Source organism: Amborella trichopoda, chromosome 13 (genome assembly GCF_054954075.1).
Source record: "Amborella trichopoda isolate Santa Cruz 75 chromosome 13, AtrichopodaSantaCruz75HAP2 v2.0, whole genome shotgun sequence".
Classification (NCBI taxonomy): Eukaryota; Viridiplantae; Streptophyta; class Magnoliopsida; order Amborellales; family Amborellaceae; genus Amborella; species Amborella trichopoda.
This window is the reverse complement of record NC_142348.1, coordinates 28,847,394-28,989,466: the sequence shown is the minus strand read 5'-3', so window position 1 is coordinate 28,989,466 and position 142,073 is coordinate 28,847,394. Positions and strand designations below refer to the sequence as shown.

General features: G+C 40.5%; 1 protein-coding gene across 2 annotated transcripts; it reads left to right on the top strand.

The window, feature by feature from the left end:
- The first annotated feature begins 79,798 nt into the window (after positions 1 to 79,798).
- Positions 79,799 to 128,560, top strand: LOC18444959 (RabGAP/TBC domain-containing protein). 2 transcript variants are annotated; one of them, XM_006855114.4, is made up of 16 exons: positions 79,799 to 79,897; positions 87,064 to 87,240; positions 87,429 to 87,501; positions 87,594 to 87,701; positions 89,741 to 89,825; positions 90,278 to 90,332; positions 94,353 to 94,763; positions 96,258 to 96,338; positions 101,030 to 101,089; positions 103,649 to 103,747; positions 103,840 to 103,950; positions 106,902 to 106,973; positions 107,099 to 107,215; positions 112,361 to 112,510; positions 118,573 to 118,673; positions 127,892 to 128,560. In XM_006855114.4, the coding sequence occupies exons 1-16, from the start codon at positions 79,835 to 79,837 to the stop codon at positions 128,193 to 128,195; spliced, it is 2,067 nt and encodes a 688-aa protein (XP_006855176.1). In that variant the 5' UTR covers positions 79,799 to 79,834; the 3' UTR covers positions 128,196 to 128,560. The 2 variants fall into 2 exon arrangements, with proteins under 2 accessions (XP_006855176.1, XP_011627325.1); XM_011629023.3 differs by lacking the exon at positions 96,258 to 96,338.
- The last annotated feature ends 13,513 nt before the right edge of the window (positions 128,561 to 142,073 follow it).

Genomic DNA, 142,073 nt, shown 5'->3' with positions numbered 1-142,073 from the left:
TTTAAGTAGTATTAAATAAAAATAATAAAAATATTGATCATAATAAATTTAAGGATATTTTAGTCATTTTTATTTAACACATGTTCATTCAATTGTATTTAATTTGTTTATACAAATAAATCTCCGCATTAAAATTATGATAAATATTTTATTTAAATGAAAAACAAAACATGGAATCGATTTGTTATCATTAGATTTGGCTTTGTGAAATCTCAACAATTAGAAGATTGCTTGTTCACCCTTTTCACTTTTCCGCATCATGTGGACGGGATACTTTTCGTTAGTAAAATTAGAAATTAATAAAGGACCTTTTTCAATGTACATAAGCCCATGGGCTTGCCTTGACCCTATTACACAAAATGTTCAAATTTTTTATAAGGCCCGGCCCATTAGGGTGTAGCCTCGGGCGGAATTGGGCTAGGACAATTGCCAACATGTAGGGATGGATTCATTCCTAACCTACTGGACCTAAGACTATTCAGGGTGAGGCTTGGCTAGGCCTAACCAAATATTGTGGTGGGTTTGAACCTAGGCTAGGGCCAAGCTACCCAAGCCAAAACCTACGTTAACAAGCCTAATAGTGCCACGAGAATAAATATGACGTGAATCAAAATCTAAAGGACAAGGTCTTTCGGAGTCCCGGACTTATATGCGAAAATAAGTCTCCTCCCCCTCTTAAAAATTTATTTTCCATATAGATTTTGGACCTAATATTTTAGGAATATATAATCTCCAACATATAAATCACTAACATGTAAAATAAAATAAATGTTTTCAAAATTATTAAAGAAAACCCTAAATCAAGATAAAGAAATAAAGCAAATATAAATATTATTCAAAACTGTATAAACCCTACCCTATAATGATTAAAACAAAAAAAAAGCAAAAAAATTAACTTAATAATTATAAAGAATTTCTAATTTTCTTAAAGTTTTTAGACAAAACCTCATAAAATTCAATAAATACAAAAATTATTTGAAAACTATCTAAAAGGCAATCTAACACAACCTATAGATTTTTTACCGTAGATTTTTAAAATTTAAGATTGATATGAAAAATTCGCAAATCTTTTGAGAAATATAATATTTCAAAAATTCATGTACCCATGATTCCTCCTATCGAACCGTGTGACTCCAAAAATTCCAAAATATTAGTTTTCTCTCTCTTTTGGACACTTTGGCCCGTACCCCCTTCTCCTACTCTCCTTTTTCTCTATAATATCAACAAACATGCCAGAATCTAGTGACTGAACTGGAATCCCCCTTTATCTCTCCTCAAACTCATGCTCTTACACTTCGCTCTCTTATGGCTTGTTTGATAACAGGAAGCTACTTCTTCTGTTTACTAATAGCAAGCGTTGTGTTACTTTTTGGAAGCCACATATTCCACAAATAGCGGACTTAAAATGGGGAAGTTGCAACTTTTATGTTACCATATGGAAGTCATGGCCTCCAAAGTTAGTGGAAGAGGTAGTTTTAGCAACCGCTTAATCCACCAATTAAACGTATGTCCTTAAGGCCACATTTGGTGTCTAGTTGTTATTGGTTCTCTGGAACTTAAAAGTTCTAGCTCCCTGGAAGCTGAAACTATTGATATCAGGAAGTTCTAGAATATCTTTTATTACATTATGGAGTTCTAGAATATAGAGATCACGTACATTGGGTCGTGTCGAGTTGGACCCGACCTAGACCCAGATCGAGTCCAGTTCATTTAGACTTGGAACCAACCCAATGGGTCTAATATATGGGTGCAAGCCTGGATCTGTTTTGGTCAATCTGATGGGTTGGCGGGTCGTACTACCCAATTGCCACCCCTAGACCCAACCAAATCGGCTTTGACACAAGGGCTACTAGGGAATGTTGTCCCACAAATTTTTGAAAATCAACATGAAACACCCCCTTCCCTTTAAGATTTATACGTAAAAACAACTAGGAAATTGTTTTTTGGAATTTTTTAGACCAATAGTTCACCTTAGTATATATATTAACAAACTAACCTCTCCCCCCATCCCAAAAATAAAATAAAATAAAATTAATAAATAAAAAGGAAGAAAAACCCCAAAAGCAAGCCCACCTAAAAAAGAAGGAAAATGACACTCAATCCCTTTGGATCATCCCATGTGCACCCTAAGGTTCGTGAAAAACCCATGAATCTCCCTTAACTTTTAATCACAATAAACTTCCTCCACATTTTCACCGTCTAAATAATTGTTTAACTCTAGTTTCTGTCTATTCCTAGTATTAACCCATGAACCAACGCTATTTTTTTTCTATTCTTAGTATTAACCCATGAACCCCTTCTCTCTATCCATTTTCCCCCTCTCTACCTGCCAATCAAACTCCTCTTCTCATCTCAAACATCCCATGACATCACCCTATCTCTTTCCCATCCTCTACACACACTCTTTTCCCCAATTTTCAAGTATTCTCTCTCCATGATTCAATAAAAAGAGAGAGAGAGAAGGGAGATTGGTTGTGTAGATAGAGATGAAGAGAGGGAAAGGGGTAGAGAGAGAATGGGGGAGACGGGGTTGAGGGTTTAAAGAGTTATATATATATATATGGATTTTGGGATATAGTAAAATAGAATAAAAAATAAATTGAAACAATTATTTGGATAGTCAAAAAATGAAGGACAGGGTAATATATCTTATTATTAAAAGTTCAGGGGGATCCAGAGGTTTTCTCTGGACTTGAGGGCATATGCGGGATGAAATTCTACTAAAGGGGTGAGTATCTTTTTTTTCAAAAAAAAAAAAAAAAAAAGGAACAATACAAAAAATGATCCAAAATTGATAAAAATAAAGTCAAGTACTTGATTTTCCATTTTTTTCACTAAAAATATTGTTTTATGAACCCTAGGAGACCAATCCATCAATTCTCCCTCTAATCTCAATAAAAAAACTCATTTATTTCAAATTGTTGGTGATTGAATTATCAATCAAAGCCCTATTAAAAGTTCTTGGATGAAATCATGAATTTGAATATATAAAGGGTCAAAAGTTTTAAGGTTTTCATCATCCATAAAAGATCTCAAATTTGACACATTCTTGGATTTTTAATCACATTTTCTTTGGATATTTTGATTTTATAAGGGATTAGGATCGATCTAAACCATGTATCAATTTTTTTTTAAGTAACATTGTTTTATTTTAAGAAAATCCTAAACCGAGAAAAATTAAACTCAAACAATGTTTCTTAAAAAAAATTGATACTTGGTTTAGATCGATCCTAATCCCTTCTAAAATCAAAATGTTGATTAAAAATCCAAGAATGTGTTAGATTTGAGTTCTTTTTTATGGATGATGAAAACTTAAAACCTTTTAACCTTGATATCTTCAAATTCATGATTTCATCCAAGAAATTTTAATAGGGCTTTGATAGATAATTCAATCACCAAAATTTTGAAATAATGAGTTTTTTTATTGAGAATAGAGGGAGAATTGATAGATTGGTATCCTAGGGTTCATAAAACAACTTTTTTTGTGAAATAAATGAAAAAAATGGAAAATCAAGAACTTGTGCTTTATTTTTCATATTGATCCTTTTGGTGTTTTGAAAAAACGATGCTTACTCCCCTTTAGTAGAATTTCATCCCGTGTATGCCCTCAAGTCTAGAGAAAGCCGCTGGACCCCCCTGAATTTTTAATAATGAAATATATTTGACCCTCTCATTCATTTTTTTACTATCCAAATAATTGTTTTTAACTTATGTTTTATTCTATTCCTATCTTTAACCTATGTCTCAAAATCCACAAATATATAACTCTTTAAACCCTCAACACCTCCCCCCCCCCCCCCCCCTCTTCTCTCTGTACACCTTCCCCCTCTCTTCATCTCTACCTATACATAACCAGTCACCTCTCTCTCTCTCTCTCTCTCTCTCTCTCTCTCTCTCTCTCTCTCTCTCTCCCTCTCTCTCTTTCTCTCTCTATTGGTTCAAGAAGAGAGAGATTGAAGAATGGGTCAGAGAGAGTGCGTAAAAGATGGGAAAGAGAGAGGGGGTGCCATGGGATGTTTGAGATCAGAGAGAGAGGCGTCTGGTTGGGCAAGTAGAGATAGAGAGGGGAAATTGGTAAAGATAATGGGTTTATGGGTTAATACTGGGAATAGAATAAAAATAAGGTTAACACAATAATTTAGATGGTAAAAATGTGAAGGAAGTTTATTGTAATTAAAATTTTAGGGGGATTTATGGGTTTTTTATGGACCTTAGGGGTGCACATGGGATGAAAGTATGGCAAGAGGGTGAGTGTCCTTTTCCTTCTTTATTTTAGGTAGGTTTGCTTTTGGGTTTTTTTTTTTTTTTGCGTTAGAGGGGAGGGGGGGGGGGGCACACGGATTTTTTATACGTCATTTTTGAGGTACTTATATCTCCAAGGCGAATAAGGAAAGAGCTAGTAGTAACTTGGTCCCGCTAGTCCCAAGCCGTCGCCAGACCACGGGAACACTATTGCAATAAAGCTGAAATTGAAGTTTTCGAATGGCCTCAAATTGCATGAAATGGTAGTTTTGGATATCCTAATGATACCAACAAAGTTTCTTCATGTTTTGACGAGTTTTGAGATGATCATGACGAAACTCAGTTTGCAAATCCAATTTTTATTATGCTGAAAATGGACCTTATAACTATAACCCTATTTTATGTTTCTCAAAACAGTATCAAAGCATTTCCATTAGATCTAGAATGTCGAAAAAACCCAAGGTACCAAATTTCGGCTCAATCAGACCCTCCGAGACCACTCTAGGCATGATAAAATCATGGGTTTTATACTATTACAGTGCAGCCTCGGTGAACCAGTTTCTATAAATGGAAATTGTGTTATCTTATTTCGGGGTGATTTTCAAATTCTTATAACATACTCGTTTTGGGTCCAATTAAGCTCAAATTCAGACACGAAATAGATCTCAATGAACTGCTCGTTTTGACATATGGCACACATCATGGTGGGGCCGGAGACAACGAAATTTTTAGAGAGAAAATGGGCTCGAAATATGAAAATTCAAATTTTAAAAAGATGAAAATCCAACTCTTTTAGAGGCCATAGCCCAAGATCTTGATGTCTGATCGTCGCAAATACAGGTCTGTTGCTACCGTGCTTCGAAGAACTACAATTTGATATACTTTTTATGTATGATCATATGCGGAATGACATTGAATTCTGAGGTTGAAGATGGCATACTTTTTAGGTCACCAGAGTCCCATTTTTCAATGACATCCCAAAATTGGAACGTGCTCAAACAGAGACTAAAATGGACGAAAATTATCACAAAATGATTGTGATAGTATCCTCTTCAATTTGTGATCATAATGAAGGCTTGAAATGTCATAGATTGTGTCAGATTGATAGTCAAAAAATCGCAACTCTATGAAACTTGGCCGGATTTTAGGTTCTTCCTTAAAAATCTATCTCAAGACGATCAAATGGTATCAAAATGTCCGCTATAGTTCAAACATCCATTCTACTATGATTGATCATCTGAATTATCACCGTAAGCATCCGAAAAAGCTACCGAGGCCTAGCAATGACAAAAGGCCTCTCATGGAGGGATGGTTTTGTCATTTATTGAAAAGTGCTTAGGAGTATTTTAGTTATTTGATAAAAAAATGGATTAATATTTCATAAAATGTGTATTTTTTAACAAATTTGGTAGGTTTTGAGCAATCCACCCTTATTTTGTGGTTGCCCTATATAAGGAACTCAAGTCATTTGTAATTAAGACTCTTGATCTCTCTTGAAAGTGTTGGAAATTAATAAGAAAAGCTTGAGAATTCTAAGCCTTAAGCTTGTTCTTTTGTTTAGCTTTCAAGTTCAAGACTCAAGATGGGAGGAGAGAGAAACATTTCTTAGAGAGAAAAAATACCCTTAGGAACCCTACACTCCCTAGAACCCCAAAATTTCAATTTCTTTAGGATTTCCAAACCCCAATTCCATACTCCCTAGAATTCCTAGCTTCCATACACCTTAGAACCCCTAGCTTCCAATTCTACTCCATACACCCTACACTTTACCTTAGCTAACCTACACCCTACCCTACACCATACACCATAGTATCCCATACACGATACCATCCTATATACCTTAGTTATCATATACCTTATCATATCCTATACACCCTAGTTCCTATACACCAAACCTCAACCCAACTCACCTAAGCTATACACCTAGACCTTGACACAAGGCTGAGGCTTTCTCTATCATGTGCATCAACGAAGGTACAACTAGGTTCACGCTCATTCTAGATCCATTCTCTCTCTTCTCTTCTCTTTCTCTCTTTCATCCTTCTCTCCTTCTCTCTTTTATCTCTATTTATTCTCTCTCCTCTCTCTTCTTTCTCTCTCCTCTCTCTTCTTTCTCTCTCCTCTCTCTTCTTTCTCTCTTCCTTTATCTTTTTTCTTTCCTTCTTTATCTTTTTTCTCTCCTTCTCTCTCTCTTTCTCTCTCTCTCTCTCTCTGGGCGAGTTTGAGACCTTACCCTCTCCCTCTCTCTTTTTCTCTTTCTCCCTCTCTCTCTCTCTCTCTCTCTCTCTCTCTCTCTCTCTCTCTCTCTCTTGTCTGGATCCTCACCTAGGGCCGGCCCAACTTCCCTCCTTCTCTCTTCCTCTCGTCTCTGTCTCTACCTCTTTCTGCACCTTCCCCATTCGCCCCTCTTCCTGCATCTTCCCTATCAGCCCCTCTTCCTACACCACCTATCTGCCCCTCTTTCTATACCTTCCCTATCCGCTCCTCTTCCTGCCCCTTCCCTATCCGCCCCTCTTCCTGTACCTCATTGGTTAGATGCCTCGATCTCGCCCTCAGGTCGGGATGACGTGGCGGTGTGACTCTAGGTTTGAGATGGACCCGGGACTTGAGACCGCTCTCGTGAACAGTGTAACGAAGACATGGGCAGAATACCAACTGGTGAGAGATGAATTTAATCATGAGGCAGGACTTATCTCACGTGGGTCCATGACACGCTCAAGCTAACTTGCATGGGTGCCCTCTTAGATCACGTAGAATGCCACGTAAAATGCTCCCCTGGTCTGTGGCCGATTCGGAATCGTCTATCTTGGCTTATTTTTTCTTACTTGCGACCACACACACACATTAGAATACAGACAAGTGGGTCTGAGAACCCCACCTTGTCACAGGGTGAGCGCACACGTACGTGTGTACTCGAAGAAAATTAAAAAATAACATGATGGAGTCCGTGTCAATTCGACAGCCTTACGACATCTCCTTGACGAGGGACTCCTAGTACATATCTTACAGTAAAGAAAAGAAGAAAGAAAGAAAAGAATTTGAAGGCTGGTCTGCTTTTCATCTAGTACTTCATAGAAAAGGAAGAGAAAGAAATTGAAGGCTGGTATGCTTTTCACTCAGTACTCTAAAGAATTAAAGAAAGAAGAAATTGAAGGCGGGTATACTTTTCACCTAGTACTTCAGAGAAATAAAGAAAGAAGAAATTGAAGGCTGGTATGCTTTTCACCCAGTACTCCAAAGGAATAAAGAAGGAAGAAATTGAAGGCTGGTATGCTTGTCACCCGGTACTCCAAAGAAATAAAGGAAGAAAAAAGTGAAGGATGGTCTGCTTTTCACCCAGTACTCCAAAGGTAATGTATATTTTGGAAGAAAAAGGAAGAAAGAGAGTGAAGGCTAATATGTCTTTCAACTAGTCCTTTAAAGAAAATATATATTTTAAAGAGAAAAGAAAGATGAAGGTTGGTTTGACTTTCACCCAACACATCAGAGATAAAACGCATTTTTGGAGAAGAGGGAAAAGAGAAACGAAGGCTCGTGTGTTTTTACCCTGACCCTTCAGAGATGGAGAAAAAGAAGTGTTTGCTTTAAAGAGAGGAAAGAGAAAGGGAATGAGAGAAAGTGAACGAGAAAGAAGAAGTTTGACCGGGCGGCTAGACTGACACAGTGGCAAGACTGGCACGGCAGCTGGTCTGACGTGGCAGGTAGACGGGCACGGTAACTAGATCGACACGGCGGCTAGGCTTCTCGACAACGAGACTAGCACGACGGTTGGTCTGGCGCAATGGCTAGTTTGACACGGCAGTTAGACTGGTAATTAGACCGGTACGACAGCTAGGCTACTCGACGACAAGACTAGCATGGCAACACAAGACTCAGCCTGCCCTCTGGTCAAACAAGCAGTAGAGAGAGAAAAGAGAAATGTGAAAGAGAACGTGCTCGGCAGTATGCACTGCCGTGCAAGGCAAAGAAAGAGAAAGAAAGAAGCGTCCCACTCGGCAATGTGTACTGCTGCGTAGGATAAAAAGGGGAAGAGAAGAAAGGTCACGCTCGATAGTGCTCACTGTCGTGCACAACAAAAAGAAGAGAGGAGAAAGAGAGGGTTGCACTTGGCGGTGCCCACTACCGTGCGAGACAGACATAAGAGAGAAGAGAGAAAAGGTCACGTTCAATAGTGTTCACTGCCGTGCGAGATAGAGAAAAGAAAAGAGAGAGAAGGTTGTGCTCAGCAGTGTTCACTGCCGTGCGAGATAGAGAGAAAAGAGAAGAGGGAGAAGGTCGTGCTTAGCAGTGTTCATTGCCGTGTGAGATAGAGAGAAAAGAGAAGAGAGAGAAGGTCACGCTCGACAGAGAGAAAAGAGAAGAGAGAGACATGAAAGAAGAAGAGAGAGAAAGGAGAGAAGAAGAGGCAGGAAGGAGAGAAGAAGAGAGAGAAAGGAAAGAAGAAGAGAGAAAGGAAAGAAGAGAAGAGAGAAAGGAAAGAAGAAGAGAGAGAAAGGATAAAAGAGAAGGAAAGAAGAAGAGAGAGAAAGGAAAGAAGAGAAAGAAAAAAGGAAAGAAGAAGAAAAAGAAAGGATAGAAGTAAAGAGAGAGAAAGGAAAGAAAAGAGTGAAAGAAGAGAGAGAAAGAAGAGAGAAGAAGAGAGAGAAAGATAAGAAAGAGAAAGAAAGAGGAGAGAGAAAGAAAGATAGAGAGAAGAAAAATGAGAGAAAAATTTATCTAGGTGTACACATCCAAACTTTTTCCTCTCATCTCTCTCTCTCCGAGCCGTGACCCAAAACTCAAGCAAAAAGGGGTTTTTTAATTCATGAAAAGAATGTATTTTACATGTTGAGGGTATGTCCTTATATAGAAGTGGGCCCCAAACATTGGTGGAAGATCAATTTCTAATCTAATTGATGAAAATTAATAATTAAATGATTTAAAGAAAATTAAGAAAATAAGGGCAAAATGACGATTTTGCCCCTGCATCAACAATCTGTGAAATTTTGAATTAGTCCCTGTAATGGCCATGCGATCTTCACGATCTTCCGAGATCTGCTTGGGGTCCTTCTGTTCTTCATCTGGCCAAAAGATTATTTTGGGAAGATGATCATTTTGATACCCTTTTCGAACCATGGATCGGACTCTCGGGCCATGATCAAGACACGACAAAACATTGAAAAACATGCAATCTTATACTTAAGATTCAGCTTGTTTCTCAGTATTTTTCTCTATTTTTTGTTGTAGAGTGTCAAACATGTTGCCATGATCGTTTTGCAAAAAGAACGGCTCGATTTGGTGCCCGGACGGCCGTTTTCCAAATTGGAAACCTTTGGCTGGAGTTTATATTCCGGTGGTTGGAATTGCAGCAACTTCGGACTCATCATGCATCAAATATGAATGTCCATCACGTATGAGGTTCGACTCAGATGAAGCCTCTGACCTTGTGCTCATAATGCATCTGGTTTGAGGTTGATCCTACGCGCGAGCGTCATGATATGGCCATTTTATCAAGGAGACGTGTTGCTGGAAATTTCATGCTATTTTTGGAAGTCTTCCGGTGAACTTCTCTGGGTTCAGGCCATGTGTCATGATCCTGCCCCCTGACCCCCTACTGTACTTGCTGGAGGGCGACAGAGTGCAGGACCGCGACCAGAAGTAGCGAATGCCACTCAAGTGGGAGTGCGCTCAACGCTTTTTAGAAGGCGAAATCAAAGCAAACCATGAAAGAAAACAAAAACCAAACAACAGGTACAAGGAACTGGACAAAATAAAACCAATATACAGATTTCAAATTTTAATTCGTCGCACCACAGGCCCCACAACAAAATACAAGATTTCTCACCAAACAACTATGTGGCCACTGCCACCAGACACCTACTAATAAGGTGAAGCGTTCACTCGTCAAGCCTACAACTTTAGCCGCCAATCGCCAGTGCCCAGCTGCCTGCTCTCAAGGACTATAGGTTATCACTCTATATAGAGAAAATCAAAGGGCTGAGCTATAAAGCCTGATAAGCGGATCAACATCATGTATTCCGACCAATACAGCGATATTCGTAAACATTGTCCAAATTTCATGCAGTTGTCATAACATGGAGTCACTTGTCACAATTCTTTTAGTAATGATGAAAGAAGTGTAAATCAGATGTCAGAGTATCATACATCACATGAGCTAACAGGTACCCCATCATTTTATCAAACTAACAACTCAGAATTTCAAGCGAATTGCATAGTGCATACAAGCAATCCTAGTGTAGCTTACTCCCAAAGTAGAAGTCCCATCGATCAGGCTAAGCTAATCCTATAGCTTGGAACTTCTACGCTCATTCAGGAGGGAAAAAAATAACAAAAGGAGGACACATTTCGTAATGTCTTCACGTACACACACAATCCCCAACGCTCTTTAGGGCTTTTGATAGGTTGTGGCCTTGCAAGACATGACCCTTTCCTCATGCCTTTCAGGCAATAGGGCATTACACTACCAATGGGTGACCCAATGCGTAGTGCCCATATAGATCTGGGGGACGCGACTCTTCCAAATTCTTACATTCACATCTTGACTCCATTCCTATCATTAGAGTCTATGCAAGATCATAACTGTCGTCATCTTATCTCATTAGAATAGATTACACTACCAACGGATGACCCGTTGCGTAGTGCCTTATATTAAAAGTGTCAGAAATCCCATATCTCACTACCAATGAGTGTCCCATTGCGTAGTAATTCATATCATAGGCTTATCACAACAGATTCCCACTACCAATGGATATTCCATTGCATAGTGGTTCATATCACAGTCTTATCACAACATATTTCCACTACCAATGGATGTCCCATTGCGTAGTAGTTCATATCAATATCACAATCATATCATAGTTATATCATATTAGATTCCCACTACCAATGGGTGTTCCATTGCGTAAGGGTTCATATCATTTCAAATCATAACCATGCACATGCATAACTCAAACATTCATTCACTCATGCCCAAGCATGTTGATCACAATTTTTCAAGAGTTCATGAGCATTCACTATATCATAAGCATGCATATTCAATTCTTCATAACAAAATAGAATTTTAATCATGAAAGCCTCTTAAAATTTGGCCTAACTTCCCTTTCATAGGGATTTTAGTCACAGTCCCAAAAGCAACTTGAAAGTAAACTCATCCACCTTTCATTTAGAAGTGAGCCTTAATCAGAGACATATTGGTCAGAGAACAGTCTTTCATAAAATAAGCAATATTTCTGAAATTTTTGCAACTGATAACAGTGATATACCCACACAAACAGAGGCATAACTCTCAATTTACGAAGAATTCAGACATGGTTTGAAAACCAAATTTTAAATAGAAGAACATATAGAGTTCCTGGAATTTCACAACAAAGCTATGGCATACATTATAGAATGATCAAAAACTCCCAAACCAAAATGGGTATTAACTTACGACCTTTTTTCATATTAAATTAGATGCATTTGAGTACTGTTCCACAATTTTTCATAATCAACAAAAGTACTTTCAGTGCTCAACAAATCATTCAAATGAGAGCCTTAATCCTGGAAAAATAGAGCCCAAACAAGTACAAGTTTACTAATATGCAGCCACATCCCCATGCTCGTACTGTGCTTAAATCAAAACTAAGGAGACATGAGTGTAATATCCACTTACTTGTGATTAATGTGTGCCCAAAGTTCCCCACACAGTCAAGTCCTAAGCTTTCCCTCAATGACTTCAAAAGGGGTGAAAACTCTAAGTGTTGAGAGCGAGTTTCCAATTGTGGGAGAGAAAAACAAAGGCTTGGGAGAGGAGAGAAAAGGCTTAAGTAGCTCAAGAGTGGGAGGTGGCAGCTCGAACACTCCCATCGTCATGCAAATGGACAAGTGGCAAGTGTGACAGCATGTGGAGGACAAATGGGTCCTAAGGGCATGCATGGGCTCAACATTACACGCAGGGCGGCTATCTCTCATTCGCGCACGATGGTAACATTACACACACGGCGGCTACCATACACGCACGACAACTATCTCTCCTTCATGCACGGGGACAACGTTACATGTACGATGGCTACATTACACACACGATGACTACATTACACGCACGACGGCTATCTCTCCTTCAGTGACGAAGGTAACATTACACGCATGACGTCTAGCTCTCCTTAACGCATGGTGATAACATTACACGCACAATGACTATCCTGGACGATCTGGGCCCTTACATCATCCGCCCCTTAAAAGAGATTTTGTCCTCAAAATCACATCTCCGTTATTCAAACAAATGGGGGTTCTTATCCTTAATTTCATCTTCCCGCTCCCAGGTTGACTCCTCCCGGGAATGATACTGGCCAACATTCGGACCAGAGGGATCTCCTTGTTACGCAACACCCGTACCCTTCTATCAAGTATCTCAATTAGCAGCTCAATAAAGGTTATGTCTTCTCTGAGCAGAATTGGCTCATAATTCAGAACAAGTGATGGGTCTAGTTGATACTTCCTCAATAGAGATATATGGAAGACATTGTGGACGTTTACCAACTCTAATGGTAGGGCAAGTCGATACGCCATGTTTCCAACTTTTTCCAGGATCTCTAAACGTCCAATATAACGGGGGCTCAACTTTCCTTTCTTTTCAAACCTCATGATGCCCTTAATTGGCGACACATTCAAGAAAACTCGATCACCCACCTCAAATTCAATGTCTTTTTTTTTTTTTATTGGCATAACTCTTTTGCCGACTCTGAGTTGTCTTGAGCCTTTCTCGAATCAAGGCAATCTTTTCTGAGGTTACTTGAATAATTTATGGCCCTAAAAGCCTCCTTTTACCAACCTCATCCCAACAGATGGGTGACCTGCACTTCCTCTCATACTGGGCCTCAAAAGGTGCCATCTGAATACTGGCTTGGAAGTTGTTGTTATAGGCAAATTCTATCTGAGGCAGATGATTATCCCAACTTCCCTTAACGTCAGTAATACAAGCCCTTAGCACATTGTTCAGGTTTGAATGATTCTCTCTTACTGTCCATCGGTATGGGGGTGAAAAGCAGTGCTAAAAGGAAGTCTTGTCCCCAAGGCTGACTGCAGACTGGCCCAAGTGGGCGAACATGCACAGATGTGCACATTCATATGGTAGAGAAGATGATAAGTTGTGGTGATGAAGAAGAGGGTTTGAATAAGGAGGAGAAAAGAAAAGAGTACTTGATAAGGGAATGAGACTAGCATGATAGTTGGACTAGTACAGTGACCGACTCGGAGTGGTTGCAAGACGGGCATGGTAACTCAGATCGGCATGATTATAATACTACTCAAAATCGAGGCCGATATGACCATCCTAATCTGATGTGGCAGCAAGACATGCACGATAATCTAGACGAGCACGAAGGCAATATTGCTCGACAGCCAGATCGCCATGACAGTACTAGACTGAGTCTATCATTTAATCAAGCAAGAATGGAAGAAGAAACGAGAAAAGAAGAGAGTAGAGAGAATACGCGAGACGAAGGAGTAGGAAGGTCCCGACGGCGTTAGCCATCGCTATCCATAGCCGTGGAGTAACAGTGTCGTGGCCTCTGGACGGTGTTGGACACTATTGCTCGTGGCGGAAGGGTGAGCAGAGAACTGCAGACGGCATTGGCACGACCCTTCCCAGGCGACGATAAGTATCGTGCCGTCTATGATGTGGATAGACAACAACAACCTCTCACAAACGGTGATAGGTATTGTCGTCTGCGATACAAGAAGGCAGCAGCGTCCCTTCGTGGCCGGCGATAGGTATCATCGTTTATGATAGGCAAAGAGCGCACAAGAGAGGCCTGAGATGCCGTTACGCATCGCCATCTGTGATAGATGTGAAGAATAGGTATCGTCGTTTGCGACCCATAAGAGGAAAGAGAGATAGCCTACGGTCGGTAATACACATCGCCGAGCATGACGCCAATCCTAGAACCAAAACAAGAGCCCGACCCGCTGCTTGAGTGTGGCCCAGCTCACTGTGTGTTCCTTTAGATGATGTACGCACAACGATGACTAACGTCGTACGTAAACCATATTGAGGAAAACAAACGAACGAAGGGGGAGAGAGAGAAGCTCGCGCATGGCGCTGCCATCGTCATGCATAACCTGTGAAACCATAGGAAGGGGAAGAAAGAAATAGGCATGCATGATATTGCCACTACCGTGCATGGCCTTTAGGAAAGACCAGCAAAGAAGAAGAATACATACGAAGAAGAAGAGAGAAAAGAAGAGAAAATAAAATTGAAGAGAGAGAAGAAGGGGAGAGAGAGAAAATACCTTGAAGATAGGAGGGGCTCTAAATTTTCTCTCTCCTCTCTCTCTCTCTCCAAGATGTGCTCAAGAGAACTCAAGAAGAAAGCTTTGATTTTTATTGATCAAAGGTGGAATGCTTGTACAATGATTTTTTCAGCCTTTAGGTCTCTTCTCCAAAGGTCCCCCTGTCAATGAGAGGTAGCGTCGATTTATAGACTAAGGCTAAAACATGACTGAATCACCCAAAACTAACCCTAATTGAGGTTAATTAAGGTTTATTTGAATAAAAAATAAAAAAATAGGGTGAAAAGTGACAAATTTGCCCATTCTTAACAATTAGGAAAATTCTAAAACAGTCACTGTTGAGAACTAAGGACGTTCTTAATTCTTCTCAGATGATCCATTGACTATCTGGCATCTGAATGAACAAACAATGATTTCCATCGCTTAGGGCTCAATGCTACGATCATTTTGATAATAATTTTAAGCCATAAATCACACTTTAAAGGCATGATCACGTAACTCAAAATTTGAATATATCTTGAAAACTTTTGATTGATAGTGCATCTTTATCTTGATGTTTTTCTTCGATTTCTTCACTGAATTGCTCTGAGCATGTCACCACGATCGCGTTGTAATGAAAGGGACGCGATTTGGTGCCCGAATGAAAATTTGACAATCTTGAACTTTTGGCAAGAATTTAGGATTTCGGCTGCCGAAATCTGCAGTGACTTCAAGTAGATCTTATGTCAAATCCGATCGTTCATCATGCGTGGCGTTCGAACCAGCAATAGCCACGGATCTTACGCACGTGATGCAACTAGTATCGCATTGATCAGGCTTGCAGCCTTTGTGATATGGTTACTTGAGTGAGTGGAGGTCCTGCTGATTTTCTGCAACACGTTTCTTAAAATCGTAAACTTCTCTCTAGCTTTTCTCATTGATTCAACATAGTCACGGGACGTACCACATATCAAAATGCTCGTTTCGACGAGACGAACATGTTCCAATAAGTTTGAGTGCGATCCGATCTTGGACGAGGGAGATATGAAAATTGCAAATTTATTGTTCATGACTGTGCTTTAAGGGAGTTTAGTTGCAGAGTGGCCACACAAGAATAGTGTGCTGCTCCTCCTGTTTTGGTCTTTTACTCATAACTTCTTCCTCGAGTGTTCGTTGAAGCTAAAATTTGACCCCTGGGGGTTGTCAACCATATCGGATCCAATGATGAGCGTCCCATAGCCGTTTAATGCTCTAAGAGTAGGGTTACAGTTATAGGAGTCCGTTTCAGGGTGCTAGAGGCTGATTCTGCCGAAACTATTTCTCAATCTGCATTACCTTAGAAATGTCAAAATGTGACGAAACTTGGCAAGAGGATCTTATGAGTCCTCATGAAGATCTTGACTTGTTCTGGGGCCATTCTGAGGCTGTCAAAATTTCCACTATTTGTCAAGCTTTATTGACCGACTTCTCTTCCGCATCGGGGACCCTTGGTGCTGAAAAATGCCTTCGAACAACATACCCCATCGAATGTTATGCGTCGACAGAAGCGAGAAGGATAACAGTCAAAAAATTTCCTCTGGCTTTATTTCTTTTTTCTTCCTAGCCACAGGACCACGTTAACACCGAGGAGTTTCACTCAATATTGTAATTAGGATGCTCAGACATTTAGATGTAATGTACAAGTCCATCCGTAGAGACTTTAGGAGGAGAAGAGATTTTGAGGGATCTTGTCATGGTCCTCACCCTCACGGGACCGTAGGGGTTAGTTTTTAATGTCTTCACCCTGTCAGACGAGTTTGCGACATGGAGAGATTGGTATTTACAGTCCTCACCCTACCCCAGAGGGTCATTTTGTGTTTTTGAGGGATCTTGTGGTCATCGTCCTCACCCTAGGGACTCTTTTTTATTTATAGGGATCTTTTGCTCATCATCCTCACCCTCAATTACGTTTTTTTATTTTAGAGGGATCTTTCGGTCATCGTCCTCACCCTCAAGGACTCTTTTTGTTTTTTGAGAGATCTTTTGGTCATCGTCCTCACCCTCAAGGTCTCTTCTTGTTTTTGGAGGGATCTTTCAATCATCGACCTTACCCTCAAAGACTCTTCTTATTTTTTGAGGGATCTTTTGGTCATCATCCTCGCCCTCAAGGACTCTTCCTATTTTTGGAGGGATCTTTCAGTCATCATCCTCACCCTCAAGGACTCTTTTTGCCTTTGGAGGGATCTTTCGGTCATTGTCCTCATCCTCAAGGACTCTTCTTGTTTTTGGAGGGATCTTTCGATCATCATCCTCACCCTCAAGGACTCTCTTTGATTTTGGTATTTGGGAGATCTTGTGAGGCTTTCACTCTCGGGTGAGCCATCTTGTGTTTTTTATTGGATCCTGACGGCTGTGGGTTTTGTGTGGACCTCGTTAGCCAGAATTACTCTTGTTTAGCAATTGGGTGCCGGCTGAGGCTGTGATGTTGCATCAACCTGCTTTATCGGTCCAAGCGCCCTTTGTGGGTTTTCACCTGGACTAGGGAAGTGGGGCACTAAAGAAGGTTTTCACCAACCTATTTTATTTTTTGGCACTTTTACCCATGACCTTGTGGCCATGTCCACCCCTTTTCATCCGTTTTTGCTCACGGTGCCCTTTTGGGTTTTCACCATTCCTGGGTTTTATTTTCACGGAACTCTTTACTCATGGTTTCGTGACCATGCCCGTCTGTCATTTTTACTCATGGCGTTCCCTTGTCTAGGTATACACCATGGCTGTTATTTTATTCTTCTTTTTTTGTGAAGGCATGTTTAGGGTCATGCCTTCGGGACCTGTGCGGAGCCTTTTAATGTCATACAGCTAGGATGTGCATTATAGTTTAGGGTCGTACAGCTGGACCATGGTGGTGATGGATGGAAGCCTTTAGAGGCCATAGAGTGAGCATGGTGGTGATTGTACTCACTTTGGGAAATGGGAGGTGGATAGTGGTGACCAGCTAGCTGACGGCAAATATGGATGGTAGGATGGTTCACCGTTATGTGAGCATGGGTGAGACTCACTGGGGAATGATGAATGGTAATGGAGGAAGATGGTTTTAATAACGAGGTGCTGAAGGTGATGCACGTAAAGGGTGTGTACGCATTTTTGAGGGCACGTTTAGGGTCATGCCTCCGGGACCAATGCAAAGCAGTTTAATGTCATGCGATCAAGACGTGCACTATGGTTTATGGTCATATAGCTTGGACCGTGGTTATACAGTTTAAAGTCATGCAACTAGGACCATGCAGTTTAAGGTCGTGCAAATAGACCTCTGCTATAGTTTAGTGCCATATAGTTCGGACCATGGTGCTAAGCCTTTTAATGTCATGCGACCAGGATGTGCACTATAGTTTTAGGTCATATAGTTTGAACTATGGTTGTGCAGTTTAAATTCATACAGCTTGGACCATGCAGTTTAAGGTCGTGAAAATAGACCTCCGCTACAGTTTAAAGTCATATAGTTTGGACCATGTAGTTTAGGGTCGTGCATCTAGACCATGGCTGTGCAGTTTAAGGTCATGCAGCACAGACCATTGTGGTTCGCCGTGTAAGTAAAGCTCTATGGGGGATAGAGACAGTGGCTCGGTTAGAAGCAGACCCATTGGGGATTAATGGGGTAAATATGACTCCATGGGGATAATGAGCAATGGTATGCATGTAACTCCGCTGAGAATGACAGGCCGGAGAACAGATGCAACCCTACTGAGGATAGTGATGGAATACGCCAGAGAAGAGGTGCGTCCATTTCACAGTTTAAAATCATACGAATGGACTATTGGTCGTACCGTTTAAGTTCTTACTACAAGGACGTGCATTGCTGTTTTAAGGTCTTGTAGCTCGGACCATGGCTATGCAGTTTAAAGTCATACGGCTAGGACAATGCAGTTTAAGGTCATGCAACTAGACCTCCGCTACAATTTATGATCATATAGTTGGGATCATGAAGTTTAGGGTTGTGCACCTAGACCATAATATGGTAAGGGAATGTGACTCCATGGGGAACAGAGCCGTAACTGGAGGCTTGACTCCCTGAGGATATGATGGCTGTGGTGCAGGGGATGGACTTCCTAGGGATGTAGAACGATGGTCATGTCGTAATATCTGGGTGTAGCTAGCTCAGACCATGGCTATGCAGTTTAAAGTCATACGGCTAGGACAATGCAGTTTAAGGTCATGCAACTAGACCTCCGCTACAATTTATGGTCATATAGTTTAGACCATGAAGTTTAGGGTCATGCACCTAGACTATAATATGGTAAGGGAATGTGACTCCATGGGGAACAGAGCCGTAACTGCAGGCTTGACTCCCTTAGGATATGATGGCTGTGGTGCAAGGGATGGACTTCCTAGGGATGTAGAAAGGTGGTCATGTAGTAATATCTAGGTGTAGCTCCACTAGAATAGTGAGAGAAATTCACAGACGGAGTGCCATAGCATGCGTGCGACGCTAGGTTTTGAATGACGCATGTGGTGCTAGGCCTAGATGATGCGTGCACGATGTTGGGCCTGTGGATGATGCGCACCGTGTTAGGCCACCGGTGAAGTTCATGGCGTTAGCTTCTGGTGAAGCATGCGACGTTAACGTCTTTAGTAAAGCACACGGCGTTAACATGAGTAAGGCACACGGCGTTAATCCTTAGACAATGTGCATGACGATAAACCTTTTAGAGAGCGCGCTGCGATGACCACCAACGGCAATGCCTTGTGGGGGCCAAGAATGATGGCAAATGAGAAGGCCCAGCCACTGTGGTCTATTGGAAGCCAAGTGCTCCAGCATAGTAGTGAAGTCCATGTTGTCTTGAGGAAGGGCATCTATCATAGGCAGCTCCTTGTCAGGGAAGTCCGCTCTGTATGTCTGATAGACTCTATCAGAGTACTTCTTCCCTCTCCTAGAAACCAGCCCTACTTCGTCAAATACATTGAAGCTGACTTGGAAATGGTCGGGCCTTCTCGAAAGCAAGACTAACACCTCGACGTGAACATCCTCTTTTACTCTTAAGCAAGAGCAACTATTGATACTATATCTATACCTTCCCTGATAATCGGCTTTTGCAAAAGAAATGAGTTCCTTTTGAGTTGGGTTGCTATTTTTCTTTTCAATTTCTTTCTTTTTACTACACCACTACATTTTAAGAGCACATCAGGGAAAATACTTCTTTAGGTATCGCCCATTGATAGGGGGCATTTCCTCTTCTCCATCAGTGTTTGCCAATAGATAGGCCCCATTTGGTGTGACCTTTTTTAATATGAAGGGACCTTCCTACTTGGGTTCAAACTTTCCTTTGCGGCATCAATGCATGACAATCGGTCTCTTGACTGCTAGAACTAGATCTCCACGAGCAAATAAGCGAAGCTTGACAGACTTGTCAAAGGATCTCTTCATTCTCCCCTGATTGAGCTCAAGGTTTTGTTGTGCCTCTAGCCTTTTTTCATCAAGAGCATCCAACTCCTAATAACGGAGCTTGACCCTCTCATCTTCAGTCAGTCCCTGATGTATAGCGACATGGAGTGAGTGTATTTGAACCTCGAGGGGTAAAACTGCCTCAGCTCCATAAACCAGGGAATAAGGAGTAGAGCATTCCGAGTGGTGGTGCGATAGGCCCATAGAGCTTCAGGCAACCTCTCATGTCAATTCTTCTTTGACTTCGAAACTGACTTTCGGAGCACCCCGCACTGGGTTTTATTGAATGCCTCAGCTAAACCATTGGCTCGAGGTTGGTACATGGTCGAGTACTTCCACTCAAAACTGAACTGGTTAACTAGGTGATCAATGTGATGGCTTCTTAACTGAGGGCCATTATTAGAGATTATTTGGTCCGGAACCCCGAACCGGTATATAATTTGGTGACACACGAAGTTGGCCACAGTGGCCCCTGGAACCTGCTTGAGAGGGACCGCTTCAACCCACTTGGAAAAGTAATCTGTCGCTGTTAGAATGAAGGCATGACTCAAGGCAGAAGGAGGGTTGATGGGTTCTACAATGTCCATACCCCACTGGGAAAAGGGCCATGATGTCATTATAGGATGGAGAGGCTCTGAGGGCTGATAAATGAGGCTTGAGTGCATTTGGCACACCTGACATTTTTTAGCATAGTTTTGGGCATCAGCCATCATTGAAGGCCAATAATAGTCGAGTCTGTATATGCGCTCATAAAGCTTAAGGCCGGATTGATGCAGCCCGCAGATACCCGAATGCACTTCTTCTTGTACTTTAATTGCTTCTCGTGCATTGATGTGTTTAAGGAGATTTCTGTTAAATGATCGATGAAAGAGAACATCCCCATCAAGGAGGGTGTACTTGGTAGACCTCTGTCGTATATCATTGTGTTCCACCTGATCCTCAGTAGCCTTCCATGCTTTATGAAGTTGATGATAGGCTACCTCTAGTCTTCCACATGTTCAACCTCTGCACATATCGGGTCAAAGCATTCCGGCTCCTGCTTCTCAGCCTTGAATTCTTTATCTTGGGACATTTCCTGCTCTGCCTTAATGACATTCTAGGCTGCAAGGAGTGCTCCGAATGCATAAGGCGGGCATTCAGGGAAGACATCTCTCTCATCATCTACATCAACTTTGGTTCTCAAGTCAACATGTCTCCATTCTATTATCCAGATAGGTGAGGGCCTTGATAAAGACAGTTGAATGGTGGCCCCGACCTTTGCCAGCGCATCGACTTGCGAGTTTAGCCTTCTAGGGATATGACTTAGGGAGAAATCGTCAAACTGGGCTATATAAGATTTGGCCGTGTCATGATAAGGCTTGAGGGTATCATTCCTTATGTCATAAATCCCCTTAAGTTGCATGTAAGGGGCCTTGGTGGAGAGTCCACCAGGGTGAGAAAGCGGGGAGGCAGGGACTTTTAAGTCCCCTCTCGCACCAATTCTGGTGAGAACCTAGGAGTCAAATCATGACTCCTGACTCAGAAGGAGAGTAGGGAAGGAGGCTTGAGCGACTCGCTTCCTTGGGATAGCTACGAGTGCAGGGATAAGGAAGTCCTCGACTCGGATGAATGGGTTGAACAACCCATGTGCCATAGAAATAGGTGTAGAAAGTAAAAAGAAAATTGGTCAAACAAGAGCGAACCGACTAAGGGGCAGTAAGTCCCCAGTAGTGTCATCAAGCTAGTTAGGTGAGGATCTAAGTGATCTGAAGGCACGTGTCTCAGGTTTCTGGTGAACCCATGATTTGAGATTGCTCTCTCGGAACCTTGCTAGAGGGCAAGGGCAGGTATACCAACCAATGAGAGAGGAATTTTAGGTGGGTTCGGGACTTACTCGGGCTTGCTCACGTGGGAGCCCTCTTATATCACGAAGAAAGCCCCCCAACTGCTTTAGTTGGTTCAAAATCGCGTCCCTTGACCTATAATCCTCTTGTTTTTTCTACACAGCACTTTTATGGTTAATTTGTTAGACAAGTGGGTCGAAAGGACCCACCCTTGTCTTAGGGAAATGCACGTTCACATGAAAAGGAGATGAAGTGTAAGGTTTGGTGAAAGATAGAAATGACAAGAGAGCTTAACGTGGGGGTGAGACTAACATGACAACCAGAAATTACCGATCTCGCAATGGTAGCAAGACAGGCATGGTTCTCAGGACCAACATGACGACAATACTACATGAAACCGAGGTCAGTGTGTCGGTGATAGGCTAGGTCTACCCTCAGTCAAACGGTGAAGAGGAAAAAACAAGACAACAAAGAGAAGGGGAAGTCTGGACATCAATAGGCATCGCGATGGGCAATGCAAGGAGATGACGCATCCCTTGTGGACAGCGCCAGCTCCTGATGAGGCACACGGCAATAACTTCTCCTAGGTCGCACAACGATAGGCACGGGAAGCAGGGAGAACGTCGATGGGCATCAATCGCACGAAGGAAGCTCACGGACGGCGATGGATGTCGCTAGAGCCTCTAGCGGGCGGCGATAGGTATCGCCATCTCCGCTAGATGCGCAATAGATAAAACCCTTGCAGGCGGCAACAAGCTTTGCCGTCTGGGTTCGTCATCTATAGACTTCACTAGAAGAAAGAGATAGACAAGTAGAAGGGGTGGGGGACTAGTGCATGGCGCTACCACCACCATGCACAACCTATGGGACCAAGGGAGTGGCATGCATGGCACTGCCACTACCATGCACGACCTCTGCAAGGAACTCAGACAAAGAAGGGGGAGAAGAGAGGGGAGAAGAGAGAGAAGGTTTACCTCAACCTTAAGGGTACCAGTCAAAAAGTTTCTCTCACCTCACTCTCTCTCAAATATGACACCACAATGGTAAGAAATAGAAACTTGTATTTAGTGAAAACTCTCTCTTGTGTGTGTATGCCTCTGCCTCTTCTTTTCTTTTGCGTACAATGATGGTACATGTATATCTAAATATGCACCAAATATGGGTGGATGATCAAAAGTAACCATATTTGGGTGAAAAATGATAGATTTGGGTGAAATTAAGATTAAATTGAATTAAAAGAAATTAAAAAATAGGGTGAAAAATGATAGATTTGCCCCTTCCTAACAAGTAGTGGAATTCCATAATAGTCCATTTGTTGCCCTAGGACTTGTGTGATCTTGCATGGCTGATCCGGGGTCATTCTGATGCTTGGTTGATCGTAAGAAGATTGTTTTCTTATAGGGCTCGGCATGACGATTAATTTGATACAAACTTTGAGCCATGGATTGTGTTTTCGATGCACGATCATGTGACTTGAAATTTCAATAGATCTTGAAAGTTTAAATCGATAGTGTGTTTATTCCTTGATATTTTTTTGTGCTTTCTTCACTAAATCACATTGAGCATGCTACTACGATCACGGGCACCAAACGCAGCTCGATTATGTGGCCGAACGAAGACTTTACGAGTTTGGAATTTTTGACGATGGAATTTGTAGTATGTTCGTCAGCTTCATGTGCAGAATCCAAGCATTAATCATGTACGGGGTTCGGATCAGAGAAGGCTCGAGACCGTACGCCTGCATTGGAATTGGTCTCGCAACGATCAGACTCGCGAACTGCGTGATTTGGCCACTCGAGCGAGGCATGACGCTGTTGAATTTCCTGTACTTTTTTTCACGAATCAACAACTTCTCTGTAGCTTTTCTTCGCACTTGGTTATCGTCACGAGGCGTGACATAATGAATCGCTCGTCTTGACTTGACGAACACGCTCCCCAAATTTGAGTGCGATCCGACTTAAGAAAAGTGAGATATAAGCGTCAAAAGTCACTAGTCGTGATTGTCCCTTCAATGGTGTAGTGTTGCAGGGTGGTCGCACGGGAATAGCGTGCAGCTTCTCCTGTTTCACTCTTTCACTTATAACTTCTTCCTAGAATGTCCGTTTTAGCTGAAACTTGACCCTTGGGGTTTTTCAACAGTGAAAGATCCAATTGTGATGGTCCCACAGTAACTTGAGATGCTGAAAATGTAGCTCTAGTTATAGGGGTCCATTTTAGGGTGCTAAAGGTCGATTCTGCTGAAACTGTTTCTCAATCTGCACTGCCTTAGACATGTCGGAATGTGACGAAACTTGGCAAGAGATTCTTGAGAGACCTCATTAGCCAGTTTTGGGACTATTCTGAGACTGTCCAAATTTCCACTATTTGTTAGGCCTTTATTGAGCGGGAGCCCCATGTTTATGAAAAATACCTTTCAACACACATGAAGGTCAATCACTTCATCCTCCCTCCCTGCACACACAGCTTCATCCTATGAGAGAAGGGATCCCTCCTGATCCCTCACAGGCATAAGCTCGTGGGTCTCAACCTTTCAAGGTCGAACCCATTGACTGAGCCCAGGCTGACCCCTAAGTCACCTGGACTGCTAACCCTGAAGGTGCACACACACCAGCTTTGCAGGTTCCTCCCCGATCCCGGATTAGGCGGAGTCAAGAACTGGCTCCTTCTTCTGTCAATCTTCCTACACCAGGCGAGCATCTCGAGACCTGATACTCAAAGGTCTTCCCTAAGAGCACCAGCTTGAGTCAGCCGTGCACTCAGGCCCCACAAAGAAACTCGGGGCAACGACCTGATGTCAGACAGAGGCCTCCAGCCTCCAAAGCAGCGACCCAAGCTGCCCTCAGTCCTTGGACTCTACTCTTTGCTTCAGTTAATAGACACGGTCCTCGCTTGCTCAAGAAAAGCGGGGCAGTCTAAGCCTCAGGCTCGATTCTGGAGTGACGTCCATAGCCGCCTCAAGCTCAAGCAGAAGAAAGGTCTGCAGATCCTGGCCAACGAAACCCTCAAGGAAGTTGAGGTTACAACCTTTGGTCACCTCCTAAATCATAGTCCTTTCTTTCCCCTGCGGATCCCTGAGCCTGAGCGAGTTCAAGAATATTGCTCGGTGACCACTACCCAGAAGCCACGGCCCTAAGACCGTCAAGAACTGGTCCTCACAAGGTTAGTATACAAGGCTCGAGTCCAGTCAAGGCATGCTGAGCCCTCGCAAACTGACTTGCCACCCCGACCATCCCTTACTCCACCTGACTCTGACCTTCCAGAAGAAACGGTCAGTGTCATGGTGATTGAAGAGCCGGATGACGCCCAAGAAGATCAGATGACCAGGTTTGAGGTAATGATGCAGTCCATCCTCGAAAAGATGGAATGCCTAGAAGCCTCCAGCTCCCCTTCTTCTCACTATGAGACCGATTCTCCGGCTGGTGAAGACACCATTCCCAGGCAAACTCCCCCACTTGTCTCTTAGGATAGCTCTTCCCGTGGGGTTTCCCAAACCGATATAAATGCCATGGTGGCCCACAGTCTTAAGAACAAGGTCCCAGGCATGCAAGAGGCGCTGCTCTACCAGAAGTTGTACCCTTCGTACATCGACCAAGTGTCGTTTCCCCCGAATTACCAAAAGGGGAAGCTTCTCCTGTTCAACAGTACTACATCCCCGCACCAGCATACTGCCCACTTCCAAGCGGCCTGTCATGAGACAACGACTGACGGATGACTCCTCCTCCGTCAGTTTTTCGAAACTCTCAAAGGGCCAATGTCACACACCCCAAGAATTTACAGTACTGTTATTCCTGAGATGTGACAGACAAAACATATATACATCTATTGATAGGACAAATTTACAGTGGCGAGGTCTTACATAGTAAGTAAAGAAAGCTAGCACAACAACAGTATCTTCCAAGGTTGATCTTGACTAGCACTCAAAATGAATCCGTAGTTATCCTGAAAAAATGTTTACCATAGTTTGATGAGTTTGGCTACTCAGTAAGTGATCATCATAATCCTAAAAATAATCATGATTGAAAGATATCAATATTTTTCAAAATGAGATCTATTAATAGAAATGCATCAACAATTTCACTTTCAATAATTGCATAATTAAGTATAATCCGAGTAATTGAAATGCTTATAACACTTTTAACGACAGTACATAATTCAAAGGATTTCATAAAATACCCTACTGGCGTCCCAAGTAGGTCACATATATACCCCATCAGCGTCCTGATGGGTCCACTTAATCCCTATCGGCGTCCCAGATAGGTCCACTTAATCCCTGCAGGTCCACTTATACCTCACCGGCGTACCGGATGAGTCCACTTAAACCCTACCGGCGTTCCAGATAGGTCTACTTATATCTCACCGGCGAACCGGATGAGTCCACTTGCATACTTAAATTATTTCTAAATCTCTTTAAACATTCGAAAGTAGCAATATCATGTACTCAACATATCACTGAAACCATTAATATGAATTTCACTTAAACCATTAATAACGGTCACTCTCTATAACATTTCAAAAATAACCAATCAAATATTTTGGGCTCAAATTTAGAAAGGTAGCAGTTTGTAAAGGCATTCTAGCATAATTGCCAATTTAATATGTATAGAAAAACTCTTATAAAAATTCAAGAATACGGAATTATCACAATTTATGGAATATCAATTCACAAATAAACATTTCACAATAATACTATAATCAATTGAAAAAATGTCAATTTTTAAATAATAAGGCAGTCATTTGCACATGAATTTTACAATGTCTAAATATTCAAAACAGTAGAAAGAAATATCACAATTTTACTAAAAGCAGAAATATCACATTTATTTCTAACAATAGACAAGAAAAATAAATAAATTTATTTTTCTAATTTACAGCATTCAAAATTTCTAACATAGATAAAATATCACAATTTTTATTAAAAAGATTATTTTTCAAGCTAATGAGGTCACGTGCGCATAAAATTTATCGCGCCTAAAATTCATGATAATAAGCAGAAATAATTATTTCATTTTATTTTTTAAAAGAATGGATTATTTTTCGAGACAATGAGGTCACTTACACACAAAACTGATAAAATAAAGATCCTAGACGGAAATATCACTATTTATTAAAAATAGACTATTTTTCAGAAAGACGATGTCACTTACCCACAATTATTTGAGAGGGAGCTTCCGATAAAAATTTTCGGTTCGAGAGAGAAGTTCACTGTGTTTCGACCAGAGAGAGATCTCAAAGTTTTGTTTTAGGGTGGGAGTGCTCACATCCCCTATTTAAATTCTTATAACGTATTATTATATTATTTTCTTACGCTCTACCTCATACCTGAGGTGTCGCGTTAAAAGCAAACGTTTATCGTACGAAAACCACGTCCGCTAAAAGACGCTGCCAGCTGCAAGCAGCAGGAGGCAAAAGCGGGGAAAGGAAAAAGTAAAGGCAAGCAAATGTTAATTCAAAGCAAAAGTTTTTGAAAACAGTGATGGTCCCCAAGGACCATCATACTCAAACAGAACATCACCTATTTATAAACATATTTTCTCCTTCTTTTTTTTTTTTTTTTTTTTTAAAATTTTAGGATTGTTACAGCCAACCTTCCAGTGGTATGCTCGGCTTCCTCCAAACTCGGTGCACACATGGAAGGAAATGGAGAAGTTGTTTTACAAATGCTTCTTCAAAGTCCAAAGGAACGTAGAAACCATTGAGCTCCTCACTCTGACTCAAGACCTTGGTGAGCCAGTTGACAAGTTCATTGCCCGATAGAGAGAGCTGACAACCTTTCTTACCACTCCCATGACTGAGAAAGAAGTTGTCCAGGCCTGCATACGAAACGTGCTTCTTAAGATCGCTCTGCATGTTGAGGCTTCCAATCCACCCTCCATGTCAGAGCTCATCTCTAAAGCAATTCGTATCGAAGGTCTGTCCAAACACCATGGTGGATCACATTAGTAACCCTCTGGTTCAAACTCCCGCTCGAACAATCGGGGCAACCAGCAAAAAGCAATGATCAGTGCGGCTGTCACCATAACTGACACTAACAAAGCTACCCCTCAAACCCTGGACCACTCTAAGGCACAAACGCCTCAGGCCGGGGGCAAGCAACAATCCTACAATAAGGTCCTACCCCCTAAAAACATAAAGCGACACTAGAACAAGGTGTAACTTTTCGATAAGGAGTGGACTCCTCCACTGCTTCGACTACTATTGGAGCAAAACATGATCCAGTTGCCGGAGGTCAGCACTCCAAAACAAGCTGGATAGGAGACACACAAGAGGTATTGCTCCTATCACAAAAAAGTAGGCCACCCCACTCAGGATTGCTATAAGCTCAATGACACTATCGAATCCCTTATTAATAAGGGTCAGATAGATCTTGAAGAGTTAAAGAAAGCGTTCTGGGCAACTGAGGCTTCTCACATAGTGACAATATAGGAAGATGATGGGGCACCCGTCATCCTCCGTGCACTATTTTTCATAATGCTCGAAGAGGGACACATCACGCCAAAGCCAACAAGGCAGCCCAAGTTCCTACCTCTAGGAACTTAGAACCTCTAGTGCTCGTATCACCTGATATGAGGCCATGACGTGAACAAATGCACTGGCTTCCATGAACGCTTGATAAAGAAGATGCAGGAATGCCAAGAAGCTCATGCTAACCCAGAAGGATGCCCTCAAGTCCCTCTTCCACCAGTGCAAGAAGAACTCCCGCCGCAAGCCCCAGGACGCGCTGAGCTAGACCCTCTGCAGGCCCTCTTCGAGGAGATGCTCCAACAGGGTCTCGTCACTCCCAAGCTCGTCAGGAAAACCAAACGCCTTGCCCAGGGTACAGAAAACATCTGGTGCCCATTTCATCAAGTATGGAGCCACAAGCAGAAGGAATGCTCTGGGTTTGAAGCTAATGTCACTCAGAAGGTGCAGGAAGGCCACATTATTTGTGCGGTTCTCTCAAAGCACTCCCGAGCCATCACTCCCATCCACCCCCCTACAGGTCCCCTATGGGCATACACCAGACCCTTCAGAGCCCTCGACCTCTCCACATTGGGAAGTCTACCATGGGCGAAGTAGGCTCAAATCCTTGAAGCGTGAGGCAGTCCACCAAGCCAGGACTACTCATCATCCCGATAGGCTGAACCAAACCCCTCCTCAGGGATAAAAAAGGAGACGGGCACCAAGGTCCGCTCGCCGAAAGAATTATCTCCCTCAGCCACCAGTTGAGGAAAATTTTCTCAGACCCCTTCCTCTACTGCCAACCTTACAAGACTTCATCCCAAGCGCAGCTCGCCTTATCCTGTCGTCCAATCAGATGGATATCCCTGAGTCATCAATGGCTCGAGAGTCCTCCAATGGTGATGATGCTAAAAGCACGCTAAAGTTGGGGTAAGACCTAAAATACCCCCTGCACACGTTCAATTCCGGCGACGACGTAAAAAGCTGCTCGAAACACTTCTTCTTCTGCCTCCTCTTTTATTTCTTCCACAGGTGCAGCTCTACGGTGCCCAGACTTTGATACTCTGAATAGAGAGCTCGGAGGCACCAGCCTTAGCAGTTCATAGCGAAAGCGCCTAAGAAAGATGCTGACCCAGGCGGCTGGATTCTTGACAGTCGCCGACGCCTTGTCAACCAAGGTCAGAACCGAGCCATCTTCAAGCTCCTCTTCCAAAGAATCCTCCCACATGGTGCAAATCTTGGAAGTATCATCCAGCACGTGGCAAATGAGCTTAAGATGAAGAAATAAGTTACAACCCACACCTCAAAAGCTCAAGATTATCAAGTTTCCTGATCCTTCACTTTTCCCTAAGCCTCAACCTCAAACCTCTACATCCTTGATACAAATACCCATTGCCTCCCCATCAACCTAAACTGCACTGGCTGAACAACAAAGTCAGTCAGTGTCACAAACCAAAACTCAACCAAAACCTGTTCCTAAGCCTACCTTACCTTCTACACCAGTGACTGGATCAGGAACGCAGAATACTAATGAGGATAAAGTGAAATACAATGTAATTGGGCACTTGAGGAAGCTTCCAGCCCTTCTAAGTATCTATGACGCCCTTCTGCTGTCTAGAGACTATCACATGGCCCTGGTGCAAGCTCTTTCTAACCTAGAGGTATACAAGATTGAAGTGAAGCCTATTAAGGTTGACCCATCCATCTTGAGTGGGTGCTTGGCAATCTCCTTTCCCTAAGATGACTTTCAGTTGGGTGGCAAATTCCACAATCGCCCCCTCTTTGTGAATGGTGAACTACACGCTTGCCGTATCAACCGGATCATGCTGGATGGAGGGTCAGTAGTCAACCTGATCCCAATAAGATCCTCACCCGATTGGGATTACGATATGACGACCTCACTCCTACCCACATCACCATACAAGGGTTCAACCAATCAGGAGAAAAGCCAGCTGGCACAGTGCGCCTTTGCCTCAAGATCGGTGACCTAAACGATTACGCTTAGTTTCATGTGATCGGCACCGATACATCTTACAATGTCCTGCTCGGCCGGCCTTGGCTTCATGATTAGGGGTGGTTCCTTCCATTCTCCACCAATGCTTCAAGTACAACCGAGATGGGAGACAACACACGATCTATGCTGACAAAAGACCATTCCATGAAGCCGAAACTCATTATGTTGATGCTAAGTATTATTTCACTGACCTTTCAGCATCAGAAAAGTTAAGGAATGATGATTGGAAGCCTTTGAGAGAGACAGGACCCTCGTCTCAAGATGACGCTTAAGATTTGGGACGAATGATTATAAACATGTTCAAAGAGGAGGAAAGACAAGGCAAAACCCTCCCTTTGACTCATATCTGCCCAAGTATACCTTGTCACCTCTCCGAGGTCATGGTGCCTTCTCCCGAAGACAAAGCTTCCCCCTCTACCTCTGCTTCTAATTCGCCAGAACAAAATGGCGAGCTAGAAGTAACTCTTGAGACTGAGGAAGCCCTGGAGGTAGACCTTCCAGTACCGAGGATTACCTATACGTCGAAGCAGCAAAAGGTTATGCACGTCCCCATTGCTCTTTTAGAAGCAGAAATGGCACACCAACCACCGAGGAGGGTACTCCAAATTCCACCCTCTTAGAAAAAGGTGATCACCAGCAACCAAGAGAAGGTCTTTCATCTCTCAGAGGGTCCCAAAGAGGAACAGGTGGGCAAGAGTCAGCCCTCCGGCTCTCAGGAACAAGACCCCATGGCACAGTGGATAAGCGAGGTTCGTAGCCTCCAGAATCAGTTGGAGGTTATGTGTGTCGTTTCAAAGCACTTAAAGGAGTTTGTCCGTGAGACTAAGACTTATGACAAGCTCAAAATCAATGCACCTCGAATAAAGCCAAAGCTCACCCAAATTGAAGAATTTATAGCGAATAGGCTCACCAAATCATGAGAGTCATGAATTATGAACCCACGTTCAATCAAACACCAAGGGGTGAGGAAACAGCTACTTCCCCATTCGAGGTCATTGAAGCCACGGAAACGGTCAAAAGACGAAGCAAGGAGTTGGATATCGTTTTTCGTCTCACACTGTGAAAGGGCAGAAGCAGTAAAAAAGAGAAGGAAGAATAAAAAACATGCATTGCATAAAGAAAGAAAAGAACTATTTCATTCATCGAAGAGAATATTACGAGTGTCTTTTCTTTACAATGGAAAGAATAAAGAAAAATAGAAAGAAAATGTTGTAAAAAAATGTCAATGATCTCATTGACCTTCCCCTTGCACTCTTCGGCTGAGGCTCTCGCTTGCTCGATGCCCACTCTCAATTCAGCCACCAGCCCAGCCTCGTGCTCCACTAGGGCTAGCTGCTCGATCAAGGAATACTCGAGGTCCAGTAGCTTCTGGCCCAGTTCCTTATCTTTGGCCTCCCAAACTATCGTTTCCTCCTCCAACCTGGCAAGCTCTTGTGCCCATTTGGCAATCTTCGCCTTCAGGGTTTGCACCTTGCTATGGCGCGCTACGGCCTTCTCTGCAAGAGAGGACTTCTGAGAAACGGTAACCTCCATCTCCCCTACTTGGACCTCTGCCAGCTCCCGATTTTGTGCTAGGGAAGCCTCCAATGACTGTAGCTGCGAGCCCTCTAGACGCATTGCAGCCTTCTCCATCTGTAGGGCCATCATTCTCCATCCCTCTAGCTCATTAGCAATGCTGTCAAAGTAAGGGAGGACTTTGGGCACACTCGCTAAGGCGATCCCCGTCAATTGTGGGATCGTTTTTCGAAGCTCTTCAAAAGACTGCTCCTTTAGCTTCTGGAGGCCCGTTCGAAGCAGCTAAAAAATGAAGCTTGACAGCCCATTGAAAGTAGGCCTAGGCAGTATAGTAGGGGCAACCATAGCAAGAGGTCCCCAGTTGCAACCAAGACCTCAAGCTCCCTAGATTCAGGGGCAACCTCAAGTTGCCCTAATAGCTCAACAACAACTCTCTCGCTCAGATCCCCCGCCGTGCCCACTTCGGGCTCGACACTCTCGCGCTCAGGTGTTGTTGCTTCACCCTTTGAAAGCTCCGTAGCCTTAGTTAAGGCAAGGCTGACCTCCGCACCAGGAGCTACTTCCTCAGTGTCAAGCTGCACCATGGTAGCCTTCTCTCCCAGGACAGCAACTTATCCCGGTGTCTAAGCCGCCATCTCCACCTCGACAAGTTCGACACCTTCTCCCTCACCGTCTTCGCCCTTGTCCACCACAACAACCATTTCAACTACAGGCTCTCCTACGGGGCCTGCCTCCTCAACAGTTAGGGGTGCCGCCTTTGGGCCCTTCAGGTCCGACCCTCGAGGATGTCCTGCCTCTGCATCCCCTACAGCTACATCACTCGGGGGAGCAACTTCTTGCTGCTAGGGTGGTCCCTCTTCAGTCCCTGAGGCTCCACCCTCTTCTTTAACCGCAAGTTTTACCAGGGCTTCCCTTTCCGTAGTAGGCATGGCAACCTTCAGAGCTCCGAAGGTCCTCTCCCCCTTAAGCTCCTCATCAAGGCCAGCCTCATCAGCCCCGTTCACCTCCATCGGGATTAGGCCCTCCCCTTCAATCACTTCCTGTTCCGAAGTAATTTCGATCGGGGCAGTAGGATCTAAGGCATCAGCCTGAGCCTCTGACCGGCCAAAAGAAGGTTCAGGTGAATGAGAAGGTGAATCTTCAAGAGAAGAGGATGATGCAAAAATAACAGGAGACATGCAGGCCTCTGAAGAAGCCGATGGTGAGGAGTCGTCTTCTGACTCATGGACCACTGAGATCTTACACCCTCTGCATTTCGAAGCCTTGGGCGCCTTCTTAATCGGAACTCGAGGAGTCGCTATTTCTCTTCTTTCCTCTTGCCTATTCAGGCGTGGCAGCCTTCGAGGTGCCTGATCTGGAGGAAGTGGCAGCCAGCTTGCTATGAGAGCCGGTCCCTATCAACTCATTCAGATCTTGGACCAGGTGCCCTTCATACCCCGGGACCTTGCGGCCCTCTTTCCATTTGAAAATAGCAAAGAGATTGTAAAAAATGCTCTCTGTTTTCTTCTCCATGTCGAGAAACCGGTGCAGAGACCTATCCACGACAATTTGGCGAGGCCACCCATGGGTGCGCCAGTCCCAAGGAAAGCCTAGGGTGAATACCTCCCCCAGTGGTGGGGTCATTGCCATCTTCCTCTGCCTCGTCTCCTTGCTCCAGCGAGAGTTCTCCCCTTTCTAGGGTTGACCAACATCTTAATACCCATTGTTGGTGATTCACCACCAAAGTTCATGGGCTTCAGTTGCTTGCACTCTTCTTTCGAAATATGGCAACACATACTTATTAACCTCCGTGAGCTCCAAGCACGTGGCCCAAGCTGTGCGAATGTGCCTCGGGAGCCAAGTCTCCATGTGGGTGCCCAATTGGTCCTTCTTGCAGCGAGGCATCTTGCTCTGACGCGTCTCAAAAAGTATGCAGAATGAGCAACCTTGATCGAGCTCGTGCTTTCGAGCAAATCTATGAGGGAAATACCCCTCAAGTTTTGCACTACGAGCAGTACGGTAGGGAAGGACCCCGCCCCTGACACTCAGCATATACATCAGCTCCTTATGAGAAGTAGGAGCACCGTCCATGCTCTTGCCCAGCTTGTCAACAAAGGCACGGTTTGTGAGATTCCCTACAGAGCAAGTGGGCCTCCTCATGTGGAGGTGGTCGTTGCAGAACAAACTATGCACGTGGTCGGGAGTATGGAAGATTGCTTTTTGCTTGGAAATCCTCAATAGAAACGGGCACATCGTTTCCTCCAATTCTTTGATTCGGAGGTAGGTGTCTGAGAAATAAGCCCCAAGCCAACCATATACATAATGCACGGGGAAAGGCATCTTAAAGTCCCCTAGGAATGCTTCTCCATCCACTATGTCATTCCCTCCTTCATCGCCTTGATAGACCTTTCCCTTAGATATGGCTCCTAAGCCGTAGTAGATACTGCAAAGTTCCGGCTGTGCAAGTGCATATTTTCGCCCCCTCGCCATGTCACAGGCCACAATAGAAAGTGCCTGGATGGATAATGTCTACTCCACCGGGGAGAGCAAACTTGCACAAGAAAAGCACCAGATAAGCGGCTAAGAAGATGTGCTCATTCTCCTTCAGCAGCTCAAAAAGTGGGGCTCCTTCTCCCCTTTCCTTGGTGATGGATCAGCTTCATCATCACGGTCTCCATAGAAAAAGGCCACCCACTTAGTGAAGGAGATGCATCCCTTCTTATTCTCAGACCAGAGCAGCGGGTAAATCCCAAACAGCTCTTAAAGCCCAGCCGGCGGGCCTTCCTTCTCGACCTGCTCATCTCCAAAAACGACCGGGTTGGAAGGCACAAACTCATCATACATATTACTAATGAGTGGCAGCCCACCAATGAAATACAAATCTAGCAAAGATATCCCTGCCTCCCCATGACTGAGCAGCCATGTTTTTCTAACATGGCTCTAGGTCTCCAAAAACACCTTGACAGTGTTCGAGCAACAGTCATTATAGCCTACCGAGCACTGAATGGCGTCCAGTAGAGAAGCACGCTTCAGAATGTCCCTATACCGGTTGAGCACTCTTATAGTCCATGACGAGTAACCCTTCAAATATTCGTGCTCCCCTTGCACCCACAGGCCAGTATAAGACCACTTCATGCCTAGAGTCGGTAAGTCCCCATTCGAGGCTATGTTTCGATACAGGATTTGCAGGAGGCCTACCCCCTTCCTCTACACTCACATTGTCTTCATTACCTTCCCTCATCACCAACCGGACAGGGTCACTAACAAAGGTGATGCTTAAAGGCCATCGGGGTTCACATAAAGCCTTGGTGAGCCAGATGGGCTCACCTCTCACCAAGCTTTTGCCGGTGAATTCATTGGTGCCGAGTTCCCCTACTTGCGAGAGGTTCTTCACTTCTGGAATAACACTTAAAGGGCGTATTGACGACTGGTCACTCAAGGTGTAAGGCTGGCAAGCTATCGCCATCTCACAACCAAGGACAAGACTATCGACGTTAGCACAACGAGATGGTATCGTCCCTTGGAATCTGGGCACGCCGCTTGACAATCACGACATGACCCGACGTCGTGCGTGCGGATGGCGACCATTCTCCATCTCACCACCCTTCATCTCCCAACCATTGCAGGTCTATGACTCCTCAGGTTCTCATCGACGCTTCCTCTTCTCGCCGGGAACTCACTCCTGTTTACCGAAAAACCCCTCCCCGCCTACTTCTTATTGCCGGGTAAATCAAAAGAACCACCAGAATCCCTGGAAAGCTCCCTGTGACCCTGTAGATTTCCCTTCTCCCTGCTTTCACACTTCAGAAGTTCACCACAAACTCACTGGAATTCCACTGAGTTTTTCAGTGAACCCACTATTACTCTTCCTTCTTCTTTCAATAACCAGAGGTCCATCAGCTCCCTTAACTTCTATGCAACCTCTCCTTCAGCCTCGGGACTATCAGAAAATCACCTCAGTTCTGGCAAAACACCATTGCGACTCCTACAACTTCACCAAAAAATTCTAAGTGAGCCCTTGAGAAGCCCCTCTCCCCTGCTCAGGAGAGCCTTGGCACCCTTCGAAAACACCCGCAATCACGTCTCAAGGACTCGTGACCTACTGAAACTCGCCAGGAAGCTCCTGATGGCCTCTCTGCTGCAAATTTCGACTGGGAAATTATTGTCGGAAGTCTCCTGCTAGAAGCTCCGAATCTCTCTCTCTCTAAAAAAAATGTTTTACCCATAAGGTTTTCCCCCTTTTACACTCAACGGTGCCACAAACTGCCCCTCACAAGTTTGAAAAGACGTTGCAGTCCCCAGCTACTGACGGCAACAAGACCAGGCCGGAGCGGGTCAAGCCCGAGACCCGAAAGGGTTATTGCCGCGTGCCTTCACCAGAGACAATCGACAAGCGTTATGTAAGATGTTATTGTCACATGCCTTCGCCAGAGGCAATCGCCGTGCGCTGTGTAAGCTACTATCGCTGCACGCCTTCGTCAAAGGGCATCACCGTGCGCTGCGTAAGATGTTAGCCTTCATCAAAGGCCATCGCTATGTGACTTCGTCAAAGGAGCCATCGTCATGCGCTTCGTCAAGGGCTACTGCTGTGCGCCTTCGTCAGGAGCTACCACCGCACGCCTTCATCAAGGCCATCACCATGTGCTTCGTCAAAGGCCATTACCGCACGCCTTCGTCAAGGGAGCCAATGTCGTGCGCTTCGTTAGGGGCAACCGTCGCACGCCTTCGCCAAAGGCTACCGCTACACTCCTTCGCCAAAGGCTACCGCCGCGCTCCTTCATCAAGGCCATCGCCATGTGCTTTATCAAAGGCCATCGCCGTCCACTTCGTCAAAGGCCATCACCGTGTGCCTTCGTCAAAGGAGTCATCACCGTGCACTTCGTCAAGGGCTACCGCCTTCCACCTTCACTAAGGGCTACCACCGCGTGCCTTCGCCAGGGGCTACCGCCACGAGCTTTCACCAGGGGCTACCGCCGCGCGCCTTCATCAAGGCCACCATCGTGCACTTCGTCAAAGGCCATCGTCCTGTGCCTTGGTCAAAGGAGCCATCGCCGTGCGCTTTGTAAGGGGCTACCACAGCGTGCCTCCACCATGGGCTACCGCTGCGTGCCTTCGTTAGGGGATATCGACGTGCGCCTTCGTCAAAGGCCATAGCCGTGTGCCTCATCAAGGGGCTGTGGTTGTGTGCCCTCGTCATGGGTTATCGCCGCGCGCTTCCTCAAGGATTCAGCATCTTACACCTCACTAAGTGACTAACATCGCATGCCCTTCATCAAGGGCTAATGCCGCGTGCGCCATCCAAACCTTAGCGCCGTGCGCATGCCATGGCACTCTCGCCTGGACCTTCATCCTGCCACCCCAGGAGGTTTGTTCCGTACACCCCAGTCTCACTCTTCATGAGTCAAGTCTCAAGTTATGACTTGTTTCCCAAGCGAGTCACTTTCCCTTACCACATCCACGGTCTAGTTGCACGACCTTAAACTACATGGTCCAAACTATATGGCCCTAAACTGTATCGAAAGTCTAGTTGCACGACCTTAAAACTGCATGGTCCTAGCCGCACGACCTTAAACTGTGTAGCCAAGGTCCGAGCTACAAGACCTTAAAACTGTAACTCACATCCCTATAGTAAAATGATGAACAACGTGACAAATAGTCTACACACATGACTTTAAATTGTGAAATGGACGCACCCCTTCGTCAGGTGTATTCCATCAACATCCCTAGTGGATTTAGGCGTATGCAAAAGAAAAAATGAGTCATGCTTACCCCTTTTAATCCCCAGTGGGTCTGTTTCACACCAACACCTCAGTAGGTGTCACACCCTTTTGCGACCCACTATCCCTAGTGGGTTGCATCTGTACTCTAGATTGTCATTCTCAGCAGAGTTACATGAACACCATTACTCATCATCCCCAGGGAGTCACACTTACCCTCCTAATCCCCGGTGAAGTCCACTTTCACTTGCCACTCCTTTTAGGGCCACCATCTTCATCTAAATCTCTTTACTTGTGTATATCCCTTACCATTTTTATCCTCAGGGAGTCAGATTGTTATCCATAGAGCTATCTCCCATGCAGCTTCACCTACATGGCGACCCACACCTTAGTCCGTGCTGAATGACCTTAAACTGCACAGTCGTGGTCTGTGCTGCATGACCATAAACTGCACAACCGTGATCTGTGCTGCATGACCCTAAACTGCACAGTCTTTGTCCTAGCCGCATGACCTTAAACTGCACTGTCATGGTCCTAGCCACATGACATTAAACTACACAGCCATGGTCCATGCTGCATGACCCTAAACTGCACAGCCTTGGTCCTAGCCACATGACCTTAAACTGCATAGCCATGGTCCTAGCCGCATGACCTTAAACTGCACAGCCATGGTCCATGCTGCTTGACCTTAAACTGCACAATTATAGTCCATGCTGCATGACCCTAAACTGCACAGCCTTGGTTCTAGCCGCATGACCTTAAACTGCACAGTCGTGGTCCTAGCCGCATGATCTTAAACTGCACAACCGTGGTTCGTGCTGCATGACCCTAAACTGCATAGTCTTAGTCCTAACCGCATGAACTTAAAATGCACATCTGTGGTTCTAGCCGCATGACCTTAAACTACACAGTTGTGGTCCATGTTGCATGATCCTAAGATGCATAGCCTTGGTCCTAGTCGTATGATCTTAAACTGCACAGCCGTGGTCCATGCTACATGACCCTAAACTGCACAGCCTTGGTCCTAGCCACATGACCTTAAACTGCATAGTAGTGGTCCGTGCTGCATGACCGTAAACTACACAGTCTTGGTCCTCACTACATGACCTTAAACTGCACAGCCTTGGTCCTTGTTGCATGACCCTAAACTGCCCAACCTTGGTCCTAGCAGCATGACCTTAAACTACACAGCCGTGGTCCTAGCCGCATGACCTTAAACTGCACAGTCGTGGTCTGTGTTGCATGACCCTAAATTGCAGAACCTTGTTCATAGACGCATGACCTTAAATTGCACAGCCGTGGTCCTAGCCGCATGACCTTAAACTGCACAGCCGTGGTCCGTGTTGCATGACCCTAAATTGCACAGTATTGGTCCTAGCTGGATGACCTTAAACTGCACAGTTGTGGTTCGTGTTACATGACCCTAAACTGCACAGCCTTGGTTCTAACTGCATGTTCTTAAACTGCACAGCCCTAGTCCGTGCTGCATGACCCTAAACTGCAAAGCCTTGGTCCTAGCCTCATAGCCTTAAACAACACAGCATTAGTCCTAGCTGCATGACCTAAAACTGCACAGCATTGGTCCATGCTGCATGACTTTAAACTGCATAGACTTGGTCCTAGTTACGTGGCTCTAAACTGCACAGCCGTGGTCCGCACTGCATGACCTTCAACTGCACAGCCATGGTCCATGCTGTATGACCTTAAACTGCACAGCCGTGGTCCATGCTGCATGATCTTAAACTGCACAGCCATGGTCAGCGCTGCATGACTTTAAATTGCATAACCATGGTCCAAACTATATGACCTTAAACTATAATGGAGGTCTAGTTACACGACCTTAAACTGCCTAATCTTCGCTGCATAACTTTAAATTGCATAGCCACGGTCCGAACTATATGACCATAAACCATAGTTTACGTCCTAGCTGCATGACATTAAAAGGCTCAGCATCATGGTCCAAACTATATGACCTTAAACTGTTGTGGATGTCGAATTGCACGACCTTAAACTGCATGGTCCTAGTTGCATGACTTTAAACTGCATGACCTAGGTCCTAGCTATATGACCTTAAACCATAGTGCACATCCTAGCTGTATGACGATAAACTGCTTTACGCAGGTCCAGAAGGCATGACCTTAAACTTGCCCCCACATACACGCACACCCCCTTTATGTGCATTTTCATGCATGCTTTTCCTAACCGACCCATTCGTGTGTATACACCACCTTCATTGCTTTTCTAGTGAACCCATTCACTTCACTACCACTATTCATCATTCCCCAATGAGTCTAACCCATGCTCACAAAATGGCGAACCATCTCGCCATCCATACTCATCATCAGCTAGTGGGTCATCATTTTTCACCCACCATTCATACACCTGCCATCTTTCATAGGTAGCCTCATGCCATCCCCCCAAAGTCAGTCAAGGCCGTCACCATACTTACTCTATGGCCTCCACAGACTACCTCTCGTCACCACTATGGCCCAGTTGTATAACCTTAAACTATAGTGTACGTCTTGGTTGCATGACATTAAAAGGCTCCGCACAGGTCTCAAAGGCATAACCCTAAACACACCTTCACAAAAAATGGGCATGGTGTACACCTGGACAAGGGAACGCTGTGAGTAAAAAATGGACATGGTTACAAAACCATGACTAAAAGAGTTCAGTGAAAACAAAAACCCAAGCACGGTGAAAACCCCAAAAGGGCATCGTGGGAAAAAGCGGATGAAAAGGGTGGACATGTCCGTAAGGTCATGGGTAGAAAAGCCTTGAATAAAAGGAAGGTGGTGAAAACCATATTCACGGCGCCACTTCCCCTATTCAAACAAAAACCCACAAAAGGCACTTGGACCAACAAAAGCAGGTTGATAGAGCACCACAGCCTCAGCCAACACCCAATTACCAAACAGTCATAATTCTGGCTGACGAGGTCTACCTAAAATCCTCAACTACCAGCATCCAATCATAACACAAAATGGCTCATTCGAGAATGAGAACCTCATAAGATCTCTCATGTTTCACCTCCAAAAACAACAAAAGTCCTTGAGGGTGAGGGTGAGGACGATGACCGAAAGATCCCTCAAAAATGCAAGATATCCCCACGAAGGCAAGAAACTGACAAAGCTAGGGCCTAACCTGCTAGAGACTTCAGGGTAATGTCTCATCATGAGGTCGCCTCGCCTAAAACCTTCCTTACCCGATAGGTCCAGATTCTCGACTGGACCCGACAGGATAGGGCCCACGAGGCTGCCTCGCTAAAACTCCCCCTAGCCGATAGGCCCAGATATTTGGGTTAGGTCAGAAGCCCCCAACTGGACCCCACTAGACGGAACCTATAGAGATACCTTAATCATCAAAAGCAAACCTAGTGTAGCAACGAACAATGTCGACCAAAGGTTCATAGCATTTGGCCTTCAAATAGGTCTGATTCTGGCCAATGACATCCCTACAAAATCCTCAAGTTGTTAGAATCGCAAATAATCCCTCGAGGGTGAGGACTTCTACAGGATCCCTCAAAGGTTTTTCTCCCCCTAAGGTCTCCACGGATGGACTCGTACATTGCGTCCAAACGTCGGGGCATCCTACTCACGACATTGTGTGTACCTCCTCAGCCTTCACGTAATCCTTAGCTAGCAGGGAGAAATTTCTCGAATGATTACACTTCTTGATTATCTCAAAGCACAACAATCGGTGGGACATGCTGTTGGAAGATATTTTTTTTCATCATGGGGCCCCTGCTTAATAAAAGCCTAACAAATAATAAAAATTTCAATAGTCTCAAAATAGCCCTAAAACTGGTCAAGATCTTCATGAGGACTCTCAAAAGTCTCCTGCCAAATTTTGTCGCACTTTGACATGTTTAAGGTAGTGCAAATTGAGAAACAATTCCGGCAGAATCAGCCTCTAGCACCCTAACATGGACCCTATAACTAAAGTTATATCTTCGGTGTCTCAATTTACTGTAGAACCACTGCCATTGGATCCAGCACGATTGAAAACATCTAAGGGTCAAATTTCAGCTTGAATGTACATCCAAGGAAATAGTTATAGGTGAAAAAGTGAAACAGGAGAAGCCGCACGCTATTCCCGTGCGTCCACCCTACAACTCAACTCCATTAAGGGGGCAGTCAAGACTAGTGATTTTTTATGCTCATATCTCACTCGTCTCAAGTTGGATCAAGCCTAAACTTTGTGAGCGTATTCCTCTCATTAAGACAAGCGTTTCGATATGTGGCATGCCCAGTGACGACGCCCGAGCACGAAGAAAAGCTAGAGAGAAGTTGCTAATCTGTGAAGAAAGTACAGGAAAATCAGTAGCATCGTGCCTCGCTCGAGCGGCCAAATCACTTCGTTCGCTAGCTCATTAGACACGAAGTCAATTCCATCACGTGCATAAGGTCCATGGCTACCACTGGTCTGAACCTCGTGCATGATGAACGGTCAGATTCCTCACTTGAAGCAAAGTGACTGCAAATTCTGTCACTGAAATTCCAGATTCCGACCAAAATTCCAAAGTTGCAAAATCCTCTTTTGTACATAGAGTTGAGCTGTGTTTGTTGTCCCGCGATCATGATGGCATGCTCAGTGTGATCCAGCAAAGAAATCACAGAAAAACATTGAGGAATGAGCACATAATCGATCAAAAGTTTCAAGATTCATTCAAATTTCAAGTCACAAGATATTGCCCTAAAAACATGATCCATGGCTCGTAGTTGGTATCAAATCGATCGCCATGCCGAGCCTAAGAAGAAAACTACCATCTTTCGATAAAACGGACAATAGAACAACCCTGAATCATCCACGAAAAATCATGCACATTCTAGGAAAACATAGGGACTGTCTTGGAATTCCACAACCTTTTAAAAAGGGGCAAATCTATCATTTTGCACCCTATTTTCTAATTCATTTTAATCTTAATTTCCAGCAATTAAGGCTACTTTTGATCATCCTCTCATGTTTGGGCATAATTCTATATATACCTCGTACCATCATTGTACGCAAAAAAAAAGAGAAAAAAGGGGGGAAAAGGCTTGAACCCTTCACAAAATTGAGAGTTTTTACTTAATAAAGTTTCTCCTTCTTCTCATTGTTGGATCACTTTTGAAGAGAGAGTAAGGAGAGATAAAATTTTGGACCAGTATCCTTAGGCTCAAGGTAAACACTCTCTCTCTTCTTTTCTTTCTTCTTCATCTGAGCCTCCCTCAGAGCCCCTGCATGGCAGTGGCAGCGTCGTACATGCCCCTTTCTTCTCTTCTTTTTTTACTTCATGTGGTTTCATAGGTCGCGCTTGGTGATGGCAGCGCCATGCGCAAGATCCTTTTCCCCTTCTGTTTGCGTGTCTTTATCTCTCGACAAGGTTTGCAGACGGCACTGCTCATCGTCGTCTGTAGGTGTGTCCTCGACGTCTCAACGAGGAACGCGGGTAGCGAAGCTTATTGCCGTTTGTGGGGGCTTTATCCTGCCGCATGACTATTGCAGGTAGCGATGTCAATCGCCATCTGCGAAGGGTCGTGACAATACTCATCATCATCCATGAGCTTCTCTTTTACGTCCCATGTCTATCGTCATGTGCAGGCTTCTCCCATTCGCTCGGTGTCCGTCGCCACGCACAGGCTCCTACCACACCTCTCCACGTCTATCGTCGTGTGCAGGCTTCCCTTGTGCCCCACGCCTATCACTGTGTGCTCCACGAGAGGTAATCGTCGCGTGACCCATGAGAAGCTATCGTCGTGCGCCTCGCCCGAAGCTATCTCCATCCACAAGAGACGTGTGGCCTTCTTATATTGCCAATGGCGATGCTTCTTGCTGTCCGCAAGCTTCCCATGTGCCCCACGCCTATCGTCATGCACTCCATGGGCCGCGTGACCCATGAGAAGTTATCATCAAGCACCTCGCCAGAAGCTATCGCCGTCCGCAAGAGATGTGTGGCCTTCTCTCATTGCCAATAGCGATGCTTCTTGCCGTCCTCAAGCTTCCCTTGTGCCCCATGCCTGTCGCTGTGTGCTCCACAAGAGGTAATCAGTGCATGACCCATGAGAATTTATCAATGTGCGCCTCGCCAAAAGCTATCGCCATCCACAAGAGATGTGTGGCCTTCTCACATTTCCGACGACGATGCTTCTTGCCGTCCACAAGCTACCCTTGTGTCCCACGCCTAGCGTCGTGTGCCTCACGGGGAGCTATCATCATGAGCCTCACCAGAAGTCATCGCCGCCCGCGAGGGACGCGGTGTCTTCTCGTTATGCCAACGATGAGACCCATCACCGTCTGAATTCTTCCTTCCTCCGTCGCTTCGCTCTCTCTCTCTTCGTTCAATTTTTTTCCCTTCTTTCTTTTATCTTCTCATTTGACTGAGGGTAGGCTTGGCCTAGCATTGCCATGGAGGTCTGGTTGTCAAGCAGTATTGCCAATGCGCTGGTCTTGAGTACCATGCCCGTCTTGCTGTCACACCAGACTGAGACAGTCTTATCGGTCACGATTTCGAGTAGTATTGCCATCGCGCTGGTCCCGAGTACCATGCTCGTCTTTCTACCACTCTGAGTTGGTAACTTTCCAGCTGTCATGCTAGTCTCACTTCTTCACCAAGTCCTCTTCTCTTTTATATATTTATTTGAACTTTCCACTTCATCATTATAACTTCTCACATTCTTAGTTATACGAATGTGCGTTGCCCTTAGACAAGGGTGGGACTTTCGGCCCACTTATCTTGCAAATTAACCATAGTAGTGTTGTGCAGAAAACAAGGTGATCACAGGTCAAGAGATGCGATTTCGAACCAGCTAAAGCAGCTGAGGAGATTTCTTCGTGATCTAAGAGGGTGCCCACAAGAGCCAGCCCGAGTAAGTCTCGAACCCACCTTAAATTCCTCTTTCATCAGGTGGTATACCTACCCTTGCTCTTAAATAAGGTTCTTGAGAGAGCGATCTCAAGTTTCGAGTTCACTATAAACCCGAGATACGTGCCACCAGATCGTCTAGATCCGGAGGGCGAGATCGAGGCACCTAACCAATGTCATATGTCAAAATGACCGGGTCGTCGAGACTTAGCTTGTGTTTGAATTTGAGCTTGTTTCGATTCCAAACGAGCGACCTGTGGGCACTTGAAGATCATCTCGAGATGTGAAAACACAGTCCCAAGATTGGAAACTGGTTTGGTGAGGTCGCACCGCAATAGAGTAAAACCTACCCTTTTGTGGTAGTTTGGGCCTAGAATGTTCCTGAGAGGCCTTATTGAGCCCAAATTTGGTCCCTTGAGGTTTTCCGATGTCTTGAATGTAATGACGATGGTCTAGTATTGGTTTGAAGCCTCTAGAATAGAACTATAGTTATAAGGTCTCTTTTTGGCATAATAAGAACTGGTCTTGAGAACCGAATTTCGTCTTGATCATGTCAAACCTTATTGGAATGTGAAAAAACTTTGAGAGAGTCCTTCAGGCATCCCACACTACCCTTTTCATCCCTTTCAAAGTCGTTCTAGCTCTTTTTCCAAGGTTACCTAGTTTTAGGTTTATTTTGTAGTGTTTCCATGGTCTAACGGTGTCTTGGGTACAGCAAGACCAGGTTGTTATTGGCTCTCTCTTTATGCGCTTCAAGAATATAAGTACATCAAAAATGATATATAACTATAGGTGCCCCTCTCACCGTTAATATCGACTTTGGGGGTTTTCGAGCTTCTTGGTTTGGTGTATGTAGGACTTGTGGAAAATAGTACACAGGTGCACATGTGTTGATAGTGTGGCCAAATAGGCACCAATAGAATAGATAAATATGATTAAAAACTAGTATTCATAAAAATCAAATAAACAGGAAGGGAAAACCCCCCTAAAATAAGAAGAAGAAAAATTGGGGTTTGTAAGGATTTTTGGAGCTTGGACTCTAGGGGGTGAGGCATCTAAGTTCTCTATACCAGACGTCAAATATTGATGTTGTTTTGGATCTCTAATCCAGACGCCACCACTGTGGCGTCTGTAATATGAGGCTCCCTATATATATTTTTTCGGCACAAAAAATTAGGGCCATTAATCTATTAGAAGCCGACCCTAAAATAGATTTTCAAGGTCGATTCCTTATGGATTTTGATAAATCTTAAGCTTAACAACCCCACAGTGGGTGTCAAACTGTTCACAGCCAAATCTAGCGATATCTTTGACGAAATCTCACTGATTTATGCTTTAAATGAGTTAAACTAAAACATCGGTACCAATAGTAGGATTCATCAAATTACTAATAAATAAGAAACCACATATGAAGAGATTAGGGTTCCTTAAGAACTGCTTGAAGATCCAGCTCAAGATTGTAAAAATCCTACAAGAAAATCCTAAAACTGATACTAAATAAAATTTAATTTAACTGATTTAAAATTAAAAGTAAATAAAATAAAAGAAAACTTATCTATCTGAGATGATTGGCCACATACACCCAAAGACCCAGAGTTGGTGTTTGGATCAAGACTGTGGGTTGTTTACACCATTGCCTTCTATTTCTCATCGAAATAACTGAAATTTATCTCATAGGATTATTGAAATTGGCTAAAGTTTTGTTTGAGAACTTGGATTTGTGGGGTTTGAAGGCCTAGATCTAGGGTTAAGGTTTAAGCTCCTAAATTTTTAGGGTTTGAGGGCTTATGCTTAAAATAAGGGTTTATGCTTCTCTAACTTGAGGTTTTCTAGAATTACGGTTTGGAAAACTAGGGTTTTGGCTCTTTAAAGGGATTAGATAAAAATTAGGATTTCTAAGAGAGGCTTGTTATTATTGAGAGACCTAGATTAGACCTCTTTACAAGATTAAAAAGTCATTTTCGAAGCATTTTTTAACTTTGTACATTGTATTTATCTCAAAATTATGGTCAAATCTGATCAAATTCACTAGATATCGCACCTCAGTGCTTAGGTAGTTTTTGGGCCAAGCGTTGCACTGCACATGCATTTAGGGCTTCTAGTTCCTTGAGAGTAGGATTTTCGGGTTCAGAGGACTAAATGTCGTTCTTTGAAGGTATTTTTCAACATTTGTATCCCTGATATGAATAAGGAAAAAGCAGTTTGTGACCTAGTCCCGCAGGTACCAAAATGCCTGTGAACTACGGAAGCTATAGGTCCATAAACCATGATCATGAAGTGAAATTTCTAACAGTCTCAGAATGACCCAAGAAGGTTCAAGCTCGTGCCTAAGGGTCTCCAAAGAATACGTGCCAAGTTTCATCGTGATCCGACAAGTTTAAGGCACTGCAGACGAAGAAACAGTTTTGGAAAATTGGCCTCTCGCACCCTAAAAATGAACATTTTAACTATAACCATATCACCAGAGCTTCAAATGACCTTGGGACCACTTCCATTGGATCCAAAACATCCGAAGACCCCTATGGAGCAAGTTTCGGCTTGATCAGATATTTTTAGATCAAGTTATGGCCAAATTACCTAAAACAGGTAGGCCTCACGCTGTTACTATGCACCATCAGTGAACCAGTTTCCATTAATGGAAACTATGGGTTTTAATTTTAGGTTGAACTTTAGAAGGCCATATCTCTCTCGTCCAAGGCTGGATCAAGCTCAAATTTTGGGAGCATGTTCCTCTTGTCTACCCGAGCATTTCGATATGTGGCACGACCCATGTCATGGCCTGAGCCGATAGAAAAACTAGAGAGGATTGTGATTTGAGGCAAGGTTGCAGATTTTCCAGCAGGATTGCACCTCGATTGAATGGCCACATCACAATGCTCGCATGACAGATAGACCCGAAACAAGACCCATTATGAGCACGAGGTCAAATGCTTCATCTGACCCAAACCTCACATGTGATAAACGGTCAGATTCGCCGCACGATGAAGTCGAAGTCGAAGTTGCTACAATTTTTGGCCACCGGAAACCAAACTCCGACAATAGTACCAAATTTGGAAAACAATCGTTTGGACCCCAAATCGAGCCACGTTCGTTGCCAAATGCTCATGACGACATGCTCATCAAAATACAATGAAGAAATTGTGGAAAAAAATTGAGAAACGGGCGTGATCTTGAATAAAAGATCACCCATTTGTCGTGATTTTTACATCTCGTGATCGTGACCCAAAAGTCTGATCCACGGCTCCAAATGGGTATCAAATTGACCGTCTTCTCAAGTAGATCAAGAAAACAATAATCTTTTGATTGGATGAAGACCGGAAGGACCCTGAATGGACCCTAGAAGATCGCAAAGGTTGCATGGCCATGATAGGGACTTAATTGGAATTTTAGGATTTTTGTTTAAGGAGCAAAAACGTCATTTTGCCCCTAATTTCTTAATTTTCTTTAATTCATATTTTTCACAATTAAGTTAAGATTTGGGCATCCACCCATGTTTGGATTAATTTTCTATATAAGCATGTACTCAACTCATGTAATGGATCTTTCTTTTGCTTAATCAAAAATTCGGGCGTTCCCTTTGAATCTTGGGTCACGTTTCTCTTTGCTTGGAAAGAGAAGATTTTAGCCGGTACCCATGACCACTCAGGTAACTTTCTCTCTCCTCTCCTCTTTTTCCCTTTCTCTATCTACTTTCTCTCTCTTCTTCCTTTTATCTCTCCTCTTTCTCTCGTCATTCTCTCATCTCTTCTCTTTCTTTTCTCTCTCTTCTTCTTTTCTTTCTCTCTCTTCTTCTTTCCTTTTTCTTTCTTCTTCTGTCCTTTCTCTCTCTTCTTCTTTCTTTTCTCTCTTCTTTCTTTCTTTACTTTCTCTCTCTTCTTCTTTCCTTTCTCTCTTTTCCTTCCTTTCTCTCTCTCTTCTTTCCTTTCTCTCTCTTCTTCTTCCCTTTCTCTCTCTTCTTCGTCCCCTTTCTTTTTGCTTTCTCTCTCTCTCTGCCTCCCTCAATTCACAGGGGCAGTGACATGGGCCTACCCTTTTTGATGGCCCTCGTTGCGGTCTCAGTATTCTCTATATTCTCTTTCTCTCTCTCCTTCCTCTGTCTTCTTTCTCTTTTCACAGACGACAACTAAGCCGTCGTCTGTGTACTCTCTCTCTTTTCACAAATGGTAGTTAAGCTATCGTCTATGTATTCTCCCTCTTCTTTCTCCCTTTTCACATACGGTAGCTAAGTCGTTGTCTGTGTACTCCCTCTCCTTCTTCTCTCTTTTCACTAACGTCAGTTAAGACGCCGTCTGTACACGCTCTCTTTCTCTCTTCTCTCTCTTCACAAACGGTAGCTAAGACGTCGTTTGTGCTCTCTCTCTGTCTCTCTTCTCTCTCTTTATAGGCGACAGCTAAGCCGCAGTCTGTGCTCTCTCTTTCTCTCTTCACTTTGTTCATGAATGGCAACTAAGCTGTCGTCTGTGCTCTCTCTTTCTCTTTTCTCTCTCTTCACAGATGGCAGTTAAGCACCGTCTGTGTCTTTCTTCTCTCTCTTTTCTCCTTTTCTCTTCTCTCATAACTTTCTTGTTTCTGTTATTGTCTTCTTCTTTGAAGGATCTGGGTGAAAAACAAACCCGCCTTCTCTCTTTATTTCTCTTTACTTTCTCTCTGAAGGATTTGTTGAAAGACATACTAGCTCTTCGTTTCTCTTTTCTATCTCTAATTTCTTCTCTCTCTTTTTTAAGAATCAGGTCTAAGCCAAACTAATATTCATTCCTTTATTCTATTCTTTTCTTCCTCTGTCTTTCTTTGCCTCTCCCTCAGTTTGTTCATCTCACCCCCTTCTGCTCTCATTTTTCATTAAGAAATAATGTCGTGAATCTCTTATTAAGAGGATGCCGGAAGGTTGTCCAATTAACAGGGACCCAATGTCATTGGTCCTTCATTATCCCCTCGAATATACATGCTCGTGTGCATTCATTCAAAGACAAGGTGGGGTCTTCTGACTCACTTATCTGTATTATAATGTGTGTGTGTGGTTACAGAGAAGAAGAAACAGGTCAAGGGAGATGATTCTAAACCGGCCACAGGCTAGGGGGCATTCCATGTGATCTAATAGGGCACCCATGTGAGCCAACCCAAGCATGTCACGGACCTAAGTGAGGTAAGTCTCTCCTCACGACCCAATTCCTCTCTCACAGATTGTATTCCTGCTTGCTTCCTCCTTACGTCGTTCTTGAGAGAGCGATCTCAGGTCCTAGGTCCATCTTGAACTTAGAACCACGCCACTAGGTCATCCCAACCTAGAGGGTGAGATCGAGGCACCTAACCAGCTTGGTGACTCCACTGGGGACTCGCTACCCCATAGTCGGATCATCCTTGTTTGGCTTTCCTTTCTTCTATTACCTGTTCACTTACACACACATGACTTCGGGGTTGGTCAACTCCTTCAACTGAGTCAGAGATTTTCTGATCCCCTCACTTGTGAGTCCGCTTCGGGAACAGGTATCATGAACCTCGTTTCCGACCTTCCTTCTGAGTGTTGACCTCACGTCACGCTCTCAGGTCCTGACCTGGATTAGTACGAGAAGGACCTAAAAGTCCCTCTCTCCCCATCTCCTAGCCTTGGTGGACCCTCCACCAATGCACCTTGCATGGGTGGCTCACCAGCCACCACACACCTCATGCACCCTACTACCGACAAATCACTTGATGATCCCATTGCTTGGAGCAATCGAAAGGTCGCCCTTCCTTTCTTGTACAAGGCAGTTCAGCTGTCAATGCTCCTAAGGGTCACCATAAGGCCACCCCCCACTCTCTATCACATCGATCCCCTTTAATAAGAAGCTCGACACACGGAGGAGGAGGCCCTAAGGCCGCCACCTCCCACACATGCACCAGAGTTTGTGGTCCATCCACTCGAGCTACACCTTAGGACAAACCTCAAGCTGCCTTGAACCACTGTTCGGGCTCGGGTCTTCTTGAACCTGGCCCTGTATACCTATTGCATATGCATCCCACTGCTTGGGGCAGCCCTGTTGCTGCATTTACCCGAGTACACAAGAGACGATCCCGACGTCGTTCCTCTTTACACATGCCTGCTCACTCTGTGAGACGTGGTCATAAGGCCATTCCCTCACAAACACATGCTCACAGTACTCGGTCCCCTAAGACAAGACCTACTGCACGAGCCCAGGTTGACCCTTAAGTCCCCCAGAACCCCTCTGCGAGTGGCACACACGTGCTACCCCCACAGACGACCCCAAGCTCGCGACCGAAAGGTCATTGACAGTTGTCTCCTCCCCCGTTCGTCCCTCTTCCTCCGGTCGAACCACTAAAGACTTGGTACTCGAAGGCCTTCCCTAATCCCTCTTCATACCGGCCCTACCTTTGTAGCTCATAAAAGATCTCGAGGCAAGGCTCCCTTGAGTGACAAGGTCTTCCATCCCCCGTCTCTCCCCAGGCCAAGACAGAAGACCAAGCTAACTTCTGCTCTTGGTCCACATCCCTTGCCTCATCTCATGGAGAGCCAAACATGATCGATGCGTGCGAATAGTGTCGATAGAAGAACCCAAGACACTTGGGGCAAGCAAGCCTGTCGATCCTCTGGGCGAGAACCCCTTTTACACATTATAGGTTGCAGTGGGGCCTGAGGTGGAAGAGCTAGAATCTTGCATGGTTGTCAGTGTCGTAGGAGACAACCCAACCTTGCATCTCAAGACTGTCGCGAACCAATCTTAACCCGACCAGCATACAAGGCTTGAGCTTAATCGGGGCATGTTGAACCCTTGTTGACCGACCTGCCACACCCAGTCCGGCGGGTACACGAGACTTCGACCATGAGAGAGATCAACCTCCCCAAAATAACAGCCAGCGTGATGGTCGTTGAGAAGCCCAACAACAATCAAGAATACCATATGAATCGGTACGAGGATATGATGTGTAAGATGATGGAGAAGATCGAGCTGATGGAAGGTACTCGGCTCCCTGGAAACTCATCTCACCAGGAAGCCAATTCTCCTCATCCAACCGATCCGATCCTGAGGCAGCCACCTCCTTCCCATCAAGGTCTCACAAGCTGACATTGATGCCATGGTCACCCACCGCTTGTGAGGCAAAGAGATCCCGGTCGTTCAAGATACAGCCTTGTATGTGAAGCCCTATCCATCTTACATTGATTAGCTCCCGTTTCCCCCTAATTACTAGAAGGGGAGACTCCCGCTCTTCAACTACAGGAGTTCGCCTCACCAGCATATTACCCATTTCTATTTGGCGTGTCAAGAGATAGTAGCTAATGGGAGGCTTCTTCTCCGTCATTTTGTTGAAACTCCTGACAAACCGGCATTCAAGTTATAAGGACCACAATTTTTCTCCCTCCCCTCTTTGTAGACTGATAACAACAGATCAACAGTTGGAACGACGGGGAATTCAGAAGGAAGTTGAAGCCAAACATATCAAAAGCGGGATCTAAATCTTGTATGTTGTTGAGAAGTCTAGCTTGGGATTTTGTTTATTGCATGAATCTATTCTGGGCCCTGATGCACTAAACTCAAATTCAATATTTTTGGAAGAATGTTATGTAAAGCCCTTTTGTTAATGTATGGAGTTTTAAATTAATATTTTTGCCCTTGTATTTAGAATTACTGATGTATTTATCTTTCTACGGCTTCTTTTGATTACCGAAATGATGACGTTGAGTTCACCCCGACCTAATTGACAAACGCTACTTTGGGATCACAAATCCACACTCGTTCACTCTCCATCACGTACGTTAAGGGGATCGGGGGTGGGGTCGTGACACAAGTGGTATGCCCGACTCCCCCCGAACTCTGTACAAACCTACGAAGAAATGGAGCACTTGTTCTACAAGCGCTTCTATGAGGTTGAAAGAGAAGTCCAGGCTATTGAACTTCTCACATTGACTCGGGGACCAGATGAGCCAGTGGATCAATTCATTGTAAGATGGAGAGATCTAGCTACGCAACAAGCTACTCCCATGCCTGAAACTGTTGCGGTCCAAACATGTGTGCGCAACATGCGGCCGGAAATCTTGCTGCATGTTGAGGCTTCAAATCTGACTTCTATATTGGATCTGATCTCCAAAGCAGTCAGGATAGAGAGCCTCCTTAAGCATCATGGAAAACTTCAAACCCAATCATCAAATGGGGAAAACTACTGAAGCGCTAGTACTGTTTGTCCCAATTCTCGGGGCAATCAACAGAAAGGAGTGATTAGTGCTAATGTCACTGTATCAGACCCCAAGAATGCCTCACCTCAAACTCTGGATTTCTCTACAGGGGTGAACCCTGCAAATACTCAGGGAACACCTCAGGCAAGTCAACAAAAACCCCAGTCCGACAATAAGGTGCCTCCAACAACAATAAGGTGCCTCCACCTCCAAATCTTTATAAAGAGGACTATTGGGCAGAGAAGAGGAAGAAAGTCGACAGCTTAGATAAGGAGTGGGTCTGACCTTACTCTGAATGTTAATTGAGCAACAAATGATCATCTTGCCTGAGATGGAAAAGCCAGAAGATGCTGACTTTGTCAACCACAAAAATTACTACGCCTACCATAGGATGTTGAGGCACCCTGTTTAGGATTACTTCACGCTCAAAGATCACATCGAGACTTTAATCCAAAAGGGGCAGATACTGCTCGATAGTCTCAAAAAGGTAATCGGGGCAGCTGAAGCGTCTCACATGGTAATAGTTTAAGAAGGAGACAAGCAAGAGTATCATCTTGATGAACTACCACCAGACATCCTTCAGGAAATGTTCGGCATAATGCTTCAAGTAGGGGTCGTTGCACCAAAGCCATCAAGACAACCTAAGCACCTTGCTTGAGGAACTGAGAACCTCTGGTGCCCATATCACCCGATCCAAGGTCACGAATTAGAGGCATGTTTTTCCTTCCAAGCCATAATCGTGGAGAAAGTCCAAGGAGAACACATCATAGGCACTACCCTAAGAGATGACGTTCAAACCGCCAGACTACCGACAAGGAGGTGGAGTGTTACGTGGATGATTTGGTGGTGAAATCCGAAAAGAAGGATGTTTACATGCATGACCTTGAGCGGGTGTTCGAGCGGCTCCACCTTCATCAGCTCAAGATGAGCCACTTGAAATGCACCTTTGGCGTACATTCAGGGAAATTATTAGGGTTCATTGCCAGGTATCGGGGATTGGAGTTCAAGCCTGTCAAGATTAAGGCAATTTAGGGAATGCCACCGTCAACGACACTTCGAGAACTCCAGTCTCTTCAAGGACAACTTTCTTATATTCGAAGATTCATTTCCAATCTCTCAGGTCGTTGTAAACCTTTTACACACCTGCTGAAGAAGGACTCTCCTTTCATATGGGATGAGGCATGTCAGGCAGCCTTGGATGATATCAAAGAGTATTTGCTATGCCCCTCAGTACTCTCCACGTCAATGTTAGAAAGGCTCCTCCTCATTCTGTACGTGACTACCCTCGACGAGTAGCTTGGAGCGCTTCAGGCACAAAACAATGAGGGAGGGAAAGAAACCGCTCTGTACTACATCAGTCGCAGGATCTCAAGAGCTGACCCCATCAAGTTCCTCATGACGCGCCGTTATCTGTCAGCACGCTGGGCTAAATGGTCGCTAATACTAATGGAGTTCAACATCACATATATGCCACAAAAAGCAGTCAAGCGCCAAGCCCTGGCTGATTTCTTGGTAGCACACCCCTTATCGGCAGAATCTCCTTTGTCATGCAACCTCCCCGACGAGGAAGTGTTCTATGTTGAGCCAGTATATGATTAAAAGATGTACTTTGACGGGGCCATTCAGTCTGAAAGAGCTGATGCTGACGTAGTATTTTTGACCCCTCAAGATGGCGTCATTTCCTTGTCCTTCTCCCTCGCAAAGGCCGACTCACACAATGAGGCTGAGTATCAAGCCCTCATAATAGGGCTTGAAGTCGCCTTAGACTTGGAACTGGAACAGTTAGCCATTTTAGGTGATTTCGAACTGGTAATAGGACAACTCAAAGGGATGTATGATGTGAGAAAAAACAACCTCAAGCCTTATCATGGCACTACTAAGACCTTGATGGTGAACCTCGATGGTGAACCTCGATGACTTTTCCTTAGGGCACATTCCTAGAAGACTGAATTCCCGAACTGATGCCCTTTCCAAGCTCAGTGCCACTATTCAAATCTCCTCAAAAGAAACCACGGCCATATGGGTAGTAGAGTGGAGGCACATCGAGATGGTTATAGAGTTAGATGGGGACGATGAGAGGATTCTTTTCCCAAAATGCCCTCCTTACCCATTCGGGGCACTCCTCGCTGCCAAGGATGCTCTCGAAGCTAAAAAGAAGGCGAATCAGGTCTAAGGCAATAAGTTCGAGAAATAAGAAGGGGAGATCTTTGATCCAATATGCACCGAGATCGAGCAAGTTGAGGATTGGAGGGAACCCATAATCAACTCTATTAAACATGGTCGGCAATCGGACGATCGCATTGAGTGCATCGGTATATGAAGAACGGCCACCAAATATACCCTTTTTAATGGAGATGCTTTCTTTCGACGACATCCTCCTTCAATGCATCGACACAAAAGGGGCGAAGCAAGTATTGAAAGAAGTGCATGCCGGGATATGTGGCCTTCATCAGTTCGGTCCTAAGCTCTACAAACGGATACACAGGTTGGGATATTACGGGCCATCAATGGTTGTAGGTTCGTTGACCTATGCCAAAGGGTGTCAAGTGTGTCAAATAAATTCAAACCTCATTCACCAGCCACCAGAGCATCTGCATCCTACAGTGATGTTATGGCCCTTCTCATAATGGGGTATGGATATTGTCGGACCCATCGACCCTCCCTTAGCATTGGGAAAGATCTTCATCTTAGCTGCTACGAATTACTTCTCCAAATGGGTTGAAGTGATCCCTCTCAAACATGTCCTTGGGGAATCAGTGGCTAACTTCGTGCGACATCACATCATTTACCGATTCGATGTGCTCGACCATATCATATCAGATAATGGTCTCCAGTTCAGAAGCTAGCACATCGACTGCTTGGTTAACCCATTTGGCTTTGAGTGGAAGTACTCTACTATATACCATCCTCAGGCAAATGGTCTAGCTGAAGCCTTCAACAAGACCCTTTGCAGTGTTTTGAGGATATCGGTGTCGAAGACGAGGAAAAATTGGCATGAGAAGCTTCTCGAGACCTTGTGGGCTTATCGCACAACCACTCGGAGTGCCACCGACTCTACTGTCTATTCTTTAGTTTGAGTGAAGCGATACTACCTCTCGAGATCCAACTTCCTTCGCTTTGTATCATTGTACATCATGATATTACAAAAGATGAATAGGCTAAGTTGCGCTACCAAGAATTAGACGCACTTTACGATAAGATATTTGAAGCTCAACAGAACCTTGAACTCCATCAAGGAGGATGAAAAGGGCTTTTGACAAGTCAGTCAAAGTTTGCTCATTCACTCGTGGTGACTTGGTTCTAGCAGTAAAACGGCCGATCGTTATGCTTGGGTGACACAAGGGGAAGTTTGAACCAAAATGGGAAGGCCCTTTCATAATCAAGAAGGCTTCTCCAAATGGGGGTTACATATTGACCCATCCTGATGAGGAGGAGGCAATGCCTCCTATCAACGTATGTTACCTGAAAAGGTACTACGCATGACTTACGGTTTCTGAGGCACGACCTCAAGCGCGCCGCTCGCCACATGATGTCGTCGGGTGTGTATGCACTGCCGAGCGCATATACACTGTCGAACGCGTTTTCACCGCCGAGTGCAACCCTTTTGCCTCTACGCTCATACCTTTTGCATGCTCCTCCATGCATGCCTTCCCTAGCCGGTCCGTTCGTGTGCACATTGGCAAACCCTCATCACCTTTCCATCCCCAATGGAATCATACTCGTGCCCCCAATCACGTGAGTTGACCCATTTTAATCACCAGGGAGTCACATTCAGTCCCTAATCCCCAGTAAGCCTGCTTCCACTCACCATCCCTCACTGAGACACACCTTCATCTGAACCCACTGCCCATAAATGGTCTTAGCCATTTTCATCCCCAGTGAGTCAGACCACCATCCATAGACTCATTCCTCATGAAGTCTCATCTACTTCATATCCCTCAGTGAGTCCACTCCTCACTAAACTAACCTCATACATGGCAACTCGCACAACGGTCTAGTTGCATGACCCTAAACTATAAAGCACATTCTAACCACATGACATTAAACTACTTTGCGCCACGGTCCAGTTGCATGACCCTAAACTGTAGCGCACATCCTGGTTGTATGACATTAAAATGCTTTGCACAAACGGTCTAGTTGCATGACCCTCAACTGTAGTGCACATCCTGTTCGCGTGACGTTAAACTGCTTTGCACAACGATCGAGTTGCATGACCCTAAACTGTAGCGCACGTCCTAGCCGCATGACGTTAAACTGCTTTGCACAATGGTCCAATTGCATGACCCTAAACTGTAGTGCACATCCTGACCGCATGATGCTAAAATTCTTTGCGCCACGGTCCAGTTACATGACCCTAAACTGTAGAGCACGTCCTGACCACATGACATTAAACTGCTTTGTACAATGGTCCAGTTGCATGACCTTAAACTGTAGCACATGCATGACCCTAAACTGTAGCGCACATCCAGACTGCATGGCATTAAACTGCTTTTCACAATGATCCAGTTGCATGGCCCTAAACTGTAGCACATGTCCGGACCGCATGACGTTAAACTGCTTAGCCCAGGTCCTGGTGGCATGACCTTAAACACGCCTCAACACACGTGTGCCCCCTCTACTGCGCGCACTCCCTTTACATGTTGTTCCACGCATGCTTCCCTTAGCCGGCCCATCCGCGTGAGCATACCATCTTCTCTTCCTCCCTAGTGAGTCTATCTCCATTACCGTTCATAAACTCGTGACATTCCCCAATGAGTCAAGCCCATGCTCATGAATCCCCGGTGAGCCATGCCATCATCCATACTCATCGACAGCTAGTGGGCCACCCCTTATCCATCCTCCACACAAAACATCACCCATCATACATCACTCTATAGCCGCCACAAACCATCAATCCATTGCCATTACGGTCCAAGTTATACGACCTTAAACTATAATGTCGTCCTGACCGCATGACATTAAACTGCTTCACACAATGGTCAAGGCTATTTGACCTTAAATCATAGCCCAGGTCCCACAGGCATGACCTTAAACGTGCCCCCACAAAAAAACATGCATGGTGTAAACCCAAAAGAGGAACGCCATGAGTAAAAATGACGGACGGGCGTGGTCACGAAACGATGAGTAAGAGTGTTTCGTAAAATAAAAATCGAGCACAATGAAAACTTGAAAGGGCATCATGAGAAAATATGAAAAAAAGGCAGACTTGCCCGTAAGGTCATGGGCAAAGAGCCTAATAAAAAGGAAGTTGGCGAAAACCGTCTTTACGGCATCGCCTCCACAGTCTAGGTGAAAACCTGAAGGGGAACTCGGACCAATAAGCAGGTTGATGCAGTGCGCGCCTCTATAGGTGGCTTCAACCAGCACTTCAAAAAAAGAAAAATCCCCAATGCAAAATACCCTACTATTGGGATCCAAAAAGAAAGAGCTTCAAGAAAAATCCAACAGTCTGAGTCTGTTCATGAAAGGACTCAGGAGTCAGAAGAATTGTTAAGATGGCAAGTTAGGGTTCCATGCTAAAGGACCCCATTCTCAATAAGTCAAACAAAAAACAAGAAAGTCATTCCGACAAGCCAAAGCTGCTCCTCAAAATCAAGAAACTGTCAAATCAAGTCAGTACCTGCTCACAACAACCAGGGTAGAGCCCTTTCAAGGCCGCCTCCCCAAAATCCTTCCTTGACAGGACCAGATGTTCGGGATAGGCCAACAAAAAGCCCCTGACAGGACTCGATAGGATGGGGCCTACAGAGGTACCCTGCTTGTCAAAGCAAACCTGGTGTAGCAGCAAACAACGCCCACCAAGGGCAAACAAAGCCCTAAAGCAAGGCCCTCGACTGCAAGACAAGCTTGGATTCTGACTGATTGAGAAGAAAGCCCTTAAGCAAGGCCCCCAACTGCAAGACAAGCTTAGATTCTAACCGACGATGTCTACAAGCCCTTAAGCAAGGCCCCCAGCTGTTGGCACCCGAGAAGAGTTCCTGACAAGAACCATGGGCATTCCATGAGATGTCCCCCACCAGTAGCTCAAGTCTCTTCTTCCCCCCAAAAGTCTCCATGTCTGGGTCAATAAGCCCTTAAACAAGGCCCTAAGATATCTGAGCACCTTGGTCACCCCTCCGAAAAGTAGCTTTGCATGAGTATGCCTTCAACGTTCATGTGATCCGGTGGCCAGGAAGAAAACTAAAGTCAAAGGACAATTTTGATTTCGAATGTTGTCCTTTTCGCTTCTCTCGAAGCACAAAATTTGACGGGGCAAGTTGTTTGAAGGTATTTTTTCAAAACTTATATCCCCGATGCTAATAAGGATAAAGCAGTTCGCGATCTAGACCATCAGGTACCAAAATTATGTGGACTACGGAAGTCGTAGTTCAATAAGCCCTGATCTAAAAGTGAAATTTTCAAAAGTCTCAAAATGGCCCAAAAAGGTTCAAGATCATGCTTAAGGGTCTCCTAAGAACACCTGCCAAGTTTCATCGTGATCCGACAAGTTTAAGGTAGTGTAAACGAAGAAACAGTTTTGGAAAATCGACTTCTTGTACCCTGAAAATGACTATAACTACAGCACTATCAGAAGAGTATCAAATGACTGTGGGACTACTACCATTGGATTCAAAACATCTGAAAAATCTTAGGGACTAAGTTTTGGCTTGATTAGATGTCTATGGACCAAGTTATGGCCAAATTACCCAAAATGGGTAGGCCTCACGCTATTACCATGCACCCTCAATGAACTAGTTTCTATTATTGAAAACTGTGTTTTTGAGTTATGGGCTGAACTTTGGAAGGTCATATCTCTCTCGTCTCAGATCGGATCAAGCTCAAATTTTGAGAGCATATTCGTCTCATCAACCTGAGCATTTCGATATGTGGCGCAACCCATGTCGTGGCCCGAGCCAGGAGAAAAACTAGAGAGAAGATTGCAATTTGAGGCAAGGTTGCAGATTTTATATCAAGAGCATGCCTCGATCGAATGGCCACATCACAATGCTAGTGCGACGGATCAGCTGGAAACAAGACACTTTACGATTATGAGGTCAAAGGCTTCATCTAAGCTGAACCTCGCACGTGATGGACGATCATATTCGTTGCACGACGGAGTCGAAGTTGCTATAATTTCTAGCCACCGATAACCAAACTCCGGCCAAAATACCAAATTTGGAAAACAGTCGTTTAGACCCCAAATCGAGTTACATTCATCGCCAAACGCTCATGACAACATGCTCGTCAAAATACATCGAAAAAATCATGGAAAAATACTGAGACACGGGCATGATCTTGAATCAAAGATCTCATGTTTCTCATGATTTTTACATCTCGTGATCGTGGCCTAAAAGTCCTATCCATGGCTCGAAAGAGGTATCAAAACGATCGTCTTCTTGAGCCGATTAAGAAAAGAATAATCTTTTGGCCGGATGACGGCCAGAAGGACCCCAAACAGACCTCGAAAGATCGCAAAGGTTGCATGGCCATGATAGTGACTTAATTGAACTTTCAGGATTTGTGTGTAAGGGGCAAGATCATCATTTTGCCACTAATTTCTTAAATTTCTTTAATTCATTTAATTCTTATTTTTTCACAATTAGGTTAAGATTTCGGCATCCACCCATGTTTGGATTAATTTTCTATATAAGCAGCTAGTCGACCCATGTAATGGACCCTTCTTTTGCTTAATAAAAAATTCGGGCTTTCCCTTTGAATCTTGGGTCACGTTTTTCTTTACTTGAAGAGAGGATTAACTGGTACCCTTAGCCCCCCAGGTAACTTACTCTCTCCTCTCCTCTTTCTTTCCTCTCCTCTCTCTTTCCTCTTTCTCTCTCTTCTTTCTCTCTCTTTTTTCCTTCCTCTCTCCTCTTTCTCTCTTTTTCCTCTCTACTCTCTTCTCTCTTTCCTTTTTCTCTCTTTTTCTTTCTTCCTCTCCTCTTTTTTCCTTTCTCTTTCTTCTTCTTTCCTTTCTCTCTTCTCCTTCCTTTCTTTCTCTTCTATCTTTCTTTCCTTTCTCTCTTCTCTTTCCTTTCTCTCTCTTCTATCTTTCTTTCCTTTCTCTCTCTGCTTCTTTCCTTTCTCTCGCTTCTTCTTTCTTTTCTCTTTCTTCTTCTATCTTTTCTCTCTCTTCTTCTTTCCGTTCCCTCTCTTCTTCTTCCCCTTTCTTTCTACTTTCTCTCTATGTCTCCCTCTCTTCACAAGGGCAGCAACGTGGGCCTACCCTATTTGGCGGGCCTTGCTGCAGTCTCTGTATTCTCTCTCTCCTCTCACAGGGGTAGCGACATGGGCTACCCTTTTTAGCGGGCCTTGTTGCAGTCTCTGTATTCTCTCTCTTCTCTTTCTCTCTCTCCTTCCTCTCTCTTCTTTCTCTTTTCACAGACGGCGGCTAAGTCATCGTAGGTGTACTCTCTCGCTTGCTTCTCTTTTTTCACAAATAGCAACTAAGTCCTCGTCTGTGTATTCTCCCTCTTCCTTCTCCCTTTTCACAAACGACAACTAGGCTGCCGTCTGTGTACTCCCTCTCCTCCTCTCTTTTCACAGACAGCAGTTAAGCCGCCATCTGTGCACTCTCTCTTTTTCTCTTCCCTCTTCACAAACGGTAGCTAAGTTACCGTTTGTGTATTCCTCTCTCTTCCTTTTTCTCATTTCACAAACAACAGTTAAGCTACCGTCTATGCTATCTCTTTCCCTCTTCTCTCTCTTCACAGATGTCAGCTAAGTTGTCGTCTGTTCTCTCTCTTCACAAACGTCAACTAAGCCGCCGTATGTGCTCTCTCTTTCTCTCTTCTCTTTCTTCATAGACGGTAGCTAAGCCGCCATTTGTGCTCTCTTTTTCTCTTTTCGCTCTCTTCACAAAGAGCAGTTAAGCCATTGTCTATGTCTTTCCTCTCTTTCTCTCTTCTCATTCTCTCTTCTCTCTTAACTTTCTTGTTTATGTTATTATCTTTTTCTTTGAAGGATCTAGGTGAAAAACAAACCAGCCGTCTCTCTTTATTTCTCTTTACTTTCTCTCTAAAGGATTAGTTGAAAGACATACTGGCCCGTCATTTCTCTTTTCTATCTCTACTTTCTTCTCTCTCTTTTTGAAGAATCAGGTGAAAGCTAAACTGATCATTGTTCCTTTATTTTATTATTTTCTTCCTCTGTCTTTCTTTGCCTCACCCTCATTTTCTTCATCTCACCCCCTTTTGCTCTCATAATTCATTAAGAAAAAATGTCGTGAATCTCTTGTTAAGAGGACGCCGGAAGGTTGTCCAACTGACATGGACCTAATGGCATTGTCCCTTCATTATCCCCTTGAATGTATACGCTCGTGTGCATGCATTCAAAGACAAGGTGGGGTCTTTTGACCCATTTGCCTGTATTCTAATGTGTGTGTGTATGTGTTTGCATTGAAGAAACAGTTAAAGGGAGCGATTCCGAACCGGCTATAAACCTGGGGGCCTTCCACGTGATCTAAAAAGGCGCCCATCTAAGCCAACTCGAGTGTATTACGAACCCACGTAAGGTAAGTCCCACTTCATGACCCAATTCCTCTCTCACCAGTTGATATTCTTGTCCGCGTCCTCCTTATGCCGTTCCCGAGAGAGCGATATCAGATCCTGAGTCCATCTCAAACCCAAAACCATGCTACCAGGTCATCTCGACCCAGAGGGTGAGGGCGAGATCGAGGCACCTAACCAGTCGCATCTCGTGACGTTTAGGGTTTATGGAATAAACACTACGCTCCTTATTTCTAGACCTGAATGGAATTTATGGCAAACAATCTTGTCTGGGCCATATCTTTCAAACCGTAAGTTGGATTAAGACGATTCTTGAACAGAAGCTCTTGACCTACAATTGGCCCAATTTGGATGACTTTTAAGGATAGGGCTAAGACTTTTGGATATCGGTTTCAGATTTTGGGTTATCAGATCAGTGTCTGGGTTGTTTTTGTAATTTAGTTCTTAAATAAGTCTAAAGTTTAGGTCTTATGTCTAAAAAAGCAACTAGGTTTACTAGGTTGTGGTAGTCCCTAAGGTTTAGCGCCTCAAGAAGCCAATTTCAAAATGGGATATCTACAAGTACACCTACTTTAATTCAAGAAAAAGACACATACCCCCTCTCTAATATCCTAATCCCAAATCAACCCCGATCCACTTGAAAGTTGAAAGAAAATTCCGTATAATCCTTTATTTAATTTTTTTTATTGTCTAAATTATAAAATTTATTTATTTTATTAAAAAATTGATCAAAATAACCCATTAGAGATGCATATTTAACATTTTATAATTGTAACTATTCCAACTCATAATTGTGGGTCTTTTCATGTGTATTTTGACATAAAATCAAACACTATGGTAAAAATGTTAAATTGACATTATCTCATAGGTACTTTGACACATTTTTCTTTTTATTTTTTCTAATGTCCTCTTCCTTGGAGCCTTGGAAAGCCCCCCATTTCTTTCCCTCTCTTTGTCACCAGTGAACCTCTTTTTTTCTATCTCTCTCTACCTCCCTTGAATGCCCATCTCTCTCTTTTATCTTGTGAACCTACTTGTTAGGCTTAAAGAGGCATATCAAATTTGATTTATATAATCGGGTCATTGGAAAAAAAGAAAAGCAAAAGAGTAAGGTTAAATGTTTTAATTTGGATGATGAAAGGTAATGAGCTGATGAAGTGTTATTTTGTTTTAATTTGGAGGGGTCCATAGACTTTCCACGTATCCCAAAGGTCATATGCAATTGGAATTTTAGAGAGGGGGAAGGGTATAGGCCTTTTCCCCTTTAATTCAAGAGGGAGGGGATTTTGTACTTGTGTTTTCAAAACATGCCTAAGAATCAGACAGTCAAATAAGATATTTCCAATGTATTTTACATCCTAAATCTATAAAAATCCTAGACAAAATTTTGAGTGTAATTTGAGTTGGAATGGAGAGATCGGGTGGAGGAGATAGTGATGGAGATGATGAAGATGGGTATTTGTAAGATACTCTTTCCATCGTTTTAGAAAAAGATGACATCCTTTAAAGTTGGAAAAGAGCATCTATGATGGTGGTAGGATCTTTTTCAACGCCATCAAATGACTTGTTGGGCCCGGGAAACTTGACCAAAAGGGCTTCAAGCTTGTTGTATGAACCGGTGGTTAAAAAGATGTAAGACAATCGTTGCATTTTTTTTCTAGCTTCTTCTGATGTTATTTAAAAAGCAAAGCAAAATCCAATACGACGGGTGCGAACTATCAGAGTCTGGAGTCCATTGGTTCATTCTTCTTTGATTTGTAAAGATTTCTGTTGGATTATATTATATGGTTTTCCGTTGCATGCTTGGACTTTTAATGTCTTTCATAAACTCAAAAATTTGTGTGGTGAGTTTGTTAGCATATATTGGATGGGTCTCAATAGAGATGATATGTCTTTTATCTAGATGAGGATTAAGAGAAACTCACTTTCATCAAAGCTTAATGCTATTAGAATTTTTGTTCAAGGTGAGGATTTTTTAATCTGAGTCCATATTGAAGGAGTGAAAAAGGCAACCGTTCATGTTGACAAACAATGCTCAGGGGGGCATGATACAATGGCGAGGGAGGAAGTAGAAGCAGAATGGAAGGCTGTTGTTAAAAAAGCACGGAGAAATGATAAGGGGAAATCCATCGCTCAAGAAGTATCTAGAGAAAAGTTGCAGAGGGCCATGGCGTCGGTGTACAATCTTAGAAGGAGTTACGATAGCACACGTGTCGAATGTGGCAACGGAATTGTGGATGGAAGGGAGCCTATTCAATCAGTTTCCAAATTAAAAAATTTGGGTTTCTAAAAATAAGCAGATTCTTTTGGGTGATGGTTTCCTGAATTTGAAAAAGGTTGACCAAGTACAATATTCAAGGGTTGAGGTGGGATCCACTAGCCAAAATAGAAAGGCTGATTTTGGAAATATCCCCTTGCATGACAATGACAAGCTTGCTATGATGATGGGTGACTTGGGAAAAGAGATTTGTCAGTCGAATGGTAGCATCGAGATTTGTGTAGGAGATTTGTTGGTACCTATAAAAAAAGTAACTCTTGGGAGAGAAGAATGCTCGTCGGTTAATAAGGGCAGTTGGAGTATTTCCCTAGGCTTGAATGGGATAAAAGGAAAGGAATTGAGAGTGGTGGAGGTTGGTCATTCAAGGTATAGACCGAAGGCCTGCTCACTTGAAGATAACCTTACGATTATGTTGTTCTTATTTACATTAAACAAGACAATTGCCTTGTCTCTTATGGCTGCCTGGTGGAGAGTAATGGATCACAGGTTTTTGCCATTTTGTAGGGCAACACATAGCAGAGTGATAAGATTGCTGAGGGTTCCGGCTGAGGAGCAGGGGTTATTAATTGTGGTGATTGATGAAGGGCTTGGAGCGAATGTAGCCCCAATTCAGATGCTTCTGGTTGAGTCCTTCACAACATCCTCAGGAGTGGTTGTTGGTGATTTAGAAGAGGAGATTGCACCTCCACCTATCTTAGCCATTGCCATAGGGAAGATGGAAGGGCAAGGTATACTAGTTGGGCCACTATTTCTGGATGGAGGGGTGGTTCATATTGGGGGGGTTTATGAATATGGGTGTCGTAGCGGAGAATCGGGAGGCTCAAATGGGGGTGCGGTTTGGTTATGTGCCAGGTAATGAAGAACTAGCTATTGTTAATGCTGGTGCAGTGGCAGTGTTGTCGAACGATGTTGGTAATGAAACAAGGGAGGAGGGTGAGATTGTGGACGGTGAGGGTGTTGACGATAATACAACAAAGGTTGTGATTGGGAAAGACGAGGAGAAGGAACAAGATGATCCAAGTGGGAATATAGTGGATCAACCGACTAAAATTGCGATTATGTTTGATGACATAGATATGGGACTAAATGTACCTATTGCTAAGGTGCTGGAAGTGAGTAAATACAGGGTGAAGTCAGCTCAGAAGAGTAAGAAGAAGAGTGATGGTGTGGTGATTGACAATACTGCCTTTGGTGTGAACGATGATGACAATGGAGTAGGATGGGTGCTGGCAACTCCTATTAGGTTCTCACTCCGGCTTGTGGCCAGACGTGAACCACAACCAAAGAAGACAGTTGTTGTAGATGATTTACGAGGCAAGGAGGCAATTCTGATTGAAAATTCAAGCACTTCTTCTTCAAGCTCTGATGATGGCCATGGTCTAATCAAGAATTACTCTTGCTCACAGTTTAATGAAGGTGTGTAGTTGGAATGCTCGAGGTCTTAGAGGGGCAACGAAAAAACGAGAAGTCCTGCTTTTGGTCAGGTCCTTAAAGCCTGATGTTTTGTTGTTGTAGGAAACAAAACTACCAAGACCGACAGGTAAGTCAGTTAGGGAAATCTGGGGAGTATGGTCGGTGGCTTTTGCTGGTTTTTATTCAATAGGTGTGTTTGGGTGCTTGTGGTCCTCATGAGACCCAACTTGTTTAAAATTGTTACAACTCTTTTTTTTCTAATAGAATTTGCTTGGTGATTTTGGAGGGGATTGTGGATGGTTTTATATGGGTGTGTTGCAATGTCTATGGCCCAAATGCAAATGAATTGAAAGAATATTTTCTAACTTCTTTATCTAATGTAATTACATATTGTGAATTTTCCAGTTTGTAACGGTGGTGACTTTAATATGATTCGATGGCCTGCAAAACTATCATATGTTACTCCTCTTAACCAATTTGTGAGACTCTTCAATCAATTCATTTCGAGGCATCAATTTATTAATTTGCCTATTATTGATGTGCATTATACTTGGTCTAATAATAGTGTCAATTATCTTATTTAAAGTAAGATTGATCGCTTTTTGATTTCTAATGATTGGGAGCAGCTATTTTCATTAGCACAAATTGTGGCTTTCACTAAACTGCCGTCGAATCATGTCCCCTTGTGCCTACATACATAAAATAATCGATTTGGTCCAAGATCATTTCAGTTTGACTTTGTGTGGCTAGAGGACAAAGATGTAGTGGACATCATGAAAAATACTTGGCAAAATTCGATTGTCTTGGGAGGGGGTGCATAAGAAGTTGATAAGTATTAAACATATCAATGGAAGAAAGAAACTAAATTTCAGATAAAGCAAAGGATACAACAAAATTTGTTGGATTTGGAGGCTATAGAAGCTCAGATTTAGGATGGAGGGATGTTCACATATATGCTTCGAGAGGAGAAGGAAAAACTTCTTAGCTCTCTCTGTGAAATTTTGAGAGCAGAATAAATCTACTGGTGTCAGAGATCAAGGGTGAAGTGGTTGAGAGAAGGGGGCTTAAATACAAAATACTTTTATGCAATTGCAAATTCAAGGAGCTGGCAAAATGATTTATTTGGAGTGTGCTTTGAGGGGGTCATGGAAGGGGATAGAGTGGCTTGGGAAATGAAATTTGTCAATCACTTTCAACAATTATTTACAAAGGAGATGTCTTTTCTTCCTACGCTTCATGGGCTGAATTTTCAAAGGTTAACAATTAATGAGGTGAGTTCTTTGGAAGGTTGGGCAATGAAAGAGGAGGTTAAATTTGTGGTTTTTGCTTTGCTTGGGGATAAGGCCCCCGGTCCAGATGGATTCGACTTAAAAAAAATTCAACCGTTTTGGGCAGAGATGAAGTTTGATTTATTGATGATGCTCAACGAATTTCTAGATAAATTAGTTTTGAGCAAAGAAATTAATTCAACCTATGTGGCACTTATCCCGAAAAGTGGTTCTATGTCAAGAATATCGGATATTCGCCCAATTAGTCTATTAACATGCATGTATAAGATAATTGCAAAGTTATTAGCAGAAAGAAGAGTGTCGAATAAGGTTATTATGGGACCCCAATCTGCATTTATTCAGGGACGGATAATCATAGATGGGGTTCTTTTGCTCAGGAATGTATCCACTCGATAAGTCTTTCAAGTGATTCAAGTGTTTTGCTTAAATTGGATTTGGAAAAGGTGTATGATCGAGTGGATTGGGATGTGCTTCTAGACGGTATACGTTGTACGGGTTTTAGGGATAATTGGTGTCGTTGAATGAGGGGATGTTTATCGAGTTCTCACTTCTCCATTCTAGTTGGTGGAAGCTCTAAATGGTTCTTTTGGGCTACAAGGGGGTTGAGACAAGGACCCCATTCCTTTTTACAATAAGGGGGGAGGCTTTCAGCTGTAGTATTGGTAATGTTGTGAGCAGGGTAGATTTAATGGGTTTCAAGTTTTACTTAACAATCTCAAGATTTCACACCTTCAGTATGCTGATGATACTTTACTCTTTAGCGATGTCTGTGAGGAGAAAATTTTGAATATTAGACAGATGCTTTTATGCTGCAAATTGGGTCTTGGTCTAAAGGTAAATTTTGCAAAGACCTCAATTATTTGTATGGCTTGTGGAGATGAGATGGTGGATCGGTTAGCTAATATCTGGGGGTGTAAAGTGGAGGTGTTCCTTGTGAAGCACTTGATACTACCTATTTCAGATATGAGATCGGTATGGGACCTTGTGATAGAAAGGATGCACTCTAAATTGGACCTATGGAAATAAAAAAACTTGTCTCTTGGTGGTATTAAATCCTCTCTATCTAACTTGCCAGTTTTTCAAATGTTGTTGCTAATGATGCCCTCTTTGGTTTTAAAGGGTATCGAAATGTTAATGAGAAATTGTTTGTGGGGTTCAAGAGAATTTGGGAATAGATATCATCTGGTGAGTTGGGAAAGAGTTTGCACACTTGGTTCTGAGAGGGGATTAGGAGTTAGAAAGTTAAAATATGCCAATTATTCTTTCCTGGCTAAGTGGCGGTGGAGATCAATGGACGAGGTAGATGCCTTATGAAAAAATATTATCAAGGAGAAATATAGTGAAGATAGACATAATATGTGGTTAGAAAGTAGTAGGGTGTCTTGCGCACAATCGTGGATCTAGAAAGGAGTTATGCAAAATAGAACTTTTATGATAACATGCTCTAGATGGGAGGTGGGGGATGGTTTAAAGCTCCATTTTGGCATGGGAAATGGATTGGGGTGGTGCCCTTGAGGTACTCTTTTCCTCTGATTTTTAATGCATCTACTAACCCTATGGCTAAAGTGAGTGAGATGTTTTGCAGGGATAGAGGGATCTGGGATACAATATGTGTTTACAATAGAGTGAGCTATAATTTCATTGTGCAAATGACTGAGTTGCCGAAAATGTTGGATAAGGTTAAATTAAATCAAGACTTTCATGATGAATTGGTGTGGGAAGCTGAAAGTGACAAGATATTTTTTGTGAAATCCGCATACAATTTGTTGTTCCATAATAGGATTAGGTGTAATAGAGGCTCACTATGTCAAATCTGGTCATGGAAGGTTCCACAAAAGGTCAAAGTATTTTTGTGGGTTTTGTTCCATGATAAGTGCTTGACGGTGGATAAGTTAATCCGGAGAGAGAGAATTATCACAACTATCTGTATGCTATATGTGTTGGCTATGTGGCATTTCAAGGGCTTAAAGCCAATAGTCTTATGCTCAATAGGAGTTAGAGAGAGATTGAATCTGGGTGCTTAATGTACTGGGGCTCAGATTCATATACCTCAAGTATTTGAGGAATTGAAAATATACGTTTTAAGATTGTGAACTCTCGGGGAGGTGTGAGGGTCACCTCCCAGTCAGGAATATATTGATTAGAATACTTCATAGTTGTATACCTCGAGCAATTGAGGCATTGAGAGTATACGTTTTGAGAGTGTGAACTCTCGGGGAGGTGTGAGGGTCACTTCTCAGTCAAGAATATATTAATTAGAATACCTCATAGTTGCTGTAATAAGCCAGGGCTTGGAGAGTCCAATCGAGAATAATAGAACCCGAGTATTTAAAAAAGTATTCGCCCTGTATGAAATGGTCGGCTCATGGGACATGAACACGTATCCTGACACGAGATGGTTACATGGCATGTACACCCACAATCGTATGGGGAAGCCACTCTTCTATAGAATTATCTAACTTAGAAGAGTTAGTGCACATGTGCTTTGAGAGGACCCATGTATTTGAGTAGGAATATGTCTCACGGTGGTGCATCAGTAATCCATTGAACCCCCCGATGACGGGAAGCTCTGGCTCAACGACTTTGATGCGACCAACTATGTGTCTGTTCCATAGACTATGGAGCATAGGTCCATTGGGTCGACTTGAGAAACCGGTGGAATGTCATTCGGGTTAGCCCAATGGAAGACTCCGACTAGTGTTATAAGTCCAGAGACCTCATTTATCTTTAGCCCAAATTAATCTAAAATTCATGTGAAAAGATTTTATATTGATGAAAAATTGTGTAATAATGTTGAGAAATCATTTAGAGAATTTTTGGAGAATTTTTCAAATTTTTTAAACAATAAAAAAGTGATTTTCAAATTTGTTTGACGTAAATAACACAGGATGCCACATGGATCCCAAGTGGCCATAAGGATGCCACGTGGCACCCCCACCTCCCCACTTGTGGATGACATCATGCTGACATCATATCCATGTGGGGACCTATTTGTCATTAATTCTTTTGTTGGTATTATGTTATAACATGATTATCTTGTTATTTAAAGGGTTATATATTATTATGACTTAAGTTTGATTTAAGTCACATGTTTTTTTTTTGCTCATATGTATCATTTTTAGCATGTGTGAAGTCATGAGATTTTGAAAATTAGTTTAATTCATATTATTATCCACATATGATTTTGTAGCATGTGAGTATATCTTATGTGGCACCACCTTATGGGTTTGACCCATGTGAAACTTTAGTGTTGTTAAAATCCTATTGGTGGTGTCATAAGAAATTTTATTCACATTGTGTAGATGTCCCATATTATCTTTATGTCCATGTCCTTGTATTTTATTAACTCTCACAAATTATTTAAAAACCACGGGCATAAGTGTAAACATGAATTTGGACTTAATGGGAAATAAAACATGGAGCTAAGCGCTTTAAGGTAAAATGACTATAAACCGAGATTTTGAGGAGTGAAAAGTGTCAAAAGCTTATCCATTGATCTTGGTGATAAGATATGGATGAGTGGCTTGGATAAAAGCCTCCCATGTGCCATTGATCTAAGGCATCAATGATCAAGATCAAATCCATCTTTATGATCTAAGTATAAAAGTAACTTATGTGATCAATTATTACCTTAACTTGAGTATTCACTTCAAAGAGAGAGAGAGAGAGAGAGAGAGAGAGAGAGAGAGCACTTGACAAAAATGTGGTCACTTATGAGACTATCTTCTTTCTTAAGCTTTCATTTGAAACCCTTACATGGAGTTGTCCATCATTTATGTAATCAAGCACATACCATTACTTCATTAAGGTATTGATTTTTCTTCTCATATTTTTAATTCCTACCTCATATCGATTATCAAAGCCTGCTGTATATCTTAATTTACAGTAGTTTTTTTCACTTTTGGTCATAACAATTTGATATTTGAAGAGTCTTAAAGCAATAGTGTAGTCCATACACATAGTATGCGTAGACTAGCTTGCTTACTCCATTGATATTGAGTAGTTTCATCTTATTTTTTTGGAATTTTTTACTGAGAATATACAACTAATAAGATGTTTATTTCATCATATTTGAGCATAAGAAATAGTCCATTGAGTTCCTTTTTTAATGTTGAAAAGTATGTGTAGTCTCTTTACGGACCACATGGTGCAGTTTCAACATAACTTCTGTATTTTGTGTAGTATCTCTCTCAAACTTTGAAGGGCTATTTTGATACACGTCTCTCTATTGATTTGATCCCCATTAAGTGAAATAAATGAGATCATTTGTTTTCTATTGAATTGATCTCCTTGAGTCATTATTATCACCCTTTCGTGGCCCGGGCACAAGGGGTTCGAACCATAGTTTCCCCATGTATGTTTGCATATTCATTTGATGTATTTACAGTTATTAAATGGATTAATGATTGATTAAGTTGAGTATGTTGTATGAATATTGAGATTATTTTATTTTATTTTTATCTTGCGGTATGAGCTTTAATGCTATGCATTATTGTTTATGCGAATTGAAATCTTATTGAATTACTATGATCAAGTGTATGATGTGTATGATATATTATGAGGATAAAGAATGAAGATGAAACTATCATTTAATTTTGATATAATAAAGAATTGTGAGTGCAAGTCGTGCAATATGTTGTAGAGATGTACAATGTGAATATTTGAATATTGTATTCAGTTAATTGTACTTTTTAGTAAGGCATTTGTAAGGGACCTATTAAGGTTGAATTTTATTATTCAAATGTGTATAAACCATGTTTGTACGCTGGGATATATATATTATGGTTTTATATTGAGATATTCATACATTTAGACCCTTGCGCTTTAATACAATGGAATTTTTTTTTAAAAGATTGCATTTCAAGCCTATTGGTCTTATTCCACCAACATTATGAGGGGAGTGATGAGAATGGTGACCACTTATTCTTGCATTGTGTTTTTACACACGATATTTGGTGTTGGTTTCTAAATAAATTGGGTATAGCTGGTATGTTACCCCAAAACCATACAACCATTATTGACTTCTTGTCTTGTGTTGGTTTGCCAATGGTGGGAAATTTGATTTTTCAGATAGAAGGGTAGCGATTTTTTGGGAAGTTTGGTTGGAAAGAATTAGGAGGGTGTTTGAGGGGCGCATTATAAAGAGGGACATTGTTAAGAAAAGAATAATGGATACACTTTGGAGTTGGTTCTGTGTGCCAAAGGAAGGTTTTGGGTATCTGAGGTGGATCTGTTACGAGTTTGATGATACAAAAAGGTGCTGAAGGTGCGACGTAAGGGGAGGTGGATATCGCTAGTATTGGGTAGTGTGAAGCTAAATTGTGATGGTAGGTCCTTAGGGAATTCGGGGCCCGCAGGTGTTGGGGGGGTGTTGAGAAATCATTGTGGTGAGTGCATTTTTTCTTTTGCTGGGCCTGATAGTGTTACAATGGCAAATGAGGCGGAGCTACTTGTTGTGTTGCAAGGGGTGTAAATCATCGGAGATCGAGGGATATAGGAGTGTTGTGTCATTGAATGTGACTCATTGAATATGATAAATTGATGCAGTAGTGTCTCTAGACCACCTTGGAAGCTGAGATCAAAATGGATGGAAATTATGGATTTAATTCGAGTAATGACGGTCACGTTCCAATATGTTTACAGAGAGGGAAATGATAGAGCTGATTCGAGGGGGGTCATGCATGAGCTTTTTATTTCGGATGTGTTATCCTTTTTATTATTGAAATCTTGAGGGAAGAGATGGACCCCTCTCCCAGGATTATTGGCGGTGTCACGAGACTTGGGATCGTAGAGATCAGGCCCTTTCCCTGAACCATGAGAACTCAAAATTGATTATGTGGTCTTCATCTACATGGCCATGAAACCCTTCTTAAAGAGGGATGAAATGAGGTTATTCTCTAACGTTCGGCTGAGTTCCTGAAATGTCTGAAAAACATGACCCTGTAATCTTGGGAGGTGGGTGGTTATTTTCTGCCCGTTAGATGACGATACTTTCTCTCTCTAAGAAGCCTCCCTATTTTAATGATAAGCATTAAATTATAAGAGAGAAAAAAATGACACGTTTAAAGGTCCCATGGCCACATACACACGTACCAACATCTCCCACTTGGCCATGAGAGCCAGATATATTGAAATATCATAAATTCTTTACCACTTAATGAATTTAACATTTATGCGCATATTTTTGTCATGAGGTTTTTCACGCTAGTGCGGTTATACATCTCATAACAAAAAATATCCAAAGTTATGTCATGGGGTTTCTCTCGCTAATGTGGCTTTTCCTCACATGACCAAGATATCAAATAAAAAAGATCCAATTTATGAGTTCTAGATTTAAATATTTCTAAGTCTCATCAAAGCTACATGCTTTGATAATGTTTCTGCACTTAAGCCCTTTGTTAAAAGGTCTGCAATTATATCTGAAGATAGTAAATAACTTACAGTTATTTCATTCTTTCCAATAATATCATAAATATAATGATAACTAATTTTAATGAGCTTACCCTCGGAACTATAAGCTCAATTTCTATTGATGAAATAGCAGCCTGATTATCACAACAAATTTTAACAGGTCTGCCAGCTATGTCCAGCTTCAAATAATTTATGAAGCATTTAATCCAGACGGCATAAGTTGCGACAATGCTACAAGTAATATACTCGGCTTCCATAGTATACCGAGCTATACAACTTTGTTTCTTGCTAGACTAAGAAATAGATCCACCTCCAAAAAGGACTTTAAATCCTGAGGTTGATTTTCTATCATCTAAGTCTCTTACAAAATCTGCATCAGAGTACCCAGTAACCTCTAAGTTGTCAACTTGGAAGCAAAACGTGTAAGTTTTAGTTTTTTTAATATACCTAAGTATCATTTTTACGACTTGCCAATGAGTCATCCCAAGATTAGTCCGAAATTTACTTACAAAACTATATGCATGATTCAAATTAGGTCTTGTACATAACATAATATAATTTATGCATCATACAGTTTAAGCATATGGAATTCTTTCCATTTTAGCTTTATCATTATCATTTAATGGATACATTTTCTTTGATAATTTCAAGCCTTTATAAACTGGTGTATCTATGGGCTAACAATTTTCCATCTTAAATTTCTTTAAAATACTTTTTAAATAATTTTATTGAGATAAACATAGAAGTCTTGAACTTCGATCTCTTGTTATCTTAATGCCCAATACATATGAGGCTTCTCTCATATTTTTCATCTCAAAATGGGAACTTAGCCATGATTTGGTATAGTTAATCATGCCAATATCATTACCGGCTATCAAAATATCATCCACATATAGTGACAATGTAACAAAATTGTTCCCACTATTCCAGACATATACACAATGGTCTAACCTATTGGCTATATAACCAATTTCAGTGATTACATTATGAAAAGTAAAGTATCATTGCCTAGAAGATTGTTTTAGACCATATAAAGATTTCTTAAGTTTGTATACTTTGTCTTTTTGGCCTTTAATTACATATCCTTCTGGTTGTTTCATTTATATATGTCCTTTTAATTCTCAAATTAAGAAAGTTGTTTTGACATCCATCTGAAATAATTCTAGATCATAATATACAACTAATGACAAGATGATCCTAATAGATGAAAATTTTGCTACTAGAGAATAAGTCTCTACATAATATATACCCTCCCTTTGGGTAAATCATTTAGCTACCAACCTAGCCTTATATTTATCAATGGATTCATTTGCATTAAACTTTTTCTTTAGGACCCATTTGCAACCAGTAGTTTTTCTATCTTTAAGGAGGTCAACCAATGACTTTTCTATCTTTAGGGAGGTCAACCAACTCCCAAACTTGATTTCTTTCAATAGAATCAAGTTCATCATCCATAGCTTGAGTCCATTAGGCAAAGTCATGTGAGCTAATAGCTTCATTGTAGCTTCGAGGGTCATCTATTGTATCCTCACTCATAGAAGAATAATTATTTTCATTCATAAATTTTCTTCTAAAGTCGTTGGTGGGGCTCTAGTTCTTTTAGGTTTGTCAGGTATACTTGATTCAATTGAATCATTCTCACTAAATGTAGAGGGAGTCTGAGAAACAGGGTTTTCCATACTCTTATCTTTATCAATTTCATGTAAGTCAACATGCTTATTTAAAATATTTTCATCATCTATATTTTCTAAGAAATAACATTACGACTCTCTATTAATAATCTAGTATCATGGTTATATAATCTATACCCCTTTAAATTTTTTGAATAGCCTATAAAAGAGCATTTTATAGTTTTATTTTGTAATTTATCTCTATTTTGTGGTGGTATAAGCACATGTGCCCAAGAACCCCAAACTTTCAAGATAGTAAGGTCAGGTTTCGAACCTGTCAATAATTCATATGGGGTCAAGTCTATAGATTTAGTTGGGACATGATTAATAATATACATTGTAGTGTTGAGAGCCTCACCCCAAAAATGAGGTGATAAATTTGAATGGCTCATCATAGACCTAACCATATCCATTAGAGTTATGTTTCTTCTTTCAACTACACCATTTTGTTGTGGTGTATATGGCATAGTTGTTTGGTGAATTATACCATGTTCCTTACAAAATTTGGTAAATAAGGTGGAGCAATATTCCAACTCTCTTATCTGTTCAAAGAATTTTAATATGTCTACCTAACTGATTTTCTACCTCAGCTTTATATTCTTTAAATGTTTCTAATGCATCTGATTTCTTACTAATTAGGTATACATATCCACAACGTGAATAACCATCTATAAATGTTATGAAATATTCCATACCTCTATGTGTTTTCATATTTAATGGGCCACATATATCAAAGTGAATAATACTAAGTAGTTCACTAGATCTTTTTCCTTTAGGGAAATGCCTCTTAGTTAATTTACCAGAAATACATGGCTCGCATGTTTTGAACACAATTTCTCCTAAATCGGGGAGCCTCTTTTAACTATTTGATTCATTTTGTCTTTATTTATATGTCTTAATTTTAAATGCCATATATATGGATCATCCATACATACATAAGCATCAAAAGATGCGTCAAAATAACCAGAAAGAGATGACCTTTTATTAATATTCAATCGGTACAAATTGTCAATTTTAATACCGTACACCAATGCTCTATAATGTTTTCCAATGGTAACTCGACCAGACCTGAACCTTATTTCATAACCCTTGTCTTCTAGCCTAGGGACATAAATCAAATTGCGTCTCATATTGGGTGCATACAATGTATCAGTCAATAAGAGATTTGTTCCTCCTGGTAAACACAGCGTGAAAGTACCGACATCTAGTACATCGCAATAGGTGTCTTTTCCTATGTAAATCCGCTGATTACCAGCTGCAATATCCTTTAATTCTGTAAATCCATCCTCAAGACATGTCGGGTGGAGGCTGAGTCGACCCACCAATTTCTCAGGTCATGGGTGGCAACTATTGATTCTAGGACTATGCAAATCAAGTCATTTCTTTTATTTTGATTATTTCGAACAGGGTTGTTATTCTGGTTCCTATTTTTATTTTCCAGCTTAAAATAATTAACTTGATGTGCCCAATTTCATTACAATAAAAACAAGTTTTCTCAACCTTACTATTTTGATTTTTAAATTTCTCCCTTTTCCCTTATATTTATTATTTTTTTGATTATTGAAAGGTTTATTGAGGATCAGAGAAGATGAACTTTGGGCAAAGTGGAGCTCATTTGACTTCTTCCTCATTCTTCTCTCAGCTTCAATACTGAGATGCATGAGAAGATTTAACATAGTGATCCCTTATACATAATGGTTAAATGCAATTACAATAGACTCTCAAGATGGAGGGAGACTGTTAAGGACGATCGACACTTGCATGCAATGGGGGACTGGATTTCGGGCTGCAGTAAGGTCCTTGGCGAGCACTATCATTTTATTGACATGTTTGGTCACTGAGTCTGATTCTTTCATTCTACAAGAATTGTAGTTTCCTAATAACAATTGCACGTGGGTTTCAGAAGTGGTCTCATACTTTTCAGGTAGGACACCTATCATATTTTGAGTTGTGGTGTGATCCTCAAAGACTCTAATCAAATCATCTTCCATAAAGCTCAACATAGTAGTCCTAGCTACTTTGTCATCTTCTAACTATTTTCAAGTCACTTTCTGGCTTGACCATTGGCATTAGACTCTAAAACTGGTGGTTCCGTTTCTAGGACATAGTCTACCATATCTTAGAAAAGAATATATCTAATTTTTCTTTCCACATAAAAAAATTGGTCCTTTTGAGTTTTTTCAAGTTTGGATAGTTCTGACATGACTAGCCTAGATGTCATTTTGAATTTTTTAGACAATACCTAAAAGTTCAAAATTTTAATTATGTTTAAGAAAGTGTTGTCTGCTAGCTAAATCAATAAGTTTGCCGACTCTCAGTGAGCTGCAACCTCAAAGAAAAATTTTCTCGAACAGTTTATGTTCGCACTGCTGTGATGCAACAAAAAATCAATAAAGTAAGGCAACAATTAGTTTATCTTAAATCTTGTATAAGACTAATTTTCATAAATATATGTTTTAGCTCTAGAGAGAGAGAGTCTTCAATAATATTTAATATTTTTCAACAAAAATATGACATAATAGAATCACAAATATTTGCGTTCACGAAATCAAGATCATAAAAATTTCTCACTTAAAGAGACCAAAGAATATGATAATTATGCTTAACAATGACAATTATTATGCAAATAGAATATATAGAAATATCCTTAAATCCTAGTTGAAGCATATATATATATATATATATATATATATATATATAAAATAGCAAAAATAAAAATAAATTATTGGCTGCAGTTACATGTGTCTTTGTCTCTCGCTCTCTCTAAAATTCCAGCAACAATTCCGTGCCTCAAAAAATATCAAGAGTTTTGACTTTCTAAAATATTCGAACAATAGCTCTATAGTTATCTTTAAAATTACAGTACTACTAAAAATTCAAAGAGTCCCTTTTTTATATTGCAAAAGCACGGACCTACTTGCTAGTTCAAAATTTTTTTATTTTATTTAAGACACTGATTTTCAGCGGTAGTTATATCTCTGTCTCTAAAATTTCAGCAACATAAAATTACAGTGGCAATTTTTATTTATTTATTTATGACCGTCAAAATTAGAGAGATAATTACCGCTTCACTTTGGCTGAGTGGTTAAGGTGTGTGCCTACTAAGTGCACGAGGTTTCCAGGGAAAAACTTGAGTGAACTGTTTTGCGCAATAAGTTAAACAACAAAAAAGAAAAACCCTGAAATTCACTGAAATTTACTAAAGTGCAGTGAATATCATTATGATATTCAATGGAAAAGAAAAAAAAAAAAACATTCAAAAGGGCTTGGCAAAGAAAAAAAATGGTGAACTTCTGCTTAGGTAAATATTAATTCACTGCAAGAGGTAGGTATCTGTCCAGATATATACGAGATCTCCTACCTATTAGTCATTGACTTGATACATATGGGAACAGTGAATCAGTCAGATACGATGGCTATATATGTATGAGCGTCAATAATTTTTATCAATAAGATATATATGAATCAAGAACAATGGATCAATAAGATATATATGAATCATGTAGGCAAACAAATGAATTAGAGTAGAGCGTCAATAATTTTTATCAATAAGATATATGTAAATCAAGAATAATGAATCAATAAGATATATATGAATCACATAGGTAAGAAGGTGAATTAGAGTAGAGGATTATGTAAAAAAAGAAGAAGATATAAATGAATCAAGAACAATGAATCAATAACTTTATCAACAAGAGCGTCAAGGTTGTTAAATTATCAATAACGTTATCATCCAATATGTCTGAGTGTCAAGATAGGGGTAGTAAAGTACCGTGCACCAAAAATCGTCAATAATGGAAAAAATTACGACTCAGGCAATTGTGACACACAATAGAAAAATTACGACTCAGGCAATTGTGACTCACAGCTCAGGCGACAGTGGTAGAGAGCTAAAATTGAGAATAGAAAATTTAGAGCAACTTCGCTCTGATACCATTGTTGAAATCTTGAGGGAAGAGATGGACTCCTCTCTTAAGAATACTGGCGGTATCGCGAGACTTGGGATCGCAAAGATCAGGCCCTTTCCCAGAACAATGAGAACTCAAAATTGATTCCATGGTCTACATCTCCATGGCCTTGAAACCCTTATTAAAGAGGGATGAAAGGAGGTCGTTCTCCAAAGTTCGTTTGAGTTTCTAAAATCCTGGGAGGTGGGTGATTATTTTCTATCCATTAGATAACGACACATTCTCTCTCTAAGAAGCCATTTTAGTGATAAGCATTAAATTATAAAAGAGAGAAAAATGACATGTTTAAAGGCCCCATGGCCACACAAACGTACCAACATTTATTGTATTTTAATCCTTGTTTGATTAATAAAATTATTGATAATTATAAAAAAATAAAAATAAAAAGAAGGAAAGTATGTCAAGATAAGTTTTAAGCAAAGGACATGGTTTCTATAAATGAGGGCACAACAATAAATTTATAGTTTAATATAATTTAATCCTAATTTTTAGAGAATATATGATTTTTAACATGGAGATCATAAATATGAAAAAAATAAAGTGAGAACTAAAAATAATAATTATAAAACATTTAGATTGTTAGGTACAATTGTTTTTAGATGAACCTATTTACAACATCAACATGCATATCCTATGCGCTTATTCAAATTATCCAAATGAAGTTTACTCAAATTTTCATATACTTTAACCCCTATCCATAAATTTCTGATAAATAACAACCTATTTGTATTGTTAATAAATCTCAATCAATTCTCATCATGTACACAAAATTCCTTCCCTTGAGCCTTCTTCAGTCTCTCTCCTCGAACCCCCGTTTCCCTCTCTCTCTTCTATTTGCTTCGTCTCTAAGAAACCAAAGGCAATTGAAATTTTAGATTGGTTATTTGGCGATCGTTTGTGATACACAGCGAGAGATGCAGGAGGCAGAGCTACACGACCTGTCGGATGATCCCGACTACGTCGCCTCCCAACAACAGGTATTTGCATCTCTCTCTCTCTCTCTCTCTCTCTCTCTCTTTCCCTCTCTATTCTCTGTTGGTATTTTGGTCTGGTTAATATGGCTGATTTTTCTTCCATGACAGTTTCGTTCCCTTTTCTGCGATGTTTTTTGCTTGTTCTAGTTTTTCCAATGGATCACGATCATCCTGATTTATGACTTCACCTTTTTCAGTAATGTTCTGAGGGTATTGTATTATCTTAAATTCTGCACAAAAGGTGGAGGAAACAGTTGAGTTTTTCTATTTTTTTTTTGTTTGCTTTACATAGTGATGCAATGCGCATATTTCTAATGGAGTTTATGTGATTTCAAAAATAAAGATGAAAGTATTGAATGCAACAGAGAATTCATCAAATGATTGAAAATTGCTGTCAACAGTGTTCTTTTTTGGAGATTCAAGCAGTTGAATTGGAAATTTGAGTAAAACTCATCCGTGACTTTTTAGCTTTCTTTAATGAATTTTACCACAGAGTTTGCCTAAACTCTGCGCTGAATTATACCTTTATTTATTTGATTCCTATGGTAGAATGGGCTGAAAAAGTAAGGGACTTCCACCCCATTAGCCTTTTTAACTCGTACAAAATTCTTTCCAAGGTCCTAAGAATCTAGACTCCAAAAGGTGCTGTATAAAGTCATATCTCCTGTGCAATCGGCCTCTGTCGCTAACATGCAGATCCTTGATGGTGCCTTTGTAACACATGAAGCCATTCACTCTAGGCTTACCTCAGGAACTAAAGGGACAGGGAAAAGGCTTATGATCAAGTAGATTAGGGCCTACTTGATGAAATTCAGAATTGCATGGGATTTGGCCCTAGGTGGAGATCTTGGATTGAAGCTTGTATAACCAATCCTTTCTTTTCCATCATTAGTAACGGTTCTCCGGTTGGCTTCTTTCCCTCCTCTAAGTAGACAGGGAGACCTCCTCTCCTCTTTCTTGTTCACCTTCATAGGAGAACTCTTTTCTAGATCCATTTCCAGGTTGTTTGATCAGGGCCTCCCCACGGGGTTCCAAACCTCTAGAGATGGCCCGATCATCTCCCATCTTCTTTATGCTGGTGACACCTTAATTTTCTGTGGGGCTGAACCCTAACAGCTGGATAATTTGCTCTCACTCAGATGCTTCGTGTTCACCACGGGGATGAAGGTCAACATGTCTAAAACTAAAATGTTGGGTGTGCGAGTCCAAGATCCTGAAATTCTAGTTGATCATTTAGGATGTGTCATTGTGCAGCTTCCTTCATTCTACTTGAGCTTACCCTTCGGTTTAGGAAATCCTAAGAAACACTTCTGGGACAATATTTTAGAAAAGTTCTTTTGGAAGCTTGCTAACTAGAAAGGTAGATTCTTGGCCCTTGGAGGTAGGATCACTCTCATGAAAGCGACGTTGGCTAACATTGCTATTTACCAGATGTCCTTCTTCCAGATTCCTTCCTCTATAGCCAATCGCCTTGAGAAACTCATGCGGGATTTCTTTCGGAATGGGGAATCTGAGGGTCATAAATTACACCTTGTTGCCTGGAACAAGATTTGTACCCCCAAAAAGTGTGGTGACCTAGTCATAAAGAATATTACCCTTATGAATTCTGACGAGATTCACATCCCCACATCCTCTTCTTTAGAAACAGGTCATAACTGCTAAATATGGTATTGGAGAGGACGGTTGTCTACCTTGTTCCCTTATCCACTGTGCCTTAGGTGTGTGGAAGTCTATATCCTCTTCTAAATCAGTCTTTAGGACCTTCGTTAGATTTAAAATAGGGAATGTGTCTAGAGTTAGATTTTGGAAGGATCTTTGGATTGGTGACCAACCGCTAAGACTACTCTTCCCTTCTATCTCCTCCTAGCCACGGACCAAGATGCCTATGTGGCCACTTATCTGGAACACAAGGATTTAACATTGGTTTGGACTCCTATCTTCAGGAGAAATCTAAACAATTCTGAGATTAGCTCCCTCAGCTCCCTGCTCCTTTTGCTCACCCCTTTCTTCTCACCTCTTTCCAATGAAGACTCCATCATATGGGCTTCCAACCCAGCTGGGGTTTACAATGTTTCCTCCTCCTACTCGTCTCTCCTTCCCCCTTTGGATCTCTCTCCCCTCCTCAATATACTCTGGTCCATCCCTGTCCTGCTCAAGATCCAAGCGTTCACCTAAATCCTTCTCTAGGGAAAAATCCTAAACCTAGACAAACTTCATGGGCACGGCCAATTACTACCCAACTGTTTCAGTCTCTATCTTCAAGACCAGGAAAATATTCTCTTTCTCCACATCGAGGTGGCCTCTTCCCTGTGGTCTTCCCTCCTCCAAATTTGTGACATCCAATGGGTCACCCCTGCTTCGCTACCCCATATCTTCTCCACTCTATTTTCTCCCCCTTTCCCTAGAAGTGGTGGAACTTTATGACACATCTCTATCTTGGCTCTATTGTGGTATATTTGGTTAGAAAGGAACTAAAAAATCTTCCAAGGTACTGCTAGATATCTTTCTCGTCTCTTTGACTCTGTGCTGACATTGATTTCTTTTTGGGCCAAGATTATTCCCTCCTACAATACTCTCATCTTATCTGATTTCCGGGCAAATTGGAGTTGCTTTCTTCTCCCCCCCACAACACCTTCTTATAGGGCTGCTTGGAATCCTCCTTCCCTTGGCTTTCTTAAAGTTAATTGTGATGGTTTCTCCCTTGGAAATCTTGGTCCCTCGGGCTTTGGAGGTACCCTTGCCAACTTCAAAGGAATCTTTTTGTGCTTTGTTGAAGCAAGGGAATGAGGCTCCTTTCTTTCTTAGGTCACTTGGGTACCTTAGATTCTACCACAGCGGAAGTCCTTGCATTACTTGAAGGCCCAAAGAGAGCATCTCAAGTAGCTCATCAATTTGCTTGGATATTAGTAGCGGCCGACTCAAGCAACACTATTCTCTGAGCCTCAAACCTAAGCTAGCCCCCATGGCGCCTCGCATCCATTTTTGACCAGATTGCTTTCATTTACAGATCCTTACCACCATTTTCTTTCAGACACATACATAGAGAATCCAATTTAATAGCAGACAGGCTCGCTAAGAGAAAAGTACAAAAAGAGAAAAAGAAAAAAAGAAGAAGCAGAGGAGCAAGATAAAACGATATTTACAGTCCTTTTTCTCGTTTTCTGTCAAATCTTCTCCTCTCATTCTCCCTTTTGCACCTCATTCATTCTCCTCTTTCTTTCCCACTCCTCCCCACTCTGGCATCATTCTTGTCTCTCTTTCCCTTTTCGATTAATTCTTCCGACTCTCCTTCGCATTCTCTCTCCTTGCATTCCTTTTATTCACTTTCTTTCCTTTGGCCTCTGCTGTCTCTCACCCCCACTCTTTCCTTCCTCATTCTCTTTCCCTACTTATCCTCTACTTTCTCTTGACCCTCTCCTCTTATTCCCCTGTTTTTTCTTCTCATACTTTTCTCATCTTCTCCCCCCTTCCCACTTAGGTAGTTTTCAAGTTTCTCCCTTCATCTCTTTTGTATGTCTCTGCACTCTCTTTCCCAATTCGCAAGGAGGTGCTCTGGTATAATTTCTTGCCTCGGTCAGAAGCAGCAGCAGGAAGCGTGCCCAAAATTTGGTTCGCAGGCACAAGCCTCAAGGATTTCGACATTGGTGCTGTCTTCAGAGTCCTTTCTTCTCATGTTCTTTCTATTCTCACTCTCTTCCTTCTCTCCTCTCTCCAACCTTCTCCTTCTTCCCCTTCTCTCTAGTTCTTCGTTTACTATCTACCTCTATCTCTCCTTTGCCCCGTCTCGTACTTGGGCTTCCAGGACCGCTAGATTGGCTTTCTTCCCCACCCCCAAAGGTGCTCCCCAGCAGCATCCCCTTTCTTCTGTTCACTGACATGGCCCCTTTTTTGTTTTAAGGAATTTTTGTTTATTCTTTATGTAATTTGTTATTTTCCTTTCCCTACCTCTTTTGTACTATGAGGAAGAGCTTGTGGGCTGCCTACACCAGATATATAGTGGTTTTTGTATATGTATACTATTTTAATTTTAAGTTAACCTTTCTAAAAAAAACTATTGGAGTTCAATGCTATGAATACTTTTTTGTTTTTCTTTATCTTGAATGAGATTTTTGTTTTAGTGGGTCTCTCTATTGGGTAATAAGTTCTCATTTTGCTTTATCTTGAATGAGATTGCTATTTAGTGGGTCTCTCTATTGAGCAAGAATTGTTTCCTGCACTGAAGTGTTATTTCTCTTTTTTGGTTACATATGGTTGATTTGGGAGATATGGATTCTAAAATGGATTGATAAAAAGCTAAAAAGGATTCTTAGTGCAGTAATATAACATTCTTGTTTGTGAATGGGAGAACATTGGTCCATGTCTCTAAAATGAAACTGTAATCATGCTTCGCACATAGGAGAAAATGTTGAACCCGTCTTCTCCCCCAAATATAGGTTTTTCTAATATGAATTCGAGGTAATTGTAAAGGGTGTTTTACATCCAATTTCCGTATTCTCACAAAGAGGATTGGTTTGAGGGGCAGTTGGGGAGGGTCTTCCTTTTCTTTATTTCTTTATGTATGTTTTCCACTTTTTCAGGATTCTCTTCTTTATCCTAAATTTTACTCCCCATTTGCAACTAGAGTCCATAGAGAAGCGCGGCCATGCATCCTAGAGACTTTAGCAGACCAATTCAAAAACCTTGCCTCCTATCTCCTTGCCCCCAATATTTGACCTTAAAGATCTTCGCCTATGGACAGTTTCCCTCAATTGTAAAGCATGAGTTCCACATTTGAGTGAAGCATGCTTAACCATATGGAGACTTCAATACCCTGGTCAAGATTGTTCTTTGCTATCAAACATTTGCTTTGTTGGCTAAGTTTATATTTTTCTCCCCAAAAAACCTTAGTCTGGATTGATCAAACTATTGGCCACCTCAAGAGGAATATGGGAAAAGGGACATAAGTCATATACTTCTCTGGATAGATAAGCTGGATTTGGACCCACAAAGCCCAAGGGGTACTAAAGTATGTAAATATGTTATTGAGAGTGAAAATGATGACAGATTCTTCTGGCAAATGTGAAGAACAAGATTTCCATGATGCTAACTTCCTTCCATACCTCTCAATAGCTAGGTTGTTGAAGCCTTTTCTAGGCGTTCCAAGCATAAGGAGAGGCCCCCACCATATTAGTCTCAAAAGGTGTTTCTGCATTGTGAATTGGCGATGAGATGTGAGAGGGTAGGTTGGCCATGTGCAACACTGACCCAATACAACGGTGTTAGGAGGTGCGAGTTAGTTCAAGCGGAAGACTAAAAAAGGGCAAGAGGTAGGCCCAAAAGGGCATGGTTGGAAGTAGTAAGAAAAGATATGGGGGCTTGTAGCCTCATATTGAGGATATGACCATTGATAGAGCAGAATAGTGGACCAGGATTTGCGTAGCCAACCCCAATTAGTTGGGAAAAGGCTCTAATGATGATGATGATGATGATCCTAGCATGGTGACCCAAAAAGTGGTCCTGAACCACCACTTTCGTAATCAAACTCTTTTGAGGTTGAATTTCTGTCCTGAAATGAGCTCAAATCATTTGGACATTTTGGAATTTTTTGCTCGAGGCATTGCAAAACAAGATTGTGTGTTGGGAAAGTGCTCTCCCAATCAAAGGGCCTTTGGACCTCCTGAAGAAACCTTCAGGGAATCCATGGATTTGGATTGAGAAAGGTATGGTATGAATATATGATGCACATTGTGTACATTTTCTCCCTCTATTACTAAAACCCCCTTGTCTCATAAGATAATCATGGAACCCACAATCAACATAGGTTTAAGCCTTCTCCATATATATCTTCTATTTGTATTTGGAGTCTAAACAGCCATGGGCCAGTGGCGTGCTCTTGAAGATTTGCCTCCCTCCAACAATGAGCATCTGGGGGTGTGAGATGATGTGCTGGAGGACCAATCTTAGTCATTTTCTGGAAGAGGATGGAATTCTAATCATAAAAATTTGGGGAAAGGTGTGCAAGAGTATTGTATTGATTATGCACGAATAAAAAAGCACGGGTTGCCCGTTTTTGTATTTATCTAGTTCCTTTAGATGGGGCCTCTAATTCAGAAGTTGGAGTTCCCCAGCAGCCCCTTGATGAAGGCTATAAGCAATATAGGAAATCAGAGGAATTTCCTAAAAGGTGAAAAAGTCGGGTGGGTTGAACAATTGATTCACCCAACTTTTCACGAAGTCTTGCAAAGCCAACTTTGCCTATTTAAGAAACTGGTCCCTTTCGAACCTGATATGACTTTGGTTGTATCGAATATGGTCTAACATAGAAATGAGGTCAGGGTTCTGCCTGATGCAATATTTAGTTTTTATTAATTCTTAGATATCTTAATTGAAGTTTTTTTATGACCATGGAGGGATGGCTTCCTTTGCATGCCTCACCTATTTGCTTTTTTATGTGACCTGTAAATTATGCATTAGCTTACTTCTAACAACCTGAGACCTTGTTCCCTCTCTTTATACCTTGTTTCCTTGGTACTTTTGGCTTCTATGTTACATGCATCAGGAAGGCTTGTGTAGTGAAAATCATTTTATTTGGCGTTATGCGTCGAGGTCTCATTTGAATTCTTGTCTTCATTTCTTTACAAGGTTAATCATGAGCACTGCCCTGTCAATCATTCTGCGCACCCCATTTACACAACATGATAAATGGAGAGAGTATATCAATGGATATTTCTTTCAGGATCTATCTTCTCACTCTATAACATATTGAAATGATGATCAGCAATTTTTTGACAAGATATGATGTTAGCAATTTGCTCTGTTTTTCTATTTGCTGAGAATGTCTTCATTCCTTGACAGGGTATTGTATAATTATGTATTTTTTATATGCTTCTATTGTTGTATTTTTTTCTTTCACTTGCAAAAATTTGTTGTAATTTGTGAATGCAGGCTGATTGACCCCAAGTGGTGTATCCCCTGTAAAATGTGCTTTCAATTACACCTAGTTTTGATTAAACCACTTGCATAACCATCAGAAAAAAGTTGGCATTTTTTATTTATTTATTAACTGAAGTTTGGTATCTTAAGTCTGTACTTGTACCTTTGTTCCATCTTGCCTTTTCTATTAGATGTGGAATGATTTTTTGTATTTATTTAATTTATGTTTTAACTATTCCATGTTTTCTGTTATGAAGGGATCAGGAGGCAGTGAAAATCAGAAATGTACCAGAAAGAGCAATGGCCCTACTGAACCAAATGGATCTGAAGTAGTGTATTCAAAGGACAATGTTGCTATTCACCCAACTCAGTATGCATCTGAGAGGATTAGTGGACGCTTACAGCTAATCAAGAGGGATTTGTCGTTGTTCATGGTACCTCTATCATCCTGAGACTATACCTGCCACGTCATTGCTTTTGGTCGAATAGTTTGTTGTGCTTTAATCTCACTTCTCTCTGTGATTTGTGAAATTTTAGTAACTATGTAAGAACTTGTGCTTGAAGTCTTACACCTGCCAGATTTTATTATAATGAAAGCCTAAACTGCTTGTTGTTTGGGCAGACATGGATTCCGTACAAACAGAGTGCAAGTTATGGTGTTGGGCAGGGCTCAAGAGTGAAGCTACCTGAAAAAGGTTAGGGTGGACTTCTTACGGGTTTGATGACAGATCATGCGGTTATAATTTGACAGAGTTGCCATTTAATCTTATCAAACTGTGGCTTGCAGATAGAAACTTGTATACCATCAGAGCGGTCCCACTGACGGATGTAAGATCTATTCGTCGGCACACTCCTACTCTAGGCTGGCAGTACATTATCATGGTCTTAACATCTGGTGAGTTTTATCTATGTTTACTAACTATTTACTTTAAAGGATTGAACTAATTGAAGAAATACCTATATATTGCTCCGTCATGATCCTTTTTTTTTCAATTTCTCAAAGAAATCTGAAACATGCTATGACATCTCTTATGATCGACTCCAATGAGTTATTAACTTTGTTTATCCAAAGCAGCTTCTTAAAGGCAACCTATGAATGTGTAACCTAAACTCCCTATAACATTCAATTTCTTGTTTTTGTATGAGTTAAATCTGGAAGAAATATCAGCAGTTGTGATATAACGGAAGCTCCTTGGTCCAACAGGCAACAAGACATTGCTGAGTGAAGATTGATAGCTCCTAAGGATCAATAAAGTTGACATAAGAAATAATTTAGAACTATATCTACAGTTAATAATTTTGAATGTTATCTACAGTTGTTTGGGCATTGAACATTGGAGTTGCACATGTATGTGTCACATCATGCGCTATGTCATGCTGATCTGTGGCGTTCTATTTACCTTGTTTAAATAAGTTTATGGGATCCATATGTAAATAAATATTTTTTCCTTTAATAGTCTTAGTTTTTTTCCATTTATATGTACTTAGCCATCACTTATTATTTCCTTTTCTCTTTCTCTCACAGGCAATCAAGCTTGATCTTTATCCTATTTTAAATTTTCTTTCCCTTCTCCCTCCTCTCTCAATCGTTTTAGATCTTTATCTTTTGCCTATATTTTCTCTATTATCTCTATCCCTTATGTCTCATAATTATAATTTATTAAAGTATAAAATGATGTATTCTTTCCCTTCTAGATTAACATAATTGAGTTGAACATTTAAATTGACACTTAAGCTTTTTCATTTTTGTGCTCTATCTCTCTCTCTCTCTTGTCAAGTTTGCGTGATCTTCAGTCTAGCATAAGTTTCAAAATGAGCATTTGGCACTGAAGTGATGTTGGTGGTTCCCCTTCTAAACTCTTTGCAGCATCTCCTTTAGTGTGTTGTTCATGATAGATTTGTTATACATTTATTGATGAAGATCAGATTACAGTTACTGAAGATTGGAGTATGATCAGCTCTTGCAGTTAAAATTATTATCCTGTTCTCTTGTCGCAAATGTTAATGTCAAAGATCTCCTGGGTTCTGCTTTTGTTTTGTTGTGGATGTGTAGCTGATTGCTTAGGTCAAAGTACTTAGGTTGAACATACCCTCGCCAACTTATCCTTTTCATTATATGGGATATGGATGTGTTTGTCTATGATGATTTGATATATCTCTTCTATTGCACAAGTGTGGTTATTAACTTGTCAGTTTCATGGAGAAGGTATTTGAATGTCTGGTGCAGTGGGACTTCTGGTTCATTTCTGATCATTATGTGCTCTGGAATGTCTTATTTAGGGTTGAGATAGATGGTGATTGTTGCTCTTTGTTAATGACAAGGGAGTTGCTACTTGCATGACCACTGGCCTTTAGTGTTCTGTAGGATTTTACATATTGCTGCTGATTCTTTGTATCATCATTTCCCAGCTCGTTTCACAAGAGTGAGGGCGTATCTCCATTCTTTTAGTTGGCACCAATGTCCCATGATTCTTTCCCTGACCTTAACCTTTAATCTTTGGAAAAAAAAAAAACATATTCCTAGTACTAGACCATGTGTTTGGATATGATTGCAAGTCAGAATCATTAGAAGAACAGAGCCATTTTGAGCTTATGGTAACGAATGTTTATTGATTCTTGCTGTGGTCTCTCTATTTTTTTCTATTTAGTGTGGTCATGTAACGAATAGTATACTTCTATTACATATAATGTATCTTTTTAACAATGAGGACGTTATATTTTTTGTTGTGTGCATGGTCCCAGCATAAATTTGCTGATTTAGTGTTCAATAGGCTTTTAATGCCCCTTTGCCTTAATACCTGGCCACAGTTATTTTTCAGTCTAACACTTAACTTTTGCCGGTTGTTGATTATTTGCTCTTGTATTAGGTACTTGTTAATGGTCACCTACCATAAATCCTGTACATGTTTCGTATAATTTGAGAGTCTTTTGCAGGTCTTGCATTCCCACCTCTCTACTTCTACAATGGAGGTGTTCGTGAGTTTCTAGCGACACTGAAGCAGCATGTTTTTCTTGTAAGGTTGGCTTTCACTTTTTCGAGATGCCCTTTTTCTTTGGTACTAATTATCCAACGTGTAATTTTGTCAACTTTTTTGTGACTTGTTGACTATTGGAACTAATTGTGACTGTGTTCAAGGTGGAATTCCAATTGCTACTGCATATCCTTATTTTTAAACTTAGTTTTGTCACTCTTTTTTTTGAATTACTTTAAGACATTGGAAATTATTTCTCTTCTTTTTTACACCATCTCAGGCAGCTTTTAGGTTTATACAGTTTTTCATTGCCATTTGGGGCTTAATGTTTTCTGCTCTGAATCTACCTCCCTGGTTATCACTATTTTATGATTCTTTGGTTTTAGACTTTCTGTTGTTAGTCTCACTCAATTAAGAAAATGCATCTTTCTGTTTGTTTTTACTTTTCCGTTTAGGTATGTTAGCTATTAAGATAGTAATTGACACCTGTAAATTTCAGGTCTGCAGATGATGCAAATGTATTTCTTGTTAATGATCTTCAAGATCCTCTCCAGGTTTGCAATTTTTGACTATCCAATATTTAACGATTTTCTTATTGAAAATATTTTAATGTTGCTTTATGGGTTTTAATGCCATAGAGTATTTTCTGACATTTTATCAAGTATATATTATGACAGTAATCATTTTTGCTAGCTTTCAACATCTTAGATAGCTTTCAACAACATAGGATTTTACCAACTTAATAACATTGCATTCTTATATTTCTAAGAGAAGAAGAAGAATAAGAATATAAGAATATATTAACTTCATAAAAAAAAACATTGCATTCTTATATTTGTGTTGACATTGGATGTTATAATGTTTGAATATGTTAGCTGATAGATACAGTTATCCTGCATTACAAGGTAGTACTATGTAGTGTGAGCTCTATGATGTTAAAATGTAGATACACATAGTACAGTATGATAGAAGTGGGTTGGCTTTCTTGGTGTTTAGCTCTTCTCTATTGACCCCCTGAGTAGGCAAAGGCATAGAGTTCTTGGCCTGATTGGTATCCCAAGTGACTTGAGGAAAGGAAGTGTCCAGGAAACCTTTAATTCTAGTTTAATTGATTTTTCAACACTGCTTCTCATGTACCTATCAAATAATCTATAGCTAGTTGCTTTGTGGCCTAGAAAATTGGAGAGATAACCCTCTGAGCCTAGTCAAAAGAGCTTTTGTTTCTGCTCAAGTAGAGCCCCGTGGTCCTAGTGGTCAGGTGAAAGCGCTTAACACTGAGCCTTCTCCATCCCTATGAAGGCTTCTCATTCTAGAAGTTCCATGATTTCCGAGTGAGCTGGTGCCTCCCATCAGCTTCAAAGTCTTCCTGTGGTTTTCTTGCGTTATGTCTGCAATTCCTGACTTTGTTGACATTGTCCATTCTTGAACCCAAACTTACATCCTGATTTTACATAACTACTTTCACCAATGAATTGATAGGAGTCATAATCCTTAATTTAGCATGTTACCAGCACTTATTTGCATATGAGTCCTCTCACTTGTTGACCATTAAATATCAAATTCAGGGCGTGATGAGATCCTGTCAGTGGTACTCAGTCACTTGTGCATAGGCAGTTCAGTTTTGTATTTATGTATTCTATTGTAGTTTATTGTCTTTTAGGTGTTAATGTTTTTTTATATTTGTTGACCTTGTAAATGTGCTAATGATATACTGAGATGTGAATCCTGTTATATATGTTTGCTGTTTCTTTTTGTTGCTTTTCACTTGTTGATTTTGTTACACATCCATGCATGCATCCATCTTGGCGTGTGTTTTCACATGCAGTTATACATTCAAGCAACATGATTACATATGCGTGTGTTGGGTGAGTTACTGGTATTACTTTGTGTGGGTGCATAAATCATTCTGTTGCATGTGTGTTTTGCACACGCATTTAATTTATTGAGCAGTATGGATTTTCATGTCACATGTTGCTCCGTGAACTGTGCCATTTTCCATCTTTATCTTTTGCGGTATTCTTGGAAGTTGATATTTGGAGTGTTATCTAGAAAGATTGACCAAATGATAAGTGAAACCAATGATCTATTGGTTTTGCAGATTCCTTACATATTATATGTATCCAATTCTTGTGAATATTTGTAATTTATTGCTTGAACTTGTGAAAAATGATCTATTGGTTTTGTATATGCCTTGCAAATTATATGTACGCAATTCTTGCGAATATTTGTAATTTATTACTTGAACTTGTGAAACTTGAAACAATCCAGCTATGGGGTATTGGCTGACTCACTTATTCATATGCGTTCCCCCTCCAAAATACATGTTAAACATATATTTTTGATTCCAATTTTTAGGGATCGATAATCTCAACCATGAGGATTATGAATATAAAAAAAATAAATGTTTAAAAATTTGGAATTTGAGTTTTTTGTTTTTTTTTGAAATTTTTTCACCCCATCAATCCCTCTTTATTGCTCCCATATTAAAAATGGGCATTTGATAGTCAAAGCGGACACATGCCTCCATTGACTCATGAAACACTTACCAACTTAAAATGTTGCTTGCAGATTTGTTTTTCATGTGAATTCATCTATCAAAAGTGTCATGCTTTGAGATCGGCATGTATGATCTCTCTCTCTCTCTCACAATGTTTTAAAAAACGGCGAGTCGAACCGGACTCGCCCGGTTCGACTCGGAAACACGTGTGCCCATGCCGGTTCCAACCAAAAACCGAGAACCGCCCGGTTTTAGAGTGGAACCATCGGTTCCCATTCGGTTCTATCCGGTTCAGCCCGGTTCTAGAGTGGAACCGCCGGTTCCCATCCGGTTCAGCCCGGTTCACACACGTAACACATGACACTCACGTGCGAGTTTGCCCCACGCACGTGCGAGTGTGCCCCATGCACACTCACACGCGCACGTGTGTCCGAGCGCACGTGCGAGTGTGCCCCACACACACTTACACGTGCACACGTGTGTTCAAGCGCACATGCGAGCGTGCCCTAGGCACACTCACACGTGCACACGTGTGACCAAGCGCACGTGCGAGCGTGCCCCACGCACACTCACACACGCACACGTGTGACCAAGCGCACGTGCGAGCGTGCCCCCACGCACACTCACACGTGCACACGTGTGTTCAAGCGCACGTGCGAGGTTGCCCTAATATTCTTATATATATTTTATATTTTATATTGCATAGGTATTTATATACCAAAGTTGAATACCCATATTTCGATGTGGGATAATTCCCAAACATCATTAAATGAAAATGAAATGTAAATATAGTCTATTAATCAGCAATTTATAATCACATGTAGTTAGATGGCTTGATGGTTATGACTTTGATTTTTTTACTTGAGGTCCCAAGGTCGAATCCCCTTGGGCATCCCTTTGGGCATGTGTTGCATTCGAATCCCCTTGCGGATGTGTTGCATTTTTGTTGTGTATATAGTGATTGGTATAAATATAAATATTTTTGTTGTATTCGAATCCCCTTGGGCATGTGTTGCATTTTTGTTGTATATATAGTGGTTGGTATAAATATAAATATTTTTGTTGTGTATATAGTGGTTGGTATAAATATAAATATTTTTGTAAATAATATAAATGACATAAAAAAATGAAAAATAAAAAAAATTAATTTTTTATATAACAGTTAATTTTTGTTGTATATAGTGGTATAATTATTTTTGTAAATAATATGAAAGGTATAAAAAAAATAAAAATAAAAAGTTTATTCTATTTGAATCTCCATCTTGCTACTAACAATCTCTTTTACTAAATTTATTATAGAAACCTAAAAAAATAAATTTTTGAAAAATTGAAGTGTTATTTCCAAAATTTGTGCGCATTTTATTAATTTTTACATTGATAACCAAATCTTTTATTTTATTTATGAATTTTTACATTATAAATCATGTAATGTACTATTTTTCTTATAGTTGTCAATAATACATTTTAAATTAGATAATATTATAAAATATTTTTAATTTGTTATTATTTGTCTAATAAAATAATTATAAAATGTAAACTAATAATTATAATTTCAGTATATAATATTATAATTAGTGAGGTTGTAATAATTTTGGATTATAGTTAGTTAGGCTGTAATAGTTTGGGTTTTTTTAGCGGGTTAGGGTTTCGCCAAAACGAGATTTTAATGGCAATTCTTTCATTGATTAGTCGACTCTTTATAATAGTCTATATATAATTATATATTTTATCCATTATAATTCTATGATTTTTCTTTTATGTGATGCAAATTTAATAGTTAAAATAAGTTTATACAGGGAAAGAATATCTCAATATTCACAAATTGATAAAAAAAATGAAATTTAATAATGCAGTGCCTTCATTTTTTATTGGATTCCTAAAAAACAACATTTATAATGAATTTTAATAATTTTTTTGGATTTTTTTGAAGCTTTAATCCGACCGATTCAATCAATTCTCGATCCGGATCGTCGATTCGCCGATCTGGATTGGTTTTTGAGGTGCCCGATCCCGGTCACCGATCCGCTTTTTAAACCATTGCTCTCTCATGATCATTTTGTGGGCATGACTGATGCAGAGAAGTCTTTCCTCTTTGGAGCTACCTAGGGCGGTGCCTGTTGCGAATGTAGCATCTTCAAGCAGCTCCTTGGCTTCAGTTCATTCAGATGATAACTCCAACCAGAGGAGTAATGCAGATTACCATGATAGCAGTTTTTCCCCTACTGAATCTGTTGGTAGACATAGGCAAAAGGTTCGAGACCCAGCTCGTGATCTGTCGATTCAAGTTCTGGAGAAGTTTTCCCTCGTTACGAAGTTTGCCCGTGAAACAACTTCGCATCTCCTCCGTGAAAGTCAAATTTTTGACAACATTGGTGGCTATGAAAAGCAGCAACAAGTACATTCTAGTCCTGTGAAAAATCAAGTTGGTGGAGATCCTGTCTCGCAAGAACTGCAAGATAAGAACCAAATTATTTCTGATCCTTTGGAGGTTAGCTTTTCCATCCTCCCTCCATATGTTTGAAAATGCTATCTAATAGAAACTTCTGACTTGTGGTGTATCTGATATTTTTACAAAAGCCTACCATATTCAAAGAGTGGGGATGTTTCACGTTGTTTATGTCTCTAAAGAAAATATACTCCAGAGGGAAATAAAACATGGTTTTTTTTTTTTTTTTATTTCTTTAAACTTTATCTGTCACATTTTTTAAGTTGACCTGTCAATGATGTATTTCTTGCCACGGCTAGAATTTTTGACATATTTGTATTCAGATTGTTATTTTGTTTCTTATCATTATTACTATTTTTTGAGCCTAAAGAGTCCCAATAGCATTTATATATCCATAATATGTAATATGGCCAGTTAGTGGGTCATAGGAATCTTGTTATCAATGTTTTGGTTTTTTGTTCTTGTGATTCTTTCACTTGTTAACATCCGTGTTCTATTGACTTTAAGGTACTTCCTATATTCCTCTTCACTTGGTTCTCATCTGGTCTTCTCCATAATGATTTTGCAGACCATGAACTGTTGTTTCTTTGATTATTTCAATATATTTATATCGTTTATGCAACCATATTAAGGATGTGCTGCTATTAGTAGGATATCGCATGCTAATTTGTGAAAGATTGTTATGGTGGGAAATTGATATGAAATTTGTTGGTGGGAGTTGAAATAAATGGCATAGTTCCCCATGTTCTATTTATTCTTGAGTCGGCAAATGCAAGAGCAGTTATACTCTTTCTGCATAATCTGCAGTTTGTAGGATCTGTGCTATTATGTAAGAAGATGCCCAAAGGTTCATGTTGTGCTCCGAGGTTTCTATATGTTGTTCTCCTCTCTCTAGTGTTTCCCCTTTTCTCGCAAAAAATGTTGGAAATGTTCACACTTCTTTTTTTTTTATTCTCTTTTTTACGACATTAAGGAATTCCAAGTGTTCCTGGGGGCTGTAAGTGCTTTTAGTGCTTGCACTCTAAGCACCTCTTCAAGACGTGTTTCAATATTGTGGCAATTGGCTCTCCTTTGGCAATCTTCAGTTGGTGATTGAATTTGTTGAGCATGCTCTCCTGATAGGTTCTTTTTTTCCCCTTGATGTAAGTGAATGCAGAAGACCATTTCTTGTGAGGTGGATTTCTTGTACCCTAATTCTATGTATGTTATATTAGAACAACTTAAAAGGAAAAAGTGTAATTTTTCGAGCATGCAGAATCCTTCTTACACTATAATCTGGAGAAAACTTTTTGGTGTGGTTTATTAATTCACGACTTGGGCTAATTTTTCTTTTATTTTCTGGGGCTGCAAGTCATTTAATATGCTAATGATTTGGACCGATTTTCTAGCCTTTGTGGTTAGCATTGCTCATCAAGTTACCCTTATACGAAGTCATATTTCAAGTAATCTATGCTTGATATAACATCTAACTGGTCTGGTAAGACCAATTCGCGTGCCAAAACCATCTGATTCGAGACCCCTGTTCTTGTCAAACAGAAAATAGCTTGTAGAAATGGAAAATTGTGTGAAGCAGCAGCTACCCTAGTGGGAACCTTTGAGCTTATCGATAGTAAGGAGGTATATGAAGGAGCTTACTGATATGTACTTTTCATTATTTGATTTACAGTTTTGTCATGCTCTTTGTATTTTACAGAAGTATCTTTAACGTAATTTGCTATGGCTAGAACAGAACTTACATCAGATCCTTCACCATTTTACCATTGAGTCATCAGTATTCAGTATATCTGAAGTGTCAAACTGAATGTTTCTTAATTCTCAGAAGTTTCAATTCTTGATTGGAAATCTCAAGCTCTTAAGAGCCCGATCCTCAACAATGCGCATTACATTCTGGGGAGTTCATGCATCATCCTTTCTCAGTATAGTGTAATTTCTGTAATTTTTATTGAACTTTTTTGTTTCATGATTTTGCAGTGAAATGCTGCATCATAAATATGTGCAAATGGAGTAAGTCAGCTCTTTTCTGAAGACATAAGAAAACTTGACCCCTTCTAACCACACTTTATAGTTTCTTGTCTGCACAAGTTCTGTGATGACTTTACGTGTCATGTGCAGAGTGTATTTGTGAATATTTACTCTTGGTGTTTGTTCTGTGTGCACCTCAAAATTTTGATCATTTGATTCTCTCTGTGGAAAACCTATTTTATAGCTGAGGTGCGGTTCAGTATTGCGATTGTGGTGGCTAACTTTCTGATTTTTTGGAATGAATCTTGGCATCAGTCATCTATGGATTAGAGCCTTAGACCACATTCTTTTAGTTCCAGTCACATGCAGCCTAGTTGACTTAGGTATGGTAATTAGTTGATTGTCCTAGATGATGACATTCTCTAGTTCTTCGTCTAATGGGGTCAAATGTAACTAACTAAAGCATGGCTACCATACCTATCTTCTGAATGTCATTACAGATGTTGCCTGCTGCTGCCCCTTTGTCTCTTACCCCCATTATGTGCATCTTCTGGGAACTCAAGGAAGACGCGTAGAGGGAGGTTGAGGAGCAAAAGTAACATGTAGAAACTGGGTCAATGGTTAGGAATGTGGGGTTTAAAATAAAACTCAAGTCTGTTGTACAATTGCAGGTATTGGGAAGAAACCAGAAGTGCCACAGAAGGGAACCTATATGGAAAGCCATTGGTTTGAGGCATGTCATAAGGGATTGAGAGGCATATTGACCCGTTAATGGTTTAGTGTTTGCAAATAGGAAGGGGTGTGGGTATCGGATGTCTAAGACCAATGAAAAATTTTTGGTTGGGAAATGGCTCTGGTGTTTTCTCCTGGATTCAGACAGCCCTTGAATTAGTTCATTGCCTTGTATATAAGTGTTGACGGTGATTATTGAGGATTTTTGGTATGTCTTTCGGTTATGGGGATATTGCTTGTCGTTTCCTTTTTGGGAACATACTTAGGGTAAAGGATGGGTGTAGAGGTGAGCTTGCCACTAACGAACTAGGAAAAATCATAGTTGTTGGAAACACTTGGGAACCCGTAACGTTTTAGGAACTGGAATCGCAGCTGGCTAGAAGATTCTTGTCTTAGGAAATCTTTGTCGTACAATAGGAATCTCTAGGAACTAGATTCCTAGTTTTTGAGAATCGTGTTTCGACCAAAATAGATCAATGTTTCATCCACATATGGAATCGAGAATTCCGTCATCTTTGGAATCGAGATTCCCATTCCCTTGGAATCAATACTCCATGGGTCAAGATTCATTAATATGCGGAATTGAGTTTCCGACATCTATGAAATCGAGTTTCTGACATCTGTGGAAGAGAGATATGTCGTTGTTTCCAAATGTGATTCTAACAAATGTGATTCTAACACATTTGGAATCAAGTTTCTAAAGTATATGGATAAGAGATCCGTGCCAGTTTGAGATCAAGATTTACAATAATATGGACTATAGAATGCGTTTGATAACCCCTACCAAGAATCGAGATTTCATTTTTATGGAGAAGGAAGCCACAAGCACATCTTCAGCCTCATCACCTTTAGAACCTATATTGGATGTCTCTTATTAGAAAGTTTCCCAAATTTTAAAGTGATTGTGTTGACTATTGAACTTACGGTCATTATATACAAAAGACAAGTATTTCTAAATTGTTATTTTGACTTTATTAAAATAAATACAAAATAGGATTATGTTTACGCCATGGTTTTACTTTTAATTGTATGTGTTGTATTTATCAGCTATATTTTAAATTTAAAGTAAATGCCATCCAGGGTGGTACAAGTAAAATAATGAAACCATGCAACCCCTAGAAGCATTCGAAGGAAGATTTCTACTCCAATTAACGTGGAATCAAGATTTAATCATCACTGGAATCCATATTCGATATATTTGGGAACGTTTACCCACAATTAATGGGTTAAAGTTTCTAAAAATGTGTTGGATCGAGATTCCGAAACTAAGGAATTGAGTTTCCCTGGTGTTGATAAATGGTTTCTAAATGTGTCGAATTGAGATTCCGATGTGTCGAATTGAGTTCCGAAACTAAGGAACTAAGATGTGTCGAATTGAGATTCCGAAATTAAGGAATCAAATTTCCTTGGTTCCGAAAAACGGTTTTCGTGGAAATTCCTTAACGACAACGCGGAATTGGGTTTGGAAACCGGAAATGCGAGGCCGGTGTAGAGATTCCGGTAACTATGGGAAAAATCACCGTCAGTCGAAGTAATAATGTCCCCTAATATTGAATATCTACTTCACATGAATTTGTTTTGCACAAAGATAGTTTGGATTGTAGAGAAATTATCAAAACACCAAAAACTTTGTAATTTTCCCATGACTTTTGCATAACCTAAATGGCCTCTGGTCAGAAAAAAATGATCAATTTTTTTTTAAATTACTCAGGTAAGTTTGGACATTTTTAAGCAAGTAAAAGATCAAAGTTGCTTTGGCTTAAAGTTAACCAAATACCCTTGATTGTGACAAATTGTAGATAATTAGTTTTTGGATTTGCAAAGAATTAAATCATTTTAATTTTTTTAACAGCAATTCCTAGAAAACAAGGACCTATGGAAGATCAATGCATGTGCTCCACTTTTTGTAAAATATTTGGATTCGTGGCTGTAAAACGACATGTCAGATCTTAGTTCAATGTTTCTTCTGTTCTACCACATCACATCTCTTTTTTTTTTTACCACATCAGGCTTATAACAATCTAGTCGCTGCTTGAGTCCCACACATGAGAAGTTTATTCTCCAAGTACATGATCATATTTGTTTCAAAGTATTGAGTCTTTTCTGCAGCTTGAGAGAACCGTAATCCCTAGTCTGTAATGATATTGTTCTCTTATTGTTGTTGATTTTTTGTGCTTGTATATCCTGTTATTATTTTACTTTTTGCTTCTATGTTTTCTTATAAGAGTTGGATCGTGCAGGATGTACTGATCAATTGATAATCACTTGCATGTGTTGAAGTAGCTGTAACCTGGGTCCTGGAGATTTTATTAATTTTTTCCTCTTTAGTTTTGTGTGGGGTATGATTTAATGTTTGGCTTTGAAATTTGTCAACTTTATTTGCCGTGCGGAGGAGAAAATGGCAAGCTGCCTTCAAGTTGCTGTAGACATGTGTTATGACCATATGGGCCTATGTTCTTGACCGACCTCTTTTGCATGAAATGGATGGCCCTGGCTTCTGTGGAGGACCTCATGGTAAGGTGTGTCTCTATTGCGATCCCATTTAGGGGTCAAGTGCTTTGGCCCACTGAGTGGTATGGCCATCATTTGATGTATTTGGAAATAGCAGAATGGTTGTATATCTATGGATCAGATGGTGCACGAGTTGGTCCTCAAGGAGAGGATTATGATTATGGTGATCTAGTGGACTTTGCTTCGATTAAAGTTTTGAATTTTCAAGGCCATTGACATAGTCAAGGATTGAATGATTTTGCTTTGTCTGGTACATCTTTGGCTTCAGCCCAGAACAGTTTGGATTGCTTTGGTGGGGGGCACGATGATGCTACTTTAATGGATGTTCACGAGGTGGTCTAGGACTGGTAGGTATGGGTTGGATTATTTGGTGATGAAGAAAGTGGGAAGCTTAAAAGCTATTCATGCCCACTGAGGACATGAGAGGCTCATGCATTGCTTACAGGTCAATGGATATGTCCTCTTCTGTCTTAGGAATTGTTTAGCTGTAAAAGGAGATGTCTTAATCTCACAAGATGGGCTCGTACAGAGTCTTCTATTCTGTAGAAGATGCATATGATATTTAGTGAGATCTTCAACATTTATGATGCTAATGGTGTGGTATTAGTGCACACTCTTATGGCAGCTAACCAAGGGTTTGATACCCTTTCTGATCTAGGGGTTATTTAAGACTCACTGTATGTTGAAGCAATTTTCAGTGTTGGAATCTTGGGATGTTGTCTTGATATCTCTAGACATTTGTTTTTTGTTTTCAAGTTGCTTCATAATTTTGTTCAAGTAAGAAATTTTTTTGTTGATGATAAAAAAACTATGTGGTTGGTTTGATATTTGTGTTTAACTACATAAGCGGTTTTGCTTGTCTGAATTCTTGGTGAGCTCATCTTGTTGCTTCTTATCTCTACATTTAGTACACTTGACATCCTAATTTCGTGTGAGAGCATTTTAGCCTGTAATTTTTTTGTCAAATACTTTAAGATGTTTGTGAAATTGTGCTCTATATTATATGCTTACATAAATTTATAATGCAGTTGTATGGTTTTGTCTCTTTGTATTTCCTTATGATTTCCATGCTTGCTTTTAATTGCAATGGTTTAATTTGGCAGGCAGAGCAACAATCTCTTGTTTGGGGGAAGCCACGACTCCCTCCTCTTGGACATGAAGAGGTATTTTGCTGTGTGGGTCAAATATATGGACATATGTTTCATCTTGTGTGGAGTCCTTTGGTTGTTCCTCAGTAACATTGTTAAAATTTGTGTTACTTTATTATCATATATAACAGAAATTACATCTGTATTAGCTTTTCTTATATTCTAGAGCATCATCTCCAGATTCTAGGCTATGAACAGCATAACCACTTTTATTGTGGCTGTAGTGACATTGATCCCTGTTTTATGTCTTTTACTGCTTCAGTGTGACATCATGATGCATGTGCATTGTTCTGATTCATGTAGCATGGGGCATGGATTCTTAGAGTTTGCAGCTATTATTGAGTTCTAGATGTTGTGGACTCAGCTGAACTCGTGTTTTTTCCTTAAAACATGAACAATACATTAATGTCTGTTTCAACTACTGAAACCTGATTTTATTAAGGGAAAGGTTTCTATGCTTCCCCTACAGCATAGAAGTTCTATCCTCCCCCTACCATCTGCCGTCCAATTTTGATCAAGAGAGCAACTCACCGTTTGATCCTAGATCCGACGTCTCAAAGTATTTTATTTTGAATATGAAATTTGGTACGTGCCATCTTCTCATTGGGGCGCACCTATAAAAAATGTTAAAAATAATTTTTTGATAAAATATAATGACCAAAATACCTCTTGCAACTTCAGGGGTATTTCGGTCATTTTATTTTATTGAAAATATTTTTTTTATATTTTTCGCTAGTGCGAGTTTAATAGAGGAATGGACATCCAAAATTTGGTGTCACAATAAGTTATAGAAAAAAAAAATAAAAATAAAATAGTGTAGAGACATAACATTGTGATTGGGGCAATCTTAGCCCTCCATTTAGAATGGACAGTTGGATAAGGGGGATGATAGAACTTCTATGCTGTAGGGGAAGCATAGAAAGCTTGCCATTTTATTAATATCTAATTTTTATTTTGATTCTGAACAAGAGCAACCTTTTCTTATGTTCTACATTTCCTTTTTTTTCTGCTTGATTCTAGCAAATGTTTTATCTATTTTAGTTCTGGTTATTCACGTAGGTTTTTAAAAGGGAAAAAAATCAGCTTGTTATTCATTGATTTATGAATTTTTTGAATCTTTGAGAATTATTTGTCTAAAGTTAATGTGATCATAGTTACAGAAAATTTTTATACTAACTCTTGAGTGCTTAATCCAATAAATAGGGCTAGTTCGGGTGTATCCCAAACTAGCTGATTTCTGAATGAGGATCTAGAAACATAGCAAGAAGCGCTTGGAGCAGTTTGGACACCAGGGAGTTTTTGAAGTTTGGATGTTAAATATCTTTTGCATCCAGGACTAAAGCAGCATCGTAAAAAATTTAGTTGAACTTCAGATTGTTTGGATGAGAAGGTTTTCAACTCATTTTTTTGGCCGATAACGTTTCTATATTCTGTCCCCTGCTAACCTCTCTCTACATTCATTGTAGGCAGGTTTTTTGAATTAGAAGGTTTTCAACTCGTTTTTTTGGTCGATAAGGTTTCTAACTTTTCTTTCCCCTGCAAACCTCACATTACATTCATCGTAGGCATTGTTAATGGAGGGAGGGAGGGACCTCACTCTACATTCATCGTAGGAAAACTTTTTGGATGAGGAGGTTTTCAACTCATCTTTTTGGCCTTTAAGGTTTCAAAATTCTCTTTTCCCTCCTAACCTCACTCTACATTTATCATAGGCATTGTGAAGGGAGGGAAGCAAGCTCAAAACAAATGTATCATATAGATAAGACTCAAAACAAATGATTTGGTAACTGTAGAAAAGAAAAGATAGATGGAGTGAGGCTCAAAACAAATGTATCATGTAGATAAGGCTCAAAACAAATGACGGTAACTGTTGAAAAGAAAAAGAGGGAGGGAGGGAGGCTCAAAACAAATGTATCGTGTGTATAAGGCTCAAAACAAATGACTTGGTAACTGTAGAAAAGAAATGGAGAGAGGGAGGGAGGGAGGGAGGGAGGCTCAAAACAGATGTTCTGTATAGAAAATATGAGCTGCTCCTGACTTTTTTTTTGAATCATCCAAATGACTTGATAACTGTAGAAAAGATTAAGAGAGAGGGACGGAGGGAGGTGAAAGCAAATGTATCGTGTAGATAATATGAGCTGCTCCTGATTTTTTTTGGATCGTCCAAATGACTTGGTAACTGTAGAAAAGAAAAAGAAGTTCTTCCAATGTATATTTGAAAACATGCAAGTTTTGTAAATCATCATTGTCCAAGCCTTGTTCCAATTATTTAGGGTTGGCAAGTTTTGTAAATGATAAGCTTTTTTTATTTGAGATCCAAACTTAGCCCTTCTGCTTTTGAATTCCTTTTTACGCGATGCCTCAGTATAATAGAATATTAGACTGCATGTGCCTTTTGCTCTGTGTGTGTGTGCACGTGCGCGTGCGTGTGTGTGTGTGCATGAGTGGGTGTGTGTGTGCGCGTTCTTGAAGGGCTAACTGATCATGTCCATAGGTGCTTTTGCTAAAGGAAGAATAATGTATTAATGCTTTCTTGATTTCATGTCCTTTAATATTCATATTTCCCTTCTTCAGTGGGCTACATTCTTGGATGAAGAAGGGCGTATAGTGGATTCAAAAGCTTTAAGGAAAAGGATTTTCTATGGAGGAGTCGAGCATGGTCTACGGAAAGAGGTGTGTAAGGTCAATCTTGGATTGGTTCTCCCAAATGTGCAGGATTCTAGATGACATTTGTTTCACAACAAGTGTGCTTTGTCTTGTGTCAGGTATGGAAATTCCTACTAGGATACAATGAATTTCATTCCACATATGCTGAACGGGAGTTTCTTGAGACCATGAAGCGCTCAGAATATGAAACCATAAAACACCAATGGCAGGTTTGCATATATTATAGTTATTGCTGCTAATTCAGTTTGTTTGCTTTTATTTGAGAGGAAATTTTAGAAAGTAACGGAATATGCATATAATATCATAATTTTCATGCGTTTAGGCATTCATTTTCATGTAGTCTGCTTTGCAAGTGGCACTGGCTTATTCATGGATAGGCAGTATTCATGGGCATTGAATGCTAGAAATAGGAGATTATGTTCAATCATTTCCTCAAGGGTAATTTAAAATCTTTAGATTCTCATAAAGATGTTGCATTTATTTGGACTTCAAAAATTCTAAGATTTACTCTTGAGTATATGAATTTGGAAATATTGAGGAGAATCAAATGGTGCTCCTGAGGGAGCATATTGTAAACTTGCTCTTGCAGCCAAAACACTTTGGAGGATTTGTTTGACCCCAAAAACTTCCATATCATCTTTATTCATGTCTGGAGAATTTGTTAAAAACTTCCATATCATCTTTATTCGTGTCTGCTATCTAAATGGAAATTCAATCCGTTCCCTAATGATGATCTAAATGAATGTTCACCAAGTGAACATAGAACATATGTGAATTCCAAGAGTTTAAAATCTTTCATTCTTTTGTTTTTTAAAATAATAATTGCCCATCTGGTGAATCACTTTTTGCGAACTTATAGATAAAACAATCCTTCTAAAGGGTTTTCCCTTGAGAGTATGTATTCAATTTACTTCTATGGAAGTATGCTATACATGCGTGTCAAATAAAACTTCAAAAAAACTAGGAATAATTCTGGGAAAGATAGGAATGCCGAATAGTTATGTTAATTTGATGTTGGTTTGTAGTTGCGAACACTCATGATTAGTCATACAAAAGATCGCACTAATAAGCTTTTACCACAATTTCAATGTTCCAATGGCTGGTTACCTATCAGAGATGAAGCATACTCATTTTACATCATAAAGGCTCCATCTAGTGGCATATATATAGAAAAAGAAGACTGTATCTAGTGGCAAAAAAAGGTGCAACAAGTGCAGCATCTGATAAATTTGATGGACTAAAAGTTTCCAATATCAATGTGTTGCTAAATTGTTTTGTTCAAAGTCGCATGGCATTGGCATTGTGTTACGTGATCAATTTAATGAACAAAATAAAGGTATGAATTCCTTGTTAGCTTTGACGTCTACAAGCTTAAAGATGAGGAGGGTGAAACCACTAATCTAATCCTTAAGTCAGTACTGGTGAAAATATGGGAGTCAAGATCTTCACCCTTTGAAGCACATTTGATAATTTTTCTACTGCAAAAGGACCAAAAATAAAGTGCAAAATCGTTCACCACACTAACAATTGATGATAAAATTTTTCACCTATATGTGCTCTTAAAAAAAGTGCAATCTATTCTCCCAAAAATAATCCATCAAACCAACCATATATCTCAAAATAATAGTTAAGAGTTAGAGAAAGAGACCCAATGAAAAATCTTTCTTTCCTTTAAACATAGAGCGTCATTATAAAGAGCAAGAGAAGGATTCGGTAACCTTCATTTGTCAAGGATGACTCTAATGATACCAGGTAAGGACATAAAAATTATAGTTCAATGTTTTTAGTGTGTCCATACAATAACCGTAGATCATAATCTTATATTGTGTTATCTTTGCATATCCAATTTTTTTTACTCTTTTTTACACAAATTCGAAATATTCACGATTCTCTAACTTAACTAATTTTTGGCGATTCGTATTTTTGAACCGATTATTTGCCGCTAAGTTTTTGGAGAAAAACCAATTTATTACGGATGTTTTGGTTTACTTATATATTGGTATTCCCCGAGTGCTAACTCTGCGCTGGCAATCAATAATAATGGTCAGATATTATATTATTCATATGCAAAGCTAAACTTACTGATCATGAGGAAAGGTACTGCTAGTCACAAATTCTTTCCTCTATGCTGGTTTCATTATGCTTGTGGTTGTAGTCTATGGAATATTTGGGACTCTCTTGAGCCGTATCACTACGCCAATGAAATCTGTTAATGATTGTTATCATGATTGTCGGACTGCGTATTTGAGCCTGTATTTGAGTCTAACATGTTTCAGAGATTGCGTATCCTCTTGTTGTGCATTGAAACTGCATATTGAAAAAAAGGAAGTAAATGTATAAAATGAGGGTAACCAGAAACTATTTGAGACAATCTCTAATGCCTGGATGTATTCTTCTTGAAATATGGCATGCTTCTTTACAAATATCAGACTCTTAGCCCTGTTTGTCTTTACTACATCCTGTTAAATCCATTTGGTGTCTCCGTCCCCGGTCCCCATCTCTCTCTCTCTCTCCCTTTCTAGGGTGTAGGTCTCAGTTTGTGTACATTCAACAGTATCTTGATGTATAGCTTTCTCTTAATACTATATCTTGCTTAAATTGAAAAAGAAAGGGGGTAGAAGTAGTGAATGTCATGTCCTAATGAAGCCATGATTATCCCCAGAATAAGAGAGTGTCTCCTTAACATGCGGTATTTTTTTCCTGAAGGTACAGTTGCAAATATTTTTCATGGGTTTCTAATTACTCAGAAAATGAACGCCAGTTGGTTTCTGACATGTCACTATATATTACTCTTGCAGTGTAGTTCCTAGCATTTTAAACTGAAACCTTAATCTTGTTTCCGGACTTTTTAATATAGTAACAGTCACTGTGATCTTATTTTGAACAACTTTTAGTACATCTATCATTTTTATCATGATTTTGTTGCGAATATTAATATAGGTGGATAGAAGTATAGTTCTGAGTTCTGACATTTGTTGCAATGTAAATCTGTATGACACGATAAGGATAACCACTAGATTAGAACTTCTGAATGCCAATTATCATGGAGGATCCCTTTGAATTTTTCGTCTCCTGATACATTGTTTCTCGTTCAGTTTCTGAGTCACATATGCATTCTATTTTGATATGAAGAAAACAAAGTCATACTTCATTTTTGTAGAGTATATCACCTGCTCAAGCGAGGAGATTTGCAAAGTTCAAAGAGCGGAAGAGTCTTATTGAAAAAGATGTGGTACGTTTTACATTACTAATTGCAATGTTTTTTTTCCCCTCGTGCTTTCATGCATTTTATTGAAGTAAATTTGTCAGTATGTGAATGATAAGATCTTATAATCTTCTTTCGTTTTAATTTTGAAGGTAAGAACGGATAGATCTATTCCATTTTATGATGGAGATGAAAATCCGAATGTGGGACTCTTGAGGGACATATTGTTAACCTTCTCCTTTTACAACTTTGATCTTGGTTATTGTCAGGTAAGACTTGGTCAATTTTAGTACCTATGATTATATCCTCTGTTGATGGACAGAACTGTCATTTATCTTTTGTTTAGTCTTTACTTTTTTTGCCTTTAAATAAGGGCAATATTATCCATAAATTATAATCAGGGTTATTAGTTAATGTTATAAGAGGTGTAAAGGTCACAAGTGATTTTTGAGCCACTCACTTTCCCTCTCTATCTCACATTTCTCTTTCTCTCCCATCTTCTTCTTCATTATCATCTTTATTTTCTTTCTTCTCTTTCTCAACAATCGAGAATGTCTCTTCATGCATCAAATATGGAGTCATCTGGACCCCAAATTACCACAATCAGGTTTGATGGAAACAACTATTTAGAATGGGCCAGGTCGGTTAGACTATTTTTGGGTGGAAAGAAAAAGTTGGGATACATTGACGGCCGTGTGGAAAAACCTGACCTGAAGGATGTTAAATACGCAGACTGAGAGGCTGAAGATATGGCTATTATGAATTTAATACTATTTTCTATGTAGCCCAATATGAGTCGATCTTTTATGAACAACAATACCTCTAAGGAATTATGAGAGGCAGTCTTGGAGTACTATTCCCAAAAAGAAGAAAAAATTGCAAGAGTTTATGAATTGGAACAGCAAATTAGTGATTTTAAACAAGGTGACTTGTCACTGGTAGAATATTGTGCTCATCTACGTGGTCTTTGGGATGAATTAAGCCAATATCAGCCCATTCGGTGTCCTTCTTGTGCAAAGGAACAGAGAGAGAGACTGGAACAAAGGAAGATTTTTTATATTTTGAGGGGAGTTAATAGAGAGTATGAAACAATTAGGTTAATTGTTCTTGATGGCGAGACTTTGTCATCACGTAGTACTGTTTTCTCCATAGTTGTTGGGATTGGAAGAGGCAATGATACTAGGATCGGGAGCGGGGGATCATGAATTGTGAGAAGATCCCTATGGTTGGAAACGCCGTCCGTGCAATGCACATCATAGTGATCGAGATCCCAACCAGGGTTCGCAAAATTGAACTTGAACGGTTAACCGGACATGGGCCCAGAAGCCGATTAACCAACTTAACCGGTCGATTCAACCGTTCTAATCGGATTCCTGAGAGATCTGTTCTGGGAGTGGCATAATCGAGATTCTAGAAGGGATTGCCTACTAAAGTAGGAGATCCCGATATCTATGGTTTTCTCCTTTCTTCGGCATGAAAAAACTCGACACAAGATAATGACAATGTTTATGGGTGAAACTGAAAGATCTGCCTTATTCACAAGTTTTAATGATAATCAAGGTGGAGGACGTTTTGGGATCCATGGTAGAGGTCGAGGTGGTGGATGTGGCTGTGGAAACCTCTGAAAAGGACACATTAGTGGACTCATTGTGGGAAGACTCGACACACAAGGGAAACATATTGAAATCTGGTTGGACGCCCGAGGCAAAACTTTCCAAGGGCACATTTAGCAACAATCAGTGAAAGTACTGCCCCCTGTTACTCAAGGGCAGCAAGATACCATCTCCTTTGAACCTCAAGAAGAGTTGGTGACTATTGCTGAAAGAGATCTCCTAAATCTCAAGCACCAGGCTTCCATTCGAGACCCTTCTCACACCTCTAAGTCTCATATTGTACAATCAGATATATCCAATGTTCCAAAAAATGTTGGGCGGCGCCTAGGCAGCCAGGGGGTTCCATGCTGCTCAACGCCTAGGCGGGCAACTAGAACCTAGGTGGCCCAATAGAAAGAAAGGTGTTTTGAAGATTGGAAATCACAATTTGATCCTATGGAAGGGATCACCAAAATCTAGTTTTTTGTTGTTTTTCTCTCTAAAATGGGCTTTAATGGGGTTTAGGCTTGAAATGAACCTAAAACCCATCTTTTTCCCTCTTATTTCTCTAAATTCCCTCCTATGAAAAGAAAAATTATCTTCTTTGGTGGTGGTGACGGGCTCAAGTCAGAAATTAAGGATATTCTTCTTTTTGGGGAAGGAGGATTACCAGAGAAATAGTTGGGCCTGGCCCTCTTTCCCCTAAGGCACATCCACGGCAAAGACAATTGGTACAATTGGGACGTGGCATGCTTTAACGCTATCTTTTGCAGGTAGACTTCAGCTGATTAAGTTGGTCTTAAGTGCTTCCTCGATCTATTGGGCTCTATCCTTTCTCCTACCAGCTTGGACATGCAATGTCTTGGAGAGATGTCAATGGAACTTTCTTTGGGCAGGCACTTCAGATGTCCAGGGGCTACATCTTTTGATTTAGGAGTCTATTTTCCTTCCTTTTGAGGAGGGTGTGTTGGTTGTTTGGGGTCTCACCGCGGTTTACCAAACATTACGGTGGACATGAACTCCCAAAAATGGGACAAAAAACACGGGATTTGGAGGCACGAGATGCTCTCTTTTTTTACGAAGTGTTAAACGCCCCCGACTCGGTAAAATTTCGAGGTGCAAATGGTCCCGGAGAATACACTCCTACGATACAACCAGATTGGAAAATAATTCCTGAGTCCCTGAGTTGCACACTCATGAGACCGTATAAAACCACAGTCACAAAAAGACTTCAGAAATAGACTTCACTCTCTCAGAAATAGACTTCACTCTCTACACTACAAACATCAATCAGAAATAGACTTCACTCTCTCACTACAAAAGTTTTCATCCAATCGGTAAATGCTACAATAAATCATCGATTGGGAACATCCTCTCTCTCACTAAAATAAGTCTTCCAATCAGGTAATATAACAACAATTTTAACATCAATTGGGAAATAGAAGCACATAGATGATCAACCCACGTCTTAAAATAAATCATTAAATGTAACAATTCATGTTACCTGAAAATCTGTGAGGCTAGTGCTTCTCATGAGAGAGACATCAAAAACTCCTAAGGAGAGAGAGAGAGAGAGAGCACGCTCACTATAGAGAAAGCTTGTTGTTTCTTGTTATCAATAAGAAGCCCCTGAGGCATTAATCCGGTAGAGTGAGAGTGTGAGTCTCTTCATACAAAGGATGAGAGAGAGACTTTTGTAACACCTCAATAAGAGGTGTCAATGAAACATACGTGGGGGGTGCAAAGTTGCCACGTAGGAGGTAATTAAAAATAAAAGTTATTTTGAAACACTTTTCTTTGCAAAAAGCTAACAGAGTGGCCTTGGTATCTGGCATTTACAAGATGTCAACCTGGTAGGCATGATGAAGCTCGCTTGAAGGCTGGTTGCTAATCCCTCCTAGCTACTCTCTATATTTTTTCAGCACAAATATTTCAAAGATTCTTCCATTTGGTTATCTAAAAACCAGAATTCTTCTCATGCTTGGAAGGGCATCTACTTTGGTTTAATTAAACTCAGGCACAATGTTAAGTGGATTGTGGGCAATGGTAAGTCCATTCATTTTTTGGGAGATCCTTGGCTGTCAGAGGTCTCTATCAGGGAAGAATTCGGCTATGACATACACAAAAGCCTGGGATGACCTGCGAAAGCTCGCTTGGCTGATTTTCTCTCTACTAATCCCAAACAATGGTGTCTGCCTGATCCCATCACTGGGCCCTACATTTTGCGTAGACCCACCACTGGACCGCGGTCTTGGGCTTGGCAAGCAGTGAAGTCCTTTACTGTCCCTCTGCTGCCTTTTGATGATTTTTTGTGTGGACTTACTCCTTGGATGGGTCTTTTTCTATTAAGAGTGCTTGGAATCATATTAGAAACATGGCCCCCACTAAAGAGATCTTAAAATCCTTATGGGCTTCACATTCTCACCTCTGAGCCAAATCCAAAGGGGTGAGAATGTACTCTGAGCCAAATCCAAAGGGGTTATTACTAAACTTGCACTCCATATACTCTGTCTTAGTCCAACTAATTTTAAAACCTTTGGATTCTAGAGCGTCTCTCCAAGGTTAAAACTTTCTATTGATGTCATTTCGGGTCTCATCAATCAAAACTGTCATCTGCGAACAACATGCACCACAGTATGTTATAGTAAGATTAAATCAAAACCCTTATTCAAGTATAATAATAAAATCAATGTCGGTGCAAACTTCGTCTATTGGGTCGCCAAAAGTCCTCAAAATCAACTACTAGAAGCTCCAAAACACCCACGAACTATTGCCTTTGTTTTGGGAAGAAATTGAAAAAATCAAAAATTTATCTATCTTTCTATAAATAAATTTATCTATCTTTCGATGAGTTGTAAAAATTGTAAGAATGACAAAAAACTATCTATCTTTCGATAAATCACAAAAGAGAGGTTTTTGGGGATTTTTTCTCTCTGTAAAAGGCATGGTTTTGGTTTAGAATATCCCCCAAAACCCCTTTCCCTCCTTTATTTTTGAGAGGTTTTTTTTCAGCCATTTGACAAACTGTCACGAGGTGGTGCCTTGCCCGCCTAGGTGGGCACCTAGATGTAGGACGCCTAATAGTCCCACCTAACTAGCGCCTAGGCATTTTTGAAAATTTTCCACCTAAGTGACTGCTTAGGCTGTTGGGCGGGTGAATTTTTTAACATTGGCATCAATATTTGTGAGTTGGATCCAATTTCGGTTTAGATTGATAGTTTTGCGTAATATTTGGATCTCTTTGTTCTCCACAACAGTGTGGCTCCTTTGGACTCAAAGGACCTTGTGTATTTTCAAAGGACAGAGACCCAAAAGAGAGCAATTGCTGCACTGTATTACCTCTGTTGTTGTTGTGGGCCTGACAAAAGCGAAAGGATGAACGTTTCACCTATCAGAGAAACACTATTGACAATCTCAATGTTCAGTGGTGCCATGTGCACTCTAAAACTTCATTTATGGTCTTCACCTCTGGTGGGATTTTGAAGAATTCATTTGTGGGTTCTTGAGGTGCACATTTTGAAACGAACATAAAGGGTTATGAATGAATAGGCATTCTCATACTAGTAACTAGTTGGACATCTCCGATTCTCTCTCTCTTAGATGATGTTTTACACATTGATTCGTTTGTGATCAATTATTTTCTCTTGCTCAATAAACTTAGTAATTGTTAGTGAAATGGTGTTCTTTCTTGAGTTAAGTATTTATTAAGAGAGTAATTTATTGAGATTTATACTTTCAGTCATGGTTTATGGTAGTACCTTTTGGCAGTCAATATTATGCATGTTGCTAACTAGTAGATTCTGTCACGTTATATGATTGCAGGGCATGAGTGATCTTTTGTCCCCAATATTGTTTGTTATGGAGGATGAGTCTGAAGCATTTTGGTGTTTCGTTTCATTAATGGAACGCCTTGGGCCAAACTTCAACCGTGACCAGAATGGCATGCATTCTCAACTTTTGGCCCTATCCAAGGTATTCTAAAAGTTTTAGAACAGAAATGATCCATAGTGAGCTAAAGTCTTGTAATCTTTTCCTTCTATGATGGTAGGCATTCGTTGGCTGGAGGATATAAATGAAGGCTTTGTATCTAAGGCCTAGATCAGCAGCTTTATTATATTGGTTTCACTGTATTCTTAATTTTAATATTTAAGATTACACATTTAAAATCGGTGTCTCCAATTTATGGCCAAATTTAAAAATTGTAAGTTATGATGCTTATACTCTTTTGATTATAAACGTTTTGTGCGTGTTTGTATATATATGTATTCTTGTTTTCATAATCTATAATATATGATGGTTTTACAAATTTACATGGAATTTGAAATTCGCTGGAAGATGTTCCCTAATAATGAACTTAGGAAACGTTTTTTGCTATTTAGTATCTACTCTTGTCTTGGCATTCATGGTGGGGGGGGGGGGGGGGGGTTGGGTACAAATTAGGGTCCGGTTTGGATGGTCTAACTTTTGGGAACAGGTTGGTTCTTTTCCTCCAATCATTTAGCGGTGAAAAGTGGCCCCATCTTCGTCTGCTCCACTATTCAAGGTTAACAGACTTTTGCAACCCCAAGTGTGAACAAAAGCTGCCAAAACGACTTTGACCGTAAATATAACTCTTGTATATAAATATTTCCCTTGCTTTTTGGAGTTGTTGGCCTGTCCAAATGGAGCCTAAGCTGATCGTTCTGTTAAATGTCTGATCTTTTATTTGTCGAATTGGTTTTACATATTTGTCCCTTCTGCTGCATCATGGCATCGTTTATTAGTTGCTTGTTAACCAGATTGCAATTCCTAAGACCTTAAATGCCTTCTTGTCATATCCACTGAAAATGGATCAGCTCTTTTGTTTATAAGGCATTCATGATGGTTCACTTTTTGTGCTCTTATTGTAATCTTGTGAGATTTTTTATAGTTTTCTTTTTCACGTTTCTGTGCTTTATATTGGTGATGATATAGACTGATAAAATACACTGAAGTGGGTTCAACCAAGTTGAGACATTTGTGGAGACCCAAATATGACTTGAAAAAACATACAGCCTGAGATGCCAAAGCCAGTCACAGGTAATGCTGTGAGTGTAAGATGCATTTAGTGCATTCCAACGAAACATGGCTAGGAATGTGTTGGCATCAGTGTTTTAAAAAACGCCGAGTCGAACCGGACTCGCCCGGTTCGACTCGGAAATCGTGAAAAGGGGACCGGATCGCTTAAAAAATCGGAAATCGTCCGGTTCTAGAGAGAACCGGACGATTCTGTACAGTGAATCGCCGATTCACTGTACGGAATCGGCGAGTCCGAACAGTGAATCGGCAAGTCCGTACGGTTTTTTTTTTTTTTTTTTTTTTTTTTTTTTTTTTTTTTTTTTTTTTTGTAATCCGTGATAGATTTTTTTGTAATACTTGATCGATTTTTTTGTAATCCATGATCGAATTGTTTTTGTTTTTTTGTAATCCATGATCGAATTTTTTGGTTTTTTGTAACCCATAATAGAATTTTTTGTAATCCATGATCAAAATGTTTGTTTTCTTTTCTTGTAATCCATGATCGATTTTTTTGTTTTTTTTATTTTTTTTGTAACCCATGATAGAATTTTTTGTAATCCATGATCGAATGTTTTGTAATACATGATCGAAATGTTTGTTTTTTTTTTGTAATCCATGATCGAAATGTTTGTTTTTTTTTTTGTATTCCATGATTGAATTTTTTGTTTTTTGCTTTTTTTGTAACCCATGATAGAGTTTTTTGTAATCCATGATTGAATTTTTTGTAATCCATGATCGAACTGTTTTTTTCTTTTTTTGTAATCCACGATTGAATTTTTTGTTTTTTTTTGTTTGTTTTTTTTTGTAATCTATGATCGAATTTTATGTAATCCATGATCGAATTTTATGTAATCCATGATCGAATTTTATGTAATCCATGATCGAATTTTATGTAATCCATGATTGAATTTTTTGAAAATTTGTGATTTTTTTTTTTTAATCCATGATCGAATTTTTTTTTGTAATCCATGATAGAGTTTTTTGAAAATTTGTGATTTTTTTTTTAATCCATGATCGATTTTTTTGAAAATTTGTTATTTTTTTTTTTAATCTATATTATTCAAAGAGAAAATGAGAGAGATGATGATTCTGAGGCCACCCTATCACAGCCATATTATTCACATATCGAGTTCCAACAGCAACAGTGTAGGGATGAGCACGAAATACTGTAAATTAAATGCTGAATGGCGGTTCATGCAGGGAAAGAACATATCAATATTCGCATATTCATTCAAAAATATGAAAATTCTTAATGGAGTACCCTCATTTTTTATTGAATTCCTAAAAAACAATATTTATAATGAATTTTAATAATTTTTTCGAATTTTTCTTAAGCTTTATTCTGACCGACGAATCGTCGATTCGCCGATCCGGATCGGTTTTTTGGAAGCCCGATCCGGGTCACCGATCCGTTTTTTAAACCATTGGTTGGCATTCAAAAGATATGGTTTGAATACCCTTTTTGCTGTCAGGCGGGCATATAAACTCCTGCTAAGTAAGCGGATTTCAACATTGCATTTAGAAAGGAACCCCCCACCAAAATTTTATCCTTTTTGTACAGTTACAGTGGGGTGCCACACAACAGTGCTTCAAAGCGAGTCTCATTTTTGTTCTTCCTATTATATTTTAGGTGATTTTCCTATATTCTTATACTTGCCTATTTCATGCCGTAATTCATTATAGATGTGGTATTTTTGCCCCATTGTTTTTCTTGCCTCGCTCTCACCTGTAACTCTCAGTTTGTTGCCTGAATGAACTTCTTGATCCAAGATAGTGGAGACTGTGAGATGCTTAAACTTAGTTGCAAGAATCTTGTACTAGAGTGATGATCCCTCTTTGGAACTTCATCGCTATTCCTGTTCCACGACCTTTTTTGCTAGCTGCATCCTACTTTATCCTTCTAAATATTTCTATTCTTCTCTCCCTTGTGTCCCCTGTCCCAAATCCTACTTCTTGGGATTCTTTAGGCCAGATTAAATCAATTCTCGTTTAAATATTTCCCTACTGTAATATGAAGAATATTAATAATAGCCTATCGCAGAAAAGCAAATTTGCTAGCTACTTGAAAGCTGATAACCTCTAAAAATCATTACTACTGGTATCAATTTTGAGGGGTTTTTCTGTAGTTACAGTTATACACTTTATCAAACAAGCAAAATACAAGACTACGTTACCCATGACCTTTCACGCACTTTCCCATTTTAATTCACCAGTACTTGAGTAGTCAATTAGATTATCAATGCTTCTTTATGTGGATGTATTAGAAAATAAGTTTACCTAAAATTTCTTCTCCACCTGCAGCGCTTACATTTTGGCTAAGAATCTAAATGGGAAAGTGCTGAATCTCAGGGATGTCTTATATCGAATGGAATCCAACGTGCACCGACAAGGAAACATGAAAAAACATAAATTGTGAAGATGTTACACAACTGTAACATCACAGGCACTTTATCAATCATGCACATTATTTTTTCTGAGCTAGTGACATCATGCTATGCTCCAAAATCTATCAAGCATACGCTAATCAACTCGTGCAGCTTGAAGGCTATATTTTTTGTGTACTCTGCGAATGGAATCATAGTAACTCCTCTTCCTTTTTGCTTAACACCCGAACTCAAGTTCTCTTAAAGCTGAAATGATAATGGTTGTCTGGAATCAGTATTGTGGACTTTGTGCACCTATTACTATTACATTTAAATCCCAAAATTTAGTATTAGTAATATTTCCGGTTCCTACACTGATATTGTGGAGTGGGGTTATTCCTTTGTAGTTTATGCCTGTTCTTCCCATCAAAGGCTCAAGTCTGTGTTTGTCGGGTTTTCTTGTGACCAAATGCATGAGGCTCTCTAATGATGTTCCTCGTGTAGTTTTTTGATAACAAAGGCAAAGATTTGCTAGCCTTCACATAGACATTATAAAATTGTGTGAGAGGTTATAAGTTTGACAAGCTGGGTCTTTCATTACCCAGTGGGTTCTATCTCTTATTTTATTAGTTTTCCCATCTTAGTACATGACCAAATGTATTACAAGTCTTTCAGTTCTGAATTATGATTATTCATGACTAGTTTTCTCCAAATTTAGATCTTTGAGCATTTCGGTTTCCTAAATTTTCTGGAGAATGTTGCACATGACACCTCCGTGTATTAATTTGCCACATATATGAATGTGGTTTGTATGCATTTTTTGTTTCTGGGTTCGACAGTGGAATCCCAAAGGAAGGATAGAAAGATATGAGTTCATCCATTCCATAACAAAAGAAAATCCCCTCCCCTTAGAGAGCTGCAAAATTTACTCCTTGTGAACTAGTTCCTGGATCCCACCATCAATTACATCTCTATGTGATGGAGAAGACCCTTGAGTCTTGGCTGTGGCAAAGGGGCTCTCCTTGGGTTCACTCCCCAGGATGAGAGGGAGGAAAATATGAAAGAGAAATAGGATAAGAGGTTGGAGAAGGAGAAGAGTGAGAAAAAGATCAGAAGGAAGGATGTGCCACTCTCTTGTGGTAATTGGTGAGTTGCAGGGTGCTGCATTCTCCAAGCAAATTGGTCACCTTGTCGAGATTGCAATCTCAGGTCAAGTGTGTTGATTCTCTTTCTCGGATCAGTGAAGTTGCAGGGCGCTGCTTTCTCCTAGTAAGCTAGTCACCTTGTCGAGAACAAAGAGTGGGAGTTGAGCACATAACAACAAGAAAGATGGGCCAATGAGAGAGAGATATATTACATTATTATAGAATGACATGACATCTTACATTTTTTAAAATAAAATTTGGAGTTAAAAATTCGTTGGTTATTTTTCGTAGTTTATGGACTGCGCACCCAAATCCTAGTTAACTGCACTTGAAAACCTCGATTTTTAACCAGATGGAGCTCGATCCTGTGGAACTTATCATTCGATCCATAGAAGTTGAGATCGAGCTTCCAAACATATTAGTATCTCGATCCCTAATATTTTGGGGTTACAGAAGGTGATCCTGAACTTGGGCGCCTTCTAGCCTTTTGTGATGCCTCGCTCCCAATCCTATCCCAGAACCGATCTTGATCCTGATCCCGATCCCGGTAACTATGATGAGGCCCTCAAGACTATGCTTCTAAAAAATGCTCCCTCTATTACTTGAAGGGGAAGGAAATTGTTCTGTAGTCATGTGAGCACTATGCTTGTGGAGAATGCTTTCCCCTTGTACAGTCTTTTAAGGATCATGGGACGAAAAATTCCCCATAGTCATGTGGACTACCAATCAAAAGTGCGGAATGGTCCCCATATGGTCTCGTACGATGCTTCCTCTATTCCTTGGAGGGGCGTGGGCCCAGCAAGGCTCCAAGCATGCGGCGAGAGTATCTCTTTCTCTTGGGGCCAGGGTCCCCCTATCCTTTGGTGAGAGAGGTGTGGCCATGATTTGGTCTGCTGCAGAGAGTGACGGTTGTGGGCCCCTTCTAGATAAAGAATGTGGTGCACTGGCCCAATCTTCTAGAGTGTGAAAATGTGGCGTGGCCCCTGTCTTATAGACAGAGAGTGAGGCATAGGTCATACCTTCTTTTTTGGGGGGGGGGGGGGGGAGATCTTCTAGAGAAAGACAGTGGGGTGAAAGAAACTGGACATAGGCCCTGTCCTCAAGAGAGTAGTAGTGGGATGTGGGTCCCATAAGGGTACAATGTTGGGGGTAAATTTCGAGAGTTTAGATAATATTTTTCTCGGGCCCCCAATGGTAATATATTGTAGGACACTAGTAAAACCCAGAAAGTAGTGTACAAGTGTGAAACATAATAAATAAATGCAGTGTGCTTATGATTATCACTTCTTTTAAGTTGAATCCATATATGGACGTGCTTCTGTATCTTCTTGATTGGAATATCATTTCTTTCTTCATTCAGGGCTTGTCCTTCTCCACTAGAGATGATGTACTTGATATTTCCTCTTTTTGATTGATTGAAATGTCGTTCTTTTGTTACATATAAATTTTATAGCATATGTTTCTTATGATTCATATTGTTATGTTGCAGCTGGTTGAGTTTCTAGACAGCCCCTTGCACTGTTATTTAAGGCAGGCTGATTGCTTGAACTTCTTCTTTTGCTTCCGTTGGATTCTTATTCAATTTAAAAGGTGAGAAAGGAACTCCTTTACTGCCCAAAATTGTTTGGACCTTTCCTAAGCAAGCTGTCTATCTGATTCTTTTTGGTGTTTTCTTGGATCCCTGGAAACTGGAAATTCGATATCCTGATACTAGCTTGTAGTTGGTATTAAATGTTACTACTGTCCAATGATTAAAAGTGAAAGTTATTATGGTCAACTGATCTACTCTTTCTGCAATATTGATGTAGTGGTTTTTTATTTGTGGCTCCAGGTCTTGTCAAACAAAATAGAGAATAAGATATATCTGCTTGTATCATTTTCTTGATTATCATTACATTAACATAGATGTTTAAAAAGTGATAAATGTAGCATTTAACATTGTTGATACTTCTATAGTAGGGTAGGAGATGGAGATGTATTGATGTTCATGACCATGGTGTAGATACGTGAGATTCCTTCTGGAAACACTAGGTTACAAAGGCAGTAACATGTCCATGGTCATGTATATCTATAATGAAACGAGTCTCAGATTCTCATGATGGCATGACCATACATATTATGTACTGGTAGATTTGAGTTTGTGGATGCATACACACTTAATGATGCACACACACATAGGACACAATAGGTGTGTGCATGCTCCCAACCTCAGGGCTTTCCACATTTGGCTCTTCTTGTCTTCTGCTGTTATTCTTGTTCTGGCTTCAATTACCAAGCTCTAGCTCTTTTAATAATTGTTCATGATATGGTTCCTGTAGATTTGAGTAAAATGATAAAGAAATCAATCCAATCAGGATTTAACTGGAGCACATACTTTTTTGGAATGAGTTAACTGTTTTATTAAGTAAGGAATGGAGTACAAGTCTTCAAAAAATAGGATTCCCACAAACCGGGAGCTCTATACAAAAAATAAGCTTCCCGAAGAGCAGGAGCTTTATGCAAAAAGAGAAAAGGCTACCCATAGAGAGGTGGCCCTGTACAAAAATCACCAAGAAGGTGAGTAGATGAGAAGTAGGTCAAAACAGTAAATCCTTCCTTAGCGAGAATGCTACCTTCCATGTTGGCCTCTCACTAGTGTTCGGAAAATTGAACCCGAATGGTTAATCGGACATAGGGCTGCGAGCAGTTAGAACCTGAATTGGACTAACTGGGCGGTTATCAGGACTAACTAGTGCGGTGGATTTTTTTTTTTAAAAAAAGGGTCAAAAACCCAAAAAAAAAGAAAAAAGAAAAAGAAAAACCTAGATTAATTGTATATTACCTTATTACCTACATTTATCTTACAAAATTTTTTTTGAAACTTTTTATAAAAATTAATATGTGAATACTATGGAGATACGCAAGACAATTTATAATTTGACATTAATGTAATTGATGGAGTTACGAAGTCCAACTAACAATGGCTAGTAGTAATGAGAGTGGTAAGGGGTATCAGGGTACTCTTGTATTTTTCCAATGTATTTTCTTTGTTTCTCTATTCCAACAAAAGTTTTGAGGTAAGCATAGTAACAGTTCATGATTACATTCATCAATTGAGCAGCAAAGTAAACTGCTATATCAGCAGTCCTTACGACAAAATAAGAAAATGGTAAGAAGGAGCTGCGCATTATTGATCCCAAGTAAATATCACAATCCAAGACAGTTATTTAAAAGCAAGATCAAATTTTTTTTATTATAAAAAAGTTTGAAATTGTGAATGCCTCTGCCAACACAATTATAATCCCATGTCCATTACACAATTACAATCCTAATTCCATAATTACAACAATTACAATTACAATCCCATTTCCTTTATTACAAATATAGCTATATCATGCACTTAAAAAAAAAGAAAAAAATCAAGAAAAAAAAAATGAAGCAAAAGTAAGACCGACATTATCAGGCACTTATTTTTTTGTTTGTTAGAATCGATTTTTTTGTCATATTCATCAAAAAACATATTTTTATCATAAAAACCTAATTTTATCTAGAAAATATAATTATAGTAAGCAAAATAGAGAAACACTTCCCACATTAATCATAAAAAATAATGTTATTAACTTAATGATATTAAGTAAAATAAATTTTTTTTGGAAATCGGTTTCTCAAAAACCCCTAAAATCAAGCAACGTTTCAAGAAAAAACGACCGTCAATGTTTGGAAAATCAAACAAATCAATACAAAGGCTTTGTAAAGGCTTCCATCATCTTTCAAACACACCAAATCTAATAAAAAATATTTGATAAATATTTTTTATTTAATTTAAAAATCACAGACACACCAAATCTAATAAAAAATGTTTGATAAATATTTTTTATGTAATTTAAAAATCACTGAAAATGTAGACTTATGAAATTTTCATGACATCAAGCAAGAAATAAATTCATATAAAAACATTTACTCAATTATAAATTAATATACCTATTTTATATGACAGATGAAGCTTGATGATCAAAATCCATAATTCAATTTGATAAAAAAGACCACTAAATTGATTCAAAATCTGTTTTTTGAATCGAACACAAGTTCTTCGAGCAGCAAATTTTGAGGCCAAAATCAACCCCAAGTATCTTGTTTTTCGAACAAATTGAAACAGGGATATGGTAACCAATTCGATTATGATTCAAAACCCTCAACTTTCATCAATAATCGTTACCTATTAAAGATGAAATTAACGAAATGGCGGATCGAATTAGGGTTCTTCGAGCAGCTCGAACATAGGTTCTTCGAGCAAATTTTGGGGCCAAAATCAACTCCCTATATCTTGTTCGTTGAACAAATTGAAATAGGGATATAGTAACCAATTCGATTATGATTCAAAACTCTCAAATTTCATCAATAATTGTCATCTATGGAAGAAGAAATTGCTGAAATGGCAGAAATTTCAAAGGATAGAAAATCCGCCACTTCATTCCAAAAGAACTATTGTTTTTTTTATCTTTGATTTTGAATTTTGTTGTTTTATAGACAATCAATAATGGTTTACAATTCTAAAGCACCAAAAACGCCAAAAAATGGCAAGGATATCGAATAAAAAAAGCAAGAAAATTTGATTCACAGGTCTTGCTGCAAATAACGGGCTCCATTTCAAAAAAAGGCCGTTATTTCGTTTTGCCCGTTTTTTGCCAAAAAAACGCTCTTTTAACAGAAAATCGGTCCGGTTAGATCAAAACTGGTTGGTTAGACATAAATACGGCCGATTCGACCCCTAACTGACCGATATTGGTCCGGACATTTTATGGGGTGATACCCTTAGTCCTTAGAACCCCAAAACCGCCCCTAATCGGACTCGAAACCCTAGCGGTTCCGAGCTAACCGGCCAGTTCCGGTTCTAATTGATCGGTTTGTCTAATAGTGCCTCTCACCAAATATGCCTCCATGACACGACCATAAGCCTGCAAATGTGGGAAATCTCATAAAAAATGAAAGCAAGAGTCTAGGGGTAGGGAGAGGAACCCGAGGCCCATCGAATAACATTCTTGGAGTCGTCCTCGATGATTAAAATTGGGCTCCACTAGGGATTAAAGATTTTGAGGCCCTGAAGGAAGGCTAAAGCCTCGATCGATTAGGAATCCGTGCGGCCTATGTGTTTGGAGAAGGAAGCTAGGATCTGACCCTAATGATTCCTAATTAAACCTGCAATGCCTTCGGGAACCAGGTTGCCAGAGGAGCATCCATCGAAGTTCAGTTTGGTCCAATCTTCAATGAAAACAGTGGGGGGCTCCCTTGAAGCTTTTGTGGTTGGTCATAGATTGAATTTTGTTGAACATGGCAGCTGGTATGGATCTTTTGGCATGGAAGATCCTATTGTTTCTCTCTGTCTAGATGATCCAAAGAGTTGCCGCTACTGAAGCCTTCCATAAAAGGATGCCAGTTTTGGGCCAGGCGAAGGTTTGACGGGACCTGAAAGGAGGGGAATCAACTTGGGGTTTACCCATTGCCAATTGAACAGTTGGAGAATGGCACTCTAGAGCTCCTGAGCCAGGGGACAATGGATAAAGAGGTGAGCATTGCATTCTTCATCGGCTCTGCACATCATAGCTATTAGGAATGGGTAAGCCTCTCCTTTGAAACAGGTCCACCGTGAGGGCTCTTTCTGATAGGGCTATCTAGTTAAAGACTTGAATCTAGTTAAAGACTTGAATTTTATGGCATGTGATGAAGGACCAGGCCTTTGCAACAATGGAGGTGGGGGATAGGGGAAGAGTGGGCAGTTGTAGAAGCCTGTGGTAAAAGGAGGAGACCAAAAAACACATGAGGGAGATGGGCACCACATGATGAGATCCGAACCCTTGAGGGGGCAAGGAAATTGTTATGGAGGAGTGAAGAAAGTTTGATGGATTCTGTTACATCTGGGTTAGTTAGGGGTCTTCGGAAGGTGGCGTTCCAAGCTCTAGATGGTCCTGAAGTGACCATTTCGTATGCCACAAAGGTGAGACGATTGTGAGCCAGTAGGAAGAGGAAAGGAAAAAGGTCTTTGAGAGGAGTATACCCAATCCATAGATCAAACCAGAACCTGACTCGACGACCCTCTCTGGGATGAAGCTTTTAAAGAGACTTAGGGGGGAGTGGATGGATTTCTAGGCCCCGTGGGATCTACTGTTGGTCCTGTAATCGAGTATCCATTTGGGGTCAAGTCGATATTTTTGTCGAAGAACCTGCATCCACAGTTGCTTAGTTTGAGTGGCCATGAGCCACCACCATTTACTAGGCGGGGCTATGTTGTGCTTTCTCAAGTTGCGGATTCCTAGGCCTCTCAGTGGTTTGGGTAGGCATACCTTGCCCAGGAAATGAGATGAAACTTTCTGCAATTGGCCTCACCTGACCAAAGGAAGTTTTGCATGAGTTGCTCGAGGCGGTTGTACATTGCTGCGGGCATGTGGAAGAGATGTTTGGTATACTGAGATGTTAGAGAGGGTATCTTTAATTAGGATGATCCTTCTAGCTGATGAGAGGAAGCGGCCCTTCCATCTCACTAGTCTTCAGTCGACCTTGTATATGATATGAGCTCACTGTCTTTTCTTCAGCTCACCAATGCAAAGGGGCAATCCCAGGTAGCTAGATGGCAAGGCATGAGCCTGGCATCCCCAGCTGGTGGCAAGGTCTTGTGTGGTTTGGAGATCCAAGGCCACCCCAATCATCTTTGATTTGGCGATCTTTGATTTGGCGATCTTTGATTTGGCGAGATTGACCTTGAAACTTGTGGCAAACTCAAAGCATTTGAGGAAGAGGAGAAGAGAATCTAATTCCTAATTGGTGGCTTCACAGAAGACAAGACTGTCATCTGCGTACTGTAGCTGGGTGATGACTGCACCCCTAAGTCCACTCTTAGAGCCATTCAATAGAGCAGAATGGAACATGCGAGTAATGGATTGGCTGTATACCTCAACAGCAATAGGAAACAAGAAGAGAATAAGGGATCCTCTTGCTTGAGACCCTTAGATGAGGGGAAGATTAGGGGAGCCATTGATAAGAATGGAAAAGTAGGGGCTTGGCAATGCAACCTTTCATCCAGGTCCCCCATCGAGCCTCGAACCCCATTCTCTAGAGGGTCTCATCCAGACTTGACCAGTCGCCATGGTCATAGGCCTTCTCCTAGTCATGTTTAATAATTACCCCAGGAGTTTTGCAAAGGTGGCTGGTGTGGATGCATTCATGAGATACTAAGGCTCCGTCAATAATCTGGCTATCTTTAACAAAAGCCCCGTGGGAAGGGAACATGACCTGAGAGAGAACCTCCTTGAGTCCGGTAGCCAGAATCTTGGAAAGGATCTTGTAGGAGGTAATGATAAGACTGATTGGGCGAAAATCCTTTAGCTCTTCGGCTCCTTCAAGATTAGGAACAAGGGCAATAAAAGTGGCATTCGGTGCCTTATGGACAATGCCCCTGGTTAAGAATTCCACAAATAAGGAGAGGATTTCCTATTTCGAGAGTGGGCATTCTAGCCAGGAAGCCCAAAAATAATTGTTTGAAGTAGTCAATGATGTCACCCTCAACTTGGGCTGGTTGGTCCAAAGTTGAATTTCCAATCTGGATACGGGTAATGGTGTTGTCTTGTCTCCTACAATTAGCAATTTTATGGAAGAAAGCATATTGAGATCCTCTAATGGAGCCACTTCACTCACCCTAGACCTTTGATGCCAAAAAATTTCTTCTTTCTTAAGGAGAATTTGATAGTCATGTTTGAGTTGGAACCACTGCAATCTCTCTGAAGGTGATAGGGGTCTTACTTCCTCGATGAGGTCAATGCCATGGATAGACTGAAGCAGAGAGGGTTTTAGGGTGGGGAAGTTTCCTGGGAGGTGTCTGTTCCATTCCTTCAAAGAGTTTGAGGAGCTGGAGTTTGTGTTTAAGTGTGAATCCTGCTCTTCCAAGGACCAGGGGGGAGAAAGAGTTCCACCAGATGGGAATAAGGGAGAGGAGATGAGGTTCCTCTAACCACGCCATTTCGAATTGGTTGGTTTCAATGAGAGCTAAGATGGACGGGGAGAGTTTGTAGCTGAGGTCTCAAACTGTACTGCGCTTGTTGGGGTGCCCCAATTCGCTAACGTTCCATGAGCAGATCAGCAGATTAGCATGAATGAGGGTGTGGAAGGGAAACACGTCTGGGGAGGTGCTCTTTCAATGGGACTAGGGCTACAATGGAGCCAACCAAGGATCAAGGGGGATCCGACCCATCATAATTGACCGTGAAAGCAAGGTTTGAGATTTCTCATTTGCCTTTGCCGCCGACCCTGAGTCTCGTTTGGGTGCCTGCCTTATAGAATGTGTGGAAAACTCCTTCAAGGCCATTATAATGAAAGCCCAAACTTTTAGAACTTCATGGATATTACCTTGAATTGCATCCATGTCATCCACGAACTTGGAATCCTCCGAGGGGGAGGTGGGATTAGAAGAGCTAGCTTTTGGAGAGACCCCAGAGGAGGGTGAAGCGGCTGATCTTCGGAGCAGGGGAAGAGGTGAAACACTTCTAGAAGGAGGGGTTGTAAGGCTCTGAGATGCCCAGGATAGAGACACGGGGGGGGGGGGGTAGGAGTTGGTGGGAGGGTTGCGGGAGTTGGAACGAGGTTTTGGTGGGCTGGGGAGATAGGGAGGGGGAGGGAGGGGGAGGGGATAAACCAAGGGGGGAAGGATGGGGCCCTGAATGGAGAGGTAAGCAGGGGATGGGAGAGTCATAAGGAAGCCACTTGAGGTGCGTATTGGGGGGGGAGCTGGGTTGGATGGGTTACCAAAGAAGGTGGGCTGGGGGAGGTGGGAAAGGTATGAACGGAAGGCCAGGGGTTAGGGGAGATGAGGGAACCGAGGTTGAGCAGTAGGGAAGAAAGAAGGGGCAACATGGGTCAGGGGAAGGGGTGAGGGTAATAGGGCTGGGCTTAGGTTAGAGTATGGGATGTATGAGTGGTAGGCTGCGATGTGGATATGGGGGTGAGAAGGGGCTAAGGATCTAGAGGAGGGGACGGGGTAGGAGAGAATGGCAGGGCCATAAGGGGGGAGTGGGAGTGGTGGAAATTAAGAGAACAGGGAGCTAAAACCAGAAAATGGGGGGAGTGGGGGTGGTGGAATTAAAGTCACCTGTGAGCCCGATGGGGACCGGAACTCAACTGCGAGCGAGATCAGCAGATAGAGCGCCAACAGTGGGTGGTGACTAAAGGCTGACTACACAGGGGAGAGGAGGTGAGGTCGACTGAGAAACCCATGGTAGTGAAGGCAATAGGAAGGTGAAGGGAGGTTGACATCGCTGAGGGCCCACCTTCTGAGAGGATGGGGGGTTCTTCCAAGCAGGAACTGCCATCTCCTGTGAAGAGAGATCGAGGGAGTGGGCGAGCTCAGCCGTAGATGAAGGGCTTCCAGGGGAGCGAGCTAGACAGCCTCAGCAGGGTGGTCGAAGCACAGAAGGGGCTGAATCAAAAGGAAGGAGAGAAATAGAAGAGGGAGGAAGAGAGAGACAGGGGAGGCAGGGAAGACTAATAAGAGACTAAAATACTCTTCCGAAGGCATGCGACTCTTGTTGATTTACGCTTGGCTTGGGATTTCTCCAACAGACTTACAATGTGCTCCAAGCTATCTCAGTTATGCATGTTTTTCCAATCTATGGGTTAAAAAACTAGCCTGTTAAGGTACACTGTAGATGTATTATGCAATCCAAAGAGGTTACTGACAAATGGGCCCTGCATAATATTAGTAAAGCATACTTTTCAGTTATTTGTGGTGTTAGAAAGACTCGTGCACTCCACTGTAGAAACTCCTCATCAGGCACCTTGCAATGTGAAACTGGCAGTGCCTTTGAAGAAACTCAGTTATCTATGTCATTTTTTCATAGATGATAGGCAGTGATGTCATCTTTGGTACTTCATAATATTCGAGATCTAGTTGTGGGTCGTCTTAAAAGTTTGCAATGGTTCTGACCATGGATATTTGCAAGGTAGTCTTAGAAACCTGGAATAGGAAATCTTGGTCGAATCTCACCTGTATCTTACATGGTTGATTGTCAATTATGTGTGTAGAAGAACTCTATATGTTCTGATCAGTGAAAAAAAGGCCAGAATATAGCTCGGACTCAGAAGATCTGGACCCCAACTCAGAGGTCGGACTCAGCCGAGTCTCTGTAAAAACTCGAGGGGCAACGACCCAGTGAGGGGGGCCATGATCCAGTGAGACTTGCCTGAGGCTCAGGGTTTTTTTTATCTAGACATGTCACTAGTTTTTTAACACTGTTTCTGATTATCCAATATTTTAAAAAATGGCCAGAATTCTTAGCTTTAACTTGGGGCCAAACTAGCTTCTAATTTACCTTTTCAAAGATGAAGGTTAAACTCATTTAACCTTTAAATCTGAATATATGTGAGTACATTTGTTCTGCCATAGAGTAAGGTGGGATTTGAATTTGAAAGGAACGGTTGCAAAGTAGGCCGTGGTGACTTTTATGTGCTATAGGAATTCTCATTTGCATGATTTCAATTGTGTTCCGGAAGTAGTTATGTAAATTTTGCATCAAAGACTTCGAATCGTAGGAATCTCAGATCATAAAAGCTTGCATAAACATGATGCTATGCTAAGCTTGCTATGAGTTCTCTAGGAATATCAAAGGCGATCATTCTGGCATTACCATTTAAGTTACAGTAAATCCCCCTTGTGTTGTTTTTGGTTTTTTCTCGTTTTCTGTTGGTAAATTGTTAAGCATCTAATCACACCAGGGGAATCAACGTTGTTCACATGCTTGTTTTGTCAGTAAGTGTGAATTGATTTGTTCTGACTTTCACTATTTTAGAGAATTTGTGTACGAGAAGACAATGCGATTATGGGAAGTGCTGTGGACACATTATCTTTCCGAGCATTTCCACTTATATATGTGTGTTGCCATCCTTAAGAAGCACCGAAAGAAGATCATCGAGGAGAGAATGGATTTCGACACGCTCTTGAAGTTCATAAATGAGCTTAGTTGCCATATTACTCTTGAAGCCACTCTCAAGGATGCAGAGGCCCTGTGCATTATTGCTGGTGAGAATAAGGCTGCATGCATTCCCCCAGGTACCCCTCCGTCCCTTCCTGTTGAGGGGGGGCTGCTTGAATGAGATTTTCTCCATTTGCTCACTTGAGACAATCAAGTTTGGGATGTGCAAGTCACCCCATTTGGTCATTAACTACATGTCTATATTGCAGCAGCTGACGAGATTACTGTTCTCAAATTTAGGATGCATGTATATAATGAACAGAGTCACCTTTATCATTTGTTATGAGGAGAATAATTCCATATTCTTATTCATGTAAATGTGCATCTAAACCAAAGGTGCAGTTGCTTATCTTGAACTTCCATTCAATCTCCTGATTTTCCCTAAAAAAACTTCCATTCAATCTCCAAACATTGGAAAAACTATACTACATGCTTCAAGTCTCAAACTTTGGTTGCCATCGAATGAGACTGAATGGGGTCTTGATTCATGGTGGCCTCTTTTTGCCTTTTTTGGTTAGTTCACATAGAATGCTTTTCAGATAACATGGAAATAGTATTTTTCACCCGTTGCCCTCGGAACAATGGCCTGGCCACTAAACTATTATGAAGTCACCATACGTGGTAGATGACAATCTTTTCTAGATAATGTGAAGCAAGGAATGCATTGGAACATGAATCTGAGTTTGGGAAATATAAATGAAATTAATGACCCTGGGGATTAAGGTTTGGGAGGAAAGAGCAATTTAATGCGAGGATGTTCCCTTTTCATTCGTTTTTAGATAATTGACAAAACTCCTCGGCCAGAATTAAGAGGTGAGGGGCGTTTGGATCTCAAATGGGGCAGGTATGGATTTGTGACCTTGAGCTGTGCAAGTTGTTCTGTCGAGCACAGGTTGAGGTTCGGCTTCAATGGGGAAAATGGAGCACCCAACAGCGCATCTTTACACAACTACGAGATCACCTTTTTCATTTTGGGGTGACCGAGGGATCGTACCATATGAGCCTTAGATATTTCTAATTCGTTAAAATAAGTTAGGCCACTTATGTAGAATTTTGACTATCACTGCCCCCACTCTCTTTCTCTCTCCCCATTGGTGGCACATAGCAGTTCTTGCTTCTTTTATTATGGAACATGGGACATGAAAAGTAGAGTGAACTTTTCGGTCATGTGGATAGGCGTGGGAATGTTTTCAATCCAATTATATAGACAATTGGTGTGAAAAGATGCATTGGGACCGATTGAAAAATACTAGCATCTAATCACATGAGGAATCAGAGAAAATTTTCACATGAACCAAACATGCTCTTAAATTTTCCACGAGATCTCCAACATTCTTGTTCACAATACCCCTATCATAACGCATGAATGCTCATCATTTTTATTTTTGTTTCCCTCCAAGAATATATTTACTAATATCATGGCTGCTGAACAGAAGGTTGAAGTGTCGTGACTCGGTAAACCTGATGCATAGCAGAGGAAGGATGCATGGGCATGGGGCGGGTCGGTTGGTTTGTGTTTAGATCAACGTATGAAAAGTTGGGTGGTCGGATTTCTAATTGCCCGGTTAATTGGAACCGGCCACTGGCCGACTTTTGTTTTGCTAGTTTTGGTGAATCGGCTGGGTATTTAAAAAAAATTTAAAACAATTATATAAAATCTCAAAAAAAAAAAAAAAAAAAAAAGGATTATGTTTTTCATCATTTTGGTAAAGATTGAAAAATTTTTTAGCCATTAATATTTATTTTTACATTTTGCCCTTTTTAAAAAATATCAAAAATGCTTTGGGCACATATCGATTATTTAAAATCTAATTTTTTCATTAATTTTCAACTTCATTTGGATGCTCTGTTTAATTGTGGATTTTTCATTAATTTTCAACTTCATTTAGATGCTCTGTTTAATCATGCTTTAAATATATTTTTTCATATTTTATTAGATTTTTTTGTTTTTATTTTTTATTTTTTTAAAGACTTTTTTGATTGCCCAAGACTTATCCGATTATGCCGATTGAACCGGCAGGTTTATCGGTTAGGTCCATTAAACAAGCAGGTTTACTGGTTAGGCCGATTAAATCGCTTCCGGCCCCATATCTGATTAATCGTTCCAGTTTGATTTTTTCTACACTGGTTTAGATTAGCATTGACATTTGTGTACACATCCCCACACAATAAGCAGAGTGACCCTCATGTCCTTTTTGGTCCCTTGTAACATGGCCATTCTCTTCACGTTTTAGCGTCTTTGGGTAAATGCCCTGAAAAAACATTCATAAAATTTGTTTTGGTGATGTAAATTTAATTCATAAATGCTGTTTACAAAGAAGTCACAAAACCAAGGGAGCAGGAACAATCAAACCCTGCAAAGAAATACCACACTTTGCCAATCCATTTGCCACATCATTAGCTTCAGTTGAAGCTAAATGATACCTCCAATCCATTGCAACAGTTGAAGACCTGCAGGCAGATATGTCTAAGGGACCATGGTGGTCTAAACTTTTTATTATACCAATTAATTACATTGAGCAAATCCGCATACACTAAACAACATCCACCCTTGTAAGTCAGCAAGAAATTCAGGCTCATTAGCTGATTTAACTCCACACGTACTAGAATAGGAAAATAGAAAATACCCTCGGAGCCATGCCTCCTAAACCAGGAGGTCTCGGGTTTCCTACTGAGCTTCCATCAAAATTCAAGTTGACTTACTCCAATAATAGACAAGCCCCCCTTCATTTAGGACTCAATTTATATTAGTTCACTAAATTACACAAATTCACAGTTAAATCCACCTTAGAAACTTCCACTTCCTTTGTGACTGAAAACCAGCACCATAGGTGTGAACAATTTTCTCTTTCACATTGTCCGAATTGCATTTAACCCCTTGAAAAGTTCTATCCCTTTCTAACCAAATTTCCCATACCATAGTTGCTTTAAATATCCACATAGTTGTCCCTAGTTTCAGTAGACCACCAACCTCCAATTGTTCGACCATATCAATGTCTTCTCGATAGCATCATCGATAGTCCTATTTTGTTTAGTGCCTACTCCTTTATGTGACTGGTAAAAGAACAATGCAAGAACAAGTGATCTCCCGTCTCTTCATCCTCGTATAATAAGGTAATAAGGTGACTCTTCCCCTCTTCATTAGATTATCCAAAATAAGGGTTACCTTGCAACAAAATCCAAAGAAATGCCTGTACCTTTGTGGAATTTGCCACCTCCAAATCTTATTTAAGACTAGTTGATCCCATCTTAGGTGATCATGAAAAAGGATATGGTAAGTTGTTTTAACCGAGAAGAGACCTCCCTAGTACTCTCACAAACCACTTTATCTTCAAGCAAAGGAGATAGATACAGAGAATCCAAGATCCCAAATAATTGAAATAATTTCTTATGAAACTTTATTATAACCACACTCAAGATTCCATACGATATTCAAGCCTTGCTATTGATATACATCTTTCACCTTCACCTTTGAGTTAGTACTACATTAAAAAATTTGTGGATAATTAAATTTCAAAGCTCTATAACCTATCAATTTGTGATGTCAAAAATTGATATTATCTCCCTTGCCCACCAAGCAACGAATATTAGGCTCCACAAACTCGTTAGTGTAACGATTACCTTTCCATAAGTGTGACTGATGAGTAGCACCACGTCCTCGACCAACCAGCACAGAATATATAGATGGCCGCCTGCCTTCATAACTGATTGTTGGCCCAAGCGAAAGGCCGTTGTTTGATCCACTACTGGTTGAATATTCTGGTGCCGGACTCGGAAGATGAAGACAGGGGGGTGGCTGTAGAGGATGGGTTCAGTGAAGGGGGTTTGGGGTATGACTCTGATTACTTTTAGTGGAAAGTTCTGTCATACCACTGGAAAGTGTTGGTGAAGGTGTGGAGGAGGATTGTCAGTATCGAGTAATGCCTGATAATATGGGTCTGAATTATTGTGTTCCAATAGTTGTGGTGCTCTAGGCTATTAGGGACAAGAAGAAGCTGGAGAAGTTGGCAAAACAAGTGTCTGAGAAGGATGCTAATCTGGAGCAGTCAGGGGTAGTTCCTGAAGGCAAATTCCCTTCCGCTGTGGGTTCTCCTAGCAAGGGGAAGAGGGTGGTTCAAAAGGCGTCGTCCAGAGCCAAAGAGAAGAGGTCGGCTGCATCTTCTAGGTTTTCGACTAGGTTGGTTGCTAGAGGCCCAAAGTTGGTGACTAGAGAGCATAGTTTGAATGAAGATGACTCGGTATCAGTTAACTCAGATGAAAGCTCAAACTTTTTGGAGATCACACGCGTGCTGGAACATCAAGTTTTTGGGCCTGATACTGAAGGTCCAGGTTCTTCGTCCAACCCTTTTTTATGCCTATTTTGAATTGGAATGTTATTAGCTTTAGGGGATGTGGGTAGGAAGAGGGATGTTCTCTTTTTGGTTTTAATTTTGCAAGAAACCAAGCTTTCCAGTCCTACTGTGTTTGGGGTTCGGGAAGTTTGGGGTTTTGGTTCAATGTGTTTTGATGGTATTGACTCGATTGGGGCATCAGGTGGGTGGTGGGTTTTGTGGAATCCCCAGATTCTACAAAGTTTTGAGATTCTTAAGGGTGATAGATGGTTAGTTGTACTTTTCAATGGCCTAGTGCCCAACGTTTCATGGGGGCTTTTGAATGTTTATGGACCGAATGTTGTGGCTCTCAAAGAAGATTTCTTAATGATTTGTTGAGTGTTTGATCTATATTTAATTTGCCTTTTAGTGTTGGGGGTATTTAAATTTGATCAAATGGCCCGAGGAGTCTTCCTCAGGTGGATGCATTATTCCTCCATGAGACTCTTCAATTCTTTTATTGGGAATCATAGACTGTTTGATATCCTTTGTTAGGTGCATCATATATGTGGACGAAAAATACTCTTGCAAACCTCATCATGACCAAGATTGATAGGTTTCTAGTCTCCAATGAGTATTTGGAATTTTTTCCTCTGGCTACTGTGCAAGTTTTGCCTAGATTGTCTTCTGACCATATGCCATTGTTAGTGAGTTCTAGTAATTCCTTGGGTGGCCCAAAGCCTTTTTGATTGGAGATTGGATGGTTGGATGAAATAGGGGTTGTGGATCTTATTAGAGCAACCTGGGAAAATATTTTCACCTTTGGTTCATTAGACGTTTAGCTACACAAAAAATTACTTTATGTGAAGCATAAGCTGATTGGTTGGAAGAAGGAAAATAAGTACCAGTTAAAAGCAAAAATTGATAATTTGTTGGAATAAATTAAGGGGATTGATCAAACTATGCAAAGTAAAGGAGTGATTTCTAAGTAAAGTGCTCTTGCTAGAGTAAAAAAAGTAAACTCTCTGAATGACCTCCGCAAGATTGAGGAAGTTTATTGGAGGCAAAGATCACAAGTTAAATGGCTCAAGGAATGTGATTTGAACACTAAGTTTTTTTCTTTCTATTGCTGGCGCTCGGAGGAGGCAGAATGACATCTCTGGTCTATCTATCCAAGGGGTTGAGCAGAATGATAAAGATGGGGATGATCGGGCTGTCATTGAACACTTCTGTATAGCCTTCACATCAGAAGTGTGCTTTACCCCCAGAATGGATCGTATTCTATTTAAAGTCCTTCCTGTGGATGTGGCTGCTCAGTTAGTAGTGGACGTGACTATGGAGGAGCTGAAGGTTGCAATTTTTTCTCTGGTAGGGGATAAGGCACCAAGGTTGGATGGCTCCCCTATGTGTTTTTTTTATTGATCTAGTCCTATGCTCTCTAAGGATCTATTATGGATGGTGCATAGTGTTTTGATAAGGGGATAATTATTCAAGGGGTTCAACTCAACTTTTATCGCCCTTATCCCTAAAAATATGTTATTATGGAACTTTCAGATATCAAGCCTAGTAGTTTACTAACTAGTTTGTATAAAATTGTTGCTAAGATTTTGGCTATAAGGCATAAGAAGGTATTGATGTGTGTTATATCTGGACCTTAAGTAGCCTTTAACCAAAATAGGCTGATAACTGATAGTGTGCTAGTGGCTCAAGAATGTATCCATTCTAAAGTTGAAAGTAAAGAACCAGGTGTTGTGATCAAATTGGATATGGAAGAAGCCTATGATAGGGTTGAATGGAGCATTCTGTTAGAAGTTTTGAAGAGAATAGGGTTTGAGGAGAAATGGTGTAACTGGATTTATGGTTGTTTATCCTCTGCATATTTCTCGGTGCTTATCGATGGGTGCTTGAAAGGATTTTTCAAAACCTCTAGTGGTCTTTGTCAGGGAGATCCTTTTTCACCTTTTCTCTTCACCATCTATGCGGAGTGTTTTAGTCTTATGATAACTAACGTGGTGAATAGAGCCAATTTCTCAGGCTTTCCTATTAGTCAAGAAGGAGTATTTACTGAGGCTAAGAAGGAGTATATTGAAACTATTAATAAGTTTTTAAAGTGGCATGAAATGACTGTGGCGCTAAAAGTTAATATTACAAAAACATCTTTGGTTGGAGTCAATTGTAGTGTGGAAATGGTTGAGGATATGACTCTAACTCTTGGATGTAAAGTTGATAACTTTCCCATTACTTATCTTGGGCTGCCAATTTCTGATATTAGAATTCCCATCTCAGTTTGGGATAAAGTGATTCAGCGTGCTCAAGTAAAGTTGGTTTTATGGAAGCCCAAGTATCTATCTCTTGGGGGAAGAGTGACTTTGTTGAGATCTTACATGGAAAATTTACCTATCTATCAAATGTTCCTCTTGAAAATGCCAATGTGTGTGGTCAAGAAAATCAAGAGCATGATGCATAATTTCTTATGGGGTTATTTTGGGGAGGATAAAAAATACCACTTGTTAAGTTGGGATAGGGTATGTACTCCTAAATGTGAAGGAGGCTTCGGCATTCGAAAAATGTCTTTGATGAATAAGGCTTTATTAGCTAAGTGGTGGTGGCATAGTTTGTTTTTTAAAGATCAACTATGGTGTAAGGTAGGTACTTATAGCCAAATATGGTGTCAATGGCTTTGGAGTTTGGATTGGAGGGGGTAGGAGAAGTAAATCAAGGTCGGTTGTTTGGAGAGACATCTTTTTATGTAAAGCGTATAGTCATAGAGATATCTGATGGTGTGTGGGGAGTGGATCTCAAGTTTCCTTTTGACATCAGAAATGGTTAGGTAACTGTCCATTGTTCTCTGATTTATATGCCAAAGTTTCTAATTCTGATACTTTAATAAGTGAAACCTACCAGTTTGTAAGGGAGCAAGTGGTACGGAGTATTCAGTTTCTATATAACGGCGTTCATGAGAACATTATGGTGCAATTTACATTGTTGTTATCGCAGTTGCAAGAAGTTGTGTTTTCGTGTAGTATTGAGGATGAGATGGTATGGGAGCATAAATAGGATGGATTATTCTCGGTGAAAGCGATGTATTCTCTTATGTTCCATGAAAGTTGTGTTTTCATATAGTATTTGGTTGGCTGGGCAAAATAAAGTTTTGACCATAGATAATCTCATCAAGAGAGGTAAGGTTTTGCCCAATGTGTGCTTGATGTGTAAAGAAGATGGTGAATCTGTTTCACATCTTTTTGTTCATTGCCGCTATGCTTCAAAAATTTGGGAATTCTTTTTTTTGTGTTAGGATTCAGGGTGGCTTTACCTCAGGATATACTGGGGTGTTTCCTACCTTATCAAAGTTGGGGTCTATTTTGTGGCAAATTGTTAGAGGAGCAGTGTGTTGGGAGATATGGAAGGAGCGTAATCGACGTACCTTTGAAGGGTCTGCCCTCTCGTATGATTGTCTCCTTCAGCATATATTTCATATGACTTGGAGTTGGCTTTCTGTCACTAATGAAGGTAGGGGTTTCACTGAGATTGATATGTGTTTAAACTTAATAAACCTTGCTTTCTTTAATGTGGTAAGACAAGACTTGTTGGTCGATGGTCACCTCCTATTCAAGGGTTCTTAAAGTTAAGCTTTGATGGTAGTTCCCTCGGTAATCCGGGAGAAGCCGGTATTTGAGTAGTGAGAGACTGGACATGAATAATTATTCTCGACTTATGCTGGAGCTATTGGATATGCAACTGCTAATCTCGCAGAGTTCACAGCGTTGCTCAGAGGACTATTGTTCATTAAATCTATGAACTTGGGGAACTTCATCATGGAGGAAGGTGTTTAAATGTGAAAAGATGGTGTAACAAGGAACAAAGAATTCCTTGGATGCTTTGGTCAATTTGGGGTCAAGTGATGGATTTGGCGGGGGTACTGTCGATATCGTTCCATCATGTGTTTAGGGAGTGGAATGTGGTGTTTCGCTTGAGTCTGTCTCTATTCTACATGATGTAATTCTTGAATGATGTAATTCTAGTCTTTATTTGGCAATAAAATTTGATAATTTCAGTCAAAAAAAAATAGTCACTTTGGAATGATTTCCACCACCATTTGGCTAACAAAACTTTATTTGACCAACTTCAATCTTCTACTACCAAGGCTACCTTTCCTTTTGGGACTGCACACTTTATCTCATCTCATCAAGTGGTATTTTTTCCCATTGTCATCTGAACCCCACAAAATTTTTCTCATCATCCGTTCAATTTCTTTGGCAATAGGGTCAAGCATATGTAACAAAGACAACTACAAAATAGGTAGTTTGGCCAAACATTATTTAATCAAAATAATGTGTCCTCCCCGAGTTAAATATTTAGACTTCCATAAATCCAACTTTGCTTAAAACCTCTTCAAAACCTGGTCCCACACAGATCTAAGAAGTTTGGAATTTGAGATAGGTAGCCCTAACTACTACATAGGAAATTCTTCAACCCCCACAACCCAATAGAGTGGCTAACAACCTAGGAAGATCACTAGGGTATTTAATTCTTATTAATGATTTTTTTAGCAAAATTAACTTTGAACCCCACAACCATCTCACAATATATCAAAATCTCCTAATATTTTAAGAATTTGATTCACTTATGCATTGCAAAAGATCAAGGTGTCATTGACATATTGAAGATGAGAGATATATAGTGCATTGGGTGATACCTTGAAGCCATAGAACCTTGCCCTTCCCTCTATACTTTGCAGCATTAAACTAAATCCTTTAGCCACAATTGTAAATAAAAAAAGGGGAAGAGGATCATCATGTATAATTCTTCTAGATGCTTTAAAAATCATTTTGGGATGCCATCGGTCAGCACCGAGAAATAGGCACAAGATAAACACCCTCTAATCCATCCTCCCATTTCTCCCCAAATCTCTTGGAAGACTTCCACTCAATCATAATCTTTCTCCATAACAATACTCCTAGAACCCCACTTTTAAATTGAGAGTGGATACACTCTTGAGCTATAATGACACTATTTATAATGAGCCTATTATGTATAAAAACTGATTGCAGATTCGAAATAATGAAAGACAACACAATCTTAATCTTTTTAGCCAGTATTTTAGAAATGATTATGTATTGGCAAGTAACTAAGCCTATGCGGCGAATGTCATTAAGGCCTTAGATTGGAGATCTTTTAGGAACTAAAGCAATATAAGTTGAATTAATTTCTTTGTTCACTGTACCTCTCTCCATGAATTCTTCAATCATAATCATCAACTCATTCTTCACTAAGCTTCAGAATTTTTGGAGGAAGACCAAGGGAAAACCATCTGACCCTAGGTTTTGTCTACATTAAAGAAAATACGACCCTTTTGAATTCTTCTTCTGTAATCCTCTTTCCTAAGTCCTTCGCCATCTGCACAGGTAGCTTTTCTAAAGGGAACTTCATCAATTTTTATTCCAGAACGTCTTCACATGAAAAACCCCTTTGAAAGTGGTTAACAATACCTTTCTCCCATCCATCTAGGTCATTTTTAGCAACTCTATCAAGAAAAATACTCGATATATCATTCTAATGGCTTCTTGTACTTGCAATCAAATGAAAGAATTTTGTAAATTTGTAATTGAGTGAAAAAGTTTTGTATTTAGATCACCTTCTTTAAGCTACTTAACCGTGGAACATTGTTTCCCATATATCTCCTCTAATCTCACAAGGTCATGCTGAGAAGTAATCAATTGGGGATATCTCCATTAGCACTTCTTCAGTCGAAACACCCAAATCTTATACCTCTTGGTCCAATGCATGCATTATGCACAAGCCTTCAATTTGACTTTTAATATGATACCTCTTCTCTTTCTTCCAAGCAATAAGCTTATGTTTAATGTTTCAAAGCTTTTTATACAATCAAAATCCACTCTGCCCATGAACAACAATATTAGCCCAAGTTTGTTTAGTGATTTCCACATTTAAGTCGTCTAGCCAATCAATAGCCATCTATCCTAAATGGCTTTGGCCCCTTGTTATTCTCTCTAGTTTGGAAACAAATTGAGCCATGGTCTGAAGATAATCTTTGCATAACATTAGTATAGCATATTGGGAAAACCTCTTCCCAGTCACTTGAAATTAAGAAACGGTCTAATTTACTCATCAACAATTCAAATTTTCTTAGACCAATTCAAACTATTCTTAGACCAATAGGATTGGGGGCCATTCAACTACAAATTAAGGAGTCAATTTTGCGAAATGAAATCATTGAACAAATGCATAGAAAAATTACATGGTGAATTTATAGATGATTCATTAGGCCATTTAACTAAATTGCAATATCCTCCCATACAACAAGCCAAATTAAACTCCACAACAATATTAGAGATTTCTTATAAAAAATGGGACCCTTTAGAGCACTAACATTAGGACAATATATATTGAGCAAAACCCATCTAAAAGAGAAAAAAGGACCCTAAAAAATGATTGCAACTGCTGTGTACCTTACAACAATATCGACACTTTTCAATACTGAGGTGTCCCAGATCATCCATAAACCCCAAGACGCCCCACACTCATCCCCTCCACAAAAACCGACAAAGCCAGAGCCCCAAATCTATCTAATGTCCTTAACAATTGGGCTTGGGAGCTTAGTTTCTCGCAACATAACAACAACTAGTATGTATTTCTTCACAAGCAGCAAAATCCTTCTTTTTACGACTCTCTTCCAAACCCCCAATGTTCCAACTAATAATCTCCATAAATCCCAAGGTTGATCTGTGCCTAGCGAAAGCCTCATCTTGGGTAGACATAGAACTTTGTGGAATTTGTAAAATAGAAAAACGATTACCACAAAAAGGAAACATTTTCCAAATTTTTGTGCATTCACTACTTATGAAATGTTCTGCAAAGTTTGTAACAATAATCTTCTTCTTCTTCTTTTTTTTTCATGGGTCAGTTAGTAATGAGACTGCGAGATGTGAGGCCAAAACTCCTCTTCTTATCTGTGTCAATATGCAAAATGCGTTTGTGCGCATGTTTATCTGTAGACAAATTCAAGGTATTTAATATTGCCAAAAGATTCTATGATCTCGAAATTCACTCTTTGGGATCAAATCCTGTCTAAAAGCAGTTTTAGATCCTAATTGAGGGAAACACAATCAAATAAACATATACACTTTGTAAATGTCTAAAGATAACAATGTCCCTATTTTTAAAAGGAACTGTATACAATGAGACCATATACCTTTAGTACAAGGTAGTCACAATTACTTACAACCATCCGATCAGAAATTTGAGAGTTTAGATGTATCACAAAGTTCGAAAAATTTTCTTTTGAAGTTTGAGCTCGGTCAATGGAATAAATGCAGCCACCCACTTTTATATCCAATGGTCAAGATTAATTGTGACTACCTTATACCAAAGGTAAATGGTCTTATTATATACTTTTCTTTTTAGAAAAGATATTCCTGTTTTGATAATTGGATTTAAGCATTTTGGAACTCAAAATTTGTTCTCTTTGTCAAGAACCTCTTCTGTAATTCTAACGTGGAACTCAAAATTTTGCTTTAGAAAAAAACGCGATAGTTTTTAATACAACAATTTTTAATTGTGCCATCTCACATACATAGAATGCTTTAACATCAACTCTAGACTGATGTTGAAAGATGCATGCACTTATTTCCTTTCATTGCTGAGCAAGGTTTTTGGATATTTTCATGCTTTTTTTTATTCAATTAAAAGGACAATTATAGATACCCCTAATTTGTACTTTCTAGGCCTTACCTCCCTCCCAAAAAACACTTCTTAAATCACACTCTTAACTTCAACATCGTTTCTTCTTGCATTCACACTCCCAAGTAAAAAATGATGTTTTTGGAATAAAGTACCCCCATTTAAACTCATGTTTCTTTCCCAAACTATGTCAACATGTATAGATACCCCTAATTTGTACTTTCTAGGCCTTACGTCCCTCCCAAAAAACACTTCTTAAATCACACTCTTAACTTCAACATCGTTTCTTCTTGCATTCACACTCCCAAGTAAAAAATGATGTTTTTGGAATAAAGTACCCCCATTTAAACTCATGTTTCTTTCCCAAACTATGTCAACATGTACCTATCCGGCACAAAAAATGGTCAAACCGGCTTCTTATCTTCAAAATGTGCTGGCCTAGTACAAAATGTATCGGACCAGCTTCTGACAAAATGTGCTAGTTCGACACAAAAAATATTTTGGATTGACTGGTATTAAAATTGTGCTGGTTCAGCTCAAAATGAGCCAGACTGGCTTATATATCCAAGTTGTGCTAGTCTGGAACATTTTCTATTGGACTGGCTGAGAGAGAAAGTGGGAGCATAAAAGAAAAAGAGAAGTGTGGCTTAAATTTGATAAAACTTGAAAACTCGAGAGAGAGAAAGAGAGAGAGAGAGAGAGAGAGAGAGAGAGAGAGAGAGAAGGAGAAAGAAACCCGATACATATGAAACCCATTTCACATTTCATTTACTCAACAACATACACACACGAATAAAGAATAAAATACTAAAATACCCTTGAGGTTAAAGAGAAAGAATAAATAAGTGTGATGCAAATAAAAAAAATATTTTTTTATATGGGCTATGTTTTTTTAGGACCTACGTGAGTGTGGCATTAGTTTTAGTAGATGGTTAAGGATTAGGATGATTAGATTAGTTAGGATGTGTTGGCCCAAATACAATAGATCTTTAAGATTTTCATAAGTAAATAGAGCTATATCAACATGCAAGTTGGGTTTTGAATTCAATCAGAAATATCCACAAACATATGGCATGCAATTCTTATCAAAATACCCACAAAAAGCTGTCGTAAATTCTTTGGAACTCAGGAGGTTATACAAATATCACTAACTTTGTAATCCACTAAAGAATCTTAACCAAAAATCAATTGCAACTATTGATAAGCTTTTCTAAGCAATCCCAATAGAATTTCTAGCAAGCATGCACTCATCAAAAACCTATTATAAACCATTCCAACAATATAAGATAATGCCCAATACCTTTTCCCTTGCTCATACAATATTTTTCAACCTTTTTATAGTATTTCTAGATGCAAAAGATGAAGAAAAAAGTTGGAACAAACTCACCAAATTCGTATAAATTTGTAGGCACAGTTTGATAGCTTTTCTAGGGAGAGAATGTGGCTGAAAATGAGTTTTTCAGCAATATATAGCACAAAATAGAACACAAGTTTCCTGCAAAATAGTTGTTAGCAAATAATCTAGAGAGAGAAAGTTTCTTTGAGATGCAACACGGTGATGGAATTGATCATGTGATACTAGAGAGCTCTCATAGAGATGAAAGACACATCCCTTACACCCAGCTCATAAGGAAGCATAAGAGACAGAAAGAGGTTTAATGGAAAGAAAAAGAGCTCATGCTTGGTACTTCAGCCTCCCAAAACTATTTCTATAAATATAGTTATCAAAAAGGGAAAAATAGAGAGACACATAGAGAGAAAAATGATAAGTGTTGCATTTCAATAGCTACTTGTCCCTCTCTTCACATGTGCTTTTCTAATTCTTTATATAAAGCATTAGCTTAAGTTAAAATATATTTTAAGTAGGGAAGAAAAGAAAATAAATAAATAAGTTTTTTTTTGGGCCTTTATTTTGTAAATATTTGGAAATACAATTTTCCCTAACATTCCCCCACTTGTTTCAAAATATTTATAAACCATCATACAAA

Excerpts from the sequence above, each read along its gene's own strand:
- LOC18444959 (XM_006855114.4), top strand. The coding sequence starts at position 79,835 with ATGCAGGAGGCAGAGCTACACGACCTGTCGGATGATCCCGACTACGTC. Across the intron at positions 94,764-96,257 it reads TTATTTCTGATCCTTTGGAG|AAAATAGCTTGTAGAAATGG; the intron begins GTTAGCTTTTCC and ends CTTGTCAAACAG. Across the intron at positions 118,674-127,891 it reads ATTCTTATTCAATTTAAAAG|AGAATTTGTGTACGAGAAGA; the intron begins GTGAGAAAGGAA and ends TCACTATTTTAG.